This window comes from Stegodyphus dumicola, chromosome X1, assembly GCF_044657685.1.
Source record: "Stegodyphus dumicola isolate Sdum_Otavi_A_Nest chromosome X1, ASM4465768v1".
In the NCBI taxonomy this organism is placed as follows: domain Eukaryota; kingdom Metazoa; phylum Arthropoda; class Arachnida; order Araneae; family Eresidae; genus Stegodyphus; species Stegodyphus dumicola.
This window is the reverse complement of record NC_140780.1, coordinates 255659616-255787519: the sequence shown is the minus strand read 5'-3', so window position 1 is coordinate 255787519 and position 127904 is coordinate 255659616. Positions and strand designations below refer to the sequence as shown.

At 34.5% G+C, this 127904-nt stretch overlaps 1 protein-coding gene across 1 annotated transcript; it reads left to right on the top strand.

Moving 5' to 3' along the window:
• Nucleotides 1-23649: 23649 nt before the first annotated feature.
• LOC118198383 (TWiK family of potassium channels protein 18-like) lies at nt 23650-119044 on the top strand. The gene is made up of 4 exons (XM_085807553.1): nt 23650-24335; nt 45875-46467; nt 103907-104127; nt 110285-119044. Exons 2-4 carry the CDS (start codon nt 45948-45950, stop codon nt 111053-111055), a joined length of 1512 nt encoding a protein of 503 aa, XP_085663679.1. The 5' UTR covers nt 23650-24335; nt 45875-45947; the 3' UTR covers nt 111056-119044.
• Nucleotides 119045-127904: the final 8860 nt, after the last annotated feature.

Genomic DNA, 127904 nt, shown 5'->3' with positions numbered 1-127904 from the left:
TGCTGAAGAATGGAAAGCAACAAAACTGCCCGAGCTTCTTTAAAATTTTTCAGCAGATGACATCTACTATGCTGATGAGACTGGGCTGTATTATCATGCTACACCGGACGGCTCGTTAAGTTACAAACATGTTGCACTCTCTGGCTCCAAAAACGCGATCGATTGCGCTGCTCAAACATATCAGGAACGGATAAGAGGAAGCTGTTGGTTATAGGAAACAGCACTAAGCCTCGCTGCTTTAAAGGACTTAGGATGGAGAGTTTACCAGTTGTGTATCGTGCGAACAGAAATGCGTGGATGACCTCTGAACGTTTTAAAGAATGGCTGAAGGATTGGGACAGAGAGCTACAACGCCAGTCGAGAAAAGTGCTGCTTCTTTTTGACAATTGTATAGCACATCCTCATTTAGATTGCTTGATGAACGTCCAGCTGGAATTTCTGCCTCCTAGGACCACAGCTTTGGTCCAGCCAATGGACATGGACATCATAAAAAATTTGAAGACCCCCTTTATCGTGCAAAGTTGGTTAATTACATCCTTGAAGCAATTGAAGAAAGTTTGCTAACCTCATCGTCAAAAGCCAGTGAAGTCAGTGCGAAGGTCAACATCTTACAAGCAGTTACATTTGTGGCCGACAGCTGGCGAAAAGTGAGCAGTGAGACAATTCAGAACTGTTTTTCTCACTGTGGCTTTAAGCACTTGCTTTAAGCTTCACCTCGTCAGGAGCCCACCAGCGGCCGAGTGGTAAAGTCGCTGAACACTGGCAGTTCGGTCCGAGGTTCGAATCCCGCGAACAGGCTGGCTGCATGGGCGTTTTCGGGGTTTTCCCCCACGTGTAACGTGTATACGAGCCAGTTTCCCTTAGAAAGTCCTCCACGAAGGCATCCCTCCTCTTAGGCAGATAGCCCTAGTGTGCTTTGCCGTAATTAAATAAACCAAACCAAACCAAATCATCTCGCCAGGCTAGGTAGTTAGACTTTATCTCACAATTCACCACTGAAATTCACCATATAAAAGGTTGGGAGAATATCGCTGCGGACGCACTTTCGCGCATAGGAGCGATGAGCATGCCAAACCCTATCGACTATGAGGAAATTGCTAAAATGAAACAAATCGATGCAGAATTACAAACTTTACTTAAAGATTAAAAAATTCTACAACTCAAACAAGTTACCTTACCGAATTGTAGCTTACCGATATATTGCGATTTCTCAACAGGTACTGCCCGCCCTTACATTCCCCCTGCATTCCGTGAGAAGGTTTTTACCACATTGAACAATTTGTCGCACCCTGGCATTTTTGCATTAACAAAGTTAATATGTTCTCGGTTTGTTTGCTCTTCCATCCGTAAGGAGTGCGCAAACTGGGTACGGCAGTGTATTCCGTGCCAGAAAGTATAAGTAAGCATACTAGACCCCGTTAATGAAATTTCCAGACCAATCACGGGGATTTGATCACGTCCACCTTGACCTCGTTGGTCCTCTACCTCCTTCTCAGAATAATTACTACTGTTTAACTATGATAGATAGGTTTACTAGATGGACCGAAGCGGTACCCATACCAGACATAACTGCATGCACAGTAGCACAAACTTTCTACGACCACTGGATTACTCGATTAGGTTGTCCGGCTGTTATTACTACTGACAAATGGCGACAGTTTGAAAGCGACTTATTTCGAGCCCTTTTCCAATTTTTTGGAATCAAGAGTATCAGGACGTCTTCGTACCACCCACAGGCGAATAGACTTATAGAGGAATTTCATCGTCCGTTGAAAGCTGCCTTAAAAGCATACGATACCAGTCACTCGGTGGCGGCCCTTCCAACGATTCTGATGGGTTTCCGCTCCGCCCTCAAGAAGGGCATAGGAGCAACCACTTCTGAACTTGTGTAAGGAAAGACTATTCGTCTCCCAAGAGATTTCTTCAATTCGACACCTACGGACGCATCCCCCAAACAGTTTGTGGAGGATTTAAAATTCCACTTTGCCAGTGTCCGCCCGACCACGACTTCCATCGAACCTGTTTCGTTTATCGACGACTTCATGAGTCCACGCATGTGTTTGTTCGACACGACGGCGTTAGAAAGCCACACCAAGCTCCTTATGATGGACCATTTAAAGTGCTAGAAAGAGATAAAACGTTTGATCTCGAAATAAAAGGGATTAAGCAAACGATCTCCATAGATAGACTGAAACCCGCATGGAATCTCCTCAAATTCTTTCCAAAAGTGTGAAAAAAAAACCTTCCGACATTTGTACCACCCGTTCTGGACGATTAAACCAACCCCCGCATCGGTATGTCACATTTCGTTGACACTGCGGAGGAAGTATGCAGCGGTAGCGCCAAAGAGGCGATACAAACTCAAAAACTCTAGAGAAAACTGCCAATTGGCGAAATAGTAAACAAAGAAAGTAAACCTGTATGGCAACCCTACGGGCTGACGGAGAGAGACGAGTTTTCCCCGGCAGTCAGACTGTGCAACGACTTCAGTCATGTGCTTCACCGGAATATGTAAACTTCGGCATCCGTGTCTGTGGTTGGGACTGTGCTCTGTCTTAAGCCATTATAATGTATCTAACTATGTTACTTTTTCTGATTAAATCTCATTATTAATTCTATATGCCTATCTCAATTACGATTGCTATTTTTCTAAGAAATGTTATCAATACTTTTGTAGGCACGTGTTACTCGCGCGTACCTCACGGCTAATAAACTTGAGAATTTTCCTTTAAATAATTTATAAAGCTATTTATTCTATTAGCATATGCATTTTTTTATTATTATCTGAAATTTTTATTAAGATTAGTCCATTTGACTTTTATTTTCATCAAGAAGAATTTTTGAAAATGCAGTCATTTAAAAACCATGGTATAAACTGGATGTTTGAAACGAGATGCCTAAAATTGACGCGTCAAAAAGTTGAAGTCAACTCCGTGAGGTACGCGCGAGTTTCCGGTCGTCCGGAAAGTGCCACGTCTGAGCTCGCTTCTGATTAGTCAACGCTTTCCATCCGAACATATGACCGAACATATGATGCTTTCCATCCGAACATATAACATGAATATATTGGTGTGAACTAGGTTTTTAAGCAAGCAGATAAAAAATTCTCATCTCAACACACCAAAAGGCACACTCTTGTTTTAGGAGATTATAAGAATTCTGCTGTCATTCTTTTCTTTCCATCAGTTAGCTGTAAAATTGCACGTATTTTACAGAAATTGAACTTTCGGGTCGTTTATTCTCCTAGCAATAAAATCCCGAGTTCCGTACTTAAGGACCTCTTTCCGGATATGAATTCCTGGGGTATTTACAGGATTCATTGTCATATGGTTTAATTTATGGCGATTTACTCTTTAATCGGCAGGAAGTCAAAACTGAACTTAAGAACCAAACGTACTCTTTACTTGACTCTAATTAGGCCTATCCTACTGTACGCCGTCCCGGCGTAGGCGACTGCAAGTAGATAAATAGAAAACATAGAAGAAAAATTTCTTCAATAGTATTAGTAACTCACCTTACGAAGCTATAAAAAATCTAGTTAACTACGATCCCACCATCGAAAGTATAGTCAATCGACCACGATCCATTCATCATAATCCCAAATGGTGAGTTGTACATAATGTAAATATTTTAAACTTTCATTTTTCATATTATTATTTCATCTTATTATTTTACCTACTATTCATTCAAGTACTTAGTGAATAAAGACTGTGCTTATGACAAAGCTTTGGACTGTGTTTTGTGATTTTGACCTGCAAAGATAGGACTTTGTCTTATTTTGGTTTATCCAAATGGACTTTGTGCACAAATTTTCTAATTTTAAATAGTGTATTTTATGTGTATTAGTTCACTTATACACATACTTAGATCGCTTCTTAGATCTTAGCTTTTTAAATCGCTTGTTACACATACTTAGATCGATACATACTTCTCTTCGACATACTTAGATGAATTCTTGCGTTCAGTTTCCTTAACTCCGATTGGACCACGTGATCTCCCGTCCACTTCTGCTATTTCAGAAAGATTTAGCTTTCAAATGCCATAAATTACTTGTATTGTCGTGTATTTAGATTACTTTACCTCGTACAGATGTGTTTTATCTAATTAGTTATAGGACTCTGATGATTTCTTAATTATTTTCGCATTTTTGTGATTTTATGCTAAAAACAAATACGCACGAATCATATTACGACACTCAGTCACGTGATCTACGAAATTCTCTCGTATCTAGCTGCTCAGTCTGAGAACTTCCAGTCAGAAACTCATACAACTGAATTTGTTTTGTTTCTGAAAATGATCATGCACGAATAGTTCAAAATTTACTCCAACATAAGGTTACATTTATACCTAATTTTGTAGACATTCGTTGGTAAGGGATACGATATCCCCTACCTATAATGGTTGCTAGGCACCATGTCTCCATACTCTCAACAGCAGTTCATCGAACTGTCCTTGAGGTAAGAGTACCCTTTCCCCAATCATCGTGTGTTTCAATTATTGGGTGTTCACTGGTTCCAGCAAACATAACACTGTTCCAAGAATTAAGAGCTGACATCGGACGTCTCACTAAACTATCGGCATCAATAACGTGGTATAGCTTCCGTCTCTGGTATTAAAATAATGTTGTGTATTAAATTTAGGTGTATTAAAATAATGTTTTTGAAACTTGTTTTTACATAACTGTCATATTGATACTGAAAATATGAAAAAACAGTTTCTAAAACATAATTGTCAATATTCAAATGTGAGAAATCGGAAGGTTTTCGAGTGGCTCGGCAAGGCCATTTGAGAAGAACTCAAAATTGACTTAAATTACTCATATAAATTAATTTTGTATTTCTCGAATGAGGTTATTGAACTATTTATAAAATAATTCTAGTGTAAAATATATTAACATTTAATTATGCATTCTAAGTTTTATGTTATTTTTTTAAATTTGATATCGCAGTTTCCTTACACTTTTATACTGGGACAACCCTGAGTATAGAAGGGAACTTTTTGTTTCTCAAAACATTTTCAGTACGAGAAGATAAAAGTAATAATTAATGTACGTACTACTATAGAATAAACATAGTTATGGTACCATATATTGAACTAAAATTTAATTCAAATATTAACTGATTGAACATTGGTTGAATGTTTATGTTTATAGTACACTAAGATAATTCAGATAAAATAAAATTTAAAAAGAAACATTATGCTGAAATTCGCTTGGAAAGATAGTTAAAATTTGCAGAATACAAGTTTCATCGGTTCAATACATTTCATTCATTGTTGGGAAATATTTTCCTTAGGTAAGGCTAAAAATTAAAAACCGGGAGACTCGTTGATCTGCTGGGGGAAACCGGAAAATTGATGAGAAATAAAGAATCTTCTGGGAATAGCGGTAGATTTGGCAGCTATTACAGAAGCTTCGTCGGAATGTTCAGAATCGAATATTCGTTTCTTTAGCTGAGTTCTAACGGTTTCGAGTATAGTTCAACATCTGACGTATCTATCAATTTCCAACTCGCTTTTAAGTCCACTATTCCTATAGTCCACTATCCAAGAACCACTATCCAGATTCATTATCCAAGAAATTTTCCATATCAATTGAAAAATCGAATTCACGCTGAGATGTCACATGTTAGTGGCTGGGAAGATTTACTTACATTATTGATTCGGAAAACTAGTGATGATCAGATGACTAGTGAAGTAAGGAACTTAATAAGCTGATATTTGATTTACTAGGTTAAAAGCTTCACTTCATGGAACGTCATCTTGAAGCTTATGTTCTGAGAGATCATGCAGATCCTCAGTAACATGGTGTACTTGGAATCTGAGTTTCACGGATTCCAGTCTAGCTTCCGCCCCCCCACGCACACACACACACACACACACACCAAAAAAAAAATCCGTATATTAACTGATTCAGAGAAAAGACTGAGATACGTTAGAAGATTCGGAATAGAGATACTGTATTAACACATAATTTACCAGCATTACTGAGTGAAAAATTAAAGGAGCTACACCCACGCAGAAAGTATAGTGCTCTGCTATTCAAATACACAATCTTCCGTTAACCGTCCGCATGTTTGCATTTCATATTGGCACCATTGCCATACCCTTGACCTCTACAGTTTTCAATTCGAAGACTATTCTGGTTAAAAATAAATGAAGGTGTGAGTCCTTGGGCATTACATTCTTTAGCTTCCAGAGAATCAGTGGATAATTTTTCAGGTTTAAAGTTGCTTCCGCTTATTTCAATATATCTTGCAGTCCGAGACATTTGTTCCTTATGAAACTGGCTGGTGTAAACGTTTACACATGGGGAAAAGAATGATAATGCCCATGCAGCTAATCCTTGCTTTTCAAACCTCGGTCGAGTTAGCAGTGACTCGACCGCTGGGGTGCTTTGGGTGAGATGGGGAGCCAAGCTTTACGGAATATTTTCCGTTAACCTGTTCTACATTTGATTTTATCTCTAATTTTTACTTCATTTATTCATTTATTATTTTACTTCATTTATTACATTTATTAAAGATTTCGCTCAAATCACAGAACCACTATTACAATTAAGAAGGAAGAAAACTCGCTTTAACTGGACAGCCGAGGCCAACAGGATGTTTGAAAAGTTAAAACAGGCATTCATTGAAGCCCCCGTGCTAAAATTCCCGGATGGCGAAGAAAACAGAAATTTCGACAGATGCCTCCGATTTTGCGGTGGGTGCAGTCCTCATGCGGAAATGAAGACCGGTGGCCTATTTTTCAAAAATTCTAAATCAAACACACAGGAATTATACTGCAACTGAAAGAGAAACATTTGCAGTTTTGTCAGCTGTACAGAAGTTCCGAGTTTATTTTTCCAAATCACCGATTACTATTTATTCAGATCATGCGGCTGTAGGACGTTTATACTCAAGAAAGAATTTATCGCCAAGATTGATCCGTTGGGCACTTAAACTGCAGGAGTTTAATTTAATCATAAAGCATACCCTGGGTAAAGAAAACACAGTGCCTATGCACTGTCAAGAATAAAGTTAGATGATGAGGGAAATACATTAAAATGCGCGATGTTAACAGCGAAACTACTTGACTCACGAGAAACAGTTGTTGAAGAATTGAAAAGGGATTCCGAAATTTTAAATATTTATTTTTACTTAAACGATCCGGATCACTTTGAGCACCCAGACATTGCGACAATGTGAAACAGAGCTGAAAATTTTGAAGTCATTAACCATCTCTTGTTTTATTCAAAATATACAAATCAAAATCGCTGTAAAACGAGTTCGTGAGATGATATATTTTCCGCAGTTACAGAAGTTCGTAACTGCGTATGTCCAGTTCTGCCATACTTGCCAGTTAAATAACGATGTTAACTACAACCCGGCCGGGTACTTAAAAATATAAAAGCAACATTTCCTAACGAATTTGTCGGCATCGACTTGATGGACCCATTTTCGAGAAGCGAAATAAATAAAAATCGCCATTTACTCGTTATAGTAGATCATTTTTCTAAATGGGTTGATACAGTCCCCATGAGAAGAGCCTCGGCAAAAATAGTAACAGATTCTTTTTTAAATAAATATGTCTTAAAAAACAGAGCTTCGTTAAAATTAATTCCTGATAATGGCAAACAGATTATTTCCTAAATATTTGAAGGACTATGTACAGGGCTTGGCATACGCCACCTAAAAATGGTACCTTATTGGCCGCAGGCCAACATAGCAGAAAGGGTAAACAAGAACACAGTGAAAATAATACGATGTTACGCGAGAAATTATCACAAGCGTTGAAATAGCGGGGTCAATGAGCTAGCTTACGCATTACGAACAGCGAAGCATGATACAACGGGGAAAAGCTGAGTTATTCTTAAGCCGAAAGTTAGTGACACCGTTGGACAAATTATTTTTTGTACAGAACAGAGCTCTCGTGTTCCAAATGAAAGATATCCAGAAACTGATAGATGAAGCAGTTGAATGTTCAGATAGGGCAAGGTAAAAACAAAAGAAATATTATGATATGAGGCGGAGAGAAGTAAATTATCAAGTGGGAGACGAAGTACTAAAAATAAAGAACTCCCAGTCGTCGGCAGATGACGAGCGAGTTGCCAAATTTTGTCCCAGGTTTCAGGGAACATATATAGTCGAAAGAGTTAGAGAATCCACAGGCTACTTGAAAAGTAGAGACGGGGAACAAGTAGCGGCAAATGTGAATCAAATTAAACCTTATAATAGAAATAAAATGGACATATTTAAAATTATGTTGCATGAAAATCGAGATGCTACGAGCAGCAGCAACGCCCAGCAAAATCAGGTGGAAGCCAAAACTCCAGCAGCCAAAAGGAAGGCAACGACCAGCGGAGTACAACACACGAAAAAAGCCCAAAAACAAACGGAAAACAGGACAGCCAAAGGAGCCAAACTGCAGCGACTCCAGGAAGCGACGGCAGCCACCAATGGAGCTACGAGGGATGGGAAAATGCCGAAAAGAAACACCAGTAACAGCCCCAAAGTTTGGAAAGGATCCCATATCAAGATGACTAAGGAAAAAACGTCCAGTCGACGAAGTTGCAGAGGCGCCAAGGAAAACCCAGTGTGGCTAACGGCTCGATACAAGGAGGGAAGGTTCAGCAGAAAGTTCAACGAAGCAGAAACAAGAGGTGGAGCCACTCGAGACCCCACAGTTTCGCAGAAAAAGGCCAAGGTTCCTGAAGTCAGCAAAGAAGAGGAAGCTCAACGACGAAACAGAGGACCAACCCCGACAAAGGATGAGGGTCTGACAGATAGAGGCCTACCCGACATGAAACAGTTTTTGAAGAAACGTGTGGACGAGTATCAGATATCGAAAAGTTAGTTCAATTTTATTTTCACCTTAGTAAAGTTCAGTTTTATTTTATATCTAGAAGGACTAGTTGCTAAATTCATTAAAGGTTTACCTCAAGTGAGGTTATTTTAGTTCATTTAACGAACGGAATGGCTCACAAGTTAAATTGCACTTTTCTGTGTGTGTTTTCTGTGTTTCAATGTAAGCATGAAATAAGAATGCAATTTTAGTCCAAGAGACTGCTATCAGGAAACGCGAGTGCAAATGTTCAACAGATTTCAAAGTAACTCGTAAATTCAAAGCAACTCGTGAATCTCGACGTAAAGTGCAAGCTGAATTCTATTGCAAATAGTTACTCAATGTATTTTATTTTATTGGGGAAAGTATTCGCAAATGTTACTTGCTTAGTTACAAGAACTTAGTTCTATTGTATGAATGAAATGTGATCGCAAACTTTCAAATCTAGAAACTTAAAAGTAAGTTTTGTTGTGTACATGAGTAAGTTAGGCTCTCTAGCCAACACTTAAATCACGCTCTTTTTAGCACATTAGGTGCAGTTTTGTAAATATGGGATCCTTGAGGTCTCGTGTGTCAAATTCTAATAAGTCATACATTGTGATTAGTTGGTAGTGTCTATAAACACACTTAAAGAAGACACTGCTTTCTTTCTACATTCCAGTTCCTCTGGAGAGCATGGGGGAAGAGATTTAATTGTTGAATAAATGTGTGGAATGAAAGTATAAAGCAAATTAATGAAAAGATATGTAAAATTTATATCATGTTTGTAGAAATTTTGCTAAAGTCGTTTTCTTTCTAGATTTTCTGGAAGAATGGGAGCAGCTGAAATTTTGTACTTGCTAAGAAGAGAATCAAGATCTTGGGTACTTTTCCGTTTTGCCGGCGCAAGCGATAAAGTCGCCAATAATAGTACAACCGATGCCAAACGGAATATTCTCGCTGGTAACCTTTTAAGCCTCATTTTCAAAACAAGTCGCAGCTTTTTCTTATCAGATTGATTGTTTCTTTCAATACTGGCATATAATTACATAGAATTTTTATCAGATAGTTCAGTTTTATGTCTAAGGCCATTTCGGTAATTAAGTCAATTAGGATGCAATCACAGCGCTTACCCGAAAGCCGAAAATATAGAAAAGGTAAAGTCAAGGGTTAAATTCATCAATTCTAACGAGAATGCATTAGCGAAGTAAAGCACTGCAGTTTTACATAATTTCTGAGTAAGCTATTCGTACGAATTGAAATATTTCTTGCATTTAAACTTGTGTTCCAAATTAAGATTTAACTTGAAATTAATGTAGATAATTACTGAGAGCATTAGATTTTTGTAGAGTAGTTTACGTGAGATGAGATCGCTTGGGGTCACGTGATATAAACCGGCGAATCAGAATGTTGAACCATGAAAGCATAGTAAATTCTTAAATTAATGTCTTTTTACAAATTTATTGTCTTTATTTATTGGCTTTTTATAAAATTTTAAGTGATATTAAAATGTTTATGTCTTCAAAAAAAGAATTCTTAGAACTAAAATTTTTTAAATATTTTTTATGTGTATACTGTATGTTGTCGCCAATAAAGTCTACTTGGCGAGATTTGCGCCGGCGAAACGGAAAAGTACCAGATCTTGTAACACAAAAATTGAATTTTAACATTTAATTACTCAAACTCAAATCTGATTGTAGGAGGTGGGCTCTAGTAAGGTTAGGTAGTTTAGATAGTTAGAATTTAAGCTCTTAACGAGGTTGTTAAGGACCTCTTTTTCGTGTACGTAAATTCTGGGAGGGAAAGATGTGAGGTTTATCTATTTACTTTTCACTAATAGTTCATTTTAAGTTGAAAAGCCTTTCCTGTTACTCTCTTTTCACCCACGATTGTCATGCCAGAATGTAAATGAGATAACGAGAGTTTATTCCGATTAAGGTAGAATGAAGTTCTATTTAAGCAAGAGTTTCTGAAGCTAGTTTTTAGAGCGTGTCTACCTATACAGAGCCACGCTGTGCTGTGATTAATAGCAACTTGCGTTAGCGTGTTTTCGCATTTAGGCTTGTTTCGCCGGTTACTATAGACCAGAGCTCTTCCTGCGCGCTAAGGCATTCTGTGAGCTTTAGGCTAGCCTACCACACCTTTAAATTATTATTTGTTACGTATTTCTGCAAGCCAGAAGTGTTGGCATCCTGTAACCCAAGTTGGGTCATTTGCTAATTTTATGCTTGAACAAACGGGTCTTATACACCCTTCTTCTAATCTCTGTTTAGTTTCAAAGGCTAGAAGATAATTCTTAAGAGTCCTTTAAAAGTTTGTTTCCAAAGCGACATACACTTTACAGCTTCAATATTCAAAGTGGGCAAACAGACAGAGAGTTTGTAAATGTACCAGGCTGAGATCTGTAAATGATAATTCTCTCTCTTTTTACTGTAATCTCCTGCATCTTTCACTCCAGAATCCCGACGATTCAGCTTATTGCACCATCGTTGATATGATCTCTTCTGAGTCTATCAGTTTGCTCAATACCTTCTAGATTTGGGAAAATGAAACTGTACAACGCATTTTATGCCCATCTATTTCGGATGTGTGTTGCTTTTAGCAACATTTGGTGCAATTACATGCATTTCTATAGTAGTATGGAAGCGTTCTAATCCTATTTCCATATAAATTAATAGTAATTACTTTTTCGCTTTGCTTAAACCTTCCTCTGTAATGTTTGATAGTGAATAAAACCCAAAACATCTGCAACGTTAAACTGTTCACTGTGACTAGCATTAAGCTAGCAGTCGAGAATAAAGGAAAAATGCTTTGCTTGTTTAAAAGCTCCTTGATGTTTTGACTTTACGTAATTTTCTAAAATGGATATTATTGTATATCGTATTAAAAATTTATAGACAGGTAATGTGCCACTTCAGCAACTTAAGATTTCATTGCATTATTGACACTCTGTGAGATAATAGGATCAGACATCACTAACACTCCTATACGTTTAGAGAAATTCCATGACATTTGTTTTCTCTCCCCGCAGTTTATCATTCTTACTTAAACGATAGCTAAATCCTGACCAGGGTCGGCGGTAGGCTTTTTGTCACCTGGTAGCATATAAGCAAAACGTACACTGCTAGGACAACGGCTTGAATTTGGCCAATGACAATACAGATGACCATGTTTATTAACTCCGCCTCATAGATCTTTTATGGTCCATGCTCCGCTTACGATGATGTGAAAAGGCCTCAAATTTATTTTACTGATATATATATGACATAATAAAAACACAGGATAAGACGAAGCACTGTTGATGTACAGTTATTCTATATTGAAAAGGAAGTATTCTAATTGCGTAAGCTAATGTGTTGACTTCGTAAATAAAAATTGGCAGTCGAGGCGATTTTAATTCCATTTTTATTTCCAATTGATATTTGTGGCCACAATCACTTGGCACTCTAGTCGTGCCTTTCCACAGAAGATTTACATTTTTGATATTGTTGAGATAGAAAGCAAGCCAGCAAAATGACATCTTAGCACATTAGAGAGCAAAGCTGAAGTGCGTAGTTATGAAAGGTAGAAGCACGCGAAGAGAAAAGTTTTGGTTTACAATGGTAGTTTCAGTTCCCAATTATTACGTCATCAGAGCTGCGCAGGCCATAGAATGATCTAGAAATGACGCAATCCAGATAAGTTATTGCGATTTTCAGAATAGAGAGGGAGAATTAATGTTTTACCGTTAGTTTAAATTATAATTTTAATTCACATATTTTTTATCTTATATATATAGGCATTATGAGCTCTTTTTTGAAAATTACCGCCACTGAACTTCCTGACTCATTTGAAAATGAGATAGTGGAATAATTAGATGACACTGTTATAATAAGGATTAATTTGAAAAATATGGAAGATGTCAACAAATGGATACAAGAATTTGCTCAGAAAACACGTTCTCAATGAAATACTAGAATTTCAAATTCAAATTGTGAACATCTTGTTTGCTCTTTAGTACAGATTCGTTATTTATTTGTTTTCTCAGTTTCATGAATTTAAGTATGCCTAAATCATTATGTTACTGATACATAATACACTGTAATTTAATTTGCACAATTACGTAAGCATTATGATTATATATAATTGTAATAGATTGATTAAGATATGATTAAATAATTTAAGCTTTCTAACTTCTTTAATTTTATTTAAATATCAATGTATTACAAATAAGTAATATATATAACACAAAATTTTATTAATAACTATTATGATTAATATATATATTATAACCATTATAATAGTGTTTATTAATAATGATTAATAACAAAATTATCATTAATTAATTATTATTATGAACAATATATTAATGATTTTTAATAATAATTTATAATAATTATGTATAATCTATTTATATTTTATCTTCAATAAATTAATATAAAATCTGCATTGTTTCTTTAATTAACATTACTGATCACTGGTGTAACGTCGGAACACCCGGGTTGGGTGAAAGAAAAGACAGGTTGTCTTTTAAAATATTTATTTTAAAAACTTAATAAGAAATTCTTGAATAAATATTAAAATAATTGAATCATTTCAGCCATAATTCATACAAAGGCCGCTGACGCGACTACGACGCTGGATGCGTCTGCTTTCTCTCGTTTACAGCATCAAAAGCTTTTTACATAAAGCTCTCTCCTCGTTTTGTGAAAACCTGGAAAGAAAATAATTAGTCCCTTATGTCCGGAAACCACATTAGGGGGTTTCATCGGCCCCTTTCTTCGAAAGGTCTGCTGTCCATTCTGTCTCTGACAAACAGATAGTTCTCATTAAGCACCTGGAAGTCCGAGGGGTGCATATGTCTGAACGTCACAACTCCTACCCTAACCGAGGGTGGGGTGTTCAGAACTTCAATTCCTAGTACCTTACCACAGCCAGTCTTAATAATAAAACTAATAATACTACTACAGCACTAATACTTTTTTATCACAACGCTGGGCTAAGTACCAAGGATAAACATAACAAGAAGTACAGGGTTATCCAAATTAAACTTCCCCAACTCAGAAGCCTGTGCAGAGCGTCGTATGGGTCATAATGTGATGAAATTTTAAAAACAGTCCCTTCAGATCATGCGCTCGAGATTTATTACACAAAAAAATTAGTGCAAGAAGTTGCCGATAAGTGGCGCTGTAACACTAGTAATGTGCATATTGCAGCAACGTGATTTGCAGAAATAAAGCTTCTGTGCAACGTATCCAAAAGACGAGCCCTACAAAAGTGGAAGACAGGCCTTGCACAGGCAGTTGTTTCCAGTTCGCTGAAGACAAAGCTCTGTTAGTGAAACTTTTCTACTAGAATGACGAGAACTCCTATGCTGCGATAAGAGCATTCCCTCAGCTAAAAATCTTACGCCGAGGACCAATAACACCACGCGCTCTACGAGACATGATGAAGGAGATCGAAAGAACGAGACAGCTGGGAATTTTACCAGGTAAAGGACGACAGGTTGGGGAATCTGCACGCGTAGAAGACGTTGCTTTGGCGGTCGTGGACCCCACTAGCCAATTGCCACATGGTGTTGTCAGTGTGCCAACTGTTTCTCGTGCTGTTGATATGCCCTATACGACCGTCTGGCGTGTGATGCGTCGAATCCTCGGTTATTTTCCTTATAAAATCCATAGTCGTCATCAGCTGTCCGACGGGGATCTTGTAGTTCGGGAAACATTTGCGTTGCAGTTCCTTGCCAGAATGGAAGTCAATGCTGCTTGGCCGTGGAACATCCTTTGGACGGACGAGGCCCATTTTCAGCTAAATGGTCAAGTGAATACGCACAACTGCCGCATTTGGGCAAGTGAAAACCCGCGCGCAATCCATCAAGTGCCCTTGAACCCTCCAAAAGTTACTGTATGGTGCGGTTTCACTGCAACATTCGTCATTGGGCCTTAGTTTTTTGAAGAGGTGACTCCAACAGGGTTCAAAACCTGCTCTGTCACAGGAAAACGGTAACAGGAAATGTTGACAACGTTTGTGATCCCTGAACTGCAACAACGTGGCCGCCTCCAGGACACGATATTTATGCAGGATAGTGCACCTCCCCATATTTTTCCTGGCGTTCAACAGGTGTTACGGGCAACTTTTACCGATGCACGTGTGATCAGCCGCTGTTTAGCTACAGCTTGGCCTCCCCGCTCGCCTGATCTCACGCCATGCGACTTTTGGTTATGGGGATTCTTAAAGGATCGGGATCGACCGAGAACACCCAGCAACCTTGGCACATCTGAAAGACGCAATTATTCGACATGTTCGTGGAATTATTGTGGACTTACTGCGTTCCGCTGTGGAACACACTGCTTTGCGAATGGAAAGAGTTGTGGAGAACCACGGCACACATATAGAACATCTGTAGAATGTCTTGTTGATCTGCAGCGCCACCTATCGGCAACTTCTTGTACTAATTGCTTTTTGTTTAATAAATCTCGAGCGCATGATCTGAAGTGTCTGTTTTTAAAATTTCATCACATTATGACCCATACAACACTCTGCACAGGTCTCTGAGTTGGGGAAGTTTAATTTGGATAACCCTGTATATTGAGACCAGTAAAAAAACATATAATCAACCTAATACTAAAAACTAAAACTTCATTATACACATACAATAAAAGAACTTATAGTTCTGAAATATACAATATACATTCCAACTCTAACATTAATTATGTTTTTAGCCAGGCTGAAAAGGGAAAAGTTGCAGATTTTTAATTTTCAGTTTGTGGTAATCTCTCAGTGGTAACCCAACACCTGAAAAAGAACTACTACGATTTACCTCAAGATAATCCTTTTCCAAAGAATTACTGTGATTGTTTAACGCGACCCAGTCAAAAGATGGGTTTACAACGTCACATTTCTTTTGTAGATCCGCTAACTGCGTCTGATTTTTTGTAGGCAGTGACAATTCATTCACCTCCGTTTCAGGCAGAGAGAAATTGGTTTTATCCATCCTTTGTGTTTGAGCCAGTACTTCACCCTCTTTCTATAGAAAGGGGAGAAACTTCGCTTGAGGGTTCGAGTTCGCTGCGTTGAGACTCCAGCGGACAACTTTTCCCGATTTCAATCTTTGATTGACTCGGAGCTCAAGTACCTGTTTTCACCTGAAGGAAAAGTTTATCGTGTTGATCTACTGCTAATTTTTCTGCGGTTCTGTTTCCTAACAGATAATGACCGGGATACAATTCATTTCGAATGACCGCTGCTTTTGTTATTGCTTGGCCAAAAGTTCCTTCTATTGTAACGTTTGCTAAGGGTAAACAAATTGGGGCCTCATCAAACGGGTGTTTTACCCAAACAGTCTCGCCCGTCAGCATCGAAGAAGTGAGACATTTCTTGCATATTATGTTAATGCATGACCCGGTATCTCTCAAAACTGGAAGATCAAAACCGTTCACTTTAGCGGTCGTTAGATACGTGGCTAAACAATCTTCTTCAATCTCCTGGACACTATTTACAATAAACGGATTTTTGAGATCCTTTTTAACTTCCGGACATTGAGGCTTTAAGTGTTCGATTGAACCACAAGAATAACACTTAAGTGGTCTTTTCATATCGAATTGACGCTCATTCTGATTTCGAAGATGTTCCTTTCTCTCAAAGGCATAGCTATCTTACCCTCCAGGCAGGTGATATTTTTGCGACTCCCTGGAATTTGAATGGTTTTTATTTTCCCTGTGTGACTCCGAGCTATGAACAAGAGAGATTTTCTTCTGGGTTTCACGTACGTTTTCATACTCTTCTAGCATTTCCTCTAATTTATCTGGAATCGTTATCTTCGACCATTCGTCAATAAAATGCTGCCGCACTTCGACATTTACACGGCGCTTCATTTGGTCCGTTATCATGAGATCCTTTAAAAGTTCAAAATCTGTAACTTCCAAACCTGCAATCCATTCTTCAAAATAATTCCTTAACTCAAAGACAAAATCTCTCCAAGTGGTTTGAGCGTTTTTCTGGGATTCTGTAAATTTGATACAAAATTTTTCTGGACTAAGCTTAAACCTTTTAAGCTTTAAGCAATATCCTCTTTACGTAATCGTAGTCATAAGCCTGCTGCTCTGGTTCTCGCATGATCAGCTGAACTATGTCAGTTGGCAAAATTGTCAATAAAACCGAAACCCATTCTGATTGGTGAAGATTCACACGCTGTGCTTGGGGCACGAACATGACTAGATTCAAACTGATGTCGTTCTCTTCGGGATCAAATTTTGGAATCATTTTTTTCAGATCATAACGGATTTTCTATTTTCCGTTATGATATAAGTCTATTTTCTTCATTCCCACCAATTCCAGAGCCATTTCCGTTAGAGTCTAGTAATCTTAACTTCGATAATTCAAATTCCATTTCTTCTCTCCTAATTCTATCTTACCTCTCTTCTTCTTCTCTCCTAATTCTTTCCTGCCTCTCTGCAATTCTTTTCTGCCTTTCTTCTTCTCTCCTAATTCTTTCCTGCCTTTCTTCTTCTAATGATATTTTCTAACAGGCCTTTTATTAGTTCCTCCTCATAGGATTCATTTCCCATAATCAGCTGTCTTAAACCCAATATCCTAAGTTCAGGGCTAACTTTTCCCCCTAACTCTTCAGTAAAGAATTTAAGATCCTCTTTCCTAACTTTCGCTAAGAATGCCATGATATGAACAAAATTATGCTAACAACCTAACAATTTTAGCTCCCTCACACTACATCTATATAAAATGGATTTAGACAAATATCATTTTCACAAAGAGAGAGTAAAATTGAACCCTTAATTTTTTTCCACAACATTTTTTTTACAGATCTTAAATAAAAATAAGACAGTTTACACTATAATATGCCCATTATGCGTTCAAATAAAAATTTTTTCTACTTGAGGACTTCTGATACTACAGATAATATTACGCTTAAAAGCGCTTTGCCACATTTGGCGAGAAATCGCCCATTTGGCGACAAAATTGGCGATATATCATGGACGAATGGAGAACCTTCTGGAACGAATTCTTACCGGTTTAGCCCAGAATGTTCTCGAACACAAGCTGAAAGCTATATAAACCCTGCTGGTCCGCTTTTAGTATCGAGTGTGTGCCTCGTTGAGTGCAAATTAGTTAGTGTGTCTCATCTAGTTACGACGATCGAGTTGACAGACGGCCAGCGAATACCAAGTGGATCGTCGTGTGCACCGAAAGAGTCTCTTCGTATATCGCGGTTAGTGCATCGTCGAGAGAGCATGTTAAGCTCCGGGAACGACTGAACCGAAGAGTCGAGAGCTGTGCTCTGCGTGTCGTCGAATGCATGGCGAGTTGTAGCGTGGAGAATCTCGAGAGTACGTGGAGTTCCGAGAACGACCGAGCAGAGTCAGGAGCTGTACTCTGGTGCTTTGCAGTGTAGCTGTTTTCACCGTGATAGCCTGGAGGCTGTGTCGCTGATCGTGTTAGCGTGTTTTTAGTAGTTCATCGACGACTGTAAACGTGTTTTGAAGCTGTCCTGACAATACTGGCCAATTAAGTGTGTTTCGATACTTCATCAAGTAGTGTCGTCGTTATTCACTCCAAATCCACACGAACCCCGTACGAACGTGAAGGAAGAAAATAAAGTAACAACTAATGTCAGAAAAGAAAAACGCAACATTACAATTAGAGTCAACTATGGATATTGACTGCACAATACGACAAGCATTTCCCCTTAACGCAGATTTTAAGTACTGTAATTTGACTGCGTCTGTTAAATTAGGATTTGAATCAACACTGGCTGAATAAATATGTTTAAATGAAAACCACGCATGTAAGTTACCCGAAAACGTTGGCAAAGTAATTTTGGGTAATTTAACATTGTTCTCAGTATTCGTGCAATTCGAAGGCTCCGATTTATTTTCTTTGGAAAGTTTAACTAATTTACGATTTAATTCGACTTCTACATCTAAAAGAATATCGTCAATCTTTTCACTCTCTTTTACATAAGCATCAATACTTTCTTCCGTACGTAACCCGAACAAAGAATCAAAATTGGAATTTATCTCTGTTTCAAGCACTTTAGATTTATTCTTCAGTACTTCCAAGTCGATTCTTTGGACATTTTCGTCCGCAGCTTTTTGTTTTAACTTTGTTAACTGTATTTTCAATGTACGTTTTTTCGCTAAAATCTCCTTTAGTCACAATGTAATTAGCAAAAGTCAATAAACAAATAAAGAGCTTCAAAGAGGTACAATGAGCTTCAAAAAGGAGAAGGGAACTCACCCCTTTGTTTCTACAGAACTTCAATCCGGAAGTAACCCAAGTAATCCTTTGTTTCACAAAACTGAAAGTAATACTCCAGTCTCATAAACTTCATTAGCTGATCCGGCTCTGACCGGCCAAAAAAAACTTGAATTATTCTATTTCCCGTCGATAGCTATATATCACAATAAAATAACACCACATTACACAGAAATAACACGCTCTAACTTTCAATACCTTTTTTTTCCATAAGCGACACTCTAGCGATAGGTTCTTTCTTACAGCGTAACATATGAATCGCAACTCCGAATGTACAACAAAAATGAAGTTTCTCACAGAATATATTTCAGCGCCAATTCTGCTGGCGCATGCGCTATTAGGCAAGATTCTCCTCTGTCGCCAGCTAATACAAAACACTCAGTCTTGTCTTTTCCAGGTGCAAAAAAAGTTTTGCTTCTGAAAAAGTCTTGCTTTTTACATTGCCATGTTTCTATTCCATTTGATATAATAGCATAAGCATATTTAAATTTATGTTAACCTACTTTATTTTACTGTAGTTTTATACACATATAAGTCAGTTTTTTATAATTTATGTTTTGTTTCCTTGCAAAATACATGCATATATATGTGAGTGTACGTGCGTTATAATTATATGTGTGTATAAGTACATATCTCTTACAATAACATCTACTGAATCATCTGCCTGGAAAAATATTAGTAAGCCTGTTTGGGAAGCATTCTTTTCTAACAAAACGATGTTAATTAGGTGCTGTATTTCACCATACACAGCCCATTCTCACCATCTGACTGGATCTAATTTTGCATTGGAACAGTACAGTATCCTTAATATTTGGAAACAAACATTATACAAACATATACATATATATAAACACTTTCATTCCGAAAAACTAAATGTATATTCACAGAACTCACTTCACTACGCGCAACAGCAGAATGTAAACAAACGTCAGTAATGTGACATCATTCACGTGGGCGGAATTAATGGTAACCCTCCATCTGGACTGTCATTGGCCAAATTCAAGCCATTGTCCTAGCAGTGTACATTTTGCTTATATCATGGAAGTATGAAGTTAGATGGAGTGGACCTAAACCGGTTTCCCCCATACCCTGCTTTGAAGCACTTTCGATCCCTTCATTGATGACTAAAACATTGGGTAATTTACCATTAAGTTCAATGGGTTTTGACACGATCGGATGTAAATATTTTGTAATTACGGCGTAAATATGCATATAAATGTATATATTTTCTTTTTCTAAAATACTTCAGAGTTCTAAGTATATGAAAAGAATACACTTTTAAATAATATTTCATTCTGAACGGAATTAAATGCTATACGTTTCACAGAACAGTTTGCTCAGAATGGTTTAATTTGAGTGAAATATTTTCACAAGTTTTTGTTAATTACATTAGAAAGTAATTTTAAGGTAATTCGATTTTATTCGATTAAGGATTACACAAATTAAGATCAAAGTTTATTGTATTATTAATATTAAAATTATGAATTATTTCTTTTCTATTTATAGAGCTTCTTCCTAATCTTCCTAAAATACTTTCTCAAATATGACATGATTTTTTAGCTTCTGAGGCATCTTTTAAATCGAAAAATATAAGTCAATTTATAATTAATGCTCTATTCGTCCATTTCAAATTAGAGCACCTTTTATTTTAATAGCGAAATACTTTAGTGCTTAACTTTCTCTGAATATTTCTGAAAGAGAATAAAATAAGGATTTTTGTTTAAATATCATTTACAACTTGTAACTGAGTTATTATAAAATGTAAGGGGAATAATTCTTTTAATTATACTTATCAAATTTTTTTACCCTTAATTTCAACAATGCATATTCCAAAACTCTTCTTTATTACTTTCTTAAGTACTCATCTCATAGAAATTGCTTTACAATACCTTTTAACAGATTGCTTTCCAGTACGAACAATTCTTGTTTAACTAGTTTTATAAGGTATTTGTCAACAGGATATCAATTTATGTTTACAATTCAATGTTAAGGGTATTATATATTTAGATAATATTTATAATCATTATAAATTTAGATACATTGAAAAATTAGATTTTTTCACAGTAACTTTCACAGTTGTTTATGAATCAATAAATCCTTCATTTCAAATACATTTATAAATAATTTAATAAATATTTACATATTTTGCTAAATGCAGATACATGCTTTTTGCAAGCACATGCATAAATACCATTTTTCATTTCCGGCATGTGGAAATCTTTAATTTCTGTGCGTTCACTATATTTTTCGAGTAAAGTAATTTACACTAATTTTAAAAAGTACATGTTACAATAATATGTGGATGAGAAAAAAATTTATTTTATTTAAAACATTTTGGCGTTTGGAACATAAAATAAAAGTAACGAATACTATAACAAGGGTATCGAAAGATGTATACAATTTTAAAGGTACGGTGAGGTATTTTTCATTCTTTAAGCATAACATTTTTGCTAAAAATCTATATTTTTGTAGTTCAACAGCTCAGAATTTTATAAAACAAATTCATAATCAATATCGCTGTTGTTAGTTATCGAAAAATAACCAAGATGTGATTGTCACTAAACTATAGAAATTGCTATTATCCATCACACTAGGGATTTTTCTTTTATGCAGAAGTGTTCCGTTTTTCGATGTGTAGGAAACTGTCGTGTGTCGAAATACTATCAGAGCGCTGTCAAGCGAGCTTCTGAATGTAAACAAAAAACACCCCATCTAGTGACCGAAGCTTCGGAGCGGTTCTTCACTTCTAACGCCGGTTTAGCCACTCCTTCCTTTCTTACCTCCATGCTAGCCGGTACCTCCCTAAATTTCGTCCCTGAATTCCGTCGTCCGCTGCAGCCGTACTGACCTTGACACCATCTTGAGAAAAACCGGACAATTAAAATTATTTTTTAGTAATAACTCTCCACTGACGTTTCGAGGATTGTAAAGTATAATCGATTTTCTTTATCGATTACTGAATTGCTGTCAAAGTTTTTGTTTTTATGAAACGGAAACGGTTACATTTAACTTGGTTTTCCTATTTGACGGTCTGTTTGCTTGAATGAAAACTTAAAACTAAGCTTTTAATCCTTTCTGCCGATTCGATTTTCTTGACACTTTTCTCATATACATACCTGGAATGAAAGCATAAAAATCCGCAGAACATTTTTGAAATTCGGACAAATATTTTTATTAAAGCTCAAACAAAATATTACACAATTTCTATTTTTGAATTCTCTGACAGATAGAAAGATAATATTTCAAATGAAATCATTTTGGAATTTCCAATATAATTTATCAATTTTTATGGTAAATATCACTCGATTTTTTTCTCTCAATTACTAGTAATGATGAAGTTTTAAATGAAAAGACTAAATACTTTATTGTTAGCAGTCTTGTGATGTTAAAGCCTGACGAGATCAGTTTATTTAATCAAAGATAAATTCAAGGGAACCAAATGTAAATTTGTGACGTTAGATATAACGGAAGACATTGAAAGAAAGTTGACTTCACGCATTTCATTGTCAGGCTGATTAAAAGGTATAATTTTCCTTCGTTCGGAAGGTGTGATTTTCGTTCCCTATTCCTTCCCATTCGATGGACTAAAAATTATAAAATAATGTATACAGAAAATGTTTAAATTAAACAGCTTTAGTTAAATTCACTAAAACATAAAATAGTTTTTAGATATCATAGTAGTTTTCATCATATGCTACTAAAAACAAAGTTATCATGTGCCCATTTGAGAATTTCATAATTTAATTTTCATAATTTAATTTTAGTTAATTTACGCTTCTCTCCGAGCATTTTGATTTGAAATTCTTTACCGTTAGAAATCTTGCGTATTTTTTAATCGTATATAATAAAAAATATTATGATGGTGGATTTTCACTAATCGGAAAACACCTGACTCTGTATATATTTTTTGCTTAAAGCAAACAGCTTGCAATAAAAATGAAACATTCTAATTGATATTGTAAAATAAATTAACTAGTGCCCTACTGAAAATGATGTTGCGATTTTTTAATTTACTTTTAACGTCTATAACGTAGTTCTATGGAAATGAACTGTTAATGGATGCAATATTGTTTATTAATAAATGTCACGTTCGCTGTTTCATAACCGATGACACTATTAGGATAATATTAGTAAATTATATTTAAACTTAACTTATTAAAGTGTACTAATGATGCCCTAAGGATCTGACACTCTGCGTGTATGCACATCTTGTTCATTTACTAGAACCTGCCTTGATAAAAATAGAATATGAATACAACCTTAACTTTTAGGTGGCCTTTAAAGTTCATTACATTATAGTCTTGCTATAAAGAATGCTTGAATGATCATTATTAGTATTATTTTAACGTACATGGTATCGTGGGAACTGTAAATAACACAAATGAACGAGTAATCACCTGTTGATTGTAGAATTCAAAAAACATTAAGTCGCAAAAGCTAGATGCAGTTATATATCTCGGAGAACACGTGGATACAAAACAATAAAGAAATGTTGTCCTCTAGAAGAACTGAAAATATGCCATGAGCTTTCTATGTGTCTTCTCCACACTCCATCCTTTTCTTCGTGTGAATCGCAGTCAGTCACAGACGCCCGAATGCGTCCGGATCTAAAATTGTCTCAGAGTAGAAAATGTCATCAACCGCCACAGAAAGTAGAAATAGTCGCGACGGAGAAAAGAAAAAACATAAATAAAATTTAAAAAAAGAAAAATAATTAAAAAAAATAAAATCTCTTTCAGAGGTGAAGGCAAGCCGCCAACACAAGTCGTTTCTACAACTGGGAAGTCAGATGTAACTTTTGTGAAGGAGATGCAACGGGTGCCTTTCATGAGAGTAGACTTTTTTTATGCTGTTTGTACAAAAACTGCTGCAATCAGAAATCCTCTCTTATATTCGTACTGGCTGTGGCTGAAAGCTTACTCAGTTAAGGTACTGCAATCCAATCAATATTTCTCTGGATCGTGTTCAAAACTATTCGTTAGTGCCGTAACTATGGTTTACGAAGTTTTCATTCCAACTCAGCTCTCCAAAACAACCACCTATGCACTGTTATGAGTCAAATGACTTATCTAGTGACTGCTACGAACATTAAGGATGATAAAAGTTGGGCTTAACAGACTAAAAATATAACATTTATTATTTGTGAATGAAATTAATTGGGGAATGTTTACAACACTCATGCCCAATTTATGAACTAATAGATTAAAACTTTGTTGTCGCATTTAAAGTTTGAATCCCATGTAAAACAGCCAACCAAATGATCACCCTTTACCTACTTTCAGGTAAGTTAATTTTATAACAGTTCATAATTTTTTAACGTTTTCGTGTTATATGTTGAAAGCCTGCACAAGTGTCCTTAAAAATGAAAATGCTTTCCTTAAAAATGAAAAAGTTTGAAAAGAAAAATATTGATAAATATATTTGAACTTCAAGGATGATAAATTTGCAGGAAATAAATCTTACAGCTTTTTAGCTTGGTGAAACTTCATAAAGAAATCTCAGTTTTAAGTTTCTTTGTAAAGTATTTTACAGAATTAGTATATATTTGAGTTATCTTATTTTTTTACGTTTTTATTACAGTTATTAATTAGACCTAGTTATTTTAACAAAACCTGCGTATGGTTTGTGGAACTTTTATCTGAAGTTTACCGCAGCTGTGAGAATAAAGAAGTGGTTTTCCGAGTAAAAGATTAAGAAATTATTTATTTCAAACAGTTATTGTAATTTAAAAGTCATTTTAAAATAAAGCTTTAATAATCAGATTACTTTGATCAAGGTGACTTCTCATTGAGTTTCAAGTGTGAATTCAGTTATGAGTCTTACTTATATTTTAAATGGATCGTTTAACTCAGATCATTTAAAAACAAAAGCGTTAGCAGTAGCATTGTGTTAAAAAGTAAGTTCGTAATAAGCATAATAAAATATGTCCATAATTTAAGAGGTATTTAATAATAGTAGCTTTAGATTTTGAATATAATAATCGAAATCTATTCTGAAATTTACTGCTTTCTCAATCAAAGTAAAAAGAGATTTCGTTCTTCACGTATAAAAGAAATTGTGTATTAATTTAAAGTGATTTTCTTCTAATAATTAAGACACAATAACACGCCGAATAAATACTAAACCAGAAGTCAAAGAACAAAAATCAGCGTTATATTTACAAAATTTCCTTCCTAATGTCAAATATTTCAGAGATTTCATCAGTTTCCGTCACGCTTCGTAGTAAATAGTTAAAGTGTTTTGGATAAACTTAAAAATGTTAGTTGACAAACTGAGACTGTAAGTTGGTTTGTTTCTTTTCATTGTAAGACCTTTTTTAAAAGTATGACCTTTTTTAATGGTATTGGAGACCTTTTTTAATGGGATGACGCTTACAGTATTTTCTTGCTAGGTTAATATTTCCGCGATTTGAATCTCGATAGAGATAAAACTTCACACTGGCGCCCGAAAATGTGCAGTATTTGGAAAGATTATAATAAAATACTATGCATTATTACGATTAATAGTAAGTCTAAGCAATACTTAATAATACAACAAGTCTAAGCAATACTTATCGGAGTTAGTTTCTTCTTCTTTATTTCAAACAGAAATATTGATTTCTCGCAGACTGCACTGGAGCCCTTGTTCAGACAAGCTCTGTTATCCTTAATTTTGCATTTAAATCATTTAACATATGATGAAACCCTATGTTATATATTATTTAGAGTTTTTAATTACGAAGCACAGAAGTTTATTTTAATACAGAGAGCCATCATTTTAAAAGTTTTGGATATAATCTTTCCAAATTTTAAAAACGTAGTGGTTGTGAATCATCATCATAAGGTTTTTGAAAGGTGCAAGATCAAATATGTTGTTCAAACTATAGATGAAAACAAATCTAAATTTTATAAACAGCCTTTGCTCATTAAATTTTATTAACAGCCTTTGCTCATTAAATTTTATTTACAGCCTTTGCTCATTAAATTTTATTAACAGCCTTTGCTCATTAAATTTAGTAATATGTATTTTATGCTGTATATAAAATTCGAGGCTAGGTTTAATGAATGAGAAAAGAATTATAAGAAAATTCTTATAGTGACAACCCTACTGCACAAGATTACTCCTGAAAGTGGTCAATATAGAAATACTGGCCACTTTCAGAGGTGCTACATGTTACATTGATTATTTCTCAATTTCTTAGTAGAAATATTAAAAAATATTTTTCCATTTGCATAACCTATTGGCTATTTTTTATTAAACACCCCTACATAAAAAATTTCAGATAAAAGAATGGTTACCGTTTTAACTACCAAAATTTCAACTATACGTATAATATTTTAATTCTAAAATTTAGTGTGAAATTTGTGAAACAATTTTTTTTATGTCTGGTCTTATTTCACTTAGTTTTAACCGTAAATTAGGATACACTTTAAATTTTTTTTCTGTATTTGTTTTTCAAGTATAACATGCAACAAGATCTTTGTTCGCACAAATAGGTTGTGAAAAAAATAATAATAATAATAATAATAATAGCTTTATCTGGAATACCTTTAAATTCTTCTTTTCGGTTCAGCCAAAAGTTAACAAGTGTACTATTTTTGAAATCTTCAGTTACAGTTTGATCAAGAGAAATTTCTGTGAACTGTTTTTTTTCCTTCACGACATAAAATTTCAGGTACATTTGAACAAAGTGGACTTCTAATCCAATTTTCGTTTTCATAATCCTTGGGAAAATACATGTTTGAAAGCATTTATCAATGAAAAACAATGATTTTGAATGTCGGATGTTAATTCTTTTTTTATTTAAAAAATATCTTCCATTAGAAAACTTTCTAAAAGTGGCCAAAAACTTAAAATATTATTATGCAGTTCTTTGATTATTAACTGGAGCTTTTTGTCATTGCGATTATTTTATTTCTAATGGTAAACAAATTAACACTTTTTCCTTGACCTGCTACATTTAATTCATTGGAAGTTCCAAAAATATCAGCTAAATATGATAAACTCGCCAACCATAATTCAATAAATAGAAATTTTTGCAATTAAAATTCTGAATCGCAGAGGAAAATTTGAATTTCTGAGGGAAGTTCAAAAAGACGATTTAAAACTTTGCCTCTGGATAACCACCTTACTTCGGAATGTTACAAAAGCATTTCATGTTCACTGCCCATATCTTGGCATAAAATTGCAAATATTCTTGAATTTAAAGCTCGGCTTTTAATAAAATTAGCAATTTTCACTGCTTGATTCAAAACGATTTTCAGGTTTTCGGGGATTGTTTTAGTTACTAAAACTTCATGATGAATGGAGTAGGAGGTAAATTTAGTTTCAGGCGCGACTTTCCTTATTTGAGAAATAACACCGGAATGTTTTCCTGTTAAAGCCATACGGCAATGCACTTATTCCAAGGAATGTCATTCTCAGACATTAAATTGTCAATTACTTTGAAAATTTCATTTGCAGATGCTCTATCATGAACAGATTGACAAAATAAATACTCTTAGGCAATTCGTTTATCTTCTTTGAAACATATGTAATCAAATAATTGAACAAAACTCGTTTTATCAGTACTTTCATCCAATTGCAATGCGAAATACTCACTATGTTTTGTTTTTTGAATAAGCGTTTCTTTTAAGGAATTTGTCATTTCATGAATTCGTCTACTTCCTGTATCATTTGATAACGGAATATCATTAAGTTCATTGGTCGCTTTTTCGTTGAATGATGTTAAAACGATATCTTTAGCTGCTGTTAAGGTTTTATCCAATCGTATGAGCCTGCCCAGTCTTGGCAATTCTTAGGTAAACTAACTTCCAAAGTTTTTTCATTTGAAGTAACAAAACCTTTCATTACTTTTTTACCATTTTTGAACTCCGATAATTTCCTCTGAAAATATTCTTCAGATTTAGCCTTTAAATTGGTATGCTTAGATTCAAGATGTCTTTTAAGAAACAACGGTTTCATACTTTGATTGGATAGTAGTTCACCGCAGACAACACATTGAGGTTGAGGATCCATTTTATCTTTATTCCAAGTAAACGCAAATGATAATTAACTTTCATTATATTTTCTATTAACAACTTTTCTTTCATTTCAGTATTCTTAGTGCTAGTAGATTGTCCTGGATTCATTACCTGTGAATCATCACTTTTCCGTGTAGTCCATCCTAGCCATTTTTCCATTTTGAAAATCTAGGTTTGTTTTAAACTTTTTTCACAAATATTTAAATGCACTATATATTACGAGTTCTTCAAAACTAGACGACAATATTCTCAAGTTGCGTAGAAAAGTAAGGAATACTAGGCAACAAGAAGACGAAATACCTGCTGTTGGAGACAGCAAACCGACGTAAAAAATGATTCTAATTGAAAATGGAGCAATATGAGCCCGGAAATGGCGATATAATGTACTGACATGCTAATAAATCGATAAACTCTAAGAGAATTAATGAGATACTATTATTTTTCTTAGGAACGTATTTTTATTTCATATTAAGTAGAACATCTATTTCTATTACTCCTTTTAAAAACATCATTTATGACAAATTTTGTTATCTAAGGCTAAAAGACTATTGGTAAAAATATAAATTAATTATTTTGCTAAAACCTATGAGCGGATATTGACCCAAAGCTTTTATCGCATAAATTTACGAGTGTTAGAGAAAAAAACTTAAATGAGATAGTGGGGTATTAAATTTTTGAATTTAATAGTTAAAAATACTTTGTTTCTTTGCGTACATCCTATTTTTCTGTTACGCACCATCGGTTGAGAATCGCTGATCTAGATTATTGGATGCCATCCTTGGATACTGCCCATGGTATGAAATACTCATTGTTCTTCAACAGATTGGGGGCTGCATATATCATCAAAATTTAAGAAAAAATAAAGTGTGAAAAGCTGAATTTGGTTAATAATTAGCTTCTTAAAGAACGTAATGATCCAATATCGGCATATATTGCTTTAAAACTTTAAATACTTTTTAATAATTTATTAATTTTTGTGACATTTTGACCGTTTGTGGTATCTAAATATATTTTTAGCTAGTGAATCAAAACTCAGAAATTCCATTATGGATGTGTATAATCAGAAGGATTAGAATCAACATCCCTTTTTCCTGTGCACCGAGTCGACTCTGTTACATGGCAGTACATTTAAAAAACTTCTTACGTATTATCACTGCATAATTTTACATAATTTTCTCAATCACAGGCACAATGGATCGTAAGTTTTAACATACAGTCAACTGACACATTTTCCTGAATTAAGTAAAATGAAAGAAATGTTAACGGGCTCATAATACATACAAGCCATTAAAAAAAAAAAAAAAAAAAAAAAAAAAAAAAATTGGCAGTACAACCACAGTATTACTTCCCCTTCCCCCGTAATGTCGCTTCTTTCTCACAGCAGGGATCGAATTTAACGCTATCAGCTCGTATTTCGCTAAGTTATAAAATTTCTTTGGGTTCATGCTTGTTTTCCCGGTACTTTCTCTCTGTCTTTTATCTGGGTACTTCAAGACTGAAGCGTGACTTCGATTACTGACTGAAAGGAAGTTTGCTGTTCTGGTTTATTGCGATGGCAGAAAACAGCAATAAAAATGCATTTACAGCAGGGTATGTATTTCCGTATTTCACGAGGCATAAGTAATGTGCTGAGTAGATCGTGTGAGCACATTTTTTCGAAAATAACTTCTCACCCCTAACACATAAAGTTTTTCAGTATCACTTTCGACTTCACGAGTAGAGGAGATGGAAAGAAAATCGGTAAATGTTTGGAGCGCAGAGAATCGTTCGAAGGCGTAATGAGAAATAAGAATTCTATTAACTTAGTAAGAAATGTGCTATTTTTGTTTCTTTGAGCTGGTATAACCATGTTTCATCGCTGACATTGGAAGAAAAAAGTACTCGAAATGTTAGTCAGCTGTGGTGAAAAGCAGCACTTGAGGATATAATGAAGTTGTGGCATGATGTTCATTAGAAGCAGAAGCAATATTCGTCTGTAGACCACAGACATCAGGTAATAAAGGATGTCAGATTACTTGCAGGAAATACAACTGCAGTAGATATAAGCTACTTTATGATAACAGAGCGAGTGGTTGAGTAGATAGTTATGGCCTTTATGTTATAATGGAAAAGCATGTCTACGTCGTCGACGTCGAAAAACCAAAAGCGACTAATTTTATTATGGTCTCAACTGAAGGCTTCGTTAAAGAATTACAACATTTTAGATAAATAAAAATGGACACCGTAGGCATACAATTTTATAATAAACATGTTTAGAGATAAATATCAAAATCATGATTTTTCGGCTTTTGATAAGTTACCCAAAGACATTAAATACTTTGTTTAAAAAATAAGACTCCGTTATTTTAATTATAGTTCAGACGTGAGCATTTGTGGCTGGTTATGCACAACTTTTAAAATTAATAGCATTTTAAGGTATTTCTATATGGTACTAAATTTGTGATCTTTAAGCAATATCTCAGGAATACAAATAGTGAAAACTTTAACGTCTCATTCAGACAAAGAACTAAAAAATTAATATTAATGTAATATTCTTCTTTCAAAAATAAAAAGGGTTATTAACTGAATAAATAGATAAAAAGAGATTAATAGCTGATAAATTATTAATAGAAAGAGAATAAATGCTAACACTTTTTTTGCTTTATTTTGATGGAACACTTATACTTCAAGCCCTTGAGAGTATTTAATTAATTAGACTATTTAAATTCACTTAATTAGATCTTTCAGCATGTTTTGTGCAGAAAGTACGTCACGCTTTCACAATTGCCATTTTGAATTATTCAATGATGATACATAGCTTATTCAGTTGATGCAAATTTTATGCGCTAAGAATTCCCTAAACAATTTTTGGCAAGTTCAAATTTGCAATTTGGGCACGTAAGTTAATTATGTTATGTTCTTCTCTGCTAGAGTAGTGTTTTTATTGTTTCATGTTAGAGTATATATATGTTTTTCTGTATATTGTCAGTTTGAGTTTTATGAGAGCTCCAGTTTGAATACTTCAGCATTGAAGAATTTATCATTTATTATCATAAAACCTGAGGCTAAATTTAATTATATAATTATTCAGAAAGTTGAAAAAATTAACGAAAAAGAGAAATATATTAAAAGAAGAAATGTAAAGCTGGCATTTAATTTTTGGCGGAAAAGTAAGTTTTGTCTTTAACTTCTTTGAAAACCGAAGCTTCGTAAAATTTTGTCAAGTAACATATGATTTATTTTTAATATCATATATTTTTTATAAAGTCAGTTATGTATTTTATATCCTTTTCTTGTATCTTAAGGACAACATTTGTTCCAAATTTTGCTCATATTAGCTTCTAAGTTATTTGTCATCAGCTTCTTGACTTTGTGGATGCATTAGGTTTGATGCTGGAGACGTGAAAAATGAGCAGTGCCCTCGCCGGGACTCGAACCTGGACATCTCGAATACGCGTCGAGTGTGCTACTGTTATACCGTGAAGGAATGCTGAAAGGTGGGAGAAAATGCTTTCTCTTCTTGTACGAGCTAATCTTTACCTTATAAGTTCATAGAGTTTGACCTTCTTTGGTAGCATAAACTAGCATCCCTTAAAGTGAATTATCACAGTGTTTAAAGTCAACGGGAGAAACATGAAAAGGATAAAATAGACCTTTCATTAAATCAGAACTTGAACATGAAATGCATGCCTCGTGCTTATAAAATTGGCTATCACTTGTGGCGATATAATTGAAAGTAACAAATAAATTCAAGAGTTAAACTAAGACTACACTATTAATTTAAAATTCTAAGCTGATTCAGAACTTCTCACCGGCGTAACAGTTAAATTTTGGCAGCAAATAAAGATTTGCAGTCGTAGCAGAGCTGTTGAAATCTAGTAATGTGGCTTGGAGAGGCAGAAACACACTTTGTCTTACAATCCAAAAACCCTAGCCTAAATTCTCTTTAACTGATTTACATTTCTGGTGAGGAAACTGAAAAAGAGAAGTTCTAAAAAAGGTCTAAATCATAATAATTGGTTAATGAAAAAGAAGGATAACATTAAAAGTTTATTACCAATGATAATTAAAAATTTCGGGCGTTTTCTCGTATTTTTAAGGACATTCTTACTCAGTATTTACCCGACATGAATCTTGGGATTCTTGCATTTGTTACAGAAAGGGCTTATCATTAAAAATAGAAGTATGCTTAAATAAGGTATAAGGTAATTCTCTCGCCTACTTGGCATGCCTTCGTGGTGTGGTGGTCTGCACTCTGGGCGTGTATTCCAGAGGTCCGCGGTTCGATTCCTGGCGAAGGCGTTGCAAATTTTTCATCTTGCCTGCTTCTAAAAATACCTAATGTCTCTACAGTGGCGCCCAAACTAAAAGGGTGGTGGATGATGACTCTCACCCAGTATTTGGCGATTGGGTCTCCTAGAAACCCCAGTCGCCCTGTGAAAGGGGGAGTATACAAGGTATTATAAAATTCAGTTCAACTGCAATATCACAAAATATTTAAAAGAGCATATCTTTAGAATTTCGGATACACAGTCTCGCGCGCTGAAGATGTATTGTTTTATTTTTTCCGTACCGTGCTGCCATTGCTCACTTTGAAGTCATTGAGTTTCTCGATCAAAAATTATAAATGCTTTACAAAATATTATACAGACATTAGGTATTTTTTCGGAAGCAGGCAAGATGAAAAATATGCAACGCCTTCGCCGGGAATCGAACCGCGGACCTCTCAATTACGCACTGAGCGTGCAGACCACTACACTACGAAGGCTCGCTAAGAAGGCTGGAGGAAACCTTATAATATGAAAGATTAGCCCTTCTGGGCAAATTGGCCCTTTGGGTTAAAAATTTGAACTTTGTGATCCAAATCTTAGACATAGTTTGAAATTTTTATGAAAAACACGAAGAAAATAACGAATTAAAAATCTTATTTGGTAATGATATAACGTACAATCTATCGCTTTTATTTATTTATTTATTTATTTTTAGATGGTGACACTATAAGGTATTACTCCCACTTTCCTAGCGTGCCTTCGTGGTGTAGTGGTTCTGCACACTGGGCCGGTATTCCAGAGGTCCGTGGTTCGATTCCCCGCGAAGGCGGTTGCTAATTTTTCACCTCTCCGGCTACCAAAAAATAACTAATGTCTCTACAGTGGCGCCCGAACTAAAATGGTGTTGGATGAGTTTTCTCCACACCCAGGATTTGGCGATGAAAACCCCAGTCGTCTCTTAAGAAGGGGAGTATATAAGGTATTTCTCCCCCTTTTCTAGCGTGCTTTCGTGGTGTAGTGGTTCTGCACACTAGGTCGGTATTCCAGAGGTCCGTGGTTCGATTCCCGGCGAAGGCGGTTGCTAATTTTTCATCTCTCCGGCTTCCAAAAAATACCTAATGTCTCTACACACTTACTTCTCTTTTTATTTTATAAGCAGTATTTTTTTAATTTGTTTTAATCACTTTTCTTCTCCCATTTTATTGAGTGTTCGAATATAAAAGCTATTGATCTTTTTATTTTATGCGACTATTATTATTGAATTATGAAGCTACTGAATTTTAAATTTAATGCAAATAAAATTTAATAAGTTATTAAATTAATTAATGGAACCATTTTCAGTTATGAATTATTAATTACTTGTTTTTATTTCCATATTTAAAAATAACATTTTAGTGTCGCTATATAAAAAATAAAAATTAATAGCTGCACCTCATATACGACATGAGTATCCCTCATTTTAAGAAGAATAAAAATTTCTGAAAATTTGTACAACTACTCAAATAAAGTCTTCGGTTATAAATCTTGGCTTTCCTCTTTCTAGCACAGCAACAAACTTCGTGCCTTCCTCCCCACTTTTCTTGGTGCCTGCCTCCGAGCATGATCAGGGAAATGAACTGAATTTTCATGAAATCAAAAGTGTTGAACAATCATTAATCCAAATAGATGAATCAACTGAATAATCATCAAACACGTCAACTTTAATTGCATCATTCTCATTATTACCTGAACAATTTAAAATAAAGCTAAAATTTTGTCTTTTATCGCTTATTTGCATCAACATTGTTTCACAGGATTGTATTAAATTTTCCAGCGTATTAGAAAGAAAAAGTTCATACAGTCGTCATAAATACATAACACTCACACCAACCTGAAAATTAAAATTTGTAGATTTTATGCACAAATTTGAATAGAATTAAGATTGATCTTACTCAATAAATGAATTACTGATCACGTCTGATCTCTCCACTTCAAAATTTATGCATCAATAAGTTCATATTAAGAGCCCTAAGCGTTGTGTGGTTTATCGGCTATTCTCGGCCTTCATTTGGTATAGTATGGTTTCCAGAATCCCAGCAATATGCGCTACAAAATGTCACTTTTACTTTCCACAGGCGAATGTGTTGTATTTCTTTCTCTAATTAGTTTATTTTCTGTGAAAATATCGAGCAAACTTTGTTTTGAAATAAAAGTAATCATTCTTTCTATGCATAGGTGAGAAAGTATTTGGAAACATACGTATTTGCAGTGGGCAATATCTGAAATTTCCCATTGAATTTTTCATTTAACATTTTAGCTCGATTGCTATTACATTGGACTGTTATAAAGCATTTTCTTCTCCCTTTCCGCATATCTTCGTCGTGTAAATGGAAGCATCTTCGATGTGTATTTGAGAGATGAGTTCGAATCACGGAGAGGGCATTGCACATTTTTCAAGTCTCCTGCTTCAGAAAACTAATGACTATACACGTGGCGCCCTAACTAAAAGGTGGTGGACGATAATTCGTCACCACTAGGATTTGGCGATCGGATCCTCTAATCTCCAGTCCCCCCTTATAAGGAGTATATAAGGTATTTTCTCCTCCCTTTCTGCATGCCTTCGTAGTGTAATTGGAAGCGTATTCGAGAGGTTCTGGGTTTGAGACCCGGCGAAGGTTTTGCCCATTTTCCACTTCTCCAGCTTCAAAATACCTAACAACTTTACACTGTACTTATATTTCTATTTTTATTAATAATCCCTAAGGAAAACTGGCTCGTATTCACGTTTCAGATGGAAAAAAATCGATGAAAATGCCCATTTAATTTATCGGTTATCAGGTTTTGAACTTGAGCTGAACTACCAGTATTGGGCTTCGTTATCCGACGGATTACAGGTAGGCCAGCAGAGGAAGAGAATATATGTAAATTAATATGATAATTTTATGCTTTTTAACTTGAAGTAGATAACTTGATCTGCTTATTTATTCTAAAAACAACAGATATATTTGTATTAAAATCAATAAACAACATTATTCTGCTCAGTTCGTTGCAGTATTGAAATAGTAGCCAGGATTTGTGCAATAAAATAATTACAGTATTTGAGAGTAATATTAAATTTCTTTTATTCTATAAATTAGCTTTCTGAAGTTTTTTTGATCTACGGCTCCCTTGAATTCAACATAAATGTAGTTTAGTTTACTTTGCTTGAAATGTTTAACAAACAAATGTAATAAATATTTTCACACACGGGTTTATAGATTCCTCCTTTTTTTTTCCTTTTTAAACATTTTGTTTATCATAAAATTCATTAACAGTTGCTTTAAATTTTGAAATTTTTAAGCGAGAGGCGAATTAATCAATTAAAGATTTATTAAAACACAATTATTATCAGAAAGATATCTAAAAAAAGGGCTATCTCAATCAACATATTGTTCCGTGACTTTTTTTGGGTACTAAACAAGAGCGTCAACCGGGGTGAACCTGCACTTCATTAAATTTTCAATGATTAGCACAAATTAGAAAACTGATATTCGCATCTCCTGGATATTTTCTGTGGACCTGTATTTAAATTCCACTATGGCCTGTGCTAAAAATTTCCTTAATTATGATGGTGAGAAGGAATTCAAAGCTTTTGAACAGATATTAGCTATGTGGGGAGCCGGATTCGAATTGCTGCGAACGGGATAGTTGCGTGGGCGCATTTTTGGTTTGCTTATGAATAATGACAGTATGATGCAGTTTTACTAAGGAAATCCTTTACATAAAGACTATCTGCCCGAAGGTATCCCTTTCTTTAGGCAGATAACCTTTGCGTGTTTTGCGATATTGACTAAAAGAAACTCTGTCATGATGCACTTTCTTTAACATGTGTTTATAGCTGAACTAGAGAAGACAAAACAAATTTAGGTTTTGAGATTGAGTTTAAAAAAATATCAATAAATTATTGAAGCAGGACGTGTTCATGTAGGCCTGGAGCTCAGCGTTTGATCCTTTTGCACTAAACGTATTCCCAGAGTGAATAGTTTGATGTGAAAAAGAGTGTATAAATAATTTTTTGTTTGTTCATTAATTTATTCTCTTCAGATAGAAAATGCTTAGGGTTTTGAAATTCATTCCCAATAAAATCTCATCGACATGCTTAAGAGAAGATTTTCTTAGCTGCCAGTGGTATATTTCGTGGTTTGGTTCTTCTCTTTTACAGTAACTCGAAATGGATTAAATATATCGAAAAGCTCCTTTTCTATCTTTAAACGTTAAAGCAAAATGTTTCTTCCCCCCACATATATGCATTGCGTAAAATCAAAAAGGATTTTTCTTTACTATATGAAGGACTCCGACTTTTTTACTGTTAATATATTTAACAGAATTTTCCATATGTGATATTTGAGTGAAAAAGAAAATGTAATACTTTTTGTGGGACACTGAAGTCTAAAAATTCCTTCAAATGGACATAAACCTTTTTCTGTATGTATGTTCAAGTATGTTACAGTTTAAAGTACATTACAGCTTAAAAAATATAGCATACTATGTGTATAAAGTAAATAAACTGTTTCAAAGAGATCTATTGGAAGGACGATAGTTATCGTGAAATTAAGGCTTCGTATTATTAATTATAAATATTAGAAATAGAGAGTTGAACCTGAATACTAAAGAGTGACTAGTAAAGAAGATTAATGAACATGCACGACTTATTTACATTCTTCCTTTTATTTTCCTTTGTACCTCTATTTACTCGAAGACATGAGATTTTAACATTTATCATTATTTTGTTTTTTAATAGAGAGTATACACTTTCCTGATGAATAAATCCGAAAGTATGCTCTTAAATACTTTGATTCAAAAGAAAAGATTTAAGATATATTAATGATTAGAGAATTAAAACTTTTCTGGATTAATTTTTAAGATTATAATATTGTATTACACTATTTATATATTCCTTAAGTAAAGAATTTTAATGAAAATAAAATTATTATGCGATGGTACATACAGATATTTGTAATGACAGAGTTATGCGTTAAATGTTTCAGTACTCCTAAAACACTTTATTTATGCATTATGTTATCTTAATAATATGGTATTTACATTCATGAGCAATTTTAACTGTTTATTTATATATAACAACTTCGAAACTTTATGTACAAGGAATAAAAAATATAAGTGACAAGAAACAATTCCACAAAATTTTGATTCTTACAAATATAGTGCATAAAACAACATTCCCCCCAAAAAGGAAACATATTAAGAAAGTTATTAGAAAGTAATGCAATTGCTTTTATCATTTTTAATATTCAGGGATGTGATATTGTTACATCAAGGGAACTTAAATGGATACTCGAAATAAACTCAAATCAGAAACACATTTTAAAATTATGCGTTGATGTAAGTTTCTGGATTGCTGAAATTATTCAACAAAAAGGAAACGATTTACGGTAAGTAATTCTTAAATTAGTTTTTAGCGCTTTGCTTGACATTTTGTGAGTTTTTGTTGTAGTACCTAATGGCCAGTGAGCTTCTTAACTGCGCTGAAGAATTATTGACTTGACCAGAAATATAATTTTGCAATCACACGCTAAACCAGTTTTGTGCTACAGAACCTAAAGTAATATGCAAAATAAAAGTCTCTTCCTGGCGGTACTAAACCTACAAATAGGCGACTTACAGCTTACAAAATCAAGGCTGGAGGTCTAAAAGCACACTTGGATTAGACTTCACAAACAACTATACACTGGTGTGCAAAAATTAAGGACGAGACGGTTTTTTCAATATAATTTTGTACAAAAGCTTTCCAAATGAACACATTTAATACCGTAAGATCCCCAATACGTAAGGACATGAGTAATGTAAGCAACACTTACTAAAAGAGAAATCAGAGGGATAAAAATAAGCTTTATTGAAAAGTAGCATGGAGCGCAATGCGACTGAAGGCCGAAACATCCCTGTGATGGGTGTCCAGCAAGAAACATCCGGTCTTTAATAGGGGATATGATCTCCCCTGACTGCTAGGCAGGTTTCACAGCGTCTGCCCACGCTGAAAATGAGGGTCTCAATGAGTTGTTGAGGCATTGCTGCCCATTCGTCTTGCAGCGCCAATCGAAGCTCCGGAATCGTTACTGGTGGTAAGGTACGAGCTGCCAAGCGTCTGCCTAGAAAATCCCATACATGCTCGATGGGATTGAGATCCGGAGATCGAGCCGGCCAATCCATACGTTCAATATCCTCAGTCTCTAAGAGCTGTTCGGCAGCTACTGTGCGATGACATGGTGCATTGTCGTCCATGAAAAGGAACTGCGGACCCATAGCGCCTCTAAAAAGACGCACATATGGAAGAAGAATCTCGTTACAATAACGGGTCCCGTTGACTGAACCTGCGTCGAAGATGTGAAGGTCTGTACGACTACCAAGCATGATGCCTCCCCAAACGAGAACACCGCCACCTCCATACCTGTCCCTTTCAATGATGTTCGAGGGATGATTGCGGCTTCCCCGCTCTCTCCAGATGAATATGCGATGACAATCGCTACTCAGACTGAATCTGCTCTCATCTGTAAATAGTACTCGTCCCCATTCATTGTCTCTCCGATTCCGGTGTTCCCGGCACCACAGAGAACGCCTTCTCCGATGGGCAGGCGTTAGAGGTACACACCGTACAGGGCGTCGTGCAAACAGACCACCACCGTGCAGTCTTCTGGCCACGGTAAAACGCGATATCGGTCGTCCAGTCGCCTGTGTCGTGTGTCTAGCGATTTCTCCCGCTGTCTGCCGCCTGTTTCTTCTGGCCTGTAAGGCAATATACCGGTCATCTGCGGGTGTGGTTCCTCGTGGACGACCACTACTAAACCCCCGGATAGCTGTTCCTGTAGTTTGAAATTGTCTCCAAAGTCGTGAAACGATGCTGTGAGCAATTCCGAACTCTGCAGCCACACTTGTCACACTGCGGCCTTCCTCCAACTTCCCAATGATTCGACCTCGGGTAAAAGCATCCAGATGTCGTCTAACAGATTGATTATTCGCAATTTCTCGCTGAGGCAGCAACTCGGTGTGATTTTAACTGCTATACGGCGTGCAATCTCTTTGCCAGAAATACTGATCTTACACCGACAACATGCTTTATACTACTCAAACACTCCCCCATTACGTCTACCTGCATATCTGCGCATGTGCTACCGTACATCACCTTACTTAATCTCCTGATTGGTCTTTCTGTCCGCTCTGTCTCTTCTTCGTCTCTTCGTTCGTACTACTTACCTCTTGGACGGAAGCTCACAACCCACGAAAACGTTCTCTTAATTGAAAATCTAACTGGTAATCGGTAAGGATCTTTTCTGTAGCACCATGAGTTGCAATTAAAAATCCTAGGTATTGGTAATTGCATAATACTTGGTCTAAGTGAATCTTTATGGTGTAATACGGCAAGATCACTAAAAGACAAAGCAAGAATAGAAATGCAGTTAAAATTTTAAAACTCCTATCAAAATCATTCCTAATTAGGGGTAGGAAAACATAATTAATTAGCTTAAAATGCCAAAATAATATACAGGATGCGAGAATGATGTATTTATGAGCTATTACATGTTATTACGAAATGAAGAATGAGGCATGAATTAAATAGTTTTCTTATTTAAATGAAAAAATATATTTATTGAAATGAATAAAAATCGCATAGGAAGTACAAAAGTTGTTCACTCCCGGAAAAGAAAAAGAGTCATTGAGATAAGCCCAGAAAAAGTTAGAAAGCATCTCTTAAAGCAGGAACAAGATAAATGCTTTTTCTTGATGAGGATGATTTTAATTTAAAATTTAATATTCTAATATCTTATTTACACATGTATTAAGAATTCGAAATAAATCATGCAATGTATTGTTCTAAAAACTGTGGTAATAAAATTAAAAAATGTACGTGTTTTAAATGAAATTAAAAAACGTTTCTTATTTCTGTAAGCATGCTACCTAAATAACTTATAAACTACTGTATCTCTCTATGCGTGGGAATTCTTGTAAACGTGGAAGACCAAAGAATTTAACATATAACTTTATAGCTCTCACAGTTTTACTAACGAACTTAATACAAAACATTAATATCGAAAAATTACATTTGTAAGCTTTCTTTCTCCTTACCGGGTGCCTTTGTGGTGTAATTGGAAAATAAGCCCAGCTAACGATTGGAAGTTTAGGAGCTCAAGTCGTGGTGGGACATTGCGAACTTCGGTTTCCTATGCTTGGCTTCGAAAAATTCTAAATGACTACTAGTGACACACGAGCTAAAAACGTATGGGACGATAATTCGTCATGTTCAGGGTTTAGAGACTGGGTCCCTGCCTTTCAAGGCGCCCTTTAAATGGGGAAAACTGTAAGGTTATTCTCCCTCCTTACTACTTGCCTTTGTGGTGTAACTAAAAAGGAAGTTCGGCTAGCCTGCAGATCGGGAGTTCTAGTCTCGGTGAAGACACTGCACATTTTTCACGTTTTCTGCTCCGAAATAAATGGTTCGATGGTCTTAACAAGTGACGGAGTTTTTATTGAATATATAAATTGTGCCTTTTATTCAATTCAAGTTTAATATAATAAGATATATTTAAAACCTTTTTAAGACTTTCGTACATTTTTCACGCAAAGCGATAACAGTTTAATAGGGTCTGAAGGACTTTGAGTTAATATTACATAGTTACTTTGTAAGACTTTGTTAAGATTCTAGTTTAATTAACTTTACTTTGTCATCTAGGTCTTTACTTGAATTGTAAAGTGACTATTCACTAAGTTCAAACTGTATCAATGACAAGATGTGAAAAGGGAGAAAAGACCCTTTTATTCAACTCAAGAATTTACAGTTGGAACTCCTGGTGCTTGTAAACTTTGCCAAGAGTTTTGGCTGCAACACAAAATAAAAATATAAAATTAAAACTAAATTAAATAATCAGACAAAGCTGCACAGAGATAATTAACACCGGTTGTCTCTTAGCCCTACCACAGATGTACACAAACCGGCGATTAATATGCGCGGCAGTAAAATAGCAAGCTTAACTCAGTGAAACAACTTGGCCGAACGGCAGAACACGCTTGTCAGTAGTAACTCAGACACCAGTTTAAATAATGTCTTTCTACCCTGCTCTGCATATCACGCGAAACTGAAATATCATTTTGGCAAGAAATGGAAATGAGGGGAGAGGTAAATAACTGAACAGAACTTGCTAGCTTAAACTAAAATAACATTCCTACAACTTTATGGATCTTCTTTCGTTAAATTCAATGACATATACTTAAAGCCATGGCTGTCTTTTGGAGACACTTCTGGAGGGTTCACAAAAGAAAAATCAGTTGTTCAATTATCATAACTGCTCCCTAACATTGACAAATATTGGTTCTAAGCGAAATCGTTAATAGAAATTATCAGCGTTCCTTCACTGTAAGCAAATTCAAATAAAATTTGTTCACTTTTAGATTAAATGCCTTTCTCGGTGAACGAACGTTCATTAGTATTGGTCGCCTGGGTGTAGACCTATTCCAGTATAGCAATAATAATCGTTTTTGAACGTTGAAAATAGAACAGAAAAAGTTCGTAGAACAATTATGGCCGTGAAGTAAGATGAAGCAATTATGGCAGTAAGTTGGTGAAAAATTCGTAGAAGAAAATAGCAATTATAGAAGGATGTATTGGGGTATAGTCCTGATAGATGACATAGATGAAGATTTGAATTTGCGACGAAGGACCGGACATCGATAATCTCTCGGAGAGTTAGTCGTAGCGCAGGCAGCAGAGGTAAGAGTCCGAGGCTGAATGAAAGGGAGCAGGTTCATAAATCAGGGTATAGGCAGGAGCATGGATGATTTCTGTTGGCTGTGGAGGAGTTATCCTATTGGGTGCAGTGTGATCTGAAATGTGTAGGGGGGAGGGGTTAGGCTCTCTTCAGTTCCATACTAATTTAGAGGGATGACCGAATGAGTAGGGAAAGGGGGCATACAAGAAGAAGTAAGTCAAGCTTGCTATGGTTCTAATTAGCGATTAATAATTAAAAGTGATTTTATATTTTTTGAATACTGGTATTGGAGCATAGAATTAGATATATTCTAGATTTTTTGGACTTTTTATTATAGTTTTAAAACTCAAATAATTTATATGACGTCTCTGAGGATGGCTTTGGACCTTTTTCTGTACTCTTCTGAGTTGATATTATAGTTGAAAACTTGTATTGTGGGGTTGTTTGCCTTAATAATATCGTGGTATAATTTTAATTTTTTCGAAAGTTTAATCATTACTTCAACAATTAATGGGATTTGAAGTACGTTGTGAATTGCGTCGTTTCTGATGGACCAAGGACAGTTTGCCAGTTATCTCAGTGTTATGTTTTGAAGTTGCAATTTTAATAGTGTACTTATGGAATTATAGCCTCAGACTGGGCATGCATATGTAAGTATCATCATCTTATAAATGAGTAATTTTTGGTCAATGACTAAAACGCTGTTTCAAGCGATTAAGGGGCTAAGTGTAGATTTAGCCGGTGAGCTTTTCTTGGAATCCGGTCGAAATCCTTTCTGTTACTCGATAAAGCTGATGTACAGTTGAGTGATGTTTTTTGAATTCTTACAGCTGGGGTATCAGGAGTCCCTTGTTCTTAGCATAGTTATTAACAGATTTGAGAATGATAAATTCGGCTATTTTGCTACAGACTGGTAGGAGGATGACAGGACGATATGAATCAGGTTTGGTGGATGTTTTTCCAGGTTTAGGGATTGGTATGATGACCGCTATTTTCCGGAGAGGAAAGTATTGAAGATCCACAATATATTGTATGATTATGATTAGTTTACAGGTCATCAGAAGTTCCATTTTCTTCACCATCTTATTTGTAATATTGTCTATTCCAGGATTTTTTTTTCTTTCAAGCACTCGATATAGCTAAGTACGTCTGATGAATTAACTGCGATGCTGTTGTTTGCGTATGGTTGTGAGAAAAAGTGTGAGATTGTTTCTGTAACCGTATGTTCTGTTTGGATTTCACAAGCACACGCAAACAACAGCATCGCAGTTAATCCATCAGACGTACTTAGCTATACTGAGCACTTGAAAGAAAAAAAAAAAAAAAGAGTCCTGGAATAGACAGTACTACAAATAAGATGGTGAAGAAAATGGGACTTCTGATAACCTGTAAATTTATCAGAATCATACAGCATATTGTGTATCTTCGATACTTTACTCTCCAGTGGAAAATAACCGTCATTGTACCAATTTTCACCTCTCATATATTCAATTTTTGGGGGGAGGGGCAGACGGATTTCTAGAAACTGCTGAACTAACAATCGACTAATAGCATGCTTATCTTTCAGATTTTACCACTTTCAGAAATTCGGTTTACCTGTTCAAGAAACAACTGTATCGTTGTTTCCCAGCTCATTAGCGTTTCCACATTTTCAGTTCTATTTTATTATACTATATTATTTCAGTTCTATTTTATTATACTATATATACTATTTTATTATACTATACTGTATTTACTGGAAAATAAGATGTTTTTTACACTTTATTTCAATTGTTTTTACACACAATTTTAAGGAGAAAAAAAGTAGATGAATATTTGATGACAGTACATTTCTGATTAAAAGTAATTTGTTTTCTCAGCACATTTCAGATTAGAATTAATTTGTTTTCTAATTAGAATGAAAGGCAAGCTACCTAAATAAATACAATAATTTAATATGGTATAGAAAGGAAAATTATTATATTAATGATAGATTATTACCTATTTTTTGTTAGGCATGACAGTACCACAGCGGACTTACGAGTAAACTGAAATCATTGAAATAGGTGTGACTATTATAATTATACACACGTTAATTACCTGCATGATTTGTATACATTATTCTGTACATACTTGCATTTGAACTTTAGCACTTAAACATCCATACTTTAGCATTTGAATAATGTAATTTTTGTATATAGTATGAGGATTGTATATCGTTTATTATTATACTTGATTAAATAACTGTTATTTGATGATTATATAGGATCCAACATCTAAATCTGCAGTTTTATTTATTGCAACATCCAAATTTAAGATTTCAACAACGGTTTTTTTTTTTTTTTTTTTTTTTAAATTTATTACGTGCTTCGCCCTTAGGCACTACACGGAAAGGGAGGGATGCCCCGTGGAGGTCTTTTTAAGGGAAACTGGCTCGTATCCACCTTACACATGGGGAAAACCACGAAAAAGCCCATGCAGCCAGCCCGTTCGCCGGGACTCGAACCCCGGAACGAACTACCAGTGTTCAGCGGCTTTTACCGCTCGGCCGCTGGTGAGCCTTGAACAAAGTTTAGAAACAAAATGCAACAAAAAAGGACTACTTTATTTTTGAGTGAATACGGTACTTTGTAATTTTACGAACGGTCTCTAAAGGTGTATTAAAGATTATACTAACTATTTCTTGAGTGGAAGACCTAATCTAATGAGGCAAGATCTCTCATTTGAATAAAAATTAATGAAGACTAGTGACATGATTTAAATTTTTAATTAGTCTTTTACTGAACGTTTCATTTTAATATAGCAATTTTAATATGATGTATCAATATGTTTTTGGCTTATGTTGTTAGCGGTTTGGTTACCTTCTATTACTAATATAATGTTAGCGCGTAATGAATTCTCTACTTCATGCATACCATTTTGTTATGAATTATTTGTTAATGGTGAGAATTGTAAACATACGGAAGTATACTTTCAGTAACTACAAAACGCTGAAGGATGAACTTCAGCTCCTGAATGCTTTTATGAAATTTCTAGGATAGAAATATTAGTATTTTGTCGTATTTAAAATTTTGTTCGATATGGTTTATGCTTTTGTTATTATGTTTGTAACAAGGCATTTGGTTACAAAAATAAGTAAATGCAGTTTTCGAATTGGATGAACTAAATTCAGATTCTTTTTACTGTGTCTTAATTTTTATTTTTCTTATAAAGTTTAAATCTTTTAAGTTTGATAAATGGAAGCAACATTATTATTATTGTCATTAAAAAAGTGTAGTTATGTTCTTAAAGTATAATAATTATTATAATAAAGAAAAAGTGTAATTATGTTCTTAAGGTATAATTATTATTATTACTAAAGTATAAAGTACTATATTTTTTAAGTATTACTATTATAACTATTAAAGTGTATTCTTAAAGTATAATTATTATTGATATTAAAGTATATTCTTGAATAATAATAATGATTATTATTATTATTAAAGTATATTCTTAAATTGTAATTTTTATTATTATCACAACTCAATTTGCTATAAATAAACTAGGGATTCATTAAGTATTCCTGCATCATAATTGTTCTGAGAGGTTCATTATTATACTAATTTATAATAATGCAGTGTTTTTCCTAAGTAATACAATTGAATTAGCATTTAAATAGAACTATCGTTGACTCTAATTTCGTTGAGTGGAAATGGCTAGCTTATAGTCATCACAATAAATTCTATTTGCTCCAATTCAGCATGCCTTAAGTTCATAATTAACTATGATGCATAGCTCTCATTAAATTTTGCAATGCTTTATATACATTATGTTTTGCATTTTAGTATAATCCTCAACTCCTTATTTTTTTCCTCTGCAGATGGTTCCAACCGACAATTATTTTTTCTAAATGCTAATGTCCTAAAACCTCGCCGTCTGTAGATGCATTAAAGATGGCTTCATCTCCAAGAACAGAGACCATCCCAACGTTGCTTCGTCCTCCGTCTTTCCATCCCGCAAGCATGGAATGGCCAGCGGATGGAAAGCCTCAGTATGTGGTCATCAATCCTATGCACATTATCACCCTTCAAGACAGAACGCGAACATTTGCCGTGAGAGTCGTTGAAAAAATAAAAGCTTTCTCAGAAAGGTGGTTTACGCACGTACTTTTATTATTATTCCTGATGATATATGCAGCGCTTGGAGCTTTGCTTTTCCAGTGGGTAGAAGCCCCATTGGAAATAAGGGAGAAACAAAGTATTAATCGTACAAGAGAACTGATTATTAAAAATTTGTGGGAGGCACGGCATCTCAATGACACAGAGTGGCTAAGTACAGCATACAGAAGATTAAAGGAATATGAAGGTCAACTTGAGCAACATTTAATGAGCAAAGCTCCAGAAGATTCTGAAAAGATAGTATGGACCTTCTGGGGCTCTCTTTTTTACGCTGGAACAATTTTCACAACTATAGGTAAGACACATTTTCTATTTAAATAGGTTTTGGAAATGCTAAAAAAAAGTTGTAATTACGTTAAAGCTTTTAACGCAGTAACCAAATTAAAAGTGATTACCTCATTTTATTCATCAATAAAATATATTTAACAATATTCTCTTATTCTGTCCAATTTTATTAGAACGCAATACAATTCAGTTGGTTTTTAAGGTTGTTGTTCCAAGTGAAGTCCTGACATTTGAGTTGAAAAATGAAAAATCACGCAACTACGATACATTCACGTAAAGTTTTTTTGTCACTAGATCTACGCACGTACTATATTATATGAATTATACAAAAATAAAGCAGCAGCTTTATTTAACCTAACCTCATTTAATCCAAGAATGCTAGATGTTACGATCAAAGTGCGCAGGTTTAAAGGATCTAATTCAAAGCGAGCAGAGCTTCCCTTTGGCAGTAGCCGCGTGTAGGAATTCCGGAATATTCAAGAGCAGCAGGTAGATAAATATGTATTTTTAACAGTTGTTAAGCATTTTTGTTTTGAAAGAAGCATCTGAATTAAATTAACAAGCATTTTGCAACACTGAATCTAATTGGGTTTTCGATGAGTCCAAATAGACGATTATTTTTATCCTTGCTCTGTATTCAAAAAAATATATTCCTACTGTAGAAAAGTTTCAAACTTAAATATGATATACTTAAAACTTTCTTTTTCAAGTAAAAAAAAAAAATCAAACTTTTTCTTCCTAGGTTTCTACTTTAATTCATTTACAATTTTTGGTTGCGATTGTCAAAGGATTTACTGGACGTAATTTGAAAACAAAAGAAGACGTTTCGATTTTTACAATAATAAAGTTCTTCATGCAAGTGAAGGATTATTAGGGAATTTGGCGAACAAAACCTGCAACTTTCCTTTACACTCAACCTTCGCGCATCGGTTTGGAAAAGATAAGCCCTCAAGAACCGAATGGTTAAAACCTCTGAACACTCGGTAACGCAAATACGACTCAATTTCTCTTAAGAAATTATGTACGGAGGCCGAAGGCCTACCCTCTCTCATGTAGATAGGTCTAGCGTTTTTTCCTGTATTCAAATTAGCTGCCCTGGGAGAAATAAAACAAGTAAGATGCGACGACATGTGCTGCGTAGGAGCAGCAATTTGAGATAGAAAATTTATTTTAAAATAAGGTTCTAAATTAAGCGGACTTTTTCATAAAAAATAATAGTTTATTTTTCTCCACAAGAGTAACATGAGGAACTACATACAGAGATCAAACCTAGTCTTAAATGACTTAATTAAATATGAACTAGATCATAAATACTTTATTTTTGCAATTCAAGCTAAAACTACAATAATTTGTAATGGCATTGGTTATGTTTTGAGTTATATAAACATGTTAATAAAAATATATAAATATGTTTTCAGTGACTTTTATGCTGTTTCGACAGAAATTACCTACTCTAAGAGTGACATCGACAGAATAGTAAGACTCATAAAACAAATTACTCAGCATTTGTTCGTCGTTTTAACGGTTTAACGATATCTATTTCGAAAATTGCTTCAAGTTTTCATACACATAATGTAATTGTTTCTGTTTTGACTTAGAGTTATATTTAAAAAGCTGTTTGTTCTAAGATGAGTCTCATGTAGGAAACTAAACATAGTTAGTTTGGCCAAATTTGATCTAGAACCTAAATCGTAGGCAGGGTATTTTTTTTTATACTGCACCTCAAATTTATTTCGACCAAAATTTTATTCATAATTTTTTTAAAGAAATCTTGAGAAAGATTAAATTAGTTTTTGCAGCATAATCAGCATGTAGCTAAAGATACAGAATTCTTCAGTGATAGAGAGTCCAGACCTGGAGAAAAATACCTACCTCTTCTGCTGTTATGCTAGTCTTGCAATATATGTTTTTACAGATAAACAAAGATTTTTATAAAATATGCAGACCTGTAGTTCTATTTATTGTTAAAAATCGTGACATCAAGATTCATTTTATAAGGTACTTTCTCCCTCGTTTTAGCATACATGTAATGGGAATTAAACACATTCAAAAGGTCCAGAGTTCGAGTCCCAGAGAGGCACAGCACATTTTTCATGTTTCCTGCTTCAAAACACCTAATGACTTTGCAAGTTCCGCAGTAACTAAGAGGTGGGGGACAATAATTCGTCATTATCAGGATCTGGCGATTGGATCCCTTAATCCCCAGTCACCCTTTAAAAGAGGGAATATATAACGTATTTTCTTCCTCCTTTCCACATGCTTTCATGGTGTAACTGGAAGCATACTCGACGCATATATGAGAGGTCCAGGCTTCGAGTCCCGGCGAACCACTGCTTATTTTTTACGTTCCCTGCTTCATAAAATCTAACGATTCCCCAGCTTTTTGATACATCAGCAAGTTAGTACTACCCACTCATGAACAAATTTTGAAATCTCCAAAACTCACATTAGGGAAAAGGAAAGATAAAGAGACATTAATAATGTTAAAGAATTATGTATTTTCGTCTGTTTTAATGATAAATTGTTTCAAAAAATTTTTAAACTATTACAACCATCCTTTGTGCAATACTTTACATTTTGAATGTTTTCTTGATAAATGTAATCATAATAATGAAATAATGTTTTTCAAAAACTCTGCAAAATATGTTCCATCAAACTAAATAAAAATTTTTTGCTGTAATTTTTTTTTTTTTTTTTTTTTTTTTTAATGAAAGTTTTCAACATAGAGCAAAAATAACATAAGACGACGAAATGAGTTACACATTCCCAGTTCTGAAATTTCAATATTCGTTCAAAATGCCCACGCAAGATCATAGTCTTCAACTGTAAAACTTAAGTAATAAGAAGCTTCAATTGTCAGTAAGTAATAAGCTTCAACTATCAAACTTAAGCAACGTATATATAACAGGTAATTACAATGCGGTTCATCTGCAACGCGTTGAAAGAAATGCTGAAATCTCCATACAAACGAGCGGTTTCCAAAAACTATCTGGAAAAAAATCAGTGCGTAAAAAGGTATGCATCATATACGCTGACTTGAATTCAGCTATTTAAAAATAGTTAACTCGTGTAGACTAAAATACTATGTCTCCTAACCAGATTATCTCCTTAAACGCAAATGTGGCAGTGAACTTGAGTTACGTATATATCTTCCTTTTGGAATCCTTCCGATTCTCGATAGTAACTGGGCCAAATCTTGAAGGACGGAACGAAAGTTTAAGATCCCAAAATAGCTACAAAGTTTATTAATGCAATACCTTGTATTGTTGTCATAATGAGAATTGAACTAGGTTTAACAATGTTGTTTGTCCTTAATCAGAAGCTTTAAGAAGAAAATAAAGAAGATAAAATATTTTGTTTGCATTTTCACCTCCCGATAAAATATTATGTGTTCATGCAAAAAAAAAAAAAAAAAAAAAAAAAAAAAAAGTATTTATGTTCATTTTTTTAATAATTTCAATTTTCTAAACGGCGCGCCCACATACAGGCAGAAAATTCAAATATATATGAAGTAATTTACAGAACGGGTAATTTTAAAATACATTCTATAAATATAATTTAACGCATTGGCAAGGCGTTTATTAAATCCATGTAGCTCTTCTAACGCAGAATTGAGACCGATAGAATTTTGTTTTCTCCTTACGGTCCTGAAAACTGTTGTGAAGACAAGAGTTACACTGACTTTATGTTCATTGAAAAATTTTCGAAATTGTCATAGAATGATTAAATAATGTTTCAATAAGGTAAAACATTTTAGCAATAATTCATTATTTTACTTCCAATTTGAAAATTATCAGCATAATGGCTGCAGATATTTTAATTTTATCACAGCATCTTATTTGAAGAAAAGTTAAAAGCAATGCACAGTATTACCTGTAAAGCACAGTTTAATGTTATGGTTAACTTTCAAATTTCTGTAATACTAGTGACTACTGTGATATCTTTAAAATACGTAGTAGAGTTTTGACAGAGGAAAGGTTTCGCACCTTTTACAAGTCTGCCAAATTAATCTAGCATATGAGATGGAAAAAAGCTTCAAAGCAAAATATGGCGAGTAACTTCGAAAATGATGATTATAGAGTAGAAATCTAATGATTCAGATTCCATATTTCTGATCACTTCTATCTGCTTTTAGCCATTAAAATTGAGCTTTCTGTTAATTTATTTACACGTTCTTAACGTTTTCTTTAACTTAAATAACACGAAAATCTATTTTAGCAGTATTTCAGTTTATGCTACTTATGTAAATGTTAGTAATTTAAATTGAAAAAGGATGACCTTAATTTAATGAACATAGGTTATGTGTATTGCTTCACTCAAATAAAAAATAAATTCTCCGTTTAATGGAGTATAAAACAAATTAAAGCAAGATATATTTCATTGGTATTTCACATCATATTGTGGTCTGCGTAAATGAAGGAAAGGAATTTCATAGTTGCAATTTCATAATTTCATTTGGTTGAAATAAACACAGGTTGGGAGTTAGACAGATAAAAATAAGTTCATTATTTAATTTTTCCTTGACAGATGCCTTCAGGAGTTTTTGAACTCTGTTTTGTGGAAATAAGGTACTTTATTTTCTGAGCAACATAGTGGTTGTTGAAGTAATGCAATTGCAGTAAATGTATATACGGCGTAGAGAACGATGCCAATCCACATCTGTGTATTAACTATTCTATAATCAGGTGGGTGGTGTTCCCAGCTAGTTTAGATATCTGGAGTTTATCTGAACATATCTCATTTTCATCACAGCAGCATGCTATGCTCACTTCAGTGCTGACATAAAGAAAGAAACAACAATCTAAAAACAGTAAATATCGATAAATAAATCTCTGGAAAATAAGTAATGGAATATTTTGAAATTTGATTATTTGTTACGTGGCTTTTACAATACATTATACGTAAACATATACCCACAATTTATTGTTAAAGTTGGGAAAATATGCGGTATGATGCTTCATATTGAAAATATTTTTCAAAACATATCGCAGTGTGGTGTAGGAATGGTTCAGTTTTACAGCCTGAAAGTAAGGATTGGTATACATATAATGCATTTAGATTGCAAGATACAGATAAAATATTATTGAGCAAAATTAAAGATAGGATAACTGACTTATTTGAAATATCAAATGGAGTATAGCTAATTAATTAATTTAATTAGTTATTATAATAATAAATAATTTTTAATGAAAAATAAAATTAAAAGGTAAAAGCGAAGTTATTAAAGAATAATTAATTTCAAATATAATATTAGCTATCTACGCATGCATTCGGGTCTTGTGCTCCATCCACCAAACAGTTGTTCGTATGCATGCATCGGTTGCTCAAAAACGTAACGATTTTTTTTTCATAAGAACATAAATTCAAATATTTTTCTTCATTATATTCGATATTTCAAAGCGATTTGTAATAAAACTATTTAAGTGAAATTGTATTTCAAAGCAAAATGTAGTACAATCCCCTTCGCCATGAAAACACTGCGCCAAATGACGTTACGATATTTACTGCTCGCGCGAATCGTGGGTAGGAGGAAAATTTGCAAATGCACAGTCAATAGGGCACTCATTCACCCGAGCAGTAAACGCTATTTTCCTGTTTCTTTACTGTAATTTTCGTCGATTAAAATTTTAACTTCTTTATCCTATAGAGTCTCCCTGTTATTTTTGGTAGCATACAACGTGGTCTTTACGTAGAAGACGAAGTAGAGAATGCTCGCTATGTCTTTGAAGAATAAATATTGCAGAAGAAGATTTCAAATAACCTTTTTATTCGAACTAAAATAAAAAGATGCACGCACTTAGTGCTAACAATTCACCACCACTTGTGGCTAATTTAAATTTAACATAAAATAAGAATGTAACGCATCATTAATAAATTTGAATGGCTACCGACTGCCTCCTTAGCTTAACTAAGTGCTAAATCGGTTGCACACAGCAAAGCGGAGCCTAGAAATATCAGTATAAACTGAAAGGTGGCTAACACCGCCTAGAGAACTAATTTCAAATACTCAGCATAAACTCGGAACTAACTCCGCTACTAGTCTTCACGAACTCTTGAAACGCAGCTTAAATACTGCTTCTGAAACTCGTTTAGATTATCATCCTACGTCATTTGAAATTTACATTCTGACAGGAAACTGAAATCAGGAGGGAAAGGAAAGTAAAACTAAAAATAATTGGTTAGAATTAACTAAAATCGTTACAATCGTCGGAGACCCTTTTAATACAAATAGTGAGCATTCATAATTACATAAAAAAATCACAAGTTTTTATATCAAAAACATGCTTGATTTAAATTTTAAATAAGTGAATGCTGCGAATTGCACCAGCATTTTTAATTTCGTGTAAATATTTTCATCAATTCAGCAATCGGAATAAACTCCTCAAATTTAAAAATAGCATTATTGTAGTGCATATAATCTTAAAATTGCTAAGACTTTCAAGGAATTCGCTTTTCCGATTAAGAACTCAGAAGAGTGATGACTTACATTCATTACGCCTGCAGATTTGAACTAAATTAGAATTGTTCGTCTTTAAGCTGACACTTTTCATAAGGCAGGATTACCCCTATTAAGCCAAGTGAATCAGTTTATGTTTCAATCAGTAAGTATGTAAACGCATTCTAATTCTTTATTAAAGTATTTATTTGCATTAATTATTTACGTATATTGAAAAATGTAATCTAGCTAGGGATCTGTTTAACAGCATGAGATCTAAGCATTTATTTTGCATAGTTTTGTTTAATAAAATTCAGAATATTATAATTACTTTATTTTTCTGTAATTGACTGATTTTTCAGATACCTAACTGCATTAATGTGTAATTCGGCATTCAGAATCTGGGCAAATAGTGTTGTAATATTGTTTAACAGTTTATTTTATTAATTTGTAAACTTGATACACACGCGCAGTGTGAGATAATTTGCATATGAGAATAATAAATTACCTTAGGCACATGCGTTGCAGAATCTCATTTCCTATATAGCGATTATAGTTTCACTGCTGCCCAACCGGTATAGTGGTTAGAGTCGCTGACTGAAGGGCCCGGGTTCGAATCCCGGATAAGACATGGATGTTTGTAAATGTATAGTGTCGGTGTGCCATGGCTGAACTCTAAATATGCGACGAGCCGAAAGTCCTCTCGTGTGGTTTAGGGGAAGGGGAGAGGGGTGGGATACCCTCAGACCCGTGCCCCCGCCCGGGGTGCTCTCTATCAAAACTGGGGGCGGAACTAAGCCAAATCACAGTGTCTCCTGTTAGGTACACAAGGCTGTTGCCAACGGTAGGCGTAATCTACGCTCTTTGCCACGAGGAATTTCATGGGCTTGGGCTGACTACGTCAGACAAGTGAGCATAAGCAACAACAACAAAAATAGTTTCACTAATAGCTAAATAAAAAAAAAATAATAATAATAAAATAAAAAAACATGCAAAAAAAAAAAAAAAAAAAAAAAACTACCCCCAAAATTATCCTCCGAATTTTATTTTTGCGCTTCCCACTGTTTAACTGAATCATAAATCTAAGGAATAAGTCAAACTATCTGATAAAAAACGTGAAGATTCATAAATTTGAGCGTCTAAATGCAAGAAAACTTGCTTAATTGCATAATAATTTCATGACTGCCTTCGCGTGTTTTTCCATTATTAATTTGTAGAGACATTAGGTTATTTCGAAGCAGGAGATGTGAAAAATGAGCAATGCCTTCGCCGGGACTCACACCACGGACCTCTAAAATACGCGCCGAGCGTGCTGACACTACACCACGAAGGCATGCTTAAAAGGCGGAAGAAATACCTTATAAATTAACCAATCAACAAACTAATAATGTCACATCGGGAGCAAATGCTTTTATCCGCAAGATAGTTACGTGTTTTCGAGGGCAATTATTTTACCAGTAGGTAGGTAGGTGACGGAAGATGGGGACGCCTGGTGGCTACCAATATTTTACCAGTAAAGTAAGATTGCCAATGAGCGCCAAGCGCAACAGTTTCTAAAAGTGTGGGGAGAGAGAAAAAAGCGCAGACGAATCAATTATCACGCTTCTAAATCCAATAAGAGTTCTCCTGTAAACTATCGGCGGACACTGAGAGTATACAGAGCTAATACATTCCCCTCAGTTAATTATCCTTTTCTTATGTAGAATTGTGAAGACATCTTATAAACCACTCCTTTCAGATAATTGCTTTTAGGCAAACTGTTTGCAGATTAAATGTAACGCTGCTATGAAAAGCATACTGACCCACTTTGGATGATTTGGGAATCCAAGAGACGTGCTCTTGGCACTGAATCAAATAGGATTATCGCTGTGAAGAATCAAGGCAACACAAACAGAGCGCGTCTTCTTACGTAGACACTTCTGTCATGAAATATACGATAAAATGTTTGCTTAAATGTACGTCCCTCCCCTGTGGTTGCTAGTTATAGCCCGATTACTATGGTCTTAGAGTGATTCTAAGAACACCTCGCGATGGTTAGACTGGCTTGGAATTCTATCTAAGTTAGATGATGTCAATGCATCGACTCTCTTCTCGTTTCCGCGATTCCTGTTTATACAGTTGTCAAAACTTTTCTGTTTCCTCGAAATTATTAATCTTCAATTGCACCCCTTTCCACAATGAGGGATATTTAAGAAGACAAATCGGACATTCATTTTCCGGAAGTGTGAGGGAAGATAAAAAAATTTAAATGAAAACACTTTTAACATTTTAAAGAGAAATAGTCAAATTTTGAGATCTCACGATCTCAGAATCTTTGAATGAATAATGCAAATTGCGTATTCAGAAGGAGAGAGGAACAATGAAAGATAAACTGAATTTCTCAACGGACTAGAAAATCCCTTCCAGTCTCATAAAATAAAAGTAAATTAAATATAAATACATTGCTCTGAAATTTTGTATTAAGGTAGGTTATAAAGAAATCGTTTACAGTAAATATTCATTACGAAAAGAAAGGTGAATACGAATCATTAATTCATTACGAAAAGTAATTAATATTAGTGAAAATACCCCCTTAAAATAAATAATAATGCAAGTGCAAAATCTGACAAGGCATTGTATCTCAGATCGATTTTCAAACGTATTCATTCCTTTAAAATAGCAACTGTTCTGTCCATACTGTCCCCAGCCAAAAAAAAAACGTTTTCTTACAGCTTCAAAAGGCAAAATCATGTTTAAGAAATTTAACATATTGTTGCGTTTGTACAGGCTCGGGCTCGTAATAGATTGAATGCACAAGTCTGATGAAAAATTAATAAAATTTATTCTTATCACAAGAAATAAAGTAAAATGCTGAAACCTTTCCTCATAGATATTCGTACAATGTCACAATATCACAACAGTAGTTATATTTTAAACTACTACAACTACAGCTCGCTAAAACAACTGAATTGGGATTTTTTTCTCCGGCTTTTTAAAGCTTTTTAAGCTTGCACGAGAACATTCTGCTTATTTTTATTTTCACGAGGTTTCTGGAAAGTAAAAGAGTAGAATTACAGTCACAGCTAACACACAACTGCATTTTTTCAATTTAAATATAAATTATGAGATATCTATTTATTAAATGCGCGTGCTCCAGTCTTTTTACTTTTTTCGGCCCTTAAAACTCGTCATGCGCTGCATTGCACGGGGAAATCAAACAATTTAAATTACAGTTCTACTAAAAATAGGTAACTAAATACAAAATCTGTAACAATAATAAATATTAACTGAATGGACTTTCTTTACGTACGTTTCTCTGAACACCAATATAAATGACAATAATTGATAAATCTTTTGGTTACCAAGGAATCTTCTTTTTACTTTCTAGGAAAACATTCACTTAAATAAACAATCAAATAATTCCAACAACAAGCAATTAACTTTATATAACATTTAATGTGAAATTAGTATAGCAATAAATTATTTCAGCAATTTGTTGTGGAATAAATTAAAATATTACAGCAGTGAGCCATGAGTAATTTTTGTTAAGTCAAAAACTTTCCGCAGTTTTTGTTTTGCTATGTAATTAAATGTAATTATACATAATTATCGATGGCGAAAATACATCTTTATACACATACTATAATTAATTTAGTTTAAATAACTAAAAAATAAATAAATAAATATTTATCATTGTATTATTATCTACTTTATTGAATATTATTTTATTATTATATTGTTTGCTTCCAGGTATTCTTTTTTTCTCATTTTTCTTCCCTAACTGCGAGCGTCACTGTCAACTGCAACTGCAATTGCGGGTAGCAATTAATTGCTTATACATACTTTGGGTACGGGTAGCAATTAATTGCTTATATATACTTTGGGTGCGGGTAGCAATTAATTGCTTATATATACTTTGGGAAACACATTAAAAAAATTATTTAGAATGAACCCTCTCTAAAGTGACTATAGGGAATTTTGGTCTCTTACACGATAATAAGACACGATCTTATCTTAACACGATAGATATTTTAGAGAAGTTTATTCGAGATTTGCGAAAGATTCTGATATTCGAGAAATCTTTGACTATCTTTTACGGTACTACGATAAAATTTCTAATTTAATGATAGAGAAATTTATATAATTGTCTTTCACGTTTTCCTAGGCTTAGCAGTAAAAATTATTGATGTGTTGAAAGATTAAGTGATATTGATCAGTTGTCTCTTCCCTATTTTTAGTTGTTTTTTTAATTTTTTACATGTTTTAGTCGGAATTTTGTAAATAAGAAAGGGATAATAAATACTTCCTTATATTTTTTAATAAGCAAAACTTCTGCATTAAATGTTGGATCCTTTTATTTCTTTAACTACTTTTATTATTAACTCCCGTAGGACTGTATACTTATTTAACATTACCTATGCTAAAGAAGTTTTGCAGAATTTAAATTAAGGAGAAATTAGTTGGGATCAATACTGTCAGAAAAACACCTTACTGATTTGTCAATGATATCAATAGAAAATAATATTATGGATACATCGATATAAAAGATCGGATTAAAAATTTTGTAATAGCTGAAACTAGAAGAATAAATGTGTAATGAATGGTATACCATATAAATTATAGATACCATATAAATTATCGGAACTAGACCATTTATCATTAGGACAGATGCCAGTAATTATGATTTAGGAGCAGTCCTTGTCCAAGGACAAGGTCCAGAAGAACATATTATTGAGTATGCAAGTCGATTACTAAATTCAGCAGGAAGAAATTATTCAACTATCGAGAGAGAAGCTCTTGCCCGTAGTTTGGGCTCTTGGAAAGTTCCGTGGTTATGCGGAAAATCAAGAAATAATAATTCCGTCTGACCACCAACCTCTGAAATAGCTAATGAGCATTAACTCACCATCTGGTCGTTTGGTTCGATGGGCTCTTCAAATCCAGTCGCATCACACAAAAATTTTCTATCATCCAGAAAAATCGATTGTAACAGCAGACTTTCTTTTTAGACCATTTTATGCAAATAACGACTTTATGATTTAAATGCTGTTTTCATAGATTAAGCATCCCGAAAGTCTAGAGATTCGTAATGAGCAAATGAAAGCTGAAGATGTAAGGTAGATTATAGACTCTTTTGAGAGTGGTAAAAAAAAGATGAAAATTACGTAAATTGGACTATCCAACGCGGACTCTTCATCGAGACGTCGTCAGAGCCCATGGGGAGTCTGTAACGTAACGGAAAAGGGCAACAGTAAGAAAACATTTTAAAAGAAAACGATTTAAAAAATAAAAAAAAAAAAAAAAAAAAAAAGTTCGAGATTCAGCTGATTTTTGCGTGGACTTAACTTTTCTTCTTGTCTCAGAGTAAAATTCTTTCTCTTACTTTTTATTAATTTCAGCATGTGATTCTTTTATGTAGTGTTTGTGTTTTACCGTATTTGACGGCATATAAGACGCACTTTTTTTCCTAAATTTGGTCTCAAAAACGTTACCTGCGTCTTATACGTGAAGGACACAGTCTTATACGTGAAGCTAATTGCATTCAATAATTGTTTATTTGGCTTTTACGATACGTGAGAACTAAAAGAAACCACGCTATTGAACCTTTTTTCCTTGTGTGTGGCCGTCTAAATAAGGGTGCGTCTTATATGACGTCAAATACGGTAATTAAATTTACTTTGTTAAATGTGAAAAATTATACTTAAATACAGTTTTTGCACGGCAAATGATATTAATAATGTTACCTAATGCTACTAATTTCAACAAGAAAACAGGCTTGAATTTTTCAAGGAAATAAACAACTCAACAATAAAAATCTCTCAACTCTTCCCTCAACAACAAAGGTATTTCTGTACAGTAAATAATATATTTTTAGTCAAAAGGGGCAATTTGCCCAGAAGGACATTTAATTTCGTTTTGGTATTTTACATTGATTCAATACAAGCGTTGTTTCACTTTTCAAGTTGTTGCCACCAAATATTATCGCCCTGTATTATATTTAAAGAAATTAAATTAATGAAGAATCTGCATAAATATATGCATTTGATAAAACAACGGTACATAGAGCCATAAAATTTTGAATAACGTAATCGTCCTGCGAATATGGGCATCTGGAAGCCCACATTTTAAATTTGGAATTTGTTTTATTATCGATTTCCTATTTTGTAAAACTTTAACGAATTTTTGATTAACAAACTCAGGGATTTCAGAGCGAGCAATGGCAACATTGTGCAGAAGAAATATTTTCATCTTCAGCGCTTGAGACTGTGTATCGTAAACTCTAAAGACATGCTCATTTTTTAATAAAACGCCCCCTTTGGACGTAATTTTAAATCTGAAACCTTTCATTTTTTTATGCATATAAATTAGCTATGTGCTTCCTTGGAATAGATTTAATCTTTCTTTTTATTGAAATTAACTCTGCTACTATAAAATATCAATATTATAGGATATTGTTGCTGTTTGTTTGAAGGATCGCGAGATTTTAAGCCATCAAATCGTTTTAGAAAAGGGAATTATAACGCAATGATGAAAGTAGTACGAAAACTCACTGTAGTGGTGTTTCTGAATAAGATTAGCCATTGATGCTATTACTAATCCCATGGCCCGGATATGAAGAGCTTCATAAATAATCAGAGATAAGTAAAGGGATGTGCTTGTTTTGGATTATATACATCAAACATTAAGTATGACAGTAAGGAACTGTCTTGTTCCCTCCCAGTTCTGATTAAGCGCATGCCAGGAAAGCGATTATTGAGTGCTTGATTTCCCTTTTCCTTCACTAAAAATACTTCGAGAGGACAACCTGTAATATTTTTCTCCCTCTTTATCACGTGCCTTCGTGGTGCAATGTGAAAGCACGTCCGGCTGGCAATCGGAGGTCCAGAACTCGAATCTTGGCAAGGGCATTGCACAAATTTTATGTTTCCTGCTTCGAGAAACCTAATGACTTTGCAAGGACGCCCGAATTAAAAGGCAGTTGACAGTTCGTCGCAACCGGGATTTTGTGATTGGGTCCGTACAACTCGCCGTATGGAAAAATTTGCGTTACGCATTTAATCGTCGTATGGAATTTTTCTTACGTTAGTGTTACACATTTAACTTCTACATAATCGCAATGAATTTTTAAAATAAATTAAACTGCTAATTGGATTTAGAAATCTAAATTTATTTTTTAATGTACACAATCTAAATTTCCAACGCAAATAATCAGTAAATTTAATAACAGTACAAATCAGGCTACGATTATTACTGATACAACTTATTGGAAGAATTGTGCAATCCTCTTGAAAATATTTATTATTCAGCATGTCATCATATTTTCAAACTCAGCTTCAGTTTAAAATTTCATAATTTATACATCGTTTTAATGTTAATATTACAGAGACTTCAAAATTTTAGGCAATTCAAAATTACAGCATTATTTGAAGAGTTACGAAAAAAGAATGGCTTCTAACAAGCATATTTAACTAATAAAAAACTCAAACTGCTTTTTCAGTTCACTATGGCTCTAACGCCCATATTTTGCTCATAAGGAACTAATTGCTTGCTTTAAAACCTTTGACGGTGAGAAATTTGTATTGTAACTCTGAGTTTCTTTTAGGTTTGTTTAAAGAATGTTGTTCTCAAACAAAGTAATTACGTGTGCTAAAAGTATTGCACTATATAATGAAGGATTATGTTGCCGTCAAACTGATATGAAATCTGGAGGCCATCATTCGACGATTACTAGAAACTTAAATAGGTTAAGTTTAGTTAGACATCTGGAAGACAGACACAAAAAGGGAAAGCCAAGGAAAAGTTTGATATCAAATGACCGAAGTCTTAATTTGTTTATTTTTCAAAAAATCGTTTTGATAGTTGGGAAAAGGTAAGGTAGAAGGGAAAATAAGCTGTTCCAGTTAATGTGTTCAGGCGAACTGTATACTGAAGATTGAATGAAAGGAACTTAACAACCCATAAACTAGTGAATAAAAATTTCATTAGTGAAAAGCAGAGGTTTGAGAGGTTACAAAGTGCACGAGATCATTTATGTTGGATTGCGGATCAATGATCTAAATTTATCTGGAGTAAAGAAATAATACTTTCTCTGACACCCAATAAAGGAGCTATATTTGTATGGCATCATCATGCGGAGAGATTTAAACTGTATCATACTGCAGGAGCAGTAAAGAATCTTATTGCAGTTATGATATGGTGCTGTATCTCAGCATATGAAGTGGATCGACATCACACCGTTAAAAGTAAAATGAAAGCCGTCATATATATCAATGCACTTGAAATAAAAATGCTTTCTTCAGATATTAACACAATTCAAAATAATATTTAGATCTTTAAGGATGATAATCCACCAAGATACCGAGCACGAAATGTAGACAAAATGATTTCTTCTAAATCAATTCAGATTTTGCAATGGCCTGCTGAATCTCCAGATCTCAATCTAACTGAAAATATTTGGATGCTATTGAATCAAAAAGTCTGTTTAAAGAATCTAAGCAATAAAGAAAAGTTAACTGAAGCTATAATTACCTGCTGGACAACTAATTATAACGAACGAAACTGGCAAACTACCCAAGAGATGTGCATTAGTGAAAAACGCAAATGTTTTTCAATTAAATGTTACTAATCTATATAACTTGGTAGATATTTGAAATCCGTTTATTGACGTAAAATGTTTGATAATTCATAATTTTACATTGATATTTTCTTTTGACTTTAAAAACAGTTTATAGTTTACAAGAATTTTAAAATAATGTTTACATTAGTTTTGCTTTTAATTTTCTTATATTTATAATAATGTTGTTATTTTAAATCATAAATATCTTTCAACTTCCATATTAAATTATCTTTGATACATTATTTATTAACGTTATTATTTAAATTCATATTTAAAATGTGGCTAGAAACACAAAGTACATACTGTCGTGATGCATTACATAACTTTGTGGATCCCTTTTATCTATTAACTAAGTGTGAAGGAACCTAGTGAACTGCTAAGCGAATAATAGTTTAAGTCCAGAAACAGAAACGTAAAACTCAAGAAGGGTTAATTAATCTTTATTGCTCAAACTAATGGTGTATAGTCGGTCCCTTTATCAGGACGTACAATAAAGCCTCCACTTGGGCTTAAACTCAAAAATGTAATAAATAAGATTTTAACTAATGACTAACTAAAGAGATTTAGCCGAAGCTAACACAAATCTAACTAGTTGGCCCCTAAATATCGAATTAGCTAGTGAAACTATCAAGGGCCCGTAATACGGCCAAACGTTGAAACAGCTTAGTCAAACGTTAGTTGTAACAGCTTAGCCAACTTAACGTGACCAAAAGGCAAACGCAGGCTAGTCAGAAACTCTGATTCTCTCTCTCGAAGTCAGTGGAACTACTCCTTCTCATTCGCATTGAACGCGATTCTAAAAACACATTCTGGTAAGGAATTTGTAAGCCGAAATTAGGAGAGATAGGAAAGGAGCTTTAACGTAAAAATATAACTGTTATAAACTTAGAATAACCCTTACAACTTCAACACGAAGCTGTAAGTACTACTGAAAGTCGCACAGCAGTGCATTTGTCTTATACTTAATTTGTTGCGAAACGCTCTCTAAACTGCACTTGTACACTGTTTTTATTAATATTGAAAGGCATATAATTAGTTTATTCAAAATACTCTAACGTTTATCGGTAATACTTAAATAAATGTACGCTTTAAAGTAAGCGGATGTGCAGTCTAGAAGTAACTGTTGATACAGGGATGCCATCAGTTTCCATTAAGGCATGACGACCATAAAAAAGAGAAATTTATACTTTTATATGCGTTAATTTAAGGTTCCTCTTTTAGATAAGGTTTCCATTGAAAAGTTTCAAAATAACTTCAAATCATGTTTTCTGGTGGCTACATTAAGTACCTAAGGTATTCAAAACCAACCAAAAATGTTTTGTCACATGTTTTACAAAAGGAATAGCAGATGTAAACACTATCGTGAAGAATTAAAGGATAATAATGATAGAAAAGAGAATGACTTACGATGTACAAAAGAAAATGGCATGCTGTTTGATAGAAGATGCAATTAATAAATCTACATGGCGCAAAGTTACAAAATAAAATCATGAAGAGAAAATAATCACGTAGTAACAGGAAGATGTAAATTAAAGGATTCCCATTATGGGATGCCAGAAACAGTCATTATAAAACTCTTATGACTTTGAAGTGATACTCAAAGCAATGTCTCTGCATGAAATCATCAAAAATTTATGAAATTTACTTTCTCATCTAAATGGATCGCCTTAAGCTCTGCAGTTTTTCCTGCTATGTTTGGGAAAACTTGGTATTTTGAAGTCCGACATCCATTCTAAGCCATGCCAAACATATTAGACAAGACACAAGTTCAGGGAGTACACTGAGAATCCCATTCGGACGATACCTTCAGATTTTGAACACCCCTCCATTTCACGAAATCTGGCATAGTCATACAATAAACAAATCTTCGGGAAAGCTGGCTTCTGAAAGCTTAAAATAAAAAAGGGTGTAGAACTTCATTTCTAGACCTACTGGGCGGCTATTAACCTTTTCGGTTGTTTTTGCAGAGCATAATTTATTCTTCCCATAGAAGCAAACCCATTCCATGAAAATTCACTCTTTCTCTGATACTTGTGATTTTCAAGTCCTTTCCAAGTGCACAGAAAATTATCACTCAGATTGTTCCGTCTTTCATTAGTGAGGAAGGTAACGTTTGTCGAATCGTCACCCTTTTAAATCACGTCATTTCTACGGTGGTGGTTAAAAACGTCAGTGAGGCGAAAGAACTTCCATCACCCAATTTATTGGGAAACAACAAACATCTTAACGTTCTTTTCTATAGCCGCTGTAAGTCCGTAATGCGTTGCCTAACTATTGTATAGCGGTTTCTTCTTGCTCTTAGAGCAGCAGAACGGTCTTCGAAAGGAACTGTAACTCATCGACAACTTCACCCTTCGCGAAGATGAAGTTGTTTCCTCCAAAAAGTAATGCATCCATATTGTTGAGGTGATATCATGAGGGATATATAATTCTCCTAAGGCAATCGGATGAGATTGAATTCTTTCTTGCCTACCGAAGTAGCCACTGTAAAGATTTACGTGATACCAGATGTCGAAAATGCTGTCGGTATGTATTAGCCAAAGGTGTCACATAAAACGATCTTCGAGACATTTTTAACAATATCTTAATGTACGTTAACTTTAGGTAACCTTTCAAAGCAAGAATAGGAAACTAGTCTCGATGAGCCTGCTTATAAAGATGTTTGTTTTCCATATTCTGTGCTATGTATGCTATTTATTTAAACGCTTTATTTTGATTTGTATGTTCGTAGACCTACAGCAAACCGAAGTTACAACCGCGAGTTACGCTCAGCTTTTAATGTTTTTCTTTAACTTTGCTTCCACTATTTTATAATACTTTGGGGACTCTTTTACAGTATTTTTCCGCCTTTTCTCACACAAATTTCTCCACATACACAGAAGACATTCTAAAACTGAAAACAGATATAGAATTGTTTAAGATATTTATTTTTGTTCTAATTTATTTTGAATCTGAAAATATTTTCTTCTTAGACTATAACAAAGGAAGCGATACACGATTACAAAATAAAGATAAATTTAGGTTTTCTCCTGTCTAAAAATAAGGAAAGTGCAAGGGTTATATCCGAGTTAAAAGTTCAACACTGCGTACGATGATATCTTACGCTATCTGACCTTTAGAGATAAAATATTCTAAATGTAGCTGGGAAGAAGCACAAATACGTGTCAGATAGCCTAATAATCTGCTAACGCAAACTTACAAATAAAAGTGTAAAATTCTTAATTGAATATAAATGTAGACAAATGAAAAATAACTTTTTTTAACGTAAGAGTAGTTATCCGACATCGATTTCTTTACAAACAGCAAAAGGTTTGACATCAGAGATCGAAATCGTTTTCCCAGAAACATGCATAATTTCCATAACTCTCATACATTTTCCTCCCTACTTTATTTTATTTTTACTATTTACGTTATACATGTGACCTTAAAATATCTCGAATAAGCTTACTAACTAATGTTCTGATGAAGGTGTACCGTAATGCCATGTAATAGATCTTCATAGTGCTTCTTTTTCCTTCCACCTTAAAAAAAAAACTGAATAGCGTATGCTTTAGTGTTTTTGATGTGCAACAGAATGTTGAACTTTGAGAAACAAAGACAAAATTTTTTCACTCTCATAGAAGAAAACAACCCATTGGTAAGTGAAATAATTAAGCGAATTTTCTTCCTGTGTAAATATATATATACATGTATAAAGAAATTATTTACTTCCTGACATATTAATAACACATGACTGTGCCTGAGTTATCTAATCAGTTAAGAACCCACTAAAATGAGAAAAATCAAAGCGCATTTTGTCATATATATAAAACTTGCCGTCTTCCAATGAAACAAATTTCCAGCTTTCAGAGGTGACCTTAAGTATGACGACATAATCGCTTTTCTGTTTACTTTGTCGTACTCACTCTTTTGACTGCTGACACATACGATTGACTAAGGATAGATATATAACACTTAAGTTTTCATCATACAGATCAAATTGGTGCATGATAAAAGATACTTGAAACTATCTTGTTTGACATTTTTTTCTGTAAATTAGATCTCAAACATTTGGGTCACTTAATCGTGAATGGAAATGATTTCAAATGGTGAAAGTTTCTAAGTGCAGTACCAGATGAAAAAAAATCCCGATTTTTACTGCAACAATATCTGAATTAGAGATTATTTGATTTATAACTGAGAGATAAATGTTAACCACATTTATGTTCCAGTTTGTATTGATTTTTTAATTCCCACTAGAAAGCCGTTTCTACTTTTACTATGAATTTTATTCCTTATGATTTGTTACTACTCAAGAATGAACTAATTTGAATATACTTATATTGCTTAACAAACTTAAAACAGGAGATTTTGAGTAAAACCAAAGAGGCCTATAAAACTAAATCCTTAGCGTTTCAAGTAGCTTAACAATATTCTCATACTAGTATTCCCAAAGCACTCAAATTAAAAGACACGCATTTTTGCATTAATACGTAATAAATTGATCCAGCAATAAATAAATAAATAAAAATAAATGAGAGCAAGCATTAGGCAAATTTATTCTCTTTATAAAAGCTTTAACTTCACTAAAGCAAATTTATTCTCCTCAAACACATGAAGATGAAAAAAAGATATATAAAATTTCTTACTAAGATATTTAAAGTTTTATCTACTTACTGCTAAAGAGACAGCCTGGAATATTTTAATGTTAGCTTATTGCTTTCAGTAACTCTTCAGTCTCAAAATGTTGGGTTTTAATGCCAGTTTATTTCGTCCTTTTTCTGCTATCGGAAAAAGATGAATGTAATTAAAGATTCATTGAAATTAAAATACTGTTAGGTTACTTTCTTCCTTTGGTACGTTCGTTACGGTGTTCGTGCGGATATGAAGTGAATAATGACAACACTTCTTGATGAAGTAGCGAAACAAACTTCATTTAGCCAATATTAATCAGGACAGCTCCAAAATCACGTTTCAGTCGTCGAAGAACTAATATAAACACGCTGACACAATCAGCGACACAGCATTCGTACTATCAGGTTATAACAGTGGAGACAGCTTTACTGCAAAGCACCAGATTACAGCTTCCGACTCTGCTCGGTCGTTCTCGGAACTCCACGCACTCTCGAGAATCTCCACGCTACAACTCGCGATACACCCGACGACACACAGAGCATAGCTCTCGACTCTTCGGTTCAGTCGTTCCCGGAGCTCAACACACTCTCTCGACGATGCACTAACCGCGATACACTATGAGACTCTTTCGATGCACTCGACGACCCACTCGGCACTCGCTGCCCGGCTGTCAACTCGATCGAACTCGACTGTCAACTGCACGGACTGACCAACTCGAGACACTATCTCCCAGTGATTCTCCGCGTACCAGCAGAGTTTATATAGTTTTTGGCTTGTGTTCGAGAATATTCTGGCCTAAACCGGTAAGAATTCGTTCCAGAAGTTTCTCCACCCGTCCATGACATATCTCCAATTTTGTCGCCAAATGGGCGATTTCTCGCCAAATGTGCCAACCCTGTCTTCATTTGCCATTTATGGCAACCCTAAACCTGCTTTGCGGTGAAGCTATCTCACCGCACCTGGACATTTCGTAACAATACTTACTCTAATAAAAGAAAAGGTGATTAAAGCTGCTAAATACGAATAATTTTCTCAGTTATGCTCCCGGCGCTTGAAAGGTCTGGTGGATAGGTTTCGGCCTTTTCCTGTGTTTGATAAAAATACGGTATTTTTCCTTAAAATGTCCTCCACCAAGTTATCCGTTCGCTTAGGCAGAAACTCTAGGAGATTCGGCCTAACTAAGTAATCAGTCTATAAAGCTGAACGGGATTAATGTTAAAATGAAACTATATTATGTAAATTATATGAGTCAGAATGTAAAGCTGCATAAAGTATTTTTCCATTTAAAATAGAACAATAAAAATTCCGAAATAACTTAACGCTAATCCACAAATACTAAAATGCATAAAAATATTTGCTATAGAATTTTAAAAGTATGGTTTTTCGTTTATGATTTAGATTAAGGTAACCGACCTCGTTTGAAGGGCTTTTTAAAAATGTTTGATATATTTATGAATTTATGAGATTGTTTATTGGATTGCACTCACACTTAAATATAATCACTAGAAGTGATGTAAACTTCATTATTTTGTGAAATTTATACTGACTGAAAAATTTAGATCAAAATTAACAAAAACATCAACCATGACTGCCAAAAAAAATAATGATGAATAAAACATACTTTTGATTTTAAGTTTTATGTACTAACCATAACCGTACAGTGAAATAGTAATGCACTGGTGTGGAAAACGTAAGCAACAGGTGATCTTTTTGCCATAACTCCACGAGAAATCATCTCAGACGCATGAAACTCAGAAATGAGAGACAGCATTTTGTATTTAAATGACGACGAAAGCATAGATACGCAAAATGAATACAGTGCATACAGTATGGAATCAAAAAAAAAAAAAAAAAAAAAAAAAAAAAAAAAAAAGGCTTTATGAACTCATAGTATCGTTACACATGATTGTGTAACAATCTGTACAAGAGGAAGAACAACAAGCATGTGTTCCTTAGTATGGGATAAGCCCTCTCCTTACTGCAATGATTCCTTCACAGCGTTCCATACTAAGCGCCAGATTATACAACAGATCTTTAGGTAAGAGTGCTCATTCCTTAATCAGCATCTGTTTCATTTGTTGGGTGTTTCCCGAAGGATGTAATCGTGCCGCAAGGCGTCTCCCCAAAGCATCCCACACATGTTCTATGGGATTTAAATCAGGGGAGTAAGCTGGCCAGTCCATTCTAGTGATATCTTCACTTTTCAGAAGCTTCTAAATAGCAGGAGTCCGGTGTAGCCGTGCATTGTATTCCATAAAAATGATATCTGCTCCAATGCCACCTTGGAATAGACGCACATGGGGAACGATGACCTCCAGATAATAGCGGTCTCCGGTTACAGAACCCTGTCGAAACGAAGAGCTCTGTCCGCCCGTTCAGCAAAATGCCTCCCCAGACGAGCACTCCAGGACCACCGTAACGGTCTCTTTCCGTGATGTTATTGGGATGAAACCGTGTATTCATCTCTCTCCCAATCAACTGGGGTTGAGAATCGCTTGTGGCACTTAAACGACCCTCATCCTTAAAGAGCACACGACTTCATTGATGAGATGTCCAGTTTTTTGTGCTCCTTGCACCACTCTAAACGGTGGCGCCGATGGCCAACTTTCAAAGGAATGCAGTGTTCAGGACGGCGGGCGAATAGGCCACCTTTGCGAAGGTGTCTGGACATAGTAAACACTTGTAGCCCTGTTGATGTACACAGTTGCTGAGCTATGACGCTTGCGACTGGTTTCGGGCTTTTTTCGTCTGTAGCAGGCTATATCGGCCATCCATTGCAATTGTTTTCCTGGGCTGGCCTCAACCAACCTTTCTAACAGCTGTACCTATGGTTTGAAAGGCTTTTCAAGCGCGCGAAACGACACTTTCGTTGATTCCGAACTCTTCAGCTACATTGGTCCCACTACGTCCCTCCTTCAGCTTTCTGATAACTCTTCCACGTGTGAAGTCACTCAGGTGATTTCTTCTAGTCATATTTCACGAAAGAACTCACTTGGACTTGCAGCGAATGTCTTTAATTGCATCTCCGTCCTTCCTTTTACTGTAGTCTTGAGTTGAGCGCGCCGCCCCCACGTGTGTTGCGTACGCTCACGTCGCCTGTGAAGTTTTGTTCCTGGCATATGCATGACTTTTCTACTAAACTGCGTGTTTATTGTACTCATCGCAAGAACCAATTTTCTGCAGTTTCATGGCTATCTGATTAAAATTTACATTGTTGCTTACGTTTTGCACAACAGTGTACATAATCAAAGATGTTAGTCAACACTGAAAAATTTAAAACCATTCACATACTATTGAAGGTAACAAGATATAATTTAAATTCTATAAGGCTAATCTTTTACCTTTCTGCATGTATAATATCGTACAAACTCTGTTTGCAAAGTTTCAAGTGATTCTATGATAAACTTTTAGAGTTATAGTTGCTGTGAGCATAAATCATAAAGAAATTAATCAAAAATCGCACGTAAAGTTTCCCGATTAACGTTACATGACATATATACACAACTATTCACGTTGTCAAACGAAAATCAGAAAACACATAATAAAAATATTTTGCCAGATTCTCCAGACATATTGAATTGTTTAAATTTATTTAATTATAAAATGACATAAGAAAGGGTGAAATTTTCAACTTTAAATTTTGACATCCGGTGTGAAAGACAGTAAGCCGTCTGTTTTGTATATCTCCACTTCTAATCAACATATCAAGGAAAGAAAAAAATGTCTTTGGTAGCTAAGAATGTGGCCTTCAAAATGTTAAATAAAAATGAGTTTTTTAGCCGAAATCAGGCTTTTTAAATCAAATCCGAATTCCGGTTCTTTTGTTTTGTATTCAAATAAAAAAACAACAACAACAGAAAAAAAAAAAAAAAAAAACAGAAAGTTTTATTAGTAAAACTGAAATATTCAAGTAGTTATGTTTTTGAACAAGTTTACCACTTGTTCAAAGAGACATGAATTGATTGTTTGTTAATGATCAAGAGACTTAAATTTAATGTTGACTAGTATTTCAGTGTTAATGTGCATTAATTACGAGTTAATATTCAGATTTCAATATTACTTATATATAGTTATAGTAAACCAAATGCTGTTTTCTTTAGCAAATTGATAATTAGCCTGATAGGATTACAACTTTAAGATATTAAGTAATTTATTTTTGATTTTAAATTGCTCTTATTTCCTGCAGGGAAACATGGAAAGTTTTATATGTAAATAAGGAAAGGTTTGAAATTTTTTCAAGTGTTCAGTCGAAAACCTTTTTCTTGGCAAAGGACGTGGGTCTATATCGGGATTCTAAATTCTGGTTGATTGTTCAACAAAGTTTAAGTTTATAACCATTTTTAGTTGCTGCAAAAACGTTTACTTCTAATGAATACAAGAGGCATCACTCAAATCATTCTTTAAAAAATATACTTTTTTCAGCACTGAGATTTGGAGCAGTGTAATTCTGACTTCTGAAAACATCTTTTGTTACCTAGGCAATGCAAAGAAAAGAAAAAGACTCGTGTTTTCCTTCCAGTCTGACACTGAGTTGGTTGGAATTCTTTTGAAAGTATTTGCTGAACTTGTAACAGCTTGAAGTACTCTGAAGGACACTTTTTTATGACCTAAATGTTCATCTTGTGCCTTGAAGTTTTTGAAAGGGGATGAAAATAGCAGAACATGAAACAAAACTTAATTATTGTGGTATTTCTCAAAATTTCTGATCCGTCTGAAGAGCTATCGAAAATGAATGACAGTTTCATAAAATTTAAGTTACTTGTGCAATTTAAAGCTAAGAAAGTTATTTAATGATTTTTAGATCACTTAACACACTTTTTTATCACTTAACACAAAAAAAGGTGTTTAAAATCAACATTAATCACATTTCAAGCTTAAAAAATATTAATTTAAGAAAGTACTTTGACAGGCTAAGAATATGCTCTTATTTTTTTATATATAAAGTTTGAACTCATGATGCAAAAACTCATGGAAACAAATGACATGGTTAACATTAAAGTGTGACAAACAATTGTTGAATTACAAACTTTACATAAATAGATATAAAGAAAGAGATAATAAGTTGATCAACAAACTAGAAATTCTAAAACATAGTTTTTCGAAAACTCTAAATAAAAGGATTTCTTTTCCTAAAAACAAATTTTGGGTTTGACTATTTTTGCATGGAAGAACTTATCTTAATTTCGGAAGAAGAAGTTATTGTGTTTGAATATATTTATTTCTTATATAAACAACCTAATTTTTAAATTCATAGGGTATTCGAAAATATGATCGCAAACCTTATTTCCTTAAATATAATTCCAGAAATGCACTTTAATTCTACTTCTGAACTATTCTTCCAAATTTTGCTTAACTAACAGCACTTAAAGCAAAGCTACTTATTTCAATCAGCGAGTTATCGCTCTTAATGCAATCAATTCGCACCCAAACACAGATTTAAAATTTAGCAAAATGTTAGTTTTTCATTTCTGGTGGATAATAACTGAAGATAAAACTTTCAGCTCAAAAGTTTGATTAACCTTTCAATAATATAGTTAACAATTAGGCACATGCCTTGGAGTAATACAGTTGCTATAAAACAATTTCTCTTCGGCCTTCGACAACTACAGATTAATAAACCTTAAAATTTATTGCCACATTACTTTCAGCTACAAAACTCCCTTCCCCCAAAAATGTTTCAAACTTTATGAAACAAAATTCAACATTGTGAAAAGGCTCCGTAAAAGTAAAATTCAGCTTTCTGGAATGGTTTCTATAGAGCAAAATATTCGGTCAGTAACATGTTCACTATGTTTCAATACATTAATATAAAACGTTCTGTACAACTGAGAATAAAATTTGCTAAGTTATTTGTAATAGCAGTTTGTTAATGCAAACTACTTAGTTAATGGTGAATGCTATTTTGCCCAGTGCGGAACGATTAGAAGTCCAAACGAGCAAGCAACTTTAGTTTCGTAATTTCAATCTAAATCTGAGAGAAAAATATTCAGATTTGTTTACGTAATTTGAGTTGAAAAATGATTTTAGTCAGTAAATTTGTTCTCTTATATTTCCACGAAAGACGAAAACTATGTAAAAAGCTAAATTTCGCATTCACAAAAACCTTCCTTTTCCTAAAGCTGAATCCAAAGTAAAATATCTTACCTTATATAAAACGTGGTTTCATATGTATATTGCAGTAATATTTTACATATATTTATTATTGTATGATATGTGCAATTTTTCTGCCTCTTACGATTTAGAATTTTAGCATAAGTCCTTTAACTATCAGTAAATATTAGCAAAATGCACCGTTAGTGTTTACTGCTCATTCCTTACTAAGTTGTAGGGTTTATATTTATTTTAACTAACATTTATTTTAAGTTTAAGCTATCTTTCCTGTCAAGCCTTTACTTTCCCCTGGAATTGCCAATGCCAGAGTATGTAAATTTTAGTAGAACGCGCAGAGTATTCAAATTTTTAGCAGAAGTAATTTTGAGTTAAATAGAAGGGAAACGAGTTTGTAAGTGTGCTTTCTTGATTCACGAGCGTGAAGGTTGCTTGGTAGAAGTTTAAGAACCGCGCGTTCGGCCTGTGTGCCTACTTCGGCAGTTAGTTAAATCTTTCAACTTCTTATTCTGAAAGTTTGCTGAAATCTCAGCTGTATCTTAGAACGCGGTTAAGTTAGTCACGTTTATAGAGCCTCGTAGGTAGTGACTTGTTATTTATTCATCCTGTTATTTATTTTTAGTTGTACTTTTCTATTTTTATTTAACCGCCGGGTCGGCGTAGTTTGTGAGCGTCAAGTGAACGCATCTGTAACTTCTAAAGTGGAATAAAAAGGGAGTTAAACCCTTCTTAAGAGTTTGTGTAATTTCCAGTTCATAGCAGCACTACTCCTGTTGCGGGCAAGTTGGGGTCACGCAACACCACATTCGCGCCCGAACACTTTTCGAACTGAAATGGCCGAAAACTGGATGGAAGCTCCCGTACAAGTCCAACAACAAGAAATGGTGAACCAATTAGAAGGATTTGGATACCTGGTCCAGACGATGAGAGCATCAATCAAGCCAAACGTCAATTTCGACGGAAAAAATTCGGTGGCGATATTCTTAGAAGGCCTAGAAAATCATTTCCAGCTATACCCTCTGCCTGAAAGACAAAAAGTCGCCATTGCCTCGTCTGCACTAAGAGGATGGTGGAAGAATATAGGCAAATTTTTATTAGGGGAATTCGGAGGCCAAACATATACCTTTGAAAATTTCAAAAGATCATTATTAAAGGCCTTCCCCATAATGAAAGACCGAGCAAAGCTAGAAGCCGAACTGTATAGTTTTTATTAACGTAATATAGAAGAGTTGACGGACTTTATTCTGCGAAAAATTAAGCTGACGGATATGCTGTATGGGAAGAAACCCGACGCGGAGATTATTGAAATAATCTTACCAAGATTACTACCTGCTGTTCAAGATTACTTTGAAATTAGAAACCCAGGCACATTGCAGGAGCTCTTCGAATTGGCGGTCAAGTTTCAAAATCGCAGAATAGCGGAAAAAGCTAGAGGGGCATCGTATTCTCAAAGTATCCAAAGGCAATCTTCAAATGAGCAGAACAGAAATGCAAATCGCTCTTATGGGGGAAAGAACTATCAAGCTAACTCATCGAACCTCGAAGGTCAAGGCCCAAAAAGGAAATTTGAAAACAAACGTCCGCGTACCCAGAAGGCAGAAGTTGAAAGGAAAGCTTTAAACGAGTAGAGGGGTCTGTGAAAGCGAGGGTCCAGACCCCGGAAGTTTTGAAAAAACCCTCAAAGAGATACTTAAATACGGTCATCGTAAAAGACTCACATTTACCAATTATACAAGTCCTGGTTGGCGATGTACCAGTAGAAGCCCTCATCGATACAGGGGCAGAAGGTAATTTTATGAGTGATATATTTTTTAAGAAGAATTTTAATAGGTTACGATTATTTAAAAATAAAAACACAGAAATCATAGCAGCGCAAGGACAAACTTGTCAATGTATTGGGAAATTATCATTACAAATACAGGTAAAAAATGAAAGCCTTAAAGTATTAATTTTTGTGGTAAAAAAATTTGCAAAGTCCACTTATTTTAGACATGGAGTTTATAAAGGCCGCGAAGACCAAACTGAATTTTCAGGAAAATTCAATTATGCTGGAAATGGATTGGAGGGTGGTGGAGCCAGTGGAACAACCGCAAGTCGACCTTAGCCATTTGAATGACCATGAAATCCAAGCCATCCAGCAAGTGGTGAGTACTTTTTCGAACTTGTTTTCAGAACGGCCTGGTAACTGTCAAATTGTTACGCATGATATACAGTTAACTGCTGACAAACCCTGTAGGACTAAACCTTACCGGTATGATAAACAGAAAGAGCAAATTATCGAAGAACACATTCAGGAAATGTTGAAGAACCAGATAATAACGCCCATAAATAGTGAGTACGCGAGTCCAGTCGTACTATGTAGGAAAAAGAATGAGTTCCCTCACTCGGAAAAAAGGGCTTGGAGGTTTGCTGTCGATTACAGAAAACTGAATAGTATTACTAAATTCCCAGTTTACCCTTTGCCGGTTATAGAGGAAATTATTAGAAAGATTAAATCTACGAGATACATGACTACGTTGGACTTAACGTCTGGCTACTATCAAATAGCTATGAGACCCGAAGACATACATAAAACCGCGTTTATCACAAAATCGGGCACTTATGCATTTTTACGCATGCCCTTTGGGTTGTGTGGGGCCCCGTCAACATTCCAGAGAGCTATGGACATTGTTCTAAAGCCTGTTCTAGGAAAATCGACTTTAATCTATCTAGATGATATAATTATAACGAGTAGTACGTTGGAGCAACATATTAAATATTTAGAAGAGGTTTTTAAATTATTAAAAGAGGCCGGTCTTACAATTAACCCATCAAAATGCAAGTCCGCGACTAAAGAACTTAAATATCTGGGGTATAAAATTTCGCAAAAGGGTATAGAAACTCAGGATTCAAAAATAAAAGCCATCAAGAATTTCCCACCTCCCAACACCGCCAAGAAACTTTCTTCTTTCCTTGGGTTATGTTCTTATTATCGGTCGTTCATAAAAGATTTTGCGAACATTGTTGAACCGTTGTTACTAATTAAAAGAAAGAAAAGTAAATTTACGTGGACAGCAGAGGCAAATACTGCATTTGAAAGGTTAAAAGAAGCACTCATCAATGCCCCTGTTTTGAAATTCCTGGAAGGGGACGAAAACCTGGAAATTGCAGCAGATGCGTCGGACTATGCCTTAGGTGCGGTTCTCATGCAAAATGGCCATCCTTTGGCATTTTTTAGTAAAACTTTAAACCCTAAGCAAAGGAATTATACAGCTACAGAGAGAGAAACATTAGCCGTATTAATGGCTGTACACAAATTTCGAGTTTATTTCGGCAAAGCGCCAGTAACATTCTTTTCGGATCATGCGGCTGTTGGTAGACTTTACTCGGGGAAAAACCTAACGCCCAGGTTAATAAGATGGGCTTTAAAACTTCAAGAATATAATCTCATAATTAAATATAAACCGGGTAAGGAAAACAATGTTGCTGACGCACTATCTCGTATAAAACTGGACGATGAAGGCAATGAACTCAAATGCGCTGTGTTGACTTCAAAAATTTTAGATTCTAGAGAAACAATTATTGCCAAATTGAAAGCTGATCCTGAGTTTGGAAGTATCTATGCGTATTTGAAAGACCCCGAAAGCTTTGAACACACAGATATCGATTCGGTAAGAAGTAGAGCAGAAAACTATGAAATAATAGATAATTTATTATTTTATACGAAAACAACAAACGAAACCTTCGACTATAAACCAGTCATCCCAGCCTCGCTTCGATTAAGCATTTTGAAGGAATTACACGACGTGAAAACAGCGGGTCATTTAGGGGTCAGAAAGACTTTAAAAAGGGTACGCGAGGCCGTATATTTCCCGCAATTATACAAAATAGTAACTGCGTATGTCAGGTCCTGCAATCAATGTCAGTTAATAAATGATATTAATTACAGCCCGGCCGGGTACTTAAATAGCATTCGCGCTACATTTCCGAATGAAATTTTAGGCATAGATCTTCTTGGTCCTTTCCCCCAGAGTGAGCTAAATAAAAATCGTTTTCTTTTAGTAATTGTACAACATTTTTCAAAATGGACAGAAATTGTTCCACTTAAACGCTCGTCAGCCAAAACAGTCGCAGATGCATTCTTACACAGATACATTTTAAAATACGGTGCACCGATAAAAGTCATTAGCGATAACGGTAAACAATTCGTTAGCCAAATATTTGAAAACATTTGCACTGGACTTGGCATACGCCATATCAAAATGGTTCCGTATAGACCACAGGCAAACATCGCAGAAAGAGTTAATAAAAATATTGTAAAAATAATTCGAAGTTATGTTAGCACACATCACAAGCGCTGGGATGACTACATAAATGAGTTAGCTTATGCTTTAAGAACAGCAAATCATGATACTACGGGAAAAAATCCAGCAGAATTATTTTTAGGAAAGATAATTACGCTACTAGATAAATTATTCTTTGTGCAACAAAGAGAGCAAGAATTTAAACAGAAAGATGTGCAAAAACTTATTGACCAGGCGTTTAAAAGCTCGGATACGGCAAGAAATAGGAAAATTATATTATGATAGAAAACGCCGTGAAGCAGATTTTAAAGTTGGGGATAAAGTGTTGAAGCGGAAATTTTCTTTATCAAGTGCCCCAGACAATTTTACTGCAAAGTTAGCTCCAAAATTTGAAGGCCCCTATGTAATTCAGGAAATCAAAGGAGTCGTATTGTACCTTAAGAACGAGAGAGGGGAAATCTGTAAAGCAAGTCCCGACCAGGTGAAAAAATATTATAATCGAAATGATTTTGAAATCCTTAAAAGTTTCTTGCAGGACTCAAGCGCAAAAGAAGTGGAAGGTACAGAAGTAACGCCACCCGCTCCACCACCCAAGAAGCTGAGAACAGAAGAGGAACCTAGCCCCTCTACAAGTCATGCTACGGTCCCGAAAAGAAGAAAGGAAAATGTTCAGACTCCAGTATTCAAGAAATACAAGAAATCAACGCCGCCGCGTAAAGAATCTTTGGTAAATAGGAAAAGACCAGTTACAACGTCCCGTAGTAGAAATTCTGCATCGAGGAAACCACTTCCAGGGCCAGATAGTCAGGGGCAAACAAGGCCGCCGTCCACGAGAACAAAAAGACAGAAGGAGGAACGAAAAGACCACACCAGCAGAAGAAATTCAAGCACGATTCCAGACCGGAGGCCGCCAAGACCAGCCGTCCAGGGACAAAACGGAAAAGACAGGAACCCGAAGACTACCACTCCAAGAGGCCGGCGTACAGAGGGCGAAAAAGAAAAATCACCATGGACGAAACTCGAAGAACCCAAAGGCGACGACTGACCTCTATGAATTCCATAACGTGGAATCAGTTCTGTCAGAAGAGGATGTCGGAGTTCCAATCATCGAAAACTCAAAGATAAGTTAAAATCTTCTATAAATTTTTCTTTTGTTCCGAAATGTTATGCGTAAGTACGAAGTTCTATGTTTTGACGGAACTCAATTTGTCTCGGTTGAGACTTAGTTTGTTTTACTTTAGCTAAGGCAAAAGTATTATTTTCTTTAAGTATAAAATCTAAGAGCAAGCAGTTTCTGTTGGTCGAAAGACTAATTCTGTTATGTTAAAGCCAAAATTTGGCCGAAAGTAAAATAACTTCGTATTCTTGTATTAATGAAAAATTTAGTTTCAGTGCCGCCAGCTTGGCGAAGAATGCGTGAAGTAAAACTTTATTTTTATCTTATTCATTTTATGGTAAAGTGTGAAAATCATATGTATTAAAATCTTGTAAATATATGTAAATACTTGAAAGTTATGTAAAAGTAGAATTTAGTCTAGAAGCATAAAATTTTAGATGCTAAAAGTAAATACTCGAAAGAAATTAATTCAAATTTAAGTATTAAACTGTAGATAAAATCATGCTTTAGAGCGAAAGCCTGCATGTCTAAAGATGAATGAGGGGGAATTAGAATGAATGTGTTTTGTAGGGTTCTCCACCTACACTTGAATTTTAAGAATGTTAAACATAGCTCATCGAGTTTCAGTATGTCGATCAAGGTGTGTGTGTATGGTTGTTGGAATTCTAACAAATCATTGTGGTTAGGGGAAGTGTTGTAATACTAAAACACGAATATTCCCGTTTGACGCCCCACATGGTGGAGAACCAGGGTAAAGTTAATTTCATGTTTCACTACTTGAATAAATGTGAATTAAGCAGTTAATTAAGGAAAATAAAACGATCGAAAACGACAACTTTATCCAGTGTTAAAAAAAGTGTAAATCATAATGTATTTAGAAGATACTGATACTTATTCCTTCCAGATGCTGGAAGGAAGAGAAAAGATTGATTGCTGAAGACCAGGAAAGGTTCCTGTAAGAAGAGATGGTAAAATTATGTACCTACAGAAATTTATTCTAATTTTTGAGAAAACAGTTTGTTTTATGTAAACGAAGCTCTTCAGTTTTAGTTCAGAATATGGAAACTTTTTCAACAGGTCGTTCCTAGGACCTGCTTCCAAGTTTACCAAATTCTGGCAGCGGCAAATGTAGGTGTGGCGGTTCTGTAAACATGTGTTGTACTCGCCAACCGCGCGCCGTTATCACTAACTGTAACCGAAGGTGATTTCGGCGACACACAGTCATGTCTCGTCGTCGGTGCGGTTGGTCGCTCGTTTTCCTCCAACCTGATTGTCTATCGACTGTAGTAATTAAGTTTTAATATTGTGATGTGATTAAATGTTTTTATTATCTAAAATTGGCTCTTATGGCATGTTATGAATTCAGCCTTAAAAGCAGTGGCGAATTCCAATACGCATAGTTTGTTGTTGCACACAGCCGCAACCACGTGCAACAAATGGTGACTTCAGGACGGTGAGGCTTAAGCCAAATGAATCGTCGAAATTTATAGTACAGCAGGAATTTTGTGCTTAAACGAGACCTTGTGATAATGTGCGAAACGCAGCTGAACCAATATTTTTTACTTATGTGTATTGGATTACTTATCGTGTCTATTGGATCGTGCATCAGTTTCATCATATTACAGCCACGTGGATTACCTTCATGTTTATATTTGTGATCATCTTTCAGACATTCGGATTATCTTCATCTTCCATTAGTGATAGTGTTCCAACATCAAGCGAGTGGATAATTTCTGTACATCAAGGTGATATTTTCTACCTTTTATTCCGCACATGGATTCGTATGTATTCGTCAAGCGGGTGAGTTTTTTCTTATATTCATTTGAACCCAGGTCCTAACATTAATTATTTTGTGTTTCTTCACGTGTACTGGAACAATATTCTTGAACTATATCGTTGTTTTTTTTTTTTTTTTTTTTTTTTTTGTTATCTGTATTTATTCATATTTATTATGGCTACTAGCGATCCTCTAGCCACTCATGACAAACAAATGGCTCGCGTTGCTGTGAAACCTGCCCCATTTTGCCGTAGTGACCTCAACCTTTGGTTTTTTTCAATTAGATGCACAATTCAAGCTCGGGGGTATAACACGCGACGACATGAAATTTTATACTGCAATTTCCGCCCTCGACACTGAGGTTCTTCAGTCAGTACGCGAGATTGTTCTGAAGCCCCCTCGGATAATAAATACGAGGAATTGAAAAATAAATTAATTTCAGTTTATGAGGAGTCTGAAAACACCAAACTAAAGCAGTTATTACAAGATTTGCAACTTGGTGATATGCGCCCATCCCAGTTATTGTCAAAAATGCAAGAGCTTGCGGGTGACAATTTTAAGTCCAATATTTTACAATCATTGTGGCTCAATCGTCTCCCGAACAATATCCAAGTTATTCTTGCCTCCAGTAACGAGAACCTACCCCAACCGTCCCAAATGGCAGACAAAATTCATGATGTTCTCCAACCACAAGCAATCAGTCAAGTTCAGCATCCCAGTGTTGATATTTCATCTCTTCAACAACAAATACAGGAATTATCATTGCAGGTCGCAGCCTTACAGACACGATCTCAGTATCATCCGCGCGGTAGATCAAAGTCCCGGAACCGAAATAATAGGGAATACCAACGCGCTCATTCTGGTACTTAATCAGACATTTGTTTCTATCACAGCCGATTCGGTGATAAAGCGCGCAAATGTACACCTCCATGCAAATTTCAGAAGACCTCTTTAAACTGAAGGGGCCGTCACTCGAAGCCATGAGTGACAATGGCCCGTGCATTAATCGATTGTTCGTAACAGATAAACCATCAGGCAGACGTTTTCTTGTTGATACAGGTGCTGACATTTCGATTGTACCTCCCTCTTTTGCCGAATCCAAACGGCCGCCTGGAAAATTTAACTTATTTGCAGTTAACGGGTCAAAAATTGCAACATATGGAGAAATATTAATGTCTTTGGATCTAGGATTGCGTCGCAAATTTCAATGGCCATTTGTCATCGCTGCGGTTTCGCACCCAATAATTGGTGCAGACTTTCTGCAAAAATTTTCTCTGTTGGTCGACATTAAAAATTGACGCTTACTCGCCTCCACCACACAATTGTCCGCGGTAGGTAGCATTGGAAATGCCACTAATTTTGGAATTAAATTAATTTCCGGTAATTCTCCTTTCCACAAACTACTTGAGCAATACCTTAACGTCATCCGCTCAGTAACTGGCAAACCGACTGCTGACCACGGTATTGTACACGTCATAGAGACTACTGGACCACCAATCTTTGCCAAAGCACGGCGGTTGCCTCCAGAGAAATTAAAGGCTGCAAAAGAAGAATTTAAATACATGCTTGAGCAAGGAATCTGTCGGCCATCTAAAAGTTCATGGGCCAGTCCACTCCACATGGTCCCTAAGAAAAACGGCGACTGGCGTCCTTGTGGGGATTATCGACGTCTTAATTCAGTTACTTTGCCTGATAGATATCCGGTTCCTCATATTCAGGACTGCATACAAGTCTTGGAAGGCAAAAATATTTTTTCTACATTAGATTTGACTCGTGCTTACCATCAGATCCCTGTCAATCAACCTGATATACCAAAAACTGCTGTAATAACACCTTTTGGATTATTCGAATTTCCTGTCATGACTTTCGGGTTATGTAACGCTGCGCAAACGTTTCAGCGCTTCATTAATGAAGTCCTTCGAGATTTAGATTGTGTCCCATATTTCGATGACATTCTGGTAGCCTCGAAAACTGAAACCCAGCACCTTGAACACCTTTGCATAGTCCTTGGCCGATTTCAGTCTTATGGTGTAGACTTATGGTGTATCCATCAAAATGTGTTTTCGGGAAATCTAAAGTGTCATTTCTTGGTAACGAAGTTTCTTCGGAGGGCATTCGCCCACTTAGTGCCAGAGTCACTGCAATTCAAAATTTCCCAGAGCCAAAAACTGTTCAGGAGCTGCGTCGTTTTCTGGCCATGTTAAATTTTTATCGTCGTTTTCTTCCTCATGCCGCTGAAAAGCAGGCACCTTTGCACACATATTTGGTTGGGAGTAAAAAGAAAGATACGCGGCCAATTATTTGGTCTGATGATGCCCGTACAGCCTTTGTACAATGTAAGAATGACTTAGCGTCGGCAACAGCTCTTAGCTATCCTTCTAAGCACCCTTTAGCATTAATGGTTGACGCGTCTAATACGGCCATGGGCGCGGTTTTGCAGCAACTGGTAGACGGAGCATGGAAGCCTCTGGCTTTCTTCTCGAAAAAATTTTCTGCAGCGCAATCAAAATACAGCACGTACGACCGCGAACTTCTTAGTGTGTATGAGGCTGTTAAACATTTTCGTCATATGGTAGAAGGTCGTGTGTTTTCTATCTATACCGACCACAAGCCGCTAATTTTCGCTTTTCGACAAAAGCCTGACAAGGCTTCTCGCAGGCAAATGCGGCATCTTGATTACATATCGCAGTTTACAACCGATTTTAGGCATGTAGAAGGCCCTCAAAATACAGTTGCTGATGCTCTGTCCAGAATTGAAGAGGTTCAGTTGCCATCAACAGCAGATTTCTGCGCCATTGCTGAATGTCAGAAACAGGACCCAGAATTGCAACATCTTTTGTCTGACAAGTCTTCTCATGGACTTAATTTAGTACCTATGCAGTTAGAACCAGATCTTTCACTGTACTGCGATGTGCAAGGTAATGTGGTGCGGCCATACATTCCACTGAAATTCCGGCATGGTATTTTTAGCGGCCTCCATAATTTATCCCATCCTGGCATCCGTGCTTCTCGCACGTTAATTCAACAGCGTTTTGTATGGCCTGGTATGCAGAAGGACATCGCTGCATGGGCGAGGTCATGTACAGACTGTCAAAAATCAAAAATTCACAGACACACTCGAACTCCATGTCAACGCTTTGAGTTACCATCTGCTCGCTTTAGCCACGTACATATCGATTTGGTTGGACCCTAACCCCCATCACTAGGTTATACATATCTTCTTACGTGTGTCGACAGACACACACGTTGGCCAGAGGCTATCTCTATTGTAGATATATCAGCCGACACTGTAGCAAAAACCTTTTTTTCTGTATGGATTTCACAGTTTGGGGTACCCGAGTACGTTACCACGGACCAAGGACGGCAGTTCGAATCTCAATTATTTACTGCATTAACAAAATTCTTGGGAACTAAAAAGATCCGTACATCACCGTACCACCCGAATTCCAATGGACTTGTCGAGAGGTTCCATCGCTCTCTTAAACAGGCCATTAGATGCCATACTGCTATTCACTGGGTTGATGTCCTTCCTACTGTGTTGTTAGGACTCAGAACGGCTATCAAAGAGGACCTGGGTTCTTCAAGTGCTGAAATGGTTTATGGTACCGATTTACGTTTACCGGGAGATTTTATAAATCCCGCAAAAAACTCACCCAATGTCCAGCCCCCATGCATTCCTCAAACAATTGCGTGAAACCATGGCTGCGTTATACCCTAAGCCCACAAGCATACATTCTTCAAGACCTGTGTTTGTGCCTAAAGAACTCGCTACATCCTCACATGTGTTCTTACGGTGTGATGCATCAAAAAAGTCCTTGGAGCCTACCTATGCAGGCCCACACCTAGTTCTAAGTCGCACATCCAAGAACTATCGGATACTAATCGGCGACAAAGAGACAGGGGTGAGCCTTGATCGTCTCAAACCAGCCTTTATCTTAGCACCACAAACTGTCGAGACTGGTACATCAGTCCCACCTCCTTCGAAGGCACCTTCATCTATTGGGTCTACACCAACATCTGCTACTACGTCAGTTCCTGTGCCTGGATCCCAGAAAACAAGTGCTCCTCAGTATACACGTTCCGGACGTAGAGTCCGATTTAACCCTCGGTACCTTTAATTCGTTGCCACTGGAGGGGGAGTAGTGTGGCGACTCTGTAAACATGTTTTGTACCCGCCAACCGCGCGCCGTTATCACTAACTGTAACCAAAGGTGATTTCGGTGACACACAGTCACGTCTCGTCGTCGGTGGGGTTGGTCGCTCGTTTTCCTCCAACGTGATTGTCTATCGACTGTAGTAATTAAGTTTTAATATTGTGATTTGATTAAATGTTTTTGTTATCAAAAATTGGCTCTTATGGCATGTTATGAATTCATCCTTAAAAGCACTGGCGAATTCCAATACGCATAGTTTGTTGTTGCACACAGCCGCAACCACGTGCAACAGTAGGGTTTATATTTATTTTAACTAACATTTATTTTAAGCTATCTTTCCTGTCAAGCCTTTACTTTCCCCTGGAATTGCCAATGCCAGAGTATGTAAATTTTAGTAGAACGCGCAGAGTATTCAAATTTTTAGCAGAAGTAATTTTGAGTTAAATAGAAGGGAAACGAGTTTGTAAGTGTGCTTTCTTGATTCACGAGCGTGAAGGTTGCTTGGTAGAAGTTTAAGAACCGCGCGTTCGGCCTATGTGCCTACTTCGGCAGTTAGTTGAATCTTTCAACTTCTTATTCTGAAAGTTTGCTGAAATCTCAGCTGTATCTTAGAACGCGGTTAAGTTAGTCACGTTTATAGAGCCTCGTAGGTAGTGACTTGTTATTTGTTCATCCTGTTATTTATTTTTAGTTGTACTTTTCTATTTTTATTTAACCGCCGGGTCGGCGTAGTTTGTGAGCGTCAAGTGAACGCATCTGTAACTTCTAAAGTGGAATAAAAAGGGAGTTAAACCCTTCTTAAGAGTTTGTGTAATTTCCAGTTCATAGCAGTCACTACTCCTGTTGCGGGCAAGTTGGGGCCACGCAACACCACAAAGTAAGGCAGAATTAGTTTTCTGTGAACTGTATCGTTTGCAAAAAATCAGTATTATTTAGTAATTATTAGTTCCTTCTGTACAAGAAGACATTGCGTTACAATAATAAGCAGCACAGTATATAGCAGATAATACATGCAAATCTGTTTTTAAGTAATGGTTCTTAACGAATTGGTTTCTATTGTATACTACAGCAACATTTTTCATTTATCTGCTTATATGTGTTTCTTGAATTTAAATGTTATTAAGTTGTATTCGCATTTTTATCTGTACCATACTGTATAATTTTGCAGTTTGTCTGTGTAGTATCATATTGATTCTGTAAGTTAGCTGTTTTTACTTATATTTTGCAATGAAATATGTAAAAGCACTAATACGGATTCACACGCAGTAATTATGCTGTTCAAAATTTTGGGATGATTTGCATATCACTAGATAATTATTATTATTGATTTGTCCAAGTTTCGATAGATAATAGACTTTCCTTGTGGGATGGAATACAGTTGCGTTTGGTTCAGCTTCGTGGTTGGAAGCCATCTCAGCGGCGACTTATTTTATTTTTTACTCACCTTATTTTGAGAAACTTCATAAGTAGAACAGCGTACCTAGGATGAATATTCAGCGAAATAAACCCTGTAAGTCACTTTATCAGTATACGCATATACAACCAGCTTTCTGAGTTTGCGCAACTATTTTTTCGATTCAGAGAATGAGTAAAATTTCTGTTGAAATTTAGAGAAACCCCAAGTAGGAATACGTTATATAATTGAGAAATACTGACTAGTAGTAACCAATAATTATTTCAACTTCAATCACTGTTTATTTATCTCTATAGCTACATATTCTTTAGCTATGTGACGGCGACGATCAGTCTAGTAAAAAGGAAAGCTATTTTTAGTGGTAGCTCAGAGAAAGAAGCGAAGTTATGGGCTAGGCCAGCGGTTTTCAACCTTTTAACGTACAATCTAAACAAAAATTGAAAAATTTTAGTACCAGAACGACATTTTACAATAATTATTTTTTAGTTTCTTACTTGAAATACTATATATATATATACATATATATTTTGCCTTTTGCACAACCTATTGGCTATTTTTATTAAATATGTACACAAAAACATTAGATTAATAAAATTGGTTAAAATTTTAATTATCAAAATTTAAATTATAATACTTGAATTCCAAAATTTTGTATGAAATTTATTTCTGTGATTTTTCCCTGGGAAATTCATTTAAGGACCTCTCACTTTCATCACGCCCTTCGGGAACTCTCTAAAGAGCTGTAAAGAACTATTTTATAATAATAGTGCTAGTAGATTGTCTTGTATTCATCACCTGTGAATCATCACTTTTCTTCGTAGTCAATCCTGGCCATTTTTCCATTTTGAGAAATCTAGTTTTTGTTTTATTATTTTTTCGCAAATATTTAAATGCACGATATATTACGAGCACGATATTCTCAAATCACGTAGAAAAATAAGGAATACAAAGCAACAAGGAGACAAATTAACTGCTGTTAGAGACAGCAAATCGACGTAAAAAAATGATTCTAACTGAAAATAGAGAAGTATGAGCCCGCATTTGTGGCGACATAAAGTGTAGACATGCTAAAAAATCGATCAAAAATTATAGAAAAAGAATTAAAGAGATACTATTATCTTTTTATAGGAGCTTATTTTTATTTCCTATTAAATACAACATCCATTTCTATTATTCCTTTTAAAATATCATTTATAATAAATTTTGTTATGTCTATGGCTAAAAGAATTCTTGCAAAAATAGAAGCGGCAGTTAACTTTGAACAAGGCTCAGATAGCAGACATTTACGAGTGTTAGAGAAAAACTTAAACAGGTTGTTGGGGTATTTAATTTTTGAATTTAATAGTTAAAAATACTTTGTTTCTTTGCGTACCACCTATTTTTCTCTTGCGTACCACCGGTTGAGAATCGCTGGGTTAGACCTTAGAAGCTGCCTTTCATATACATTATTGGTCAGTGAAACTGCAATACCAAGAAAGAGTTATGGGATCGATCAGAGTGGGTTGTTTATCATTATAAATTCAATTGTGTTTACAAATTTAAGATACGCACAATCTGGTTAAAACCGGAAACAGCAGATACCAAGGCCGTAAAAAGAAGATCCCGAGCAGCGCATTAGTGCATTCGATGGGTATTGCTCTGCGATTATAAGGAAACGTGCTCAGTGCAAAGCGACAGATTGTCAGCAGTTTATGGATTTCGAAAGAGAATTATCGGATTGAGTAAAGGTGGTTTTTATACGTTACCATGTTATATAATTAGAAACAGTTGAAAGCACTGAGAGAAAAACGAATGGAAGAATGTTTGCCCTCATGGGCAAAGGAGGGATATGGAGTATATTTCCAAATACACAGAATGGGAAGACAGACACACTCGGTACACAAGGCGATGATGAATCGCACGGCAATACTCAAAGTATTGTCACAGCAATGGGGGACAGGGAAATTTCTGACGAAGTGTTTCAGCATGTTTCTCCTACGATTTTCTGCAGCGAAAACTTTTACCTCGACATCCGTAACTGCGACGCCCTTTGATCGTCTTTCATAGATGTTAGAAACTTCAGTGGTCCAAAACGCGAAGACACGGAACTCTGAATGACGTAAATCATCTTTTCCAATGAAACTTGGCGCATTTTCTGGATTTCCCATATTGCTATTTTCATTTCTCTTATCTTTTTTTCAACGTTAATAATTTTGTTGTGCGTTTTTGGAATCTCATTCCCAAACTAATACATACGAGCATTATTTTATTAGATTACCATATACTCGTATATAAATTTTAAGGAAACTGGAAATCTCAGTTATGACTGCTAAAAAATTTCTTACGTTATTACTTCTGCCTAACTAAGGCAGTGAATTTTTCCAGCATCAACGTTTTTCAAGGTGATTGTTATACTCCATCGTCGTTCAATAAAATGTACTAAATATCTCTTAAGCGATTCATCGTAAACTAATGGTACCATCTTAAAAAATTAATTAAGTAAAATGGGCTTTCAAAGAACGCAAATTTAGATAATAAAACCTCAATGCACGAAATTTAAATTGTTATAAGACCTTTTGCAAAATAATAATAATAATATTTATTAGAAATCTATTTTCCATAACAAACTTTTCTGTAACCGACATAGGAAAAGAAATTCTATATACGATAAAAATTTCTCGATGTTCCATTACTACAGTACTGTAAGTGCGTAAAAATTGTAAGCTGCTTTTTTTTTATGTCGGCTTATTCTTAGTTCTCATCAAGGTGTTTATTCTTAATACGATTATTGAATACATTGAATGTTCTCTTTCTCATTTAATTTTTCTGATGTATTTTTAACTGATATATTTTATTATTAGAATTGTATAAATCCGTGCTGTGACTAAGCTTGAACTCTGGCGGAAGAAAGATTCCTTATTTTTCCTTAAAAAACTCTAGCTGTTAATCAATGTTCATTGTTAATAATGTAATTTCATTTGCTGTTATCTTTTAATCAAAGCTGACAGTGATTTCTATTTTCAAATATTCATTTCTTAATTCGTTTTTTTTATTTTCAGCTTCTTAATATTTCGCAGTTTTACAGCAACTCTTATAAAATTAAAAATTTTTACAGTTATTGTTATTATTAGTTATATCTCACAATCATAATATCTTTAATAAATCATTATTATTACTATTTATATCTCAAAACCATAATATGTTTAATAAATCATTTTTTAGTTTTGATCAATTAGCTTATTACGTGTGATAAATGAAGATTTGGAAATAATATTTAATTTCGTTTTATTGCCGAAGTTTGAATAATTTCTTGATTAAAATAAATAGACTCCTCTTCGAATAGAAAAGGAGTTCCAACAGCAGCTTTATTGAAAAACAATTCTGCCTCTTTTCTCTAAAACCTCACTCGTCATTATCTTTGACTGAAGTCATCTGCTCATAATGGCTTCTGCACTAAAGCTGGCTGTCATGACAATTGAACGCTGAATGATTTTTTACTTTCTCTTTCCTTTAAATTAGGTATTCTGGCAATCCAAAATTTTAAGTGCATGCCACACATTGCATATGTACGTTTTGTTATTGTAGTCGAATGCCATTTAGTTAATTCACATGATTGATTTTTAGACCTACAACGATTGTCTAAAATTTCTCTATAGACCTGCACGTTCATCTTTTTGTCCACTTCTGCTAATCGACTAAATTCATATTTTTTTTTGTAGGCTTACAACTAGACCTTCCCTAGAAAGGTCTGGTTGGTACACATTTGATTAAATTATCTAACCGTGTGTTCAAGAAATGGTGTGTGGAGTCTTTTATTAAAATATGTAGAAGTCTGTATCTTACTCTTACAATATATTGCAGACGTTCGTATCTTGTTGAAAACTTATTTTCAGTAACCACTCCGGAAGCTCAATGGCTGGCACTACTTATCAAAAACGGTTTTCTTTCTCCACAATGTTTCATTTATTTTCAGTCGAGTTTGACGTGCATCAACCTATCCACACTTGAACTTTGATTCTGTAATTCTAAACTAACAAGCGGACTGTATAAATAGAGAAGTAACTATTTTATTAACGGTTAATACTACATTCAGTACTAGTTTCTCTCTATAATACAATAGGCTACACTGTATTCTAACTTAACAACACTTTTAAGTGTGCTCTTACTAACATTTTGCAAACTCTATAATTTCTTTAATCCTGAGTCCTTTTGATCGCTCTAAAACTATAATATCTTTCTACTAGAGACAGTTCTGATACATTGATTTAGTCTTTCCTAAATTTTAAATGTTCCAATAGAACGAAAGATCATTGATACTATTTTTATACAACATACAAATATTCGGATAAAACTTTATTTATGACTTATTATTAGGCAAACGCTATTTGAAAGACTTACATAGAGAGATTTACAAATCATATTAAAATACAGAATGAAAAATAAGTGTTAAAAATAAACTATTTTTACTACCGTTCTACAACAATATTGAAACCGAGTGTAATCAATTGTGTGTACATTATTTTTATATTTCCTAGTAGATTTACTTCACATTTTCTATTTACGAAAAGGCTGGTTGTTTAAAGTTTACAAATTCATACACAAATATAGTTTAGGGACAAAAACTGAAAAAGAAATATTTTTCAGAAATCTTTGAACCAAATCAAACTGGCAGTCTATCCCTGTGACCACCTACCTATCAATATCAAAGTATCGAAGAATGTAGAATTAAATGTAAAATTAATAATAGAGCTGCATGAAGGAAGAAAAAAATTCGGCACTTTGAATTTTATACATTTATTATCCTTACAATGTGTCAAAATAACTATATGAGTCTTTTCCTTTCATTATGGTATGTTTCAGATTGAATGCCTTTACTAGTTTACTTCTCTGAGAGAGAAGTTTTGAAATATTGGATCAAAAATCGCAATATGCAAAGATCAGATCCGATGAAAATTTCGTATAGAAAACTTTGTTTAACAGATGCAGTCACGTGTCGTCCATTATTATGATATAAGGATTCTTTTATAATAATAATGTAATATGATTCTTTTGAAGCAGGAAATAGAAAAAATTCAACTACATCCTCACCGGTATTCGAACTTTAAGTCTTCCATCTGCCAAGTGAGCATACTAACCACTTACATTACGTCAGTACGCACGAAGGAATGTGATAGTTCCTTACAACTGTACACTGTTAAAAAGAATAGAGTAATCAAAACCAATATTTCGAAAAGTGTAAAGAGCATATGATGTCTCTTATTCGAAATGTTTTTCCAAACGAACTCCTTTTTAGGCAGTTTATAGTTTAGGGACAAGCTGTTTCAGCTGTTTTATGAAGAACGATTCGCCAACGATTCAAGGAAAGCTGAAACAGCGAAAATGTTTTCTTCTCCTGCAAAATATAATTAATATTCTTTCGTGGGCAAAAAATAGCGATACGAGTCTCATATAGAATTTGTACTCTACTACAAAACAAAAAGTCCAACCTGACAACCTAAGCAGCCAAACTGAGCTCAGCTAGGTTTATTCCAGTTTGATACTATGATAGAAAATGGCCAGAAAGTTCACATCCTTCGCTCAGAGCATGCTAAACAGGCTTATACAGCAAAGGTGTGTGTATGAAACGTTATTCTTAACGCAAATGTATTAACAAATTGCAAACTTCTGCATGATTTAACAGATCTATAATTATTTTGTCATGTGATTCGTAATATGATTTTTAAGAACTATTTCTTCAAATCATTTTTAGGCTTTAAAATATGTAGTAAAATCAAATTTAAGGATCTAAGCTGGTTTTAAGAGCACTAAATAAAGATGGGATATTGAACTCAGTTCATTAGATTAGCAGTGTAAAATGCTAACCTAATGAACTGTACTTTGATGTAACATAGTTTTTCTTGAGATTTCTGGCTCCATTTTAATATGTCTGAAACCTAGCTTGGAATGAACAAGGTGAATCGTGACCAGTCTGCATCATTTGTGACGGCTATTAAAAACTAGCCCCACAGTGGGTTTGAATCCCTTGTTAAAAGCTTCGAGAATTTTTAGCTCGAGTATATTAGTTCTTGAAGTCTTTTTATTGTGTGCGTCCTTAGAAATAAGGTTTAAGGTCCGCCAACGATAATTTCTCTAGTAGTTCTTATTTAAAATTTTGGGCAAACCTAGGACACTATTTATGGATGTTTTAGAAGGTATTTCTCCCGCTTTCTTAGCATGCCTTTGTGGTGTAGTGGTCAGTACACTCGGCGCGTATTCGAGAGGTCCGTGGTTCGAGTCCTGGTGAGGGCATTGCTCATTTTTCATCTTTTCTGCTTCCAAATAACCTAATGTCTTTACAGTTTAAGCAGGTTTTCCTATTCTGATGCAGACTTTAGTAATGCTTCCAGGCCATAATAAAAATGCTGCAAATAATGAAACAAATCTTAGAACATTTAAAGATGAGTATTGGAGAGAAAATTAATATTTCTGTCAAAGTAAATAAGAACACTTTTCCCTTAAGCAGTGGTTTAGTGCTATAGGATATATTAATCATAAATAGACTCGGGCATCCTACGTTTTAAATAATCCTACGTTTAAATAATCTGTTAGATGAAGTTTTGATTCCATAATATCCTTTCCTTTGGAAGTGAAGTTATCTTTATTTCTGTTTTGGAATTTATTATTTTTTGCCAAGGTTAGTAATGATTAGACTTTTTTCGCGGATTGAAACTCTGATTAAACATAATTTAGAAGAAATACGTATTTTAAGTTTTTCTTTTTTTTTAGGTTTACCTGTAATAAGAAATTTTTGACTTGTAATAACTTTTGTAATTAAATGTTCAAATACATCTCATATACATACAAACTTCATCTCTTCCGATTTCAAATGTCTCACTCAGAAGATTATGTCAAACATTTACTCAAAGAAAGTGACGTTGTAAGAAATATAAAAGAGAGGTCTATTTAAAACAAAAATAATTTTATTTGTCAATATATATATATATATATATATTGACTATATTGAATTGAACTATATTGATTGAACTATATTGAATTATATATATATATATATATATATATATATATATATAATTCAATATACCTGTAAGATTCCTACCTTTGAGTTACAGCTAAAAATGAGGAACCTTTAAGAACTGGTAAGCGAATAATCGCTTAGTTCAGTAGACAGAGAGCTGAACTCAAGATGGGTTAAATACCCTTTATTATTCAAAATAAATTTAACAGTCGACTCCTTCTTGGAGTTTACAGCAAAGCCACCACTTGGGCTTGAACTCAGGAATACTAAGAAATAAAACTTAATCATACTTAATGATATAGCCGAAGCTATCAAGATTCTACCAGCCCCTTAACGCTAACTAACGCGAAGCTATCAAGGGCCTAAAGTATGGCCGAGCGAAATAATAGTTTATGAGAGGGTATAGCCAAAAGGCGAACGCGAGCTGCTCAGAATCTCTGGCTCGCTAACGAAGTCAGTAGAACTTCAGCTTTAAATACTTGTTCCTTCTTCATTTGCATTTAACCGCGATTCTAAAAATACGTTCTGGCCGGAAATTGTAAGCTGAAATTAAGAAGCGATAGGAAAGTGGCTTAAACTAAACATTATCTGTTAAAAACTTAGGATAACCCTTACATACCAATAGAGAAAATTAAAGAAAATTATTTCCTAGGAAATCCGAAGTGAAATTTAGAATTCAGAAGTGCACTAATGTGACAAAAAAGATAAAAAAAGAAACATTTTTTAAAGCTAATATGCATTATTGTCGAAAAATGAAAGAAAAGTAGTAGAATAATATAATGTAAATAATGTGCACTATTGTGGAAAGATAAAGGAAAAGCAATAGGAAAGACAAAAGAATCATTGCTGGTCCATAGACAGACGCCGACTTCAAGGGGAATCGGAATCTCTCCATGCCACCATCCACAGTTCATAAAAAGCGCGTTTCCTCATCTCAAGAAACCGAAACAAACCCTTAAACTAACAATTCAAAATAAACCGAAACTCATCTCAATATTTTCGGTAACGATACAATTGCCCTATGCGCGACCCTATCATTTAAAGTAATAAAAATTGAAAACGAACAAAGTAATAACAGAAAAAACCCAATACAAACAACAAGGAAAAAGAATAATAAATGGTAGAAATATTGAAACATATGATATATATGCATGCATATTCATCTAGAAATACACAATAATAAAAATATTAGCTGCCAATTTTCTATACATCATCCAAAAAATATTAAATATAGAGGTTTTGATAACCAATGGCAAATTATCAGACAAAATTTGGCAGAATTTTAAAATTTCGTAAAATAGTGTTTCGCCATGTATAATTAGAATTGAAATTTTTCCGTTTCTTATTCACTTAGTAATTAATTCTTTTAATATTATACACTTCTAAATGAGGAGAAACATTTCCAGTTTTCGGTGCATTGCGTTATTTCCAATAACTTCAGTTTTATGGAAAACACTTCCTCAATTTCTCAAGAGGGCTGTGGTCTGCACTTATATCTGAAATTTGAACTAATTTGGGGGTAGAGAAGATACAGTTGATTCTAAATACTCAAAAAGAAAGAATTTAAGTTGAAACTAACTACTAAATTTCTATAGATTTATTTTTAAATTTGCAGTCTACAAAAAGCCTTTGGAAACTTGCCTTAGCCGAAAATTCCTAGCCATTAAAACAACAGGGAAAAAAATTAAACTGAGAAGCTAAAAAAAAAAAGTAAATACTCTAATCATCAAAAGCTAACTTTTCCTCAAGATTCCATGCGCTGTAAATATTCTGTTCATTCGATAGCCCATATTTTTCATGTACTCCTGCTTAAAAAAAAAAAAAAAAAAAAAAAAAAAACTAATGACTGTCCAACTGTTCTCAGTTTTTTGCAAGTTTTTCTGTTTTTGAAAACCGTAAATAACATAATTTTAACTTGCAGTTATGTTTGTTGCTCCAAAATCTAAAAACTATGAAGACAAAGGATTAAACTTTCAATTCAATAGAACGTCTTTATTTGAGATAAATGCATACAGTGCGATCCAAACATTGGTTTAAGGTTATACAGCTCAGTGTTTGAAATTAACAGATTTATGCAAGAGGCTATTAAATAGCAAAACATCATTTCTAAGGTTTTAAAAGACTATAAACCGGAGAAAAATTACGATTCTTAAAGAGATAAAAGAAATCTTCGCCTCATCAATTAAGGGACTGATTCTGAAAACTAATCAGATAACATATTTAAATGCGAATTCACATATGTTTCGTCAAATAATGAATTGAAAGCGAACCGAAAAGTCTCAGGAGACCACAGGGAAAAGGAAATAAAATTCTGGCGTGGCGAAAAAGAGAGCGAAAATATATCTTGTAACGTGGCCAAAATAAATTTAAGCACGGTAAAAATTTAGGCATCGGGGGGAGAGGGAAGATACGAAGGATCTTTTTTGAGGGAAAATGGCTAATATCTGTATTTCATATGGAAAGAACAAAATGTCATGCAACCACACCGCTCGCAGGGATTCAAACCCCTGTCGGATTACTTGCGTTCAGCGGTTTCAATAATCGGCCGCTCTCGGCCTTGAATTTTGTATATTTTATTCAATTCAGTTTGCTTTTTGCAAATGGTGCAGAGATTGCTTTGATGATTATTTTACTGTGCCTCACATTCAAACCGTAGTCAACGCATTTATTATCACATAAAGTGTCGACCAATTTTCACTGCGCTAAAGCGATTACAATAAGAGAGAGCTTTTTGCTGTAAGATAATGAAGTTTAGAATTTTTTTTATACTGACCCAATTTTCCAAAGCATAAGTTTCCATCATTTTTCGCCATCCTTTTATTTGTAGTTAGTGTGTATTGGTAGCCAGAATATTTATCTTTCTTTTTTATCCCTTCGTTTGTCATTTTATATTTTCGCTGCTTGGATAGATCATACTGATGACTTTCCAAATTTTCAGACCTGCATTTTGGTGTATTTAATTATGGCAAAGCATACTAGGGCTATCTGCCTAAGGGGAGGGATTCCTTCGTGGAGGACTTTCTAAGGGAAACTGGCTCGTATACACGTTACACATGGAAAAAATCACGAAAACACCCATGCAGCCAGCCCGTTCGCGGGATTCGAACTTCGGACCGAACTACCAGTGTTCAGCGACTTTACCGCTCGGCCGCTGGTGGGGCAGACCTGCATTTTGAAAGTCTGGAAAATCTTCAGTAGCACTCATTAAATCTCATTGGATTTAACAGTTTTTAACTACTTATCTATAGAATATTAGCAGTTTGATTTTTCACTATTATTATTTCTGGATCAACAGATCCTAATATATTTTTTGAAGAAACATTAAAGAGTTCAAAGTTGGAAGAGCTTCCTTGCGAAAAAACGGAAATTAATGATAGGCCGCTTTGCCATACATCCTGCCTTCTGGACGGGATTTGAATCCGAGTCGAAATATATAATCTAGGAAGAAATAGTTGTGTTGTAATTTTAGAAGATTTAAGTCGCTTAAAATTTGCTACTGCACTACAAAGAGCGATGTATATGGAGATCACTCTGGAATTTTTGAGATGTTCGTAGGAGTGGCAGAAAAAACAATTAACTGTTCGATATGAAAATATGAGTTATTTTAGCCTAGCAGACGATTTTTTATCAGCCAATTCCAAGTAGGTTAACGTAGAATAAATTTTAGGCAGAACGAAAAATAGAGTTGACGCGAGAACATTATCACGCTATTATTCTTATTACAAATTATGTTTTTAAAGCGGGATTAAATCAAGAAGAATCCGTTCAAAGTCTACAGTTAGCATTTGGAAACGGAGATTCATCTCGTGCTACTGTATTTAGATGGTTTACAGAATTTCACAGAAATCGCAATTCTCTTCATGATTAAGAACACAGAGGAAGGCCGTTTTCAGCAGTAATCCCGGGTTATGTGTCTGTCGTACGGAAAATGCTAATCGATGATAATCGCTGCACCTACCAAATGATACAGAAGGAATTTAACATTGGATCCGCTGCCATACATAAAATTATTCATGAAGACTTGCATATGAAAAAACTGTTCCTCATAATTTAATTGAGCACCAAAAAAAAAAAAAAAAGGAGCGTGTCAGAATCAGTAACTAAACCCTTAAATTATTTGAAGATGGTGGCCCCTGCATTATTTCTAAAATCGTAACTGATGATGAAACGCACATATCATTTTTTGACGTAACAACACGTGAAGAAAGTAAAGGATAAGTATTTGCAGATGATTTCTCGCCCACAATGGTGAAAAGGCAACGTGCCATGAAAATGTAATGTTTTCTTCAAAAGTACGGTACTGGTCAAAGCTATCAAGCTGGAATGCTAGAAGTTAACTGGTACACATAATCACAGTTAACTGGTACACCAACGAAGTGTCTTGCAGAATTTTTCAAGAAGTGAATGTTAGAGGACTCCATGTTCCACTATAACAATGCATCATCTCATTCAGCAAGATAGACAGTTGAGTTTCTTGAACAAAAATACAGGGTGGTTATAATTAAAGTTCCATTTTGAAATGGTCATGAAAGGAAAAACTACTGGATCAAATGTTATTAAACTTAGTAATCGTATAAAGGAGGTCATAGGAATTTAGTTTCCGCGAAAAAAGTTCAAAAACTTACCACCAGAGGAGAAATGGCGCTGTATGCAATATTGTTAAACGAAATAAGAGTCTGTATCTAACTTAACCTTTTGTTACACAGGTTTCATATGTTGTATACGCTTAAGAAACACTGACCTAAATAAAATTACGATTTGAAGGCGATAAAAGTCGAGTGAATCATTCGTGTAACGGAAAAATCCGTCCGTGAAAACTACAAATTAGCGATTGGAAAATGTGAGATGGCAAATCATTTGCAAACGTGTGCGCATTCCGGAAGTCGTTTTCTTACAGATCTCTAATTTGTGATATTTGAAGCCTGAATTCGGCTCTAAGACATGATGATATCGCTTTAAAACGTTTTTAATCGTTTCTAAAACGAAACTGTTTGTGAGGTTAGGCAAAACCACAATCGCTTGTAATTGGCTTACGGAAGGAAGAAGCAAATGATTTATGCAAATATGCTAAGAGCTAATACAGCACCATTTCCCCCTGGTGGTGAGTTTTAGAACTTTTTTTCCGCGGAAAATAAATTCCCATGACCTCCTTTACACAATTGCCAAGTTTGATAACATTTGGTCCAGGAGTTTTCCTTTTATGACCACCTTAAAGTGGAACTTTAATTGTAACCACCCTCTACATCAACGTTATGCAGCATCCATCCTTTCACCGGACATAGCTAGTGTGACTTTTGGCTATTTGTTAATCTAAAAAGGAACGTACGTGGACGTCGTTTTCATTCCGAAGATGGGACTAATGAGATTATAAATGCATTTTTCTCATCGATTTTAAAAAATGAATGGTTTGAGACATTTAATATTTGAAAAATTCGTCTACAGAAGTGTATAGATAATGGATACTTTGAGCACTTTTAAAACTTCGTAAATATAACTTAAAAAAACTATGTGTATCTCAAAAATTTCAGAGTGACTCTCGTATATTAATAGTTTGTTCCCACAGATTACAATTCAATAAAATTGTGTTTGAGTACTCTTAATTTAGTACTGCTTTGTTTTGGAATTCAGTTGATTATTACAATATTAATTAAACGGCGATAACTTACCTGCAGTAATTCACTAGTCACTTATTATTGAGCCATTAGGAAGTAAATTGACTGTTTAAAGCAGATTAGAAGCTGTAAGATGAATGTAACTTTAACTTGTGTCTATTTATTTTTACTAAATATATACTTGTCTTCAAATTAAATTCTAATTTGTTATAAAAGTCTCGTGCACATTCAAAAAAGCAAACGGAAATTTTTAAAGGTTTCATAAATAAGCGTTTGTTTAAATAAAGAGCACAATAAACCTTGGACGTGAAGGCGGTTAGTTCTAAGAAAAGGTAATGATCGGCCTTTCTCTTTCTTGCTTAACACGGTGCAAGTGACTAGTTAACGTGTCAGATCGTCTCAGGGCTATAAATAAGTTTCTCGTGAACGCTAAGAGTAACACCCACATGGTTTTTAACCCGCTCGCCGTTCTATTGATAATAACGATCCTTTACGCTCTCTTCTTCTATTCTTAACGCGGTTCCATTTAAGCAAAACTTTAAACGGGAAAGTTAATTTCTTGATTAAAAAATATTATCCATTTCTGCGCAAGGTGAACTCACCTCTTCGGAGAATGGTGAAACAATTTTTATTGTTGGGAATGAGAATTGTGGGGAAAACGTTTTCCTTTCAACTCAGATATAATAGGACTACACTATTAGAAATACTTTTAATAAAAATATACTTCGAAAATGATCTTATTATATGGATTAACTGATGGGCAGATAAAAGTAAGGTGAAGGTGCTGTGTAGATAAAAATGATGAGAACTGTTACATATTTTACACCAGTTACATTTTGCTCCCATAGAATCGATGTATGTAAAAGTTTAAAAATTGTAAATAACTGCAATTTGCGTGACAAACTCAAATTCAACTAAAGCAATAATTTTTTTATACGAACAAGCTAAATAACTCATAACTCTTGTATTTTAATCATAACTAATTGAATTGATAATTTAATTACATATCGTCGAGAATTGCAAAATTTTAAGAACCATTTACAAAGAATTTTCAATGAAACAGTGAATGGATTGAATTCGATTATTTGGCTTATGTCAAAATACACGAGGGCTAGTTGCTTCAGAGAAGGAATGCCTTCGTGGAGGACTGTCTTAATGAAAATGGCTCGTATTCACGCTACACATAGAGAGAAATCACAGCGAAATAGTGAAGATTTGAAAAGAAAATCAATACTCAAGATTCACTAGATTTTGTCAAAAAGTTCTCGTTTCACAATCGAAAATCAAGGATTATTACAAGGATTAATTGACAGCCTTCCCTTTGTTGAAGATATATGATTATTTTGGGTTATTCGGATTAGGGCAAAGCATACAAAGGATATCTGCCTGAAGAAAAGAACGCCTTCATAGAAGACTTTTTAGAGGAAATCTGCCTCGTACTTACATCACGCATGGGAGAAAAACACGAAAATTCCGATGCACCAGCCCGTGCGTCGCGATTTGAACCCAGGTCGAGCTACTTAATTTAGGAATAGAACCAGCCATATTTCTTTTCAAACCAGTATAACATTCAACGTTGCGAATGAAACTCTGAAGTGAGCTAGCTGAAATTATTGGTAAAAGGTCAAGGGAAAGCTCGTTACTTTTATTCAGATATTTAATTTCGAATATCCTAATTATTTTCTTTCTTAGAAAAAGGAAATAGCATTATATGTTTTTGTGAATCCTGTATTATAAATGTTTGCTTGTTTAACTGAACACGGCAAAGCACACTAGCCTTTTGATGGTCATCAACGTGCTCAGCTCACATTCCAATTACCGCAGTGAGCGCAAACGGAAACATCTCGCATTAGAAATTTACGACTGACAGATATCGCGCGTATTTGGAAAGAAAAGATTTGCTTAATCTCGCAACCGCCGAAGGGCTAGAGTTATATACCTAAAGAGGAAAAGGGTGCCTTAGTAGAAGAATTTCAAATAGAAATCGCCTCTGTTTACGTTATGCATCAGGAAAACGCCCACGCAGCCAGACCGTTCGCCGGTGTTAGAATCCAGCTCAAACGAGTACTAGTGTTCAGCTCTCTTACCTACTTGAATAGGGATGGCCAGCATTTTAAAGAAATTTCCAAAAAAATTTTTAAAAATTAATGTCCTTCTTAGATTATCTCCAGGATTCCTCAACCTAAGTTCCTCAAAAATTCGCTTTGTTTTCAAGACAAATCGCGGCTAAAAAGTAAATATCATCTTCTGATATCATGCATCGCACTATTCTGGATCTCTCAGAGGTGAATTTGAAACCGTTCAAGAGAAAACATTGTGTACTGTAATTTTTAAGTACTTTATTTAAGACTTATTTCGTCTTAAATAAGTATTTCTTAGTCTTATTTCTTCAGCTGAAATATTTTCTTTGGTTTCCATGTTTTTGTGTGTCAGGCTGCTCGTATTAGTAGTGTTATTTCTTATTTATTTGTTATTAGTTGTTTTTTCAGCTTTAGTGATTGTATAGCGTTTTCTAATTCTAAATAAAATTAATTAGAATCAATTCACAATAATTATTTAAAATTAAATTTTCTGAAAAGTACCATTAAAAGAATTATATGTCGCAGCGCTACGAAAATTCATATGACGCTTCGGCAAACGCTTTAATATTTACAAAAAGAATATATTATATTCGAAGAAAATAAATTAAAATGTTTGGTAAATAATTTGATAAGTTAATTCTAGCTTGAATAAGGAAGGGGGGGGGGAGATCCTCTCTGTGAAAAGTTCAATAAGGAAAAACACACAGACACAAAATTAAATGTTTTCTATTTACATTACTAAATTTTCATTTTGATTATTTTTCAAAGGGAGGAGAAAAAGCGGAAAAGTGAGTAACACAGAGTAAATATATATATATTTCACTAAAGGGTTTTATAATTCTTCATTGAAACATTTAAGTCTTCATTGGATTATTTTTGCAAGCCATGGATTCGGGAAGATGTCCTTAAATAACTATGGTAGAGGAGAGTTAACAGCACTTATAAACATGTTAAATAGGTATAAATATCTCAAACAGTGAAAAGAAGGAATAAGGTATCCTTTACGTACGAAGCAGAAGATTAAAAGTTCTTCCAGAGTAAAATCTAAAGCAGTAATTACAGAAGAGAAGCTCAACAATGTAAAACGGACAAGTGCCTCGAATCCAACTGACAGACGGCTGGCCACAACGTCCTATCAGTAGTTTTCCTTTAGGGGACGAATAAACACTCTTTTGAGGAAAATTTCTTTTAGGGCCTAGAAAATGCATTTTCCGAAATCTTCCGAAACGCCACCAGTGTGGGTAAAAGTCACCAAATGTCGTCAGCTTGGCTGCAATATTTGTCTCCAGGGTAATTTTAGCATAATTATTTGTCATTGCTATTGGGAGGGAATAATTTTATTTTAATATTTTGTTGGGAATTTTTTTTTTCTTTACGGATGCTAGAATTTACATTGAGAGAAAATATAAGAGACCTCATTCCCAAACGAGAAATTAAGGAGAAATTTTTTATACACCCTTCTAGCGTGATGATAGAAGACTTATGCCTAATATTTATCTTAGCATACTATCAGGTTATTTTTAAAGCAATAATAAAGGTTTTCTTTCTTGGAGAACATATCTACCATTATAATATTCAGTATCTTGCCAATGTTTTGGTATAAAGATACTGGCAACAAATCGATTGTAGGGAAAAGACTGTTTTACCATAGGTACAAATCCTCACAGTCGCTCAATATAATCTTCTGCTGAGTTTAATACCTTCTACCAAATTATTGGAAAACATCGTACACCCCATCAGCACGTCCGCTTCTCTTGATAGCCGTAAGGTACAGGTAGCCTCCTCTCTATTGTTGAAACAGATTACTATACTATTATTTCATTTTTGGTGAAGAGATCATTGGCCCATGGGGTCGTAGCGGGTGAGTATGGTTAGTGTTTTCCAGTACCTCCATCATTTCATATATGCATTTTGTAAAAATTGCAATTTGCAAATATAGTGAAGGCTCGACCATGCTGTAGCAGTCTGAAATCGAGCTAATCGCTGTCTAAAACACTTCAAATAAAATCTTTCTGAGATGAAATTTCTTGTTTTTGATTTTCTTCTCGGGGTTAACTCTTGCAATAAATTTTGACGGGATTCACGAGTCCTGTTATAAAAAATCCTTTTCACATTGTAAGTCATAATTTAGTAAATTTTACCCTTCAAGCTACTGCAACTACAAAGAAGAGGTCATTAAAAGTTAGTTTTTTATCTTTCGAGAAGTTAGGAAAAATCCTTTTATCCAATTTTTCAATATTTTACCTATTGCAGACATGCTTATATGCAGTTCCTTTTGTTTCTTATATGCAGAACATTTTTGCTGCTTAAAGAAGAGATATTCTGTACACGTTCTTCCTCGAAATGCACACATATAGATATAAAGCGTGACTCAAAATTAACGCGCGATTTCTCATTAAAGAACTGGTAAGAGACGGATAGGAAATCTCTTGCTGTGGACCAGTACGACACAAAAGTATCATTAACGCACAATTTAAACTGCGCACCAGTTGTAGCCACATTCCGGTTACTAGTGAGTTGGTTGTGAGAGAAGATAGAAGCATTTTTGCAGTCGCAGTTGCAAGCAACGGACTTTGGTTTTGATGTTAATGAGATGTTCTTCCAGCAGAAAGGCGCCATTTTTCATGCGGCCCCCGAAACATGGACATTTTCTGGATATTATTTTCCATATTTAATCGCATTGTTTACTCTTTAAAAGCATGTTCCAATTTTGAAAATTCATGCGCAAATAAAATTTCGATTTGTAAATTTAAATCCTGCATTATTTTTCTGATACTCCATGTATATAATATAACTAAATTTATTTAATGTTGAGTTTTAGCTTAAATAGCTCACCAAGACTTGCAGGAGCTTCAAGAACTCCTCATTTCCGAAGCTTTGAAAATCAAACTTGTACTTTTCTAGTTGACTCATACTTTGACTAGCTGTACTCACAACATGACCAGTATGAATTCAAAAACTTTGCTTAGGTACTTCGGTACTAACCATTCTAGCCAATCGGAAATTATATCTTATCTCAAATTGTATAATCTGTACAAGTTATTTGTATAATCTGTACAAGTAACTGATGGCAAGATGTGTATATATAACATATTTTAAATTACGCGACACATGCGACGTCCCTGTCGATAAAAACCTCTGAATCTAGAATATTATTATTTTATCTGGAGAAAGAGGATTTTCCATGCAAGTGAAATATATCGAAGTCAAGGGGCCGTTTAGGTAAATATCAGAACTTCGTACTCTCGTAAGTTTTAATATATGTCATTATTTGCTTGAGTATTTTTTCTGGATACAATCTGCTAAATGTGGTATGTATATTCTTCTGAATTTATTTTAAAATTTCATATTTGTTAATATTAAACTAAGTTTAGATTCGTCATTTTGCAATACGAAAGTCGTAATAACTGTAATTCACATATTTTAAATATTTTGATCGCATTTTGTCAATTATATAACCTTTGATTTTGAAAAAAGGGTAATCTTCCTTTGAGAGTATAACTTGACTCGAATGATACTGAAACTGAAATTAATCAGAGTAATGCATAAAGCGTTAAAATTCCAAGAAAAATGACCGAATAAGGGCCAGCCACAGTACCTGGCAAATGTTTATCTAAGAAGATGTGTGAAAAACAAAACTTGAGTACAAGGACAGCTTGCTCAACAGCGGATTGCAGTGGTGTCATTCCCTACACATCGTTGGAGTTCATTTGAACCCATACCTTCAGTTAAGAGCGCCTATATCAATTAATTAAAAGAAGACTTTTGATCAATTGGCACACACGTTGAAGTAACTTCTAGTCCAACGATAATGTTAAAAAAGGTAATAAAGAACTATATTTGAGCCAAAGGTAATTTAGTCCGTATACTATTTTATGTAAATTATCACCCTTTTAAAACAAGGAGAGCATAGAGTATAAACATTCACTTCTTAAATCAGGTGCTCACCTTCAGTTATACGGTAGAAAGTGGTGCTGTGCAAAAACTTAAGACTCTATATTACTGTATAATGCCTTTATGTTTCATAATTCAGCGATCAAATACCGAAAAGTTATTTCGTATTTAAACTGCATAAAATAAGGTAAGTACTTTGCTTTCATTAACTGCTTAACTTGATCAGTAACGATTGCTTAATACTTAATAATATGTTAAGGCAAATTGCTGTTACCAAGAGTTTTAGACAGTATATTCGAAATTTGATTTACGGTACCAATATCTTTGCTAAAAGTCTTCTTTTTCTAATGTAAGTTATATTTCAATTAGGGTATGGAAACATCGTTCCAGCCACTGTAGCGGGCCAAGCAATCACAATTGTTTACGCTTTCATTGGTATCCCGTTTCTACTCATGGTTCTTGCAGATCTCGGAAAGCTGTTTACTCGTTGGATCAAAGCTGCATTTTTCTATATCAAGCTTTTTTATCACACTGGAAAGTTCCGCAAAGCTAGGAAAATGGGAAGACGAGCTACAGCAGTCCCAGTGCAGGTGTGTATTCAGTTTCCTTTCAACAAATGGGAAGAAAATAAGGTGAGAAAGAAAACATTATGGTTCAAACATGATGGTAAAAAATAAAGCATTGCAAATTTTCAAAACACTGCAGTATAAGATGTCACGGTACCAAATAAAGCGATAACAAAACTTTGCAGTTTCAAGGCATCGTGATACAAAATATTATGGTAAAAGTCTGTGCAACTGAAAAACATCACATGACTAAAGACATCCCCCAAATATTTTATTTTATGCTTTTAAAATTCTATATTTTGCAAATGTAATATTATATTCATTTTTATAGTTAGGGAAATTCCAAAATACAGTGCCATTTAATTTACTTTTATTATAATTATTTTTTCGCGGTACTTACGTATCAACGCAACCACCCTGGCGCAGCTTCAGCATTATTAATAGGTTGTCTATCAAACGAATCTCATTATTTCTCCCTTTAGCGATTTTGCAATAAAAATACTGTATTCTTGCAGAAATTTTATTGTAATTTCTTCTATTTCTCAGTTCCCTTCAAGCAAGATTCAACTTTAGGAAATATAAAAAAAAGTCGAATGGAGCCAAATCAGGTGACTAAGGAGGACACCCCGTCACAGTAATGTTTTTGCTGGTCAGAAACTGCTTGGCAGATAGGGCCGTGTGAGGAAGCGCATTGTTCTGATGCAACAGCCATCCATCACTCCATAAATGTGGCCTTTTTTTCCTAATTTTTCATGAAGTCTTTTTAGTACTTCAATGTAGTAGTGTTGATTAACAGCCTGACCACTGGGAACCCATTTAATCATGATGAATTGCACGCCCAGCACGTTCATCATCTTCTACGCTGCCCCTTCGCCCTGAAAACCGCTTATGCCATTCAAACACACGTGTATGAGACAAAGTATCGTCTCCATAAGCCTCGGTTAATATTTGGAATGTTTCCTCCGTGGCTGATTTCTTAAGTTTCACAAGAAACGCGATGTTAATTCAAAGTTCGTTTTTTACATTAGAGATTTTTCCAGCAGAATGCAGTTGCACGTGTTCACTCAATGACGCAGTACTCTCCACTGGCGTGATCGGTTAAGTCGAAACTGGCCTCGTGGTTAGAGGAGGTGTGTAGCATGACGTCACGAAAACAGTTGTTGCCAACTCCACTTTTTTTTAAGATACACACTAAGTTTTTTTTTTCTCCTTTTTTTTTTTTTTTTTTTTTTTGTGTGTGTGTGTGTGTGTGTGTGTGTGGTCACACCTCGTACATGTAGTATTTTTCAATACAGGTCGTATAAACAAAAGCTACAGAGCCGTTGCGCATGACATCATGATGTAGCGATAAAGCAGTAAGAAAGCTTACACTGTAATGATTGAAAAAAAGTTTCGAACTAAGTTAAGGACATTTAGTATATGTTAAAATAAGGGTATCACTTAAATCTTATCAAAAGCTTTGCAAAAATTTTTTAAATGGTTTGGTTTATTTGACAATGGCAAAGCACGCAAAGTCTATTTGTCTAAAGGGAGCTATACCTTAGAAGGATCCTTCGTGGGGGAATTTCTAAGGGAAACTGGCTCGTATACACGTTGCACATGGAGAACACCATGAAAGTGTCTATGAAACCAGCCCTCTCGCCGAATTTCAAGCGCTGGACCTAACTACCAGTGTTCAACAGCTTCATAGTTAGGCTGCTGGTAGGCCCTCATTTATAAGGAATTTTCTTCCTTTTTAGCATGGGGTCCGAGCGGTTGAGTCGCTGAACACTGATAGTTCGGTCCGGAGCTCGAATCCCAGCGAACGGGCTGGCTGCATGGGTTTTTTTTCCATGTGTAACATGTATACGAACCACTTTCCCATAGAAATTCCTCTATGAAAGCAACCCTCTCCTTAAGCAGACAGCTCTCGAGAGCTTTGCCATAATCAAATGAACAAACCAAATCCTTCTTAACGAGTGCCTCTGTGGTGTTATTGGAAGTATTTTTGGCTAACAGGTGGGAGGCTCGGAGTACAAATCCTACTTAGGACATTGCTCATTCTTCGTGTTTCTTGTTTCGGAAGGCCTGATAGGCTTTGCACATTGAACACCCAGAAACATTGATATGGTTAAAGTTCGTCAGATGCAGCAATTGTCTCAAAATCTGTACCCGATAGGCTCTAAATTGCAAAACCTTTGCCCCTCTATAAGTAAATTTGTTTGTAAACCACATTTAAAAAATAATCTGCTTAACAGAACTTGATAAAATAACTATATGCGTATTTACATAATTTATGAAAAACAATTTACTGACTTGCACAACATGTAGTTTAAATTAATTAATTTAATACAAACCAATTTTATGTTATTCGTGCGAAATATCACCATCACAGTTTAAATAATTTCATTGTTGGAGCTTCAGATATCACACACAAATAAATTCAACAACTTTATTTATTGCTTCAGTCTGTATACTTTATATAACTAAATAAAATTTCATGCCGATCCTTGCGGGAATTTAAACTAAACCATAATATTTAAATCGAATGGCACGCAATAACATCAACTTTTAACAGATTAACATATCATTCTCTGTACATCATCAGCACGTCGCCATGACAAAGCATAATTGATTGGCTGAATAAACAAATTTCAAGTATTTCCAGTGTTAGCTATTTAAATACTAGCTGCATATGCTTATTTAAAATTATATTATTTTGGATACTGGAGAAGGCCAATGGAAAAACAGAATCAATGGAAATTAATTTATTGCCAAGAAAATCGGTTATTTAATTAAGCATTACATCATAATAAGCACTGGCATATAATAGATAAAATACAGTACTTTTATGCATCTATTTAAATAAAGCCATGGGAAGAGTTGGGCGATAAAACAAAGAAAGAAGGTGATGCTAAATGCATCACCTTCTTTCTAATGTTTATAAAAACGCACCTAGAAGCATACAAATGTAATGTATTCTAATGTTTATAAAAACACATCTAGAGGCCATATAAAGTTTAATTTAGAAGATTAACATGAGCTGAGGCGATAAATTTATTAGTAAAGACAGAAATGCATATACACAAGGAATGTGATGAATGTAATAAATGTACAGCAATACAATTATAAAATTACTGCGATTAGAAAAATATAGTGCAAGTCTTATTTCCTAACTTTATAATTTTCTAATTTATAAATGAAATTATAAACTACACAATTAAAAAAATTACTGCTTATAAAATAAAAAGAGAAGTAAGTGTGTAGGGACATTAGATATATTTTTGGAAGCAGGAGAATTGAAAAATTAGCATTCGCCTTCGCCGGGAATCGAGCTACCGATCTCTGGAATACCGGCCCAGCGTGCAGAACCATTACACCATGAAGGCACGCTAGGAAGGCGGGAGAAATACCATATAAGTGGGCACTCAAGGCTCCCGAAAGATGCTGTGACTAAAGCCTCAGACTGGCTTAAACGGCACTGCTCATACTAACAATAAGCCCACCAGCGGCCGAGGGTTAAAGTTGCTGCTGAACACTGGTAGTTCGGTCCGAGGTTCGAATCCCGTAAACGGGCTGGCTGCATAGGCGTTTTCGTGGTTTTCCCATGTGTAACGTGTATACGAGCCAGTTTCCCTCAGAAAGTCCTCCATGAAGGCATCCCTCCCCTTAAACAGATAGCCCTAGTGTGCTTTGCCATAATTAAATAAACCAAACCAAACCATACTAACAGTAAATTTGATTTAATAACATCATTTCGATATAACGAAAATGAAGATATTTTTGTTTTTAGGTATTTGTCAATATTTTTGTCAGTGTTATATATCTATATATATTTATGGGGAAGGAGAAATTATAGAAAGGATTTATTAAGACAAACAGTTCCCTTGCAAGAGCTCATTAGATAGATGCCCAAGCAAGTTGTGAAGCCGTTTAAGTTAATGTGTCGACATCACGATGATAATTACCTTTGGTTTTATGTCCTTTAAAAACCTAATATTTTTTAAAGCAACGAACATTAATCAAAATGGTATATTTCCATTTTAACAAAAATAAAACGATGAATTCTTCATTCCAAAATGGGATATTATGCAATTTCAAAATGACTAACAATATGCAGATTGAAAAATACCTGTTTCCCAGATTTTGTTCTACTTGAGACACATAACTTATAAATTGTAGAATTATACAATCAAAGTTGTATTTATTTATTAGTTATTATTGCATTTTCCCTTTGTTTGTTCTACAAGTTTATCGGAACATATTTCATGTTGTTGCATATCTTCTTGATATTCGAAAATATATTTTTCTCATACCTAGTTTGGCGCATTAGTGGCTGAGTGGTTAAGAGCGCTGAGTTTTGATTGTTGGTCCTGGTTTCGAACTCAGATAAGTGAGCAAGTTGCATGGATGCTTTCCATAGTTTTTAATATGCTTTCCATAGTGTACCGTGATTAAAAGCCAATTTCTCTTAGGAAGCCTTCCGCGAAGGCATCTCTTCCTTTAAACAGATAGCCTCTTGTGCTTTGCCGCACTCAAATAACCTAATCTCATACCTCGGTTATGCCCTCTGGCAATAACCGAAGATATGTTTCCTCCGACTCCGTATATATATATATATATATATATATATATATATAAATGTTCAAGAGTTTACTAGTAATTTAATTTCGTCAGCAGGCATAAATAAGAGCAGTGACTATATAAAGATTACCCGTGTTACTAAACACTTAACATTCTATTGGATTGGATTGGATTATTCAATTATATCAAAGCACACGAGGACTATCTGCCTAAAGGGAGGGATGCCTTCGTGGAGAACTTTCTAAGGGAAACTGGCTCGTATACACGTTACACATGGGGAAAGCCACGAAAACGCCCATGCAGCCAGCCCGTTCGCGGGATTCGAACCTCGGGACCGAACTACCAGTGTTCAGCGTCTTTACCGCTCGGCCGCTGGTGGGCCCCTTAACATTATATTAATTTAGAAGTCAAACAACAAAAATCAGCGTTATATTTTCAAATTTTCACAGGACTAGTTTCGATGGTTTTACCGAACCATCATCCTCAGCTGCAAAAGCGCAATATAACGCTGATTTTTGTTGTTTGACTTCTAAATTAATATTTGTTTGATGTGTTATTGTATCTGACTTAACATTCTATTTTAAATGTTTACATGGCCGCTGTACTCGTTTTTGCAAATATACGCCCAATATATTCAGCATTTTACACTCTGTTCGTTTGCATTATATGCCCCGACATTTGGTATTAACTTCTCCATTCTCAACCCCCCCCCCACTCTTTCAGCTGCCTTATTTAGTATAACTGTCTTCATCTCAAATATTTCAGCATCGCTTGTAATGTTTGTAGAGACATTAGGTTAATTGGAAGCAGGCAAGATGAAAAATTAGCAATCGCCTTCGCCGGAAATCGAACCACGAACCTCTGGAATACCGGCCCAGCGTGCAGAATCACTACACCATGAAGGCACGCTAAGAAAATGGGAGAAATACCTTACATATTATCAGATTTTTCAAAGCTCATAAAGGTAAGAAAATTAACTATGCCCTCACTGTCGGGATTTAGAATCCGGATCTTCCAACTGTTAACCGGACATGGTACCGGTAACATCATAAGAGCACGCAATGAAGAAGGCGCAGATTACTTATATTCTTCCTCACTGAAAAAGCGATGGGGAGTGGGAAAGGAGGATCATTCGCCAATTAAAGTGGTGCCGAATTATCGTCTACTGAATTTTAACCTGAGCCACTTGTAGAGACATTAAATTTTCCTAAAGCCAGAAATATGAAAGACCAGCTATGCTCTTACTGGGACTCGAACTCTGCATCTTCCTATTGCCAGTCAGATAGTCTACCAAACTGCACCACGATAGCGTGCAGTGAGAAAGCCAAAAGTGCTTCGTACATTTATAGGTACTATTTGTCTCACGTTATAAACTACTTATATTCACCAAGATAACACCATATTTTGCACGGCATTCCTTCTAGATGAAAGTTATCCTGGTGGCATTGAGTGATAGATATATTTAATTTTAGTTTGTTATTTTCTGTTGCTTTACGCGCAATATTCGCTAGTCGCATTATTAATCTTAGCTTTAATATGTATTTGAAAATTTCTATAAAACACTAAATTATTTTTTCTTACATGTATATATAATATTCTTTTTTTTTTTTTTTTATAGTACATGACAGTAGCATGGAATAAAATGCCTTACATGGTATATCAAGGAAGGTCGAAGAAAACTGGTGCCGAGAACACTTCCAAGTCAGAGGATAAAGACGTAGAAATTGAAGAAAATAAAGCTAAAGACGGTGAAAACAAAGTTGAGGGCAAAGAGAAAGAGAAAAAAGATAAAAAGAAGAAGGAAACTAAGAAAGAAGAAGAGGAGACGGTCGAGGAGAATGAAGGTGGTACTAAAGCCCTCGCAATTCAAGAAGAAGATATTGATGATGAATTCAATCTTCCCGTGTCTTTAGCGGTGATTTTGCTTATTACTTATATGATGTTAGGGGCTTTTATATTCACACTGTGGGAAGATTGGACTTTCTTTGAATCCTTTTATTTTGTTTTTATTTCAATGAGTACCATTGGTTTTGGTGATTATGTACCAAACCATCCGATGTATATGATGGCAACCTTTATTTATTTGCTTTTTGGATTAGCCTTAACATCTATGTGTATCAATGTTGTTCAAGAAAAGTTATCGGCTACTTTCGAAATGGCTAAGTTGCGCATTGGTACAACCATAGGTCTTGATGCGAATATTCTGATGGAAGAAGATCTCAGCGACAAAGTTGAATCTCCTGACAGTCGACGAAGGGGCAGCTCAGTAAAATCTCGAAGAGGTTCCAAAGCTCCTCCAGTTAATGAGGAAATCGAAGAAAACCAGCCGAACGAAATTGCCATTGTCCATCCGAAAGAAAATGGCTTAAGTGTTGAACAAATGAAATAAACCATAAGAATGAAGACCATTTTTGTTAGTTTTTGCTCAAGCCGCAAATAGCTTACCGACAAATTTTTCCTTAGTAATTTCAAAAGGTGAAATTTCCTGAAATACATAATTCAGTCATAGAGTACAATTTGCTTTAAAGAAAGCTTTATGCCTTACGACTGTGATAATCTATTTGTGATTCAGGACAGAGTGCATTATTTCATGTCTTTTCGTCAACTGCTCTACGTGCATAATATTTGAAGGTTGTCAACTGCTATATATTTCTTATAAAAATTAAAAAACACGGGAGTGTTCTAATTTAGTTCCATATGAAAACAGTCGAGTTGTAGCCATTAAGTGCTTTAGTCCCGATTATGCAGTGTTTGCTTAATGTTGACGCACATTATTGAAAAGGAAATCTCTCATAATCTTTCATCCTGTTCAGATTTTTCTGTGATATGATGTTTGCAGGATGTAGTGAGAGAACTGAATGTTTTCTCACACTAATCTTTCCCTTTCTTTTTTCTTTCTTTCTTTTTTTTTTTTTTTTTTTCTAATTTATTTGCGAAATGAACAGAAGCAACTATATTAAGATATTTTGGCATTCACATATTTTTGATAAATTTCCATAATTTTGTAGGCTTTACATTGATCATTTATAAATTAATGCGATTAAAAATATAAGCAAAATGCAATCAAAATGTAGATTTGGTACAATGCATTTCTATTTTTGCAAGAAAAATGAGTATTTCTCACACACTTTTAAAATATTTTTATGATACATTTAGTTAAATATTGCTCTTTTACTTACTAAATTAGTATTTAGATACTTTTCTACGTTTTAATTAATACACTATCCGTACAAAAAAGTGGGGAGGGGGGAGAAAAGAAAAACATATACGCAATGAATGCACCCTTTTCCTTCTCACTAACAGAAAGAGAGAGGAATTAATGTCTTCTCTTAAATTTATGAGAAATAGAGGTGAATGAAAAGCCCACATGAAAATTAATTAATGTAGCCAATCATTATTGATATACAAATGATATTTATCATATAGTATTATGATTAGGAAACTCAGTACATTATGAAAAGAAGTCAAACATTTGCAATGAAAAGGAGTCTATGAAATATCTGCAATTTTCTTATCGAGTTGGCCCTCTATTTTATCTGTACTACTTCAGTTTTATCTCGAAATTACTGAACGCAAAACTTTCAGACATATTCTTAATTCTAAATGGGAGCTCAATAAGTAGCATTTACTCTAGTAGCTGCACCAGGAGAATATTTATATTCCTCGAATTATTTCTTATTTTAATGTCGGACATACTTAAAAGGTGCTCTAATTGCAAGTTTACCTTTAGCACTTTATTAAACGTAGAATTTATATAAAGTCAATTTGCGTAATGATATTAGTGTAGAATAACATATGCCCCCCCCCGAAAAAAAGAAAAGCCTTTTAAAAAAAATTACTCTTTTTAATTAAAAGACTGAAATATTTTACATTAAAGCTTTGATCGCTGATACGAGAAAGAATGTCAAATTTCTATTAGATTGTGTTAAATAATACACAAAAATATTATCATATATTCACAAGTTTAATTTTAATTGAACATACTCCTAATCTTTATAGAATGTAAGTAGTAAACATTTTATCATCTGTTATTTGCTATTTATGATTGAAGATCTAAAACCAATAAGAATCTTTTAGAAAGAAATTCTCAGTTTTTATTATTCAGCACTATGTAGCATTTAAATTTAATATTTTAATGTGTATTTAAATGCAATATTTTAATACAAGTTTTAATATGAAAAATGGTGTTTCTCTAATGATCATATTTTAGATTACCTTTTTCAGAATATGCAGTCTATTTGATTCAAACACAAATTGTTTCATTTTTTATTAAAACCAACGCCAATATTAAAATTCCTAAAATAATCTTCCTACTTCTGACATTAAATTGACTGAGTGACAAAAAAAGCTGATTCCGTCTCCCTCGCCAGATACTTTAGATCCAGTTTCACAGAAATGTTTTAGGTGTTATAAATCTGAAAATTCTTTCTGACTTGATCAAATGCGCTTTTCCCTGTGAATTCAAAAAGGTAGTTTCTACAACGAAAAGTTCATTTCAAATAAAATACATTTACTGATACTTATATATTCGGTAAATTCTAAAAAACTGATACCTTTATCAAAGCTGACTCATATAGTTCAACTGTCATTAATGAATTAAAGACTGCTCACTTTGTTACGAATTTCACCTAAAATATAACTTTGTATTTATTTCTTTAGAAGAATATCTCAACATAAGTGCTATATTTGTGAAACGGAAGAAAATTTGAAAAATTGTTGATATGTAGAATTTAAATTGCTCGTGTTGCCATTTTTGTAATATATTGAGCACTGACCTTCTTACACTGTATATTTGTAAAGCATTACTTGTTACTGTCGTTACTTTTGTAATCTATAAAATGTTATATGCTCATGCTGCTAATTTTGTAACGTGTTTTATATGCATAAATTGGCTTATCATACCACTTCCAGCTTCCATGACTGGAAACGCCCAATGCTAATTTCATGGAAATGGTATTAATAGCTCAAATTGAAGAAAATTTCAGAAAACTTCAATTCCTGACTACAGCTTTTTTAATGTCGCACCTTATATTAAATCAGGCATGACTGTGAGATACCTTTTAAATGCTGAATACGCAAAGTAGGAAACTTTAATGAAAAATGCTGCTAGCACATTGTTGTTTTTATGAAAAATGAGATAATTTATCTTGATGCAGGTGTCGTTTCTGATACAAAAGGGTAGTAAATTTCAAAAATAAATACTAGCGTCATTAGTTCTTTTTCAGCTGTATCTTAAAATGTAAACTGTTTTTAGAAGCAAAAATTTTAGTAACGTCATTTATCGCTAGAAGTCAGGAGAACTTATAAATAAGGACTTTGAGTAAGGTAAAAGTGTGAATTGTTGCATGGCCTTATCTGAATGAGAATTTCTAAATTTATGCCATAAACCACAAATAGCTTCCACTCTAAAATCGCATGATTGGCTGAAATCAAAGTTTGCTTTGCGATTTCCTTTATCTAAAATATTTTATATACGGCGTAGAATTTTAATATTCGTGCATGAGTAATTATACATTAAGTGACTAAAAGTTATAAGATCTGAGTAGGAAAGTTTAAATTATAAACAGGTGTACTAAATTACAATTGTATATACTTTCACGCGGTTTAATTAATTGCGTGATTCATAACTTTCGAATGTTTACTACAAACAATCGCTATCTTCGCCATTCACTCGAAACACAAATTTCATCTCTTTAGTGTAAATAGAACCTGAAAGTCAAATTCCATTGAATATTTCTCTTTATTGTAAATAAATTAGTTGCAATTATAACAGCTTAAACAAAAGGCACACTGCTATGTAATATTTTGAGAAACTCTAAAGATCCTTTTAGTTTTATATGCATTTAAAAATTTTACAAAATTTCAACGCTAATGAGTAACGTTATAAAATGTGAAAGAAATGAATCAGACAATTATTTGTAGTCTGAAAGATTCTTTTGATGAAGTTTCTACGTGACATATCGTAGAATATTTATTGAAGTAAAATCACACGGTTATGGATTTTATTCAACCTGAACTCATTCTTACATGTGTAAAACAAACTAACATAAGCTTACTTTTCTTACAATATTTTATTTTTCAATGCACCCTGGAAAGTACTATTATTTTTATTATGTTTTCATTAAATTAAGCATAGCTTTAGCTTTTTATACGATATCAAGCAGAACAAACTATCTCGCGCTAAAAAAAGAACAGAAATATTAATGTTATTTAATTAATGACATAACAGTAATTATGGCTGTTAAATATTTGGAACCGTGGAAGCTACATTAAAACATAACTTTCACAAAATTGTTCCTGCTGGCTTTTTCCAAATGATAGTATGCAGAACTGCCTTTATAATGCGAATAATGAGGTTGGAGTTAAATGAGAATTAAGAAGCAGAACATTTGCATAATATAATGGTTATCATAAATTAAAGAAAAATCACGATTACTGAAAAAGTTACATGTAGAATTTAATGAAACTTACCCACAATATACAACACATAGTAAGGTATCAAATAACGTAAAAAGAAATTACCAGACAATTATGGTAGTATAGAAATTAGCACATGTATAAAATGAAAAAATCGAAGATGTCAGTTTGCTATAGTAAAAGTACATTCAATATGGAATATAATCGCCTCTAGAAGTAATACAGCACATTCAGCGATGTGTGATGCTTTCAATTATGCGGTCTCTCAGTTTCATAGGAAACGAGAGCCATTGCTCTTGCAAAGCAGTTGCAAGCGCGGCAAGGGTCTATGTGGCAGATTTAAAGCAGCTAAACGTCTCCGTAAAACATCCCAAACGTGCTCGATAGGATTCAAGTCCGAGGATCGAGCTGCCACTCCGTGTGCATAATTGTTTCCTGTTGAAGATAATCATATACGATGCGAGCCCTGTGTGGTCTTACATTGTCGTCCTGTAACAGGAAAGCATCACCTATTGCCCCGGCGTATGGGCGCACATAAGCATCAAGGATGTCATCTCTATAAACATGAGCATTCACGGTTCCCCTTGGAAAAACATGTAGGTCTGTGCGTCCACCCAAAGAGATGCCACCCCAAACACAGACACTGCCTCTTCCGTATGTATCTCTTTCACGGATGTTTGACGGATGATAACGGGTTCCAGGTTCTCTCCATATCAAATAATGCCTACCATCGCGTTCTACACTAAACCTGGACTCATCCGTAAAGAGAATAGCCCTCCATTGCTCAGGCGCCCAGTGCACATGCTGTCGTGCCCACTGCAAATGGTCCCTCCTATGGCGTGACTTGAGCAGAATGCAAATGGTAGTTCGCCTCGCATACAGACCACCTTCGTGAAGCCTTCTACGCACAGTTGACGTTGACACCAACCTTCCGGTGGCTGCAGCAAGGGAGGATCTAAGAAGAGTCGGAGTAGCGGTTCTATACCTGAGTGCACATAATGTCAAATATCGGTCATCGGCGCTCGTCGTAGCAGTTGGCCGTCCTTGACTGAACCTACTAGGTGCCAAATCTGTGATTTGAAATTGCTTCCAAAGTCTATGAACCACAGAAGGACTCACATTTAGCCATCTGGCCACTTCTGTTTGACTTTGTCCTGCCTCTAGTCTCCCAATGGCTTCCTGTCGTAGTTCTGCAGGCAAATGATGCCTGGAGATCATTGTTACGAATTGGCTATCTCAGATTTCTAATGTCACTATCACAGTGAAATATGTGGGCTTGCTCTCAAACATGGACTTTTATTCTCCTCGCAGATGACGTATTCCGAGTGCAGCGCCACTAATTTGCATATTGTAGTTTTACTCAGCTACTCTTACTTGGCAACATATTCAAATTTTACACGGTTTGGCTTATTTTTGAGTTAGTTATCGCTATTTTTGTGATTTTTCGTTAATTTATGATAACCAGTGTATAAGGAAAACTTCTAATTCACATAAACGGTTTTAGGCTTTTCCGATTTTGCCTGAGTTGATTGGTTAACTGTTTTTCTAAGTCTGTTTTAAAGGACGCAGGAGGGCATTTTTAAGATAGTCTGTATCCTTAAATCAAGTTCATTTCAGCGCCCACCAATGGCTAGTTTTCATGTTTTTATGATGGAAAAGTAGAATGATGAAGAATTACAAAATGATTTGAGGCATAAGTCCTGGGCTCTAAGATTTAGATGTGTAGGTAGTCGTGAAAATGCATAGACCAAGGTTAGGGGAAATTAGGCAAACGCATGTTTAACAATTACAACTGTTTAGCAAAAATTTTTTTAAAAGGCATCTGAGAAATAAAGAATTCAGTTTAAGAAATATTAACGTAAAGTTTTCCCAGTTACTAAAATTTCAGTATCCTCATGCAGATGAATTTATTTTGAAGGCTCAAATTCATTAGGCACTAGACTTTAGGTCCAACTATAGGCATCGAAATTATTTTCTATGTTATCTGGTTTTCGGAGTCTAACACGCAGAATTTTGAAGATTATGTAGTTCAGGGATAGAGACTAACGCTAGAAAAATCATTGTTTTGTTCTCATTTTATTAATTCTTATTTTTTTTTGTTTATTTTGTACTTGTTTATCTTATTTGTCTGATTTACTTTTATGTTTTTTTCCTTTTTTCCCCCTTTTTCTTTTTTTTTCCCTTTTTTCCCCCCCAAATTCGAAATCGAGATCTAAATAAATGTTTGATATTATCTAGAACCTATAAGGGCGTTATACTTATATTACACTTGAGTCGTCCTCAGACTAACCCAGAAAAAAGTGAGATCGTTGCTGGTTCATAAACTGAGCCTTCTATCCTTTTTTCGAAAGAAACAATGCATTCATTTATAATTCTTTGTAAAGAGTTGAGAAACTGATTATCTTCTGCACACAATGTACCTTCTATATTTTAACATAGATTCACAATTCAGCAATTTTCCTAGAAAAACCTGGAAGCATTTATTCAGTTCCGCAGTGATTCAGAAAATCATAATGTTAGGGAAGTGAGGTTGTAGCAATATCTGATGTACGTGGGCTATGAATAGGTCATATGAAGTGAGATATTTGATGATAAAAAAGTCGGTCGAAAAGCTTAATATAAATCATTAACATTTCAATTAGAATTTTAATGTTTAATTGTTAAAAGCTGCAGTTGAATTGCAATACCTTTGTAAACAAATTAATAGTTTTATTTTTATGGAATCACAGCATATGCACGCTTTTAGCCTACATTATTGGGTATTTTGAGCTTGAAAACCAAAGCATAGTCAATAAAGTCACCGATTTGGGGAAACTATTATATCAATATATATGTGTATATGTGTGTGCATGTATAGAGGTGTTTTTTTTTTCCCTGTTACTTCGCTTTAAATGTTTTTAAATTCAAGTGCTTTTATTATATGTCCTCCGTGTTCTGCATCTTTCTTATTGTGATTTGTAATTAATTATATAATCCATTTTACCCTGTAAATTTAAGCCAGAAAACTTATTTATTATTCTTATTTACTTCGGAGTTAACATATTCGCAGTATACTTTCATCAAAGAAAAACTGTGATTTTTTTTAAAAAATTGTCTTTATAGATTCGTTATTATTTCTTTTCGCAAATTCTGTGATGTTTTCCCTTTATTGTATAAAATGACTTTACTTGTAGTATATAATGAAACAGCTGTATAACCCTTAATATTTGTGCTATGTTATTTTTGTTTCATTTACTTGGCAAATGACAGTATATTTTATTCTTTATAAATAAACTGGACATTGTTTTATTTAATGCAGGGTAGCGTTTCTTTAATGCTCAGATTTTGTCAAAGAAATGAAGAAATTCTTTTTTATGAATATGATGTTAAAAAAGTTAATAAGATGTAACTATTTTGCCCTTTGACGACAATCAAGTCTGTGTTTAAAAATTTTATTACTGTCATGTAAAGTATATTAGAGATATACAAGGCTAATCTTCCTTTCACTCTTTATAATTACTTCTTTAGCGTTCTTTTCTTTATTAAACATTGACATAAGACGTTAATTACAAAAGACGTTAATTCATTTATTTCATCCTTATGTCAGTTTACTAGTTTTCGAAAATTCATTATTAGTAAACAGAAGTTTATTATGCATGTATGAAGAAAACGTAATGTGTGAATATAATTTACGCACTGTATCTTAAAATTGCTTTGACCTTTATTTATCTTAAAATAACGTCAGTCTTTTAAAGTCCATTATGGATATGCTTCTTTGCTCATATTGAGGTCATTTTTGGCTTTTTTATTTTTTTATAATATTTTTGCTCTTCATTTAGCATGAATAAACTGACTTTATCATTTCATTAATGTCAAATATCAGTTTTGATTTCACGAACGTATGTTAACAAAGGTGCTGTTGTAAGTAGTTGTATGAAATTTGACTGATTGTACAATTAAATCAATCTGACTTCCATTTAAACTGAGCAGTTAATTTATTTCATTACTCATTTAACTTTTACCATGTTCTGGGCGTATTTATGTAGTACAGACTCATCTGCTTTTAATTATTTTTATAAGCCACATTTCTTACATTTAATGAAAGTAATAATACTGCTTTTATATTCTGCTATAGATTAATGCTAATTGCTATCTCTATTCTTGCTATGAAACAATATTAAAACACTATATTTTTGTTAATAAAATTAACAAACACCTTGCAACAAACTTATACTGGGCGCACAGTGAAACCCTAAATAACTGAAATGAACTGCTGAACACAAACAGCTACATTTGTGAAAACAGGGTATTGGTAAAATGATATGGAAAATGGAAGCTAAGTCATCTGTCTTAGAAATTATCTTATTAGTTATCTTAGAATGAGGTATATACAAAAAGTGCAAACTGAAATGCTATTGAATATCCCCAAAAATAGTAGAAAACAATATTTCCAGGCATGAAAGACGAGGGGGGGGAGAGAATGCTGTAAACGTTAAATTTTGAAAATCATTTTTAATATAAGGATGCAAGTGGTTTGGTTATGGCAAAACACGCAATGCTTATCTGCCTATGGGAAGAGATGCATTAATGGAGGGCTTTCTAACAAAAACTGAATAGTATTTACACAAATGTGTCATATACATAACTTCCAGTATAATACAGAGTATGTTCATAACACGCATTTTCCACAACACATTTTAGAATGCAAAAAAAGTTCGTTAACATTTTGGGTATTATTGAGCAATAATTCGACTTCGTAAATATCGCTCTTTTAAATTTTGCCACACTCAGGATTTTGAAAATCTGCTTGTTAAACTGCTTGTTCTTGGCATTATTGTGTGGGCTGGTCGCCTCAGAACATGAAATTAATCAGTTGAACGTGAATGCTTTTAGATGGGATCTATTTGTCACCGGCGAACTTTGATACTGCTAATCCTTCTGATCCCTTGAGCAGCATAGCTAAAATTACATATTTTCGAATAAGAAGAAATAAAAAAATTGCAAGGAATTCTGCAGATTCCCCAGGATTTTATCTAATTTATCATCAAGCAGCAGTTCGAATAACATGCCAGTCATTTGATGATTCTTGTCACAGTATCAAATATCTGATAAACGATCGTTTGTGTATTTTCAGATACAGTGTCAAGACCTATTTGTGCACAAAATCAGAATTTGAAAATAAAAATCTGGTTTTGAAAAAAGTGAATTTTACAACTTTCTTATACTTTTTATCCTTTACTTCAAATTATTGTTTCCTACTTCTTAGTGATGATCTACAGTTTTCTAATTTATACCTTTATGTATCTCTCTTATTCATTCTTCTTCCGTTTCTTTAGATAGCAGAGCTACTAACGTACATTTCAGCTAGTTACACTTTCAGCTGTCTCATTTAGTAGCATAACATATGTTTGCAATATAAATTTCTCATTTCCTTAAATCTATTCACTTTCATTCGAAATTATTTGAAATACGTTATAGGACATCTTGATAAGCAATCTGAATAATTTATAATAAATGGAAATATTATGGAAATTCTCATTAACAAAACACAATCTTAAAAAGTTTTAGTTTTAATAAATAGATCCAAATCGAAAAACAAGACATTGATCGATATCTGTATAACGGCAGTAAGCGGTTAAACGTATTTCTTTGTTTTACTAAACTCCTAGTAGTTTAAAATCACTAGTTTTCTTTTCATTTAAGATGGATGCTTAAGCAACTCATGCTGTCACTTTTATTAAAGACATGAGAGATTAAAATTTATTCCACTAAGAGGCTTAATGTAATCCCATTTCACCGGACACGAATCATCCAGGATTTACCAATGACCTTTCAGTTTTAGTAGCTTTTTGTATTTTTTTTTTTTTTTTTTTTTTTTTTTTTAAGGAAGGGAAAAAAAACCGTGATAACTTGTTATCTCTCTATTTATAAATAATACAGTAAATGTATATATCATTTAAAATAACTTGTAATCTATTTTTCCTCTTCAATCTGAAACTAAAGTGGGTTACTTTATGAGGCATTTATGTTAATTAACAAATTATTATGATTTGAAATCCTTACTATAACTTCTCTTTTCAGTAGTCCTCACCAGAATGCAAATTAGTTGGCTGAGTATCTAAGTCGAGGTTTTGAATTTTATAGCAATAAAGCTTTTGGCAGCTTCGCCTGCAATTTACTTTTTACGTCCTATCGCCCAGCTCTGCCAGTGATTCCGGCTTTAGACATTTCGTTAGCCGATGTTAAAACGCGCTGTTAAAATATTTCAACCTGCTTAAGTAGATTTAATTAAGAGGTTATTTTAACTTTCACAGGGCTTAGTCATGTTAGTTCAGAAGAAGTGATAATTTGCTTCTTAGTCTAGTAAGGTCTGAAGGACATTGATTTAAACTTCTATGCAAACACAGCCCTACAACTTTAATTTTTACAAATTTAAAAGAGACGATAATTGAAAGTGTTCATGATTTCTTTTTGTTTTATGCATGTGTAGCTAACTGGATATCAGTAATAATTTCTACCATTGCTTTCAAATATGCATTTCATAAGCACGGAAAATCTCATAATAAATTTGAGGAAAATATTACTTTCTAATCTTTTTAAACCAAAGCAAAATCTGTTAAGTGTGTTGCAGGTTTGACCTTCTATACATTCTGCTGCATAAAGCCAAATGAAGACCTGGTCTTCAGTTCCTTTCGAAGACAGGTATAGAGACATTAGGAAATTTTTGGAAGCATAAGAGATGAAAAATTAGCAATCGCCTTCGCCGGGAATCGAACCACGGACCTCTGAAATACCGGCTCAGTGTGCTGACCACTACACCACGAAGGCACGCTAGGAAGGCGGGAGAAATACCTTACACAGGACCTCCTCTCCTCATGCTCTACTGGGCTCACCAGCGGCCGAGAGGTAATGTCGCTGGCTACATGGCCATTTTCATGGTTTTTCTCCATCTTTAACTTGAATACGAGCCAGTTTCCCTTAGAAAGTCCTCCACGAAGGCATCCCTTTAGGCAGATAGACCTCGAGGCTTTGCCGTAATCACATAAAAACAAACCAAATCTTATGCTTTACTGTTACTCTACCGAAGCCTGCAGTCAGCTTCTGAAAATTTTTCTTTACCATAAAGGTCGAATGATTTTTCTTTCGATCTTGACTGGATTACTTCGTCATGGCAAAGACGGGCGGACTGTCTTTGCCTTGTAGAGAATTACTTTAATCACCGAAAATCGAACACTGATTGAATTACTAGAATTTCTCAACTTGAACTAGTTGGCCGCTTGTGGGTGACTTAAACTGATTTTAATTCGAACTTGTGCAAACTTCACACCTAACAATCGTAAGTTATTATCTGAAAAGAAAATACTCTCCGATTTTATTTAATGCCTTTTACATTCTCATTCATTAAAAATTTCTGATTTTAACTACAACGATTTATTTGGTAGATTAGATAATCAGATTATATATTAGACTCAATTGGAAGTCTAACCTGAATGAGTCTCTGGTAACCTGAATGATGGTCTTTGGTAACCTGCAGATGCACGCATGACTTCTTTTACATTATGAGGTTCGGGCCGTTTACTAATTGGTAAAAAATATGAAATGATGCATAGCATTTCTCCCTTTTAACTTTGCAATCTTACTGAAAGTTTAGTATTAAGATAGTTGCTTCCTGTCTAAAATTTACAGCCTTTTCAAAAAGCCGTTTCTGAAGTTCCTCATATACGTAATTTCCTTTGGCTAGTTAATTCCTAAAGAAAATTATCTTTAGTATATGAAGGGTATTTTCAGTGGAGGGTTAGAATACGAACTAGAGGTCCACAAGCGTAAATATGAGCTGGGTGAGCACGCGTATATCATAATTACATCACACGGAAAAGTTATCAAAATCCATTTTTCTACTAAAATCATAAGTAATAGATTTTATTCTCTTGCAGGCAGAAGTAAACCTATTCCGATGTTAAAAATTAAACATCTTTCATTTTTTATTAATGGAATACTTATTTTATCCATTGTAACACATTTACGCTGTTGAAATGAGCTTGAATTCAGAATCTGTTTTCCAGCTTTAAATATATCTCTACCACGATATGTTGTTTTCATTACGCTATTTCCTTATATATATTAATATCTGATATATTAAAATCATAGCTTCTTCTCGCATAAGACAACATTTCTGCAATTCTGTTTCATTATTACACGGCTAGATAACTGGAGACTTGAAATCCGTATAACACACTTTCGTTATAATATAGGTTAAATACTGTTCCGCGCTACCAGATCGTTAATTTTTCTTTAAATAATGAGTCTAGATCGGCAGAAGAAATGAATAATTTATTATGGAAAATAAGCCAAATAAATAGTACACATAGCGTAATAAAGGCGGGAAATAACTTAACTCCCCAGTTCTCTGGCTCGTAATACCTTGCAGCAATGGCTCTGGAGACTTTTCGAAGAATTGGCCGTATGTTTTCGAAAATGTGTTTTCACGAATCTTTCAGAAAGTAGTCAAGTTAGCAAGAAATCGTCAAATGCATCCAATCTGGCGACAAAAATTATCGCTAAGGCCACTTAAGAATGAAATTGCCTATATCTAGAGTTTTAACTGATCTATATTTACAATTCCAAAGTCGTTTAATTCAAATTAAAAGCTCTACAATCTAATTTAGAATTAAAACTACAATTACTTCGGTATTAAAAAAAACTTTACTACTAAATTAAAATTTATAAACTAAAATTTATAAATAGTAGTAAATAAAAGAAATGTCAAAAAATAGTAGTAAAATATTAAAATAAATTAATAATTATATTAAAATTAGTACTAAATTACTTTATTACTTCAAAATTAAAACTACAAACTAATTCAGAATTAAAAGCTCTCTGCAACAAATGAACACTTAAATACCAGACAAGAGGCCTCAAATTATATTAAGCACAAAATTTTAAAAATTACCACTCTGAAGCAATAATTAAATAGAACAATACAAAGTACTGTTGCAATACAGAAAACAAAAATACATTCAAAAAAGGTGAAAATATTTACAAATATATAAAACAATACTAAAACATATTTCAAGAGTTTTGATATTTATGTACTTTTGTTTTATACTCAGCATGAATTATTTTAGTATGTATCAATTAATTTGTTTTTATAGAAATGCTGACACTTACTATCTTGAATTATACCTGATGATAATAAACGAAGTACACTTTAAACACAGCCATTTTGTTTCAGTGGAATCAAAAGTGCCCTTTGTAGGGGGCACTTTCAGGAAGAAAGAGTATGCATCATATTAATTTTGGGGAAAACCTAATTTTAAACAAGACGGCAATCGGGTCCGGTCCTGAGCGCCGCCTGAGACAACCACTGACCTGACTTTGTTGTAAAAGTCTTACAGTGTTAATAGTCATCCTGGCAGAAGGAATTATTTCTTCCATATAAAAATATAACGCAGGCCTTGTGCGTCCATATAATATTTATATTTTTATATTTATTTATTTAGCTCGTCAGGCGGGCCGGACTACGTCCTAAATAAATAAATATAAATATTATATGAACATACAAGGCCTCTGTATAAGCATAGATATGTTAATTATAAACATTGTCTTGTACAAGTTACACGTGATTGTTATATATAATCATAAAAGTTATGTGCACATTCAAACATTATCTGAATTCATATTTACAATACTTTTACTGAGATAATGAAAGAAAACTTGTAATTCATTTACACATTTGGCCCACCAGTGGCCAAGCGGTAAAGTCGCTGAACACTGGTAGTTCGGTCCGAGGTTCGAATCCCGCGAACGGGCTGGCTGCATGGGTGTTTTCGTGGTTTTCCCCATGTGTAACGTGTATACGAGCCAGTTTTCCTTAGAAAGTCCTCCACGAAGGCATCCCCCCTTAGGCAGATAGGCAGATAGCCCTAGTGCGCTTTGCCATAATTAAATACACCACACACCATTTACCCATTGACTGGATGTTCTATGTCATATTTAACTGCTTTACAACATTAACGTTCGTTTTCGAAATGAGATTTCTCACTTGCGAGTATCTTTGTTAAAGATGAATATCTGGATCAGTCTCGGGACATTTGAGATTTGAGATAGAAGATATTAAAATAAATTAAAAGATCCCATAAATATTATTGTTAAATATCAAGCCTTTTCAACAAAAAACTTTAAAACATATATATTCGTTTAAGGAAAAAATAGAAGAGTTTATGTTATGCCCGATTTCATTGGAACTAAGATTTGTGGCATGACTTTAGAAAGTGCTTGGCGTTTTATTAAGATAAGAATCAACGAATAAAATGGATCAATTGATAAGTAAGTATACATAAAGACGGTACCTGCTCCCTTCCGAAAGAAAAATAAACTGAATAAAGTTCACCCCTGCCAAAGAGAGAAGAATTTGTGAGATAATATGTACAAGAAATTTATTTTAAACGAAGAGAAAATTGCGCAAGAGTTTAAGGCATGAAAAAGAAAGTTTTCATAACATTTGCTTGTTATTTCTTCCGAGAGTCACTCATTAAACCATTCGCTATTCAATAATTCTCTTAACCATAAGTAATATGTATTAATTAGCATCGGTGTAAAAATTGTTTGATCAGTATGTTGATATTTTAGTAAACACACTTCTAATACTGATGAAAGCAAAGTATATGTCATATGAGTTTCCTAGATGTACTGTTTCTTAGTTCCTTGAAAAGTAGTTTTGATGAAAACGTATTTCTCAAGAATCTAACCATGTTCCTAAGAGCGATTTAAATGGTAGAGAAGAGAGAGAGAAGAAAAAAATATATATAATCCGCATTGTTCCGCGTAATAAATAGTTGATACTTTAATTTTTCAGTCTGCATATGATTAGTTTAAGTTCTAGTTAAAGTGCATTGAGAATTGGAATATCTGGAATCCACAACGAGTATTAACAGATCAGGCTTAATTTGATTAGCCCTCCCGCAAATAATTAGCATACAATGAGTGTATTTCTTTTTAATTAAAGCAGTTTGCTCTTAAAACTTGCTGACATTTTACTGTTTTAAAAGAAACTAATATTATGGAATTTTAATAAGTATTTAATATTTTTCCGTTGATCGCAAATGCGTCAAACTCGAATTACAAAAAAAAAAAAAAAAAAAAAAAAAAAAAAAATGCAGCTGCAGCTGTATATTCAATAGAATGTTCAATTTATTGATTTTTCTGTCTTTATCAAAGTAGTAAAAGAAATGCACATTTGGAGGAAGGCTATAGATTCCAAAATAATCGTAACATTAAAAATTTTAATAGTGCTAACAGAGAATCTTTTTCATCCTTTGCGTAACGATACTTGAGAACCGCGCGTACGCGATTTACTAATGTTGCTCTCTAGCAACCTAGCTTGTTAAGCCAGTGATCTTATAGAAAAAAAAGCGAATGTTAGTACCGTGGACGCACTCAACTGATTAAGGTCAAACGGTCCTTTTTCCTCCTTTCCCACCGTCCCAGCAGCGGCCGAGCGGTAAAGTCGCTGAACACTGATAGTTCGGTCCGAGGTTCGAATCCCGTAAACGGGCTGGCTGCATAGGCGTTTTCGTGGTTTTCCCCATGTGTAACGTGTATACGAGCCAGTTTCCCTCAGAAAGTCCTCCACGAAGGCTTTCCTCCCCTTAGGCAGATAGCCCTAGTGTGCTTTGCCATAATTAAATACACCAAACATACCTCCTTTCCCACCGCAACGTGAAAGGATGGGCAAATTTTTCCCTAACTGTGGAAAAAAGTGAGTGTTCGCTGTTTAACACTGACTGCGTCACAATTTATTATTACCTTTTAGTTAAAGAAAATGAGAGTTTTCTGTTTCGAAGTTTACATTTAGTTTAAAGTGCTGTATATGTGTATTATATGTACATTGATATTTAACAATGTTTTAATGATTAATTTCGTGAATTAATTTTTTTTAACTTTACATGCCATAATTATGCAAAACTTGAGTTATGTTGTAAAATAAAACAATTGATCTACCTTTGTTTAATCTTTATTTAATATCTCGTATTATTGTTCAACTTCACTTTATCTTATTGCCAAGTCTCAAAATGTATATACAATTTTAAAAGTTGGGTTTATTCTCTTTTTGAATTCCCCCATTCTCATGCCCATGTAACTCATACCGTAGCGAATTTCAGGAGTTTGCTTATTCGATTAGTTGGAAAATCGGGGGTTTACTAGTTTATACATATTCTACTTTTTGATTTTTAGAAGAGTAGTCAGACTGCTCAATATTTTACAACACCCATAGAATATCGAATCTGATCTCCAGCAAAAAATATTATTTTTAAATAAAACTATAAGTATTACAAGGCATATCTGTCATTTTGAAACTTTTTCGAAATGCATTACAGGATTTACGAAGTAGAGGGAAATGTTAATAAAGATCGTAGAACATTTTGCGCAGTCTTCCGTAAGTTCAATGCACTTGTTCAGTCTTCCGATAATTCAACGTCATCTAAAACCTGTGTTTCTTACCATGGGTTACGTATGCCCTAAAGGGACGCTTAGAAGAACAGGTCTTGTCTACCCTAGTCTGCTTCCGGTATGACAGCACGAAATTGGTACTTCTGGTTCTGTATTGCTTTCCGAGTTTTACTCAATAATTTTTGCGGGGAAAGGTTAACACAATCATAACAAATTTAAGCATTAATTGTGTATTATTAATTAATATAAGTAACATAAATCCCTCATGTGGTCAGAACCACGAATATATTAATAACTTCACTAAAGAACAGAAACTTGTTATAAGTTATGTTCATTATACAGAAGGACAAAATTTTCTGTGTTTTACTATAAAATATTTTATACGAAAATAG

What these genes read in the sequence shown, in the direction of transcription:
- LOC118198383 (XM_085807553.1), top strand. Translation starts at nt 45,948, where the DNA reads ATGGCTTCATCTCCAAGAACAGAGACCATCCCAACGTTGCTTCGTCCT. An exon ending in AACAATTTTCACAACTATAG is followed by an intron (nt 46,468 to 103,906) that starts GTAAGACACATT and finishes TATTTCAATTAG; the next exon opens with GGTATGGAAACATCGTTCCA. An exon ending in CTACAGCAGTCCCAGTGCAG is followed by an intron (nt 104,128 to 110,284) that starts GTGTGTATTCAG and finishes TTTTTTTTATAG; the next exon opens with TACATGACAGTAGCATGGAA.